Source organism: Pseudophryne corroboree, chromosome 3 (genome assembly GCF_028390025.1).
Source record: "Pseudophryne corroboree isolate aPseCor3 chromosome 3, aPseCor3.hap2, whole genome shotgun sequence".
Classification (NCBI taxonomy): Eukaryota; Metazoa; Chordata; class Amphibia; order Anura; family Myobatrachidae; genus Pseudophryne; species Pseudophryne corroboree.
The window spans coordinates 144,196,629-144,336,906 of NC_086446.1; the positions used below are offsets into that span (position 1 = coordinate 144,196,629).

The 140,278-nt window shown below is 48.1% G+C and overlaps 26 non-coding genes and 1 pseudogene across 26 annotated transcripts; 24 read left to right on the forward strand and 3 right to left on the reverse strand.

Annotated features, from left to right (window-relative positions):
* The first annotated feature begins 75,056 nt into the window (after positions 1–75,056).
* Positions 75,057–75,220, forward strand: LOC134898792 (U1 spliceosomal RNA). The gene has a single exon (XR_010172482.1). It is a non-coding gene; the product is annotated as a U1 spliceosomal RNA (small nuclear RNA).
* A 152-nt stretch (positions 75,221–75,372) lies between these two features.
* On the forward strand, positions 75,373–75,514 carry LOC134899563 (U1 spliceosomal RNA; annotated as a pseudogene).
* Positions 75,515–76,207: 693 nt separating this feature from the next.
* On the forward strand, positions 76,208–76,371 carry LOC134898745 (U1 spliceosomal RNA). Its single transcript, XR_010172435.1, has one exon. It is a non-coding gene; the product is annotated as a U1 spliceosomal RNA (small nuclear RNA).
* Positions 76,372–76,523: 152 nt separating this feature from the next.
* On the forward strand, positions 76,524–76,686 carry LOC134899459 (U1 spliceosomal RNA). The gene has a single exon (XR_010173137.1). It is a non-coding gene; the product is annotated as a U1 spliceosomal RNA (small nuclear RNA).
* Positions 76,687–77,357: 671 nt separating this feature from the next.
* Positions 77,358–77,521, forward strand: LOC134898746 (U1 spliceosomal RNA). Its single transcript, XR_010172436.1, has one exon. It is a non-coding gene; the product is annotated as a U1 spliceosomal RNA (small nuclear RNA).
* A 152-nt stretch (positions 77,522–77,673) lies between these two features.
* Positions 77,674–77,836, forward strand: LOC134899646 (U1 spliceosomal RNA). The gene has a single exon (XR_010173297.1). It is a non-coding gene; the product is annotated as a U1 spliceosomal RNA (small nuclear RNA).
* Positions 77,837–78,507: 671 nt separating this feature from the next.
* On the forward strand, positions 78,508–78,671 carry LOC134898747 (U1 spliceosomal RNA). Its single transcript, XR_010172437.1, has one exon. It is a non-coding gene; the product is annotated as a U1 spliceosomal RNA (small nuclear RNA).
* Positions 78,672–78,823: 152 nt separating this feature from the next.
* On the forward strand, positions 78,824–78,986 carry LOC134899240 (U1 spliceosomal RNA). Its single transcript, XR_010172921.1, has one exon. It is a non-coding gene; the product is annotated as a U1 spliceosomal RNA (small nuclear RNA).
* A 671-nt stretch (positions 78,987–79,657) lies between these two features.
* Positions 79,658–79,821, forward strand: LOC134899072 (U1 spliceosomal RNA). Its single transcript, XR_010172758.1, has one exon. It is a non-coding gene; the product is annotated as a U1 spliceosomal RNA (small nuclear RNA).
* A 152-nt stretch (positions 79,822–79,973) lies between these two features.
* Positions 79,974–80,136, forward strand: LOC134899506 (U1 spliceosomal RNA). Its single transcript, XR_010173178.1, has one exon. It is a non-coding gene; the product is annotated as a U1 spliceosomal RNA (small nuclear RNA).
* A 671-nt stretch (positions 80,137–80,807) lies between these two features.
* Positions 80,808–80,971, forward strand: LOC134898748 (U1 spliceosomal RNA). The gene has a single exon (XR_010172438.1). It is a non-coding gene; the product is annotated as a U1 spliceosomal RNA (small nuclear RNA).
* Positions 80,972–81,123: 152 nt separating this feature from the next.
* On the forward strand, positions 81,124–81,286 carry LOC134899241 (U1 spliceosomal RNA). Its single transcript, XR_010172922.1, has one exon. It is a non-coding gene; the product is annotated as a U1 spliceosomal RNA (small nuclear RNA).
* A 671-nt stretch (positions 81,287–81,957) lies between these two features.
* Positions 81,958–82,121, forward strand: LOC134899073 (U1 spliceosomal RNA). The gene has a single exon (XR_010172759.1). It is a non-coding gene; the product is annotated as a U1 spliceosomal RNA (small nuclear RNA).
* A 152-nt stretch (positions 82,122–82,273) lies between these two features.
* On the forward strand, positions 82,274–82,436 carry LOC134899507 (U1 spliceosomal RNA). The gene has a single exon (XR_010173179.1). It is a non-coding gene; the product is annotated as a U1 spliceosomal RNA (small nuclear RNA).
* Positions 82,437–83,107: 671 nt separating this feature from the next.
* LOC134898749 (U1 spliceosomal RNA) lies at positions 83,108–83,271 on the forward strand. Its single transcript, XR_010172439.1, has one exon. It is a non-coding gene; the product is annotated as a U1 spliceosomal RNA (small nuclear RNA).
* Positions 83,272–83,423: 152 nt separating this feature from the next.
* On the forward strand, positions 83,424–83,586 carry LOC134899242 (U1 spliceosomal RNA). The gene has a single exon (XR_010172923.1). It is a non-coding gene; the product is annotated as a U1 spliceosomal RNA (small nuclear RNA).
* Positions 83,587–84,257: 671 nt separating this feature from the next.
* On the forward strand, positions 84,258–84,421 carry LOC134899074 (U1 spliceosomal RNA). Its single transcript, XR_010172760.1, has one exon. It is a non-coding gene; the product is annotated as a U1 spliceosomal RNA (small nuclear RNA).
* A 152-nt stretch (positions 84,422–84,573) lies between these two features.
* On the forward strand, positions 84,574–84,736 carry LOC134899508 (U1 spliceosomal RNA). The gene has a single exon (XR_010173180.1). It is a non-coding gene; the product is annotated as a U1 spliceosomal RNA (small nuclear RNA).
* A 671-nt stretch (positions 84,737–85,407) lies between these two features.
* On the forward strand, positions 85,408–85,571 carry LOC134898882 (U1 spliceosomal RNA). The gene has a single exon (XR_010172570.1). It is a non-coding gene; the product is annotated as a U1 spliceosomal RNA (small nuclear RNA).
* A 152-nt stretch (positions 85,572–85,723) lies between these two features.
* Positions 85,724–85,886, forward strand: LOC134899220 (U1 spliceosomal RNA). The gene has a single exon (XR_010172901.1). It is a non-coding gene; the product is annotated as a U1 spliceosomal RNA (small nuclear RNA).
* A 671-nt stretch (positions 85,887–86,557) lies between these two features.
* LOC134899005 (U1 spliceosomal RNA) lies at positions 86,558–86,721 on the forward strand. Its single transcript, XR_010172692.1, has one exon. It is a non-coding gene; the product is annotated as a U1 spliceosomal RNA (small nuclear RNA).
* Positions 86,722–86,873: 152 nt separating this feature from the next.
* Positions 86,874–87,036, forward strand: LOC134899368 (U1 spliceosomal RNA). The gene has a single exon (XR_010173045.1). It is a non-coding gene; the product is annotated as a U1 spliceosomal RNA (small nuclear RNA).
* Positions 87,037–87,707: 671 nt separating this feature from the next.
* Positions 87,708–87,871, forward strand: LOC134898837 (U1 spliceosomal RNA). The gene has a single exon (XR_010172527.1). It is a non-coding gene; the product is annotated as a U1 spliceosomal RNA (small nuclear RNA).
* A 152-nt stretch (positions 87,872–88,023) lies between these two features.
* On the forward strand, positions 88,024–88,186 carry LOC134899348 (U1 spliceosomal RNA). Its single transcript, XR_010173027.1, has one exon. It is a non-coding gene; the product is annotated as a U1 spliceosomal RNA (small nuclear RNA).
* Positions 88,187–110,979: 22,793 nt separating this feature from the next.
* LOC134899629 (U1 spliceosomal RNA) lies at positions 110,980–111,142 on the reverse strand. Its single transcript, XR_010173281.1, has one exon. It is a non-coding gene; the product is annotated as a U1 spliceosomal RNA (small nuclear RNA).
* A 152-nt stretch (positions 111,143–111,294) lies between these two features.
* Positions 111,295–111,458, reverse strand: LOC134899027 (U1 spliceosomal RNA). Its single transcript, XR_010172713.1, has one exon. It is a non-coding gene; the product is annotated as a U1 spliceosomal RNA (small nuclear RNA).
* A 670-nt stretch (positions 111,459–112,128) lies between these two features.
* Positions 112,129–112,291, reverse strand: LOC134899407 (U1 spliceosomal RNA). Its single transcript, XR_010173083.1, has one exon. It is a non-coding gene; the product is annotated as a U1 spliceosomal RNA (small nuclear RNA).
* Positions 112,292–140,278: the final 27,987 nt, after the last annotated feature.

Genomic DNA, 140,278 nt, shown 5'->3' on the forward strand with positions numbered 1-140,278 from the left:
CCAAAAACTACTGAACCTGCCCTGCCATCATCTGAAGCAAGAAGTGGTAACGAGGTGGAATTCAACCCTCTATATGCTTCAGAGGTTGGAGGAGCAGCAAAAGGCCATTCAAGCCTATACAATTGAGCACGATATAGGAGATGGAATGCACCTGTCTCAAGTGCAGTGGAGAATGATTTCAACGTTGTGCAAGGTTCTGATGCCCTTTGAACTTGCCACACGTGAAGTCAGTTCAGACACTGCCAGCCTGAGTCAGGTCATTCCCCTCATCTGGCTTTTGCAGAAGAAGCTGGAGGCATTGAAGAAGGAGCTAAAAGGGAGCGATTCCGCTAGGCATGTGGGACTTGTGGATGCAGCCCTTAATTCGCTTAACAAGGATTCACGGGTGGTCAATCTGTTGAAATCAGAGCACTACATTTTGGCCACCGTGCTCGATCCTAGATTTAAAGCCTACCTTGGATCTCTCTTTCCGGCAGACACAGGTCTGCTGGGGTTGAAAGACCTGCTGGTGACAAAATTGTCAAGTCAAGCGGAACGCGACCTGTCAACATCTCCTCCTTCACATTCTCCCGCAACTGGGGGTGCGAGGAAAAGGCTCAGAATTCCGAGCCCACCCGCTGGCGGTGATGCAGGGCAGTCTGGAGCGACTGCTGATGCTGACATCTGGTCCGGACTGAAGGACCTGACAACGATTACGGACATGTCGTCTACTGTCACTGCATATGATTCTCTCAACATTGATAGAATGGTGGAGGATTATATGAGTGACCGCATCCAAGTAGGCACGTCACACAGTCCGTACTTATACTGGCAGGAAAAAGAGGCAATTTGGAGGCCCTTGCACAAACTGGCTTTATTCTACCTAAGTTGCCCTCCCACAAGTGTGTACTCCGAAAGAGTGTTTAGTGCCGCCGCTCACCTTGTCAGCATTCGGCGTACGAGGTTACATCCAGAAAATGTGGAGAAGATGATGTTCATTAAAATGAATTATAATCAATTCCTCCGCGGAGACATTGACCAGCAGCAATTGCCTCCACAAAGTACACAGGGAGCTGAGATGGTGGATTCCAGTGGGGACGAATTGATAATCTGTGAGGAGGGGGATGTACACGGTGATATATCGGAGGGTGAAGATGAGGTGGACATCTTGCCTCTGTAGAGCCAGTTTGTGCAAGGAGAGATTAATTGCTTCTTTTTTGGGGGGGGTCCAAACCAACCCGTCATATCAGTCACAGTCGTGTGGCAGACCCTGTCACTGAAATGATGGGTTGGTTAAAGTGTGCATGTCCTGTTTTGTTTATACAACATAAGGGTGGGTGGGAGGGCCCAAGGACAATTCCATCTTGCACCTCCTTTTTTTCTTTTCTTTTTCTATGCATCATGTGCTGATTGGGGAGGGTTTTTTGGAAGGGACATCCTGCGTGACACTGCAGTGCCACTCCTAGATGGGCCCGGTGTTTGTGTCGGCCACTAGGGTCGCTAATCTTACTCACACAGTCAGCTACCTCATTGCGCCTCTTTTTTTCTTTGCGTCATGTGCTGTTTGGGGAGGGTTTTTTGGAAGGGACATCCTGCGTGACACTGCAGTGCCACTCCTAGATGGGCCCGGTGTTTGTGTCGGCCACTAGGGTCGCTAATCTTACTCACACAGTCAGCTACCTCATTGCGCCTCTTTTTTTCTTTGCGTCATGTGCTGTTTGGGGAGGGTTTTTTGGAAGGGACATCCTGCGTGACACTGCAGTGCCACTCCTAGATGGGCCCGGTGTTTGTGTCGGCCACTAGGGTCGCTAATCTTACTCACACAGTCAGCTACCTCATTGCGCCTCTTTTTTTCTTTGCGTCATGTGCTGTTTGGGGAGGGTTTTTTGGAAGGGACATCCTGCGTGACACTGCAGTGCCACTCCTAGATGTGCCCGGTGTTTGTGTCGGCCACTAGGGTCGCTAATCTTACTCACACAGCTACCTCATTGCGCCTCTTTTTTTCTTTGCGTCATGTGCTGTTTGGGGAGGGTTTTTTGGAAGGGCCATCCTGCGTGACACTGCAGTGCCACTCCTAGATGGGCCCGGTGTTTGTGTCGGCCACTAGGGTCGCTAATCTTACTCACACAGCTACCTCATTGCGCCTCTTTTTTTCTTTGCGTCATGTGCTGTTTGGGGAGGGTTTTTTGGAAGGGACATCCTGCGTGACACTGCAGTGCCACTCCTAGATGGGCCCGGTGTTTGTGTCGGCCACTAGGGTCGCTAATCTTACTCACACAGTCAGCTACCTCATTGCGCCTCTTTTTTTCTTTGCGTCATGTGCTGTTTGGGGAGGGTTTTTTGGAAGGGACATCCTGCGTGACACTGCAGTGCCACTCCTAGATGTGCCCGGTGTTTGTGTCGGCCACTAGGGTCGCTAATCTTACTCACACAGCTACCTCATTGCGCCTCTTTTTTTCTTTGCGTCATGTGCTGTTTGGGGAGGGTTTTTTGGAAGGGTCATCCTGCGTGACACTGCAGTGCCACTCCTAGATGGGCCCGGTGTTTGTGTCGGCCACTAGGGTCGCTAATCTTACTCACACAGCTACCTCATTGCGCCTCTTTTTTTCTTTGCGTCATGTGCTGTTTGGGGAGGGTTTTTTGGAAGGGACATCCTGCGTGACACTGCAGTGCCACTCCTAGATGGGCCCGGTGTTTGTGTCGGCCACTAGGGTCGCTTATCTTACTCACACAGCGACCTCGGTGCAAATTTTAGGACTAAAAATAATATTGTGAGGTGTGAGGTATTCAGAATAGACTGAAAATGAGTGTAAATTATGGTTTTTGAGGTTAATAATACTTTGGGATCAAAATGACCCCCAAATTCTATGATTTAAGCTGTTTTTTAGTGTTTTTGGAAAAAAACACCCGAATCCAAAACACACCCGAATCCGACAAAAAAAATTCGGTGAGGTTTTGCCAAAACGCGTTCGAACCCAAAACACGGCCGCGGAACCGAACCCAAAACCAAAACACAAAACCCGAAAAATTTCAGGCGCTCATCTCTAGTTTGAACCCGACCAAGTAGCAGCTTGACACAGCTGTAGTGCCGAGACCCCTCGGGCAGCCGCCCAAGAAGAGCCCACTTTCCTCGTGGAATGGGCCTTGACCGATTTCAGTAACTGCAATCCAGCCATAGAATGCGCTTGCTGAATCGTGTTACAAATCCGGCGAGCAATAGCCTGCTTTTGAAGCAGGGGCACCAATCTTGTTGGTTGCATACAGGACAAACAGCGCTTCAGTTTTCCTGACTCTAGCCGTCCTGGCCACGTAAATTTTCAAAGCCCTGACCACATCAAGTAACTCGGAATCCTCCAAGTCACGCGTAGCCACAGGCACCACAATAGGTTGGTTCATATGAAAAGGTGAGACCACTTTTGGTAGGAATTGAGGACGGGTCCGCAATTCCGCTCTATCCACATGGAATACCAAATATGGGCTTTTATGTGACAAAGCCGCTAATTCCGACACTCGCCTAGCCGAAGCCAAGGTTAATAACATGACCACCTTCCACGTGAGATAATTTAACTCCACTGTTTTAAGTGGTTCAAACCAGTGTGATTTTAGAAAACTTAACACCACGTTAAGGTCCCAAGGTGCCACCGGAGGCACAAAAGGAGGCTGAATATGCAGCACTCCTTTTACAAAAGTCTGAACTTCTGGAGGAGAAGCCAATTCTTTTTGAAAGAAAATGGATAAGGCTGAAATCTGGACCTTAATAGAGCCTAATTGTAGGCCCAAATTCACTCCAGTTTGTAGGAAGTGAAGGAAACGGCCCAGATGGAATTCTTCCGTAGGAGCATTCCTGGCCTCACACCAAGAAACATAATTTCGCCATATACGGTGTAATGTTTTAACGTTACATCCTTCCTAGCCTTTATCAGCGTAGGGATGACCTCAACCGGAATGCTAGGATCCGGCATTCAACCGACATGCCGTCAAACGCAGCCGTGGTAAGTCTTGGAACAGACAGGGCCCCTGATGCAACAGGTCCTGTCTTAGAGGGAGAGGCCACAGATCTTCTGTGAGCATTTCCTGCAGATCCGGATACCAGGTCCTCCGTGGACAATGAGGATTGTTCTCACTTTTCTTTGTCTTATTATCCTCAACACCTTTGGTATGAGAGGAAGAGGAGGAAATACATAGACCGACCGGAACACCCACGGTGTCACTAGGGCGTCTACAGCTACTGCCTGAGGGTCTCTTGACCTTGCGCAATACCTCTGTAGCTTTTTGTTGAGCCGGGACGGCATCATGTCTATCTGTGGCAGTTCCCACCGACTTGTAATCTGTGCAAAGACTTCCTGATGAAGTCCCCACTCTCCCGGATGTAGGTCGTGTCTGCTGAGGAAGTCTGCTTCCTAGTTGTCCACTCCCGGAATGAACACTGCTGACCGTGCGCTTGCGTGATTCTCCACCCAGCGAAGAATTCTGGTGGCTTGTGCCATCGCCACTCTGCTCCTTGTGCCGCCTTGGCAGTTTACATGAGCCACTGCGGTGACGTCTGACTGGATCAGAACCGGTTGGTCGCAAAGTAAGGTCTCCGCTTGACGTAGGGCATTGTATATGTTGATGTGAAGACAAGTCTCTTGACTTGACCAAAGACCTTGGAAATTTCTTCCCTGTGTGACTGCTCCCCAACCTTGGAGGCTTGCGTCTGTGGTCACCAGGATCCAGCCCTGAATGCTGAATCTGCGTCCCTCGAGAAGGTGAGCACTCTGCAGCCACCACAGGAGTGATACCCTGACCCTGGGGGACAGGGTGATCAACCAATGCATCTGTAAATGTGACCCGGACCACTTGTCCAGTAGGTCCCATTGGAAAGTCCTCGCATGGAACCTGCCGAATGGAATGGCCTCGTATGATGCCACCATCTTTCCCAGGACTCGAGTGCAGTGATGCACTGACACAAGTTTTGGTTTCAATAGGTTCCTGACAAGAGTCATGAGTTCCTGGGCCTTTTCTATCAGGAGATAAACCCTCTTCTGGTCCGTGTCCAGAATCATGCCCAAGAAAGACAGACGAGTAGTAGGAATCAACTGCGACTTCGGGATATTGAGAATCCAGCCGTGTTGCTGTAACACTTTCAGTGAAAGTTGTCACAACTGAGGGCCTGAGCTGACGGGAGGCAGCCTCAGTTGTAGGGGCTGAGATGTACCGGAACCTGGGAGGTTGTATCAGACCCCTGGACATGTAAGTAACATGAATAATAACTGCCCGAAGGCGTGACCACGACAACTTGGATAAAAGTCAATGATGTTTATTATGACAACTCCGCAACACAGCAGCAGTAAAAGAAAACATAAAAGTCAGCAAAGAATAAATACAGTTCCTGGGTACTACAGGGTGGCAGGAGCCACAGGGCACTGGTAGTGTGAGATAGTTCTTATAATCTTCTAGATGGAAAGTCCTTACCAGGCCCGACTGTAGCAATGGAGATAACCCAGGATTGTACCAGCTGGTGTTCCAGGAAAAGCTGGGTTGCTGAAGATAAAACGGCTGCTGTGGATACTGGCTGGAACCAGACTGTTGTTAGCACGGAGTGGATACTGGCTGGAACCAGTTAAATAATAAATGAAGCTTGAGAGCGATGCAATATGAATGAAATGTAGAACTTGAGAGCGGAGAAATAATAATACCGGTGGAGAGTGGTAAAGTGTAGAAAGGACACCGGCCCTTTAAGAGAAGCTGTACTCTGCTGGAAGCTGGGCTGGAAGCAGGTAATGTTGTAGCTGGAAACAGATGAATCCACAATGGATCGGAGAGTCAGGCTACACCGCAGGTGGAATGCTGGTGCGGGACTCTATGGTGGAAGTCTTGAGACAGGAGCTGGAACCTGGAAGACAATCACAGGAGAGAGACAAACAGGAACTAGGTTTGACAACCAAAGCACAGTGCTCAGGCACAGTGTATTTATACCTGCAGCAAGGAAGGGATTGGCTAGGCAATTATGCAGATTAACAATACTGACACCAGATTGGAGTAAATGATCAGCTGACAGAATCCAAGATGGCTGCGCCCATGCAGACACTTGGAGGGAAGTTTGGTTTGTAATCCATGTGGTAATGAAAACAGTAATGGCGGCGCCGGCCACTGGAGACAGGAGGCGCCAGGCTGACAGATGCACATCCAACCACGCGGACACAGCGGAGGCCGCGGCTGACGTAATCGCCACTCGGACACTCTGCATGCAGAAGTTCAGGGACGGCGGCGGAGGCCGCGGGAGACGCCATGCCAGGTGTAATATGGCGTTTACTGTGACAGCGTCCCAGAGTGACAGGAGAGGATACAGGAATGTACACATCAGGATAACAGATGGGATCCGGTCCTGGAGCGCTGAGCCAGCCTTAGGAGGCATCGGATGGGTAAGAAATGGCGTCCAGATACCCGGATCATGACAGCACCCCCCCCTTTAGGAGTGGCCCCAGGACACTTCTTTGGCTTTTGAGGAAACTTGGAATGGAATCTCCGGACCAAGGCAGGAGCATGGACATCAGAAGCATTGGTCCATGAACGTTCCTCAGGACCATAACCCTTCCAGTCAATAAGATATTGTAGTTGACCGTAACTGTGACGTGAGTCCAGGATCTTGGCCACTTCATACTCAACGCCTCGTTGAGTTTGGACTTTCGGAGTTGGAGGAAGTGAGGAATGAAACCGATTCAAGATCAGCGGTTTCAACAGGGAAACATGGAATGTCCTGGGTATTTTTAAGAAGGAAGGCAACTGGAGTCTGTAAGCAACAGGATTGATGACTTGTTCAATCTTGAAAGGACCGATATAGCGAGGTGCAAACTTCATACTGGGAACTCTTAACCTCAAATTCTTCGTGGATAACCATACCCGATCACCCACCTTGAGAGCAGGAACTGCTCGACGCTTCTTATCCGCAAACTTCTTGTACCTGAACGATGCCTTGAGCAGAGCTGATCGTACGCTCTTCCAGATATTGGCAAACTGATGCAAGGTGATATCCACTGCGGGAACAGAAGTTGCTGGAAGCGGTTGGAACTCAGGGACTTTAGGGTGGAATCCAAAGTTAGTGAAGAATGGGGTTGAAGCAGATGAAGAATGATACTGGTTGTTATGACAGAACTCGGCCCAGGGAAGTAATTGAACCCAGTCATCTTGAGAGGAGGACACATAGATGCGGAGGAAGGCCTCCAAGTCCTGATTCACCCTCTCGGTTTGACCATTGGTCTGAGGATGGTAAGCCGTGGAAAACTTTAGCTTGACTTGAATGACTTGACATAAACTTCGCCAGAATTTGGCTGTGAATTGAACTCCTCGATCTGAGATAATTTCTTCAGGAAGACCGTGGAGTCGGAAGATCTCTTGTATGAATACTTGAGCCAACTTGGAAGCTGACGGAAGACCGGTGAGAGGAATGAAATGTGCCATCTTGGTGAACCGGTCAACTACCACCCAGATGGTATTGAACTTGTTGCACATGGGTAAATCTGTAATAAAATCCATCGACAAATGGGTCCAAGGTCGACGGGGAACAGATAGTGGAGCCAGTTGCCCCGCAGGCGACTGGCGGGATACCTTATGTTGAGCACACTTTGGGCAAGATGCAATAAACTCCAAGACGTCCTTTTTCAGAGTTGGCCACCAATAGGACCTAGAGATAAACTCCAGGGTTTTTTGGATACCTGTATGTCCGGCAAAACGGGAAGCATGGGCCCAATGCATGAGCTTCTTCCTTAGCATCGGTTTCACAAAACTTTTCCCTGATGGGGGCGTAGAGTCCATCCCTACCGTGGAGAATGCCAACGGATTTATAATAGGATGCTTGTCTGAAGACTCTGACTCATTTTCTTGCTCCCATGAGCGGGAAAGGGCATCGGCCTTGCGATTCTGAGAGCCCAGACAGAACTGGAGTTTAAAGTCGAACCTGGAAAAGAAAAGTGCCCATCTGGCCTGACGAGGGTTGAGACATTGTGCGCCTTTCAGATATAAAAGGTTCTTGTGGTCTGTAAGTATGGTGATTGAATGAGAAGCTCCCTCCAACAGATACCTCCACTCTTCTAGAGCAAGCTTGATGGCTAGCAACTCCTGGTCGCCAATGGCATAGTTGCGCTCAGCTGGGGAGAACTTCCGGGAGAAGAAACTGCAAGGGTGTAAATGGCCATCTTTAGCCCTCTGAGATAACACCGCTCCTACTCCAACGGAGGAGGCATCCCCCTCTAAGATGAAAGGAGAGTCGATGTCAGGCTGTTTCAGAACAGGCGCAGAGATGAACCTTTGTTTTAAAAGATGAAATGCTTGCATGGCTTCTTCAGACCACTTGGACGGGTTAGCACCCTTCTTAGTGAAAGCAGTAATAGGCGCCACAATGGTGGAAAAGTCTCGTATAAACTTTCGGTAATAGTTGGCGAACCCCAAGAACCTCTGGACCCCTTTGAGGGTTAAGGGTATCGGCCAATTTTGGATTGCTTGTAGTTTCTCAGGATCCATCTCTAGTCCGGAACCGGACACAATGTACCCTAGAAACGGAATGGACTTGACTTCAAAGACGCATTTCTTTAATTTGCAATAGAGATGATTGACACGGAGACGGGACAGAACCTCTTTAACCCAAAAACGATGTTCCTCTAAATCGTTGGCAAAAATGAGGATATCGTCTAGATAGACCACGACATGACGGTATAGAATGTCTCTGAAGATCTCATTGACAAAATGCTGGAAGACAGCTGGAGCATTGCTCAATCCGAAGGGCATGACGAGGTACTCATAATGTCCGTCACGGGTGTTAAAGGCGGTCTTCCACTCGTCACCCTCACGGATCCGGATGAGATTGTATGCACCTCTCAAGTCCAGCTTTGTAAAGATGGTAGCTCCGCTAACTCTGTCAAAGAGCTCAGTAATCAGGGGTAAAGGATAACGGTTCTTGATGGTAATGTCGTTCAAACCTCTGTAGTCGATGCACGGCCGCAGACCACCATCTTTCTTTTTTACAAAAAAGAAGCCTGCGCCGGCTGGGGAAGAAGGTCGAATGAACCCCTTTGCTAGGTTCTCTTTAATGTATTCCTCCATAGAATGCGTCTCAGGCAGAGACAACGGATAAGTTCGGCCTCTAGGTGGAACCTTCCCTGGAACGAGATCAATCGGGCAGTCCCATTCTCTATGAGGAGGAAGGATATCAGCAGAAGCTTTACTGAACACATCCGTGAAATCTTGATATGGAGGAGGTGGAACATCAGACGACCTGGGGGAGGAAGAACAGACAGGCAATACTTTAAACAAACATGTCTCAGCACAGGAGGAACCCCATGCCAGGATTTGCGTAGTCGTCCAATCAATTGTAGGATTGTGAAGACGGAGCCATGGAAGGCCCAGGACCACAGGATGTGTGGCTCTTGGAATCACTAAAAAAGAAATAAGTTCGGAATGAAGAACTCCCACTCTCAGACGAACTGGTAGAGTCCTTAAAGAAATAACTGCATCAAAAATTTTGCTGCCATCCACGGCAGTTAAAGAAATGGACGAAGGAAGTCTCTCGGTGGGTAGAGACCACCGTTTAACATAGGCTTCAGTAATAAAGTTCCCAGCTGCTCCGGAATCCAGGAGGGCAATGACGTTCCGATAACGTTGAGCAACTTGAAGCGAGACTGGGAGATTACAATCTTGAGGAGATCATTACTCCTAGCCGGCCCTCTCCTTGGCGAGCTAGGGTTTGGAGTTTTCCCGGACATTCGTGACAGGCATTAATGGTGTGAGACGGAGCTGCACAATAAAGACAGAGAGACTCGGAGAGACGTCTTCGGCGCTCAGCAGGCGTTAAACGGGAACGGCCAATTTGCATGGGCTCATCTTTAGTTGGTGACAGTTGACGAGGAGGAGGAGCAGAAGATTTTAGAGCAGATGATCTTCCACGCTCAGTTGCTCTCTCTTTGAAACGTAAATCAACTTTCGTGCAGAGTGAGATTAGCTTATCTAACTTAGAGGGTAAGTCTCTGGTAGCTAACTCATCTTTAATACGCTCAGATAAGCCATGCCAGAATGCAGCATACAGGGCCTCGTCGTTCCATGCCAGTTCGGATGCCAGGATCTGGAACTGTATCAGATATTGTCCTACAGTACGTGACCCCTGGCGTAAACGGAGAATCTCGGATGAAGCTGAGGTTACCCGGCCTGGCTCGTCGAAGATGCGCCTGAATGTTGACACGAAGGCAGTGTAGGAAGATAGCAGGGTGTCGGACCTCTCCCATAACGGTGATGCCCAATCAAGGGCTGAGCCACTGAGAAGAGAAATAATGTAGGCAATTTTTGTACGGTCACTGGGAAAATTGCCAGGTTGTAGCTCAAACTGAATCTCACACTGGTTGAGAAATCCCCTGCAGAATCTTGGAGATCCGTCAAATTTTGCTGGCGTTGGAAGATGAAGACGTGGAGCAGAAATGGGTAAGGTGGGTGGGGTTATAGCTGGAGTCACTGTGGTTGACGCACCAGACGCGCCTGATCCACAGAGAGTTGTCTGAATCCCATCCAGCCGAGTAGAGAAATCCTGGAGACAGCGGATGATGTGGCCCTGTGCAGCCTCCTGATGTTCTAGTCGGGCTGCCAGTTCTTGCATCGGCCTGGCCGCTTGATCCTGGTCTCCGGCTGGATTCATTAGGTCAGTGCTTACTGTCACAACTGAGGGCCTGAGCTGACGGGAGGCAGCCTCAGTTGTAGGGGCTGAGATGTACCGGAACCTGGGAGGTTGTATCAGACCCCTGGACATGTAAGTAACATGAATAATAACTGCCCGAAGGCGTGACCACGACAACTTGGATAAAAGTCAATGATGTTTATTATGACAACTCCGCAACACAGCAGCAGTAAAAGAAAACATAAAAGTCAGCAAAGAATAAATACAGTTCCTGGGTACTACAGGGTGGCAGGAGCCACAGGGCACTGGTAGTGTGAGATAGTTCTTATAATCTTCTAGATGGAAAGTCCTTACCAGGCCCGACTGTAGCAATGGAGATAACCCAGGATTGTACCAGCTGGTGTTCCAGGAAAAGCTGGGTTGCTGAAGATAAAACGGCTGCTGTGGATACTGGCTGGAACCAGACTGTTGTTAGCACGGAGTGGATACTGGCTGGAACCAGTTAAATAATAAATGAAGCTTGAGAGCGATGCAATATGAATGAAATGTAGAACTTGAGAGCGGAGAAATAATAATACCGGTGGAGAGTGGTAAAGTGTAGAAAGGACACCGGCCCTTTAAGAGAAGCTGTACTCTGCTGGAAGCTGGGCTGGAAGCAGGTAATGTTGTAGCTGGAAACAGATGAATCCACAATGGATCGGAGAGTCAGGCTACACCGCAGGTGGAATGCTGGTGCGGGTCTCTATGGTGGAAGTCTTGAGACAGGAGCTGGAACCTGGAAGACAATCACAGGAGAGAGACAAACAGGAACTAGGTTTGACAACCAAAGCACTGACGCCTTCCTTGCTCAGGCACAGTGTATTTATACCTGCAGCAAGGAAGGGATTGGCTAGGCAATTATGCAGATTAACAATACTGACAACAGATTGGAGTAAATGATCAGCTGACAGAATCCAAGATGGCTGCGCCCATGCAGACACTTGGAGGGAAGTTTGGTTTGTAATCCATGTGGTAATGAAAACAGTAATGGCGGCGCCGGCCACTGGAGACAGGAGGCGCCAGGCTGACCGATGCACATCCAACCACGCGGACACAGCGGAGGCCGCGGCTGACGTAATCGCCACTCAGACACTCTGCATGCAGAAGTTCAGGGACGGCGGCGGAGGCCCCGGGAGACGCCATGCCAGGTGTAATATGGCGTTTACTGTGACAGCGTCCCAGAGTGACAGGAGAGGATACAGGAATGTACACATCAGGATAACAGATGGGATCCGGTCCTGGAGCACTGAGCCAGCCTTAGGAGGCATCGGATGGGTAAGAAATGGCGTCCAGATACCCGGATCGTGACAAAAGTGATACGCTGTTCAGCAACTGCTCTCTTGATCTCGCTTTTATGAGATCGCCCAAGTACGGGATAATTGTGACACCTTGCTTGCACAGGAGCACCATCATTTCCGCCATTACCTTGGTGAAAATTCTCAGGGCCATGGAGAGACCAAACAGCAACGTCTGAAATTGGCAATGACAGTCCTGTACCGCAAATCTGAGGTACGCCTGATGAGGTGGATAAATGGGGACATGAAGGTATGCATCCTGTACACAAATGCGGACAACAGGTGTCAAGCCGTGTGTTGCCTTTGTCAAGCTGTAATAAGTAGGGATAAGGACGTTAACCACCGCGGAACATCCTCCCTTATACGACACCTGCAGCGCATTCATCATAAGTCAGTGACAAGTTCAAAAACTTTGGATGACAGCGGAAGCAGTCCACTGACCACTAAATCCCTTCCTCTTGTAACCAAGCTCCTGCAAACCACACCACCAACTCCCTCAGTGTCAATTTCCTCCTTAGACAGGAGAGCCAATAGTCCTGCAGGCCATGTCACTGGCAAGTCTGACGAGTCCTCTCCTGCCTGGGATTCCTCCGATGCATCCTTGAGTGTAACGCCTACTGCTGCTGGCGCTGCTGTTGTTGCTGCTGGGAGTCGATCGTCATCCCAGAGGGGAAGTCGGAAGACCACTTGTACTACTTCCAGTAAGCAATTGACTGTCCAACAGTCCTTTGCGAGGAAGATGAAATATCACAGCAGTCATCCTGCTGCAAAGCGGATAACTCAGGTCTTGTCAGCCTGGGTGGTGAGAAACGTGGTTCCGGTATCCATCGTTAATTTACAGGCAACTAGACACTTGATTGAGGTACTGTGTCCCCGGTACCAAATACCCTCTAGGTTCCATTTCTCTAGGCAGGCGATACCGAAAATGTACACAGACCTCAGAAAAAGAGTCACCAGTGTCCTAAAAAATGCAGTTGTACCCAATGTCCACTTGTCTGTGGTTAAGTGGAGCAGGGCAGACTCAGGACTATATGACTGTGACAGCCCACTGGGTAGATGTATTGCCCCCCGCAGCAAGAACAGCAGCGGCGGCACCAGTAGCAGCATCTCGCAATTGCCAACTCGTTCCTAGGCAGGCTACGCTTTGTATCACCGCTTTCCATAAGAGGCACACAGCTGACAACCTCTTACGGAAACTGAGGAACATCATCGCAGAATGGCTTACCCCAATTGGACTCTCCTGGGGATTTGTGACATCGGACAACGCCACCAATATTGTGCGTGCATTACATCTGGGCAAATTCCAGCACGTCCCATGTTTTGCACATACATTTAATTTGGTGGTGCAGAATTATTTAAAAAACAACAGGGGCGTGCAAGAGATGCTGTCGGTGGCCCGAAGAATTGCGGGCCACTTTCTGCCTTCAGCCACCGCATGTCGAAGACTGGAGCACCACCAAACATTCCTGAACCTGTCCTGCCATCATCTGAAGCAAGAGGTGGTAACGAGGTGGAATTCAACCCTCTATATGCTTCAGAGGATGGAGGAGCAGCAAAAGGCCATTCAAGCCTATACATCTGCCCACGAAATAGGCAAAGGAGGGGGAATGCACCTGACTCAAGCGCAGTGGAGAATGATTTCAACGTTGTGCAAGGTTCTGCAACCCTTTGAACTTGCAACACGTGAAGTCAGTTCAGACACTGCCAGCCTGAGTCAGGTCATTCCCCTCATCAGGCTTTTGCAGAAGAAGCTGGAGACATTGAAGGAGGAGCTAAAACAGAGCGATTCCACTAGGCATGTGGGACTTGTGGATGGAGCCCTTAATTCGCTTAACCAGGATTCAATCTGTTGAAATCAGAGCACTACATTTTGGCCATCGTGCTCGATCCTAGATTTAAAACCTACATTGTATCTCTCTTTCCGGCAGACACAAGTCTGCAGAGGTTCAAAGACCTGCTGGTGAGAAAATTGTCAAGTCAAGCGGAACGTGACCCGTCAACAGCTCCTCCTTCACATTCTCCCGCAACTGGGGGTGCGAGGAAAAGGCTAAGAATTCCGAGCCCACCCGCTGGCGGTGATGCAGGGCAGTCTGGAGTGAGTGCTGACATCTGGTCCGGACTGAAGGACCTGGCAACGATTACTGACATGTCGTCTACTGTCACTGCATATGATTCTGTCACCTTTGAAAGAATGGTGGAGAATTATATGAGTGACTGCATCCAGGTAGGCACGTCAGTATGTATACTGGCAGGAAAAAGAGGCAATTTGGAGGCCCTTGCACAAACTGGCTTTATTCTACCTAAGTTGCCCTCCCTCCAGTGTGTACTCCAAAAGAGTGTTTAGTGCAGCCGCTCACCTTGTCAGCAATCGGCGTACGAGGTTACTTCCAGAAAATGTGGAGAAGATGATGATCATCAAAATGAATTATAATCAATTCCTCCGTGGAGACATTCACCAGCAATTGCCTCCAGAAAGTACACAGGGATCTGAGATGGTGGATTCCAGTGGGGACGAATTAATAATCTGTGAGGAGGGGGATGTACACAGTGAAAGGGGTGAGGAATCGGAGGATGATGAGGTGGACATCTTGCCTCTGTAGAGCCAGTTTGTGCAAGGAGAGATTGATTGATTGATTCTTTTTTGGTGGGGGCACAAACCAACCAGTCATTTCAGTCAGTCGTGTGGCAGACCCTGTCTCTGAAATGATGGGTTCATCAATGTTTTTCTTTTCAATCTAAGCCCCTGCAGTTTTCTGTAAGCATCTGCTTCGCTATGATGATCAACAAGTCACATGGGCAAACACTCAGGGCTGGAGGCGTAGATCTTAGGACCAGCTGCTACAAGCATGGCAGAGGTGTCACTATCACTGGTGACACCCAGAGAGGTGGCGAAGGAGATTGTAATGCAGTGCGCGCAGATAAGCAGCGCAATGGTAAAAAGGAGGCATGGTCTCATAGGTAGGGGCGTGGCCTGAATCTCCATTTTGTTGCTCCGGGTATCCCGGGGGTTGGGGGCTGCACCCGGGGACCCTGTGTGTGAGTGGTGCTGGCTCCTGCACAGTGACAGAAACTGGGTGTTGCACGTAATGTCACAGTGAAACACCCATATTCTGTCACTGAAGAAGAGCCGGCACTTTGGTGTCACCCCCCTTGGCGGGTGACACTCGGGTGTGTGCCGCAACCCTGTTGTGATGCCACTGACCCATGGGAAGCTTTACGTGGCTTACCCATGTGTTAGTAGCCCCAAGCATCTTTTGTGTTAGTCCCTGAAGAAAAACTTCAAATATTGTTTACAATTTTGTAATCAATGGGCCTAATTCAGTAAGGATTGCAAATTCTGCTAAGTAACAGAATTTGCAATCCTTTGGTTCGCATGCTGGGGCCACCCATCACAGGGCATGGCCACCCAGCATGCCGCCTCCCTTCTTGACCACGCTGAAATTGCAGTCTCAGTGCAGTTCAGCGTGATCATAAAAAATGGGTTAGCCTCCTGTTGGTGCAGACTGTACGTGTGCGCAGGAAGCCGCCACCATTTTTGTGATCGCAGCGGCTGCATGTGATGTCATGCAGCCGCTCTGACCACGCCTCATGTTTCTCCGTTGCCGACCCCATTTTGTAGCCCTGCCCCTGCACCGCTCCATCTCCGACTTTGAAATGGATTGTTGCTGACCCCCCCCGCACCGATTGACAGTCAGAGGTGATCGCATTATCTGCGGGGTGCCACAGAAAATGCAGGCGCATGCGTATGCTCTTAGCAATTTTTGCAGTTGGATTGCTTATTGCGATTACAATCCAACCTGAATCAGGCTCTATTACCTATCACAAAGCACTGCAGGTAGTACAAAATGGGGTTAATATAGGAGAAAAACCCCCAGAGCTGTGCTCCTTAACTGTCCCTGGTGGCTAGTGGAGCGGCTGCCCAGTAATCAGTGTCCACGCCAGTGCGTACACGGCCCGCCCCCTACAGCCACGCTGGATCTCGGTATAGTGTGGGCACAGAAGCCCCTTACCTCCCTTTCATCAGCGGCCTCGTGATCCCGGAGGGCGGTGTGTGTGTGACTGACCTTAGGAAGAAACCAGAGCCTCCGCTGCAGTGACCCAGCAACCAGGGCACGGGAGTATACTGCGCCGCTGGGAGTGATGGAGCTGCAGTAAAGATGTCTATTAGACCTAGCCTGCTGCAGCCCTTGTAGATTCTTATAAAAAAAGTTCTTCTTTTCTTGTCAAAATTAATAGCTAAGAATAGGCTGCCTGAGGCAGCCCCCTGTTAAGTGGCCTGCTACTGAAGGCACCAACTACAAACTGAGCTTCCTGTTCATGGAAGCGAGGTTATAGAGCAGGGGGCGCTGAGCATCTTGGGAACAGTCAAAAGCTTTGAGCCTGTTGGTGCCTCAGATCAAGATCCTACTCTACACCCCAATGTGAATCCTTGTGGAGTCCAGTGTACCCCACAGAAGAAATGAATGTGTCACACCCATTGGCAGCAACATTAGAATAGCTGCTGATGGGCACAATTGAGAAAGGAAGGGGGGAAAACATTTGAATCCAGCACATATATGTAATTTGAATATGTAATTTGTACCTTCCTACTTTAAAATGTAATGGATGAACCTCACCCTGTGAGAACTATCTTTATGATCAAGAGATCTCATATGCAAGATAAGTATGTGTTGGCAGAGGCGCTCACTGGGCAGAGATGCTGATCGCATCTCTGGCATGTGCCGGTGCACTGCGGCACCAGCACACACACACACTTCAGACCTGATCTCCTGTTGTGTGAATATGCACAGCAGAGATCAGGTCTGAATTAGGCCCTATATACAGCTGTCAGTAAGGCAGGGATCTGCTGCTGCCAGTGAGGCAGGGATCTGCTGCTGCCAGTGAGGCAGGGATCTGCTGCTGCCAGTGAGGCAGGGATCTGCTGCTGTCAGTGAGGCAGTGATCTGCTGCTGTCAGTAAGGCAGGGATGTGCTGCTATAAGTGAGGCAGGTATGTGCTGCTGTCAATGAGGCAGGGATGTGCTGCTGTCAGTGAAGCAGGGATGTGCTGCTGTCAGCAAGGCAGTGATCTGCTGCCCACTATCTCCCTATCACCCCTGCCTGAGTCACACACTTTCCCTGTCACCCCTGCCCCAGTTACCCACTATCTCCCAGTCACCGCTGCCTCAGTTAACCACTATACCTGCGACCCCTGCCTCAGTCACCCACTATACCAGTCACCACTGCTTTAGTCACCCACTATCTCTGTCACCCCTGCCTCAGTCAACCACTATCTCCATATCACCCCTGCCTCAGTCACCCACTATCCCTGTCACCCCTGCCTCAGTCACCCACTGTCACCCTATCACCCCTGCCTCAGTCACCCACTATCCCTGTCACTCCTGCCTCAGTCTCCTACTGTCCCTGTCACCCCTGCCACAGTCATCCACTATATCCCTATCACCCCTGCCTTAGTCACTGACTATCTCCCAGTCACCCCGGCCTCAGTCACCCACTATCTCCCACTCATACATGCTTCAGTCACCCACTATCTCCCAGTCATCCCTGCCTCAGTCACCTACTGACACCAGTGCAGACATTTCTGCTGCGGCCTCTCCACTCTCCAGCGTGAACGTCCTGACGACTGAGGAAATCCGCTTCCCAGTTGAGGACTCCGGGAATGAACACTGCCGATATTGCTGGCAGATGACGTTCTACCCAATTGAGGATTTTTGATACTTCCAGCTTTGCTATGCAATTTCGAGTGCCGCCTTGATGATTTGTGTACACTACCGTGGTGGCGTTGTCCGATTGTACTTGAACAGGCCTGTTCTGTACTAGAGGCAGGGCTAGTGTCAATGAATTGAACACTGCCTGCAATTCCAGAATGTTTATCGGGAGGAGAGATTCCTCCCTGGTCCACCGATGGTGAAGGGTCGTCATCACGGCCATGACCTTGGTGAATTTCCGAGGTGCCGTGGCCAAACCAGAAGGCAGGACCTGAAATCCAAAAACTAACTAGGCACAACACTGCTTAGCTTCCAACATCAGATGAGATTGGACATATCCAGTGTGATGCGGCTGATCGCATCTCTGGCATGTGCCGGTGCACTGCGGCACCAGCACACACGCACTTCAGACCTGATCTCCTGTTGTGTGAATATGCACAGCAGGGATCAGGTCTGAATTAGGCCCTATATACAGCTGTCAGTAAGGCAGGGATGTTCTGCTGCCAGTGAGGCAGGGATGTGCTGCTGGTAGTGAAGCAGTGATGTGCTGCTGTCAGCGAAGCAGTGCTGTGCTGCTGTCAGCGAGGCAGAAATGTGCTGCTGTCAGCGAGGCAGGGATGTGCTGCTGTCAGCGAGGCAGGGATGTGCTGCTGTCAGCGAGGCAGGGATGTGCTGCTGTCATTGAAGCAGGAATGTGCTGCTGCAGTGAGGCAGAGATATGCTGCCCACTATCTCCCTGTCACCCCTGCCTGAGTCACACACTTTCCCTGTCACCCCTGCCTCAGTTACCCACTATCTCCCAGTCACCGCTGCCTCAGTCAACCACAATACCTGCGATCCCTGCCTCAGTCACCCACTATACCAGTCACCCCTGCTTTAGTCACCCACTGTCACCCCTGCTTCAGTCACCCACTATCCCTATCAACCCTGCCTCAGTCACCCACTATCTCCCAGTCACCCCTGCCTCAGTCAGCCACTATCCCTGTCACCCCTGCCTCAGTCTCTTACTGTCCCTGTCACCCCTGCACAATCATCCACTATCTCCCTATCACCCCTGCCTTAGTCATTTATTTTCCCTGTCACCCACTTTCTTCCCATACTTACCCAACCCCTTCCTATCACCCCTCCCTCAGTAACCCACTATCTCCCAGTCACCCCGGCCTCAGTCACCCACTATCTCCCACTCATACATGCTTCAGTCACCCACTATCTCCCAATCATCCCTGCCTCAGTCACCTACTGACACCAGTGCAGACATTTCTGCTGCGGCCTCTCCACTCTCCAGCGTGAACGTCCTGACGACTGAGGAAATCCGCTTCCCAGTTGAGGACTCCGGGAATGAACACTGCCGATATTGCTGTCAGATGACATTCTACCCAATGGAGGATTTTTGATACTTCCAGCTTTGCCATGCAGTTTCGAGTGCCGCCAAGTTTCGAGTGCCGCCTTGATGATTTGTGTACACTACCGTGGTGGCGTTGTCAGATTGTACTTGAACAGGCCTGTTCTGTATTAGAGGCAGGGCCAGTGTCAATTAATTGAACACTGCCTGCAATTCCAGAATGTATATCAGGAGGAGAGATTCCTCCCTGGTTCACCGACCCTGGAGAAAGTGTTGCTCCAACACCGTGGCCCAGCCCAAAAGACTGGCATCCATTGTCAGGAGGACACAGCTGGAGATCCAGAAGGGATGGCTCCTGCTCAACTGTTGGTCCCTAGCCACCAGCTCAGTGTCAGACGAACCTCCGGAGTCAAGGAGATCATTTGAGACATTATCCGATGAGGCAGGCCGTCCCACTTGGAGAGGATTAACCTCTGCAGAGGGCGGTAATGAAATTGAGCGTACTCTACCATATCGAAAGCCGACACCATGAGGTCTAGTACTTGCATCGCCGTGTGTATCAACACTCTTGGGCGAGAGAGAAAGATACTGTCCTGAATTTTCAGGACTTTCTCTGGAGACAGAAACAATTGTTTGCTGTGTGTGTCCAGCAGTGCCCCTAGGTGCACCATGTTCCGAGCAGGGACCAGCGAGGACTTTTTTCAGTTGATGAGCCACCCGTGGACTTGTAGGAATTGGACCGCCAGTTCCAGATAACTGTGGAGAACCTCTTGGGAGTTCACCAGGATCAGCAAGTCGTCCAGATTTGGCAGGATCCTGATTCTCTGATGGTGAAGGGTCGTCATCACGGCCATGACCTTGGTAAATATCCGAGGTGCCATGGCCAAACCAGAAGGCAGGACTTGAAATCCAAAAACAAACCAGGCACAACACTGCTTAGCTTCCATCATCAGATGAGATTGGACATATCCAGTGTGATGCGGCTGTAGATGATTTTTGCTGTTTCTAACTTCAACATCAATGAATAAGTTTCAAAATAGAATGCATCAAGAGAACGGTGTTGGTAGTATAAAACTACCTACAGCACCTGGTATTCCCAGGTGGTCTCACATCCAAGAACAAACCAGGCCTAAAATCAGGTGATATTGGGCATATACAGTGTGGTGCGGCTGTAGATGAGCTTAGTGGTTTCTGTTAGAGTTCTTCTACTTCTAACTACTCGTACATAAATGAATAAGCGGACGATTTATTAAACCTGGTGAAATGATAATTTGCATGGTGATAAAGTACCAGCCAATCAGCTCCTAATTGCCATGTCACAGGCTGGGTTTGAAAAATGACAGTTAGGAGCAGACTGACTTGTACTTTATCACCTTGCACTTTATCAGTTCACTGAACTAATCTCCTCTTGCGCTATAAATAGTATGATATGGCTCAAAGTTCAATAAAAACAAATAAATAATTCCATATATTCTATATTTTTTATTACATATAAATATATATATATATATATATATATATATATATATACTTTACAATAAACTATTAGACCGGTCAAATAAAATCACTAACAATATATTTGCATAGCTATAGGAGGTGGATCTTAGATAAACTCTGTGCACAGAGAAATTTTCAAAAATAAAAATCAGTCCATATATTGGATTAAAAAATCAATTTACCAGCTGTAATTCGCACCCATGTAGTAGATAACATATTTATAAGTTGTTATATATTGGAATTCCTCAATATGCTGCCACTTGGCAAAGGAGATGATATTGTGCAAAATAACCGCTCCACACTGGAGCCTTACGTGTAGCTTGCACCAGTTGTTATAACACGGGAGAGTCATTGGACCCTTATACCAGCCTTATTTGCAGCCCCAAAATATACCATCATCTAGCGGTAATATCCGTGGACTAAACGGAGATCGGGAGAACACAACCGTGATTGTGGTGTCTGCATACGGCACTTGGAGGCGTGGACTCATAAAGCTTGGAAGTCGGGTAATTATTCAGCACAGCAGGCGCCAGTGAAGCGCCGTTCCCGCAGCCCGAGACCGTCTCTTCTGTCATTGGACTCTCCCGTGTTATAACAACTGGTGCAAGCTACACGTAAGGCTCCAGTGTGGAGCGGTTATTTTGCACAATATCATCTCCTTTGCCAAGTGGCAGCATATTGAGGAATTCCAATATATAACAACTTATAAATATGTTTTCTCTGACGTCCTAGTGGATGCTGGGACTCCGTAAGGACCATGGGGAATAGCGGCTCCGCAGGAGACAGGGCACAAAATAAAAGCTTAAGGATCAGGTGGTGTGCACTGGCTCCTCCCCCTATGACCCTCCTCCAAGCCTCAGTTAGATTTTTGTGCCCGGCCGAGAAGGGTGCAATCTAGGTGGCTCTCCTGAGCTGCTTAGAATAAAAGTTTAGTTAGGTTTTTTTTTTTATTTTTCAGTGAGTCCTGCTGGCAACAGGCTCACTGCATCGTGGGACTAAGGGGAGAAGAAACGGACTCACCTGAGTGCAGAGTGGATCGGGTTTCTTAGGCTACTGGACACTAGCTCCAGAGGGACGATCACAGGTTCAGCCTGGATGGGTCACCGGAGCCGCGCCGCCGTCCCCCTTACAGAGCCAGAAGAGACGAAGAGGTCCGGTGAAATCGGCGGCAGAAGACATCCTGTCTTCAGACTAAGGTAGCGCACAGCACCGCAGCTGTGCGCCATTGCTCTCAGCACACTTCACACTCCGGTCACTGAGGGTGCAGGGCGCTGGGGGGGGAGCGCCCTGAGACGCAATATAACAGAATACCTTAGGTGGCAAAACAGAATACATCACATATAGCTCCTGGGCTATATGGATGTATTTTAATCCCCTGCCATTTTACACAAAAAAGCGGGAGATAAGGACGTCGTGAAGGGGCGGAGCCTATCTCCTCAGCACACAAGCGCCATTTTCCCTCACAGCTCCGCTGGAAGGACGGCTCCCTGACTCTCCCCTGCAGTCCTGCTTCAGAATCAGGGTAAAAAAGAGAAGGGGGGGCATTTTTGGCAGCAAATAACAATAATTAACAGCAGCTATAAGGGAATAACACTTATATAAGGTTATCCCTGTATATATATATAGCGCTGGGTGTGTGCTGGCAGACTCTCCCTCTGTCTCTCCAAAGGGCTAAGTGGGGTCCTGTCCTCTATCAGAGCATTCCCGGTGTGTGTGTGCTGTGTGTCGGTACGCGTGTGTCGACATGTATGAGGAGGAAAATTATGTGGAGGCGGAGCAGTTGCCTGCGTTGGTGATGTCACCCCCTAGGGAGTCGACACCTGACTGGATGATTGTATTTAAACAATTAAGTGATAATGTCAGCAATTTGCAAAAAACTGTTGACGACATGAGACAGCCGGCAAATCAGTTAGTGCCTGTCCAGGCGTCTCAGACACCGTCAGGGGCGCTAAAACGCCCGTTACCTCAGTGGGTCGACACAGACCCCGACACAGATACTGAGTCTAGTGTCGACGGTGACGAGACAAACGTAATGTCCAGTAGGGCCACACGTTACATGATCACGGCAATGAAAGAGGCATTGAACCTTTCTGACACTACAAGTACCACAAAGAAGGGTATTATGTGGGGTGAGAAAAAACTACCAATATTTTTTCCTGAGTCAGAGGAAATAAATGAGGTGTGTGAAAAAGCGTGGGTTTCTCCCGATAAAAAACAGCTAATTTCTAAAAAATTATTAGCATTATATCCTTTCCCGCCAGAGGTTAGGGCGCGTTGGGAAACACCCCCTAGGGTAGATAAGGCGCTCACACGTTTATCTAAACAAGTAGCGTTACCGTCTCCTGATACGGCTACCCTCAAAGAACCAGCTGATAGAAGGCTGGAAAATATCCTAAAAAGTATATACACACATACTGGTGTTATACTGCGACCAGCAATCGCCTCAGCCTGGATGTGCAGTGCTGGAGTCGCATGGTCGGATTCCCTGACTGAGAATATTGATACCCTGGATAGGGACAATATTTTGTTAACTATAGAACATTTAAAGGATGCATTACTATATATGCGTGATGCACAGAGGGATATTTGCACCCTGGCATCAAGAGTAAGTGCTATGTCCATCTCTGCCAGAAGAGCGTTGTGGACGCGACAGTGGTCAGGGGATGCGGATTCCAAACGGCACATGGAAGTATTGCCGTATAAAGGGGAGGAGTTATTTGGGGCTGGTCTATCGGACCTGGTGGCCACGGCAACGGCTGGAAAATCCACCTTTTTACCCCAGGTCACTCCACATCAGCAGAAAAAGACACCGTCTTTTCAATCTCAGTCCTTTCGTTCCCATAAGTACAAGCGAGCAAAAGGCCACTCCTTTCTGCCCCTGGGCAGAGGAAGAGGAAAAAGACTGCACCATGCAGCCGCTTCCCAAGAGCAGAAGCCCTCCCCTGCTTCTGCCAAGTCTTCAGCATGACGCTGGGGCTTTACAAGCAGACTCAGATATGGTGGGGGCCCGTCTCAAAAATTTCAACGCGCAGTGGGCTCACTCGCAAGTGGATCCCTGGATTCTACAGGTAGTATCGCAGGGGTACAAACTGGAATTCGAGGCGTTTCCCCCTCATCGTTTCCTGAAGTCTGCTTTACCAAAGTCTCCCTCCGACAGGGAGGCAGTTCTAGAAGCCATTCACAAGCTGTATTCCCAGCAGGTGATAATCAAGGTACCCCTCCTGCAACAAGGAAAGGGGTTTTATTCCACGCTGTTTGTGGTACCGAAGCCGGACGGCTCGGTGAGACCAATTTTAAATCTGAAATCCTTGAACACTTACATAAAAAGGTTCAAATTCAAGATGGAGTCACTCAGAGCAGTGATAGCGAACCTGGAAGAAGGGGACTATATGGTGTCTCTGGACATCAAAGATGCTTATCTCCACGTCCCGATATACCCTTCTCACCAAGGGTACCTCAGGTTTGTAGTACAAAACTGTCATTATCAGTTTCAGACGCTACCGTTTGGATTGTCCACGGCACCTCGGGTCTTTACCAAGGTAATGGCCGAAATGATGATTCTTCTACGAAGAAAAGGCATTTCAATTATCCCTTACTTGGACGATCTCCTGATAAGGGCAAGATCCAGGGAACAGTTAGAAGTCGGAGTAGCACTATCTCAGGTAGTGTTACGTCAGCACGGGTGGATTCTAAATATTCCAAAATCGCAGCTGATTCCAACGACACGTCTACTGTTCCTAGGAATGATTCTGGACACAGTCCAGAAGAAGGTGTTTCTCCCGGAGGAGAAGGCCAGGGAGTTATCCGAGCTAGTCAGGAACCTCCTAAAACCAGGACAGGTCTCAGTGCATCAGTGCACGAGGGTCCTGGGGAAAATGGTGGCTTCTTACGAAGCGATTCCATTCGGAAGATTCCATGCAAGAACATTTCAGTGGGATCTACTGGACAAATGGTCCGGATCGCATCTGCAGATGCATCAGCGGATAACCCTGTCGCCAAGGACAAGGGTGTCTCTCCTGTGGTGGCTGCAGAGTGCTCATCTACTAGAGGGCCGCAGATTTGGCATTCAGGATTGGATCCTGGTAACCACGGATGCCAGCCTGAGAGGCTGGGGAGCAGTCACACAGGGAAGGAATTTCCAGGGCCTGTGGTCAAGCATGGAAACATCTCTTCATATAAACATTCTGGAACTAAGGGCCATTTACAATGCCCTAAGTCAAGCAAAACCTCTGCTTCAGGGTCAGGCGGTGTTGATCCAATCGGACAACATCACGTCAGTCGCCCACGTAAACAGACAGGGCGGCACGAGAAGCAGGAGGGCAATGGCAGAAGCTGCAAGGATTCTTCGCTGGGCGGAAAATCATGTGATAGCACTGTCAGCAGTATTCATTCCGGGAGTGGACAATTGGGAAGCAGACATCCTCAGCAGACACGACCTTCACCCGGGAGAGTGGGGACTTCACCCAGAAGTCTTCCACCTGATTGTAAACCGTTGGGAAAAACCAAAAGGTGGACATGATGGCGTCACGTCTAAACAAGAAACTGGACAGATATTGCGCCAGGTCAAGGGACCCTCAGGCAATAGCAGTGGACGCTCTGGTAACGCCGTGGGTGTACCAGTCAGTGTATGTGTTCCCTCCTCTGCCTCTCATACCAAAAGTACTGAGAATCATAAGAAGGAGAGGAGTAAGAACTATACTCGTGGTTCCGGATTGGCCAAGACGGACTTGGTACCCGGAACTTCAAGAGATGCTCACGGACGAACCGTGGCCTCTACCTCTAAGAAAGGACCTGCTACTGCAGGGGCCTTGTCTGTTCCAAGACTTACCGCAGCTGCGTTTGACGGCATGGCGGTTGAACGCCGGATCCTGAGGGAAAAAGGCATTCCAGAAGAAGTCATCCCTACTCTGGTCAAAGCCAGGAAGGACGTAACCGCAAAACATTATCACCGCATTTGGCGTAAATATGTTGCGTGGTGTGAGGCCAAGAAGGCCCCTACAGAGGAATTTCAACTGGGTCGTTTCCTTCATTTCCTGCAAACAGGACTGTCTATGGGCCTAAAATTAGGGTCCATTAAGGTTCAAATTTCGGCCCTGTCGATTTTCTTCCAGAAAGAACTGGCTTCAGTACCTGAAGTTCAGACATTTGTAAAAGGGGTGCTGCACATACAGCCTCCTTTTGTGCCTCCAGTGGCACCTTGGGATCTCAATGTGGTGTTGAGTTTTCTAAAGTCACATTGGTTTGAACCACTTTCCACTGTGGACTTAAAATATCTCACATGGAAGGTGTCGATGCTGTTAGCCTTGGCTTCAGCCAGGCGTGTGTCAGAATTGGCGGTTTTATCATATAAAAGCCCTTACTTAATTTTTCATTCTGACAGGGCGGAATTGAGGACTCGTCCTCAATTTCTACCTAAGGTGGTTTCTGCTTTTCACATGAACCAACCTATTGTGGTACCTGCGGCTACCAGGGACTTAGAGGACTCTAAGTTGCTTGACGTTGTCAGGGCCTTGAAAATATATGTTTCCAGGACGGCTGGAGTCAGAAAATCTGACTCGCTGTTTATTCTGTATGCACCCAACAAGCTGGGTGCTCCTGCTTCTAAGCAGACGATTGCTCGTTGGATTTGTAGTACAATTCAGCTTGCACATTCTGTGGCAGGATTGCCACAGCCAAAATCTGTAAAAGCCCATTCCACAAGGAAGGTGGGCTCATCTTGGGCGGCTGCCCGAGGGGTCTCGGCTTTACAACTTTGCCGAGCAGCTACTTGGTCAGGGGCAAACACGTTTGCTAAATTCTACAAATTTGATACCCTGGCTGAGGAGGACCTGGAGTTCTCTCATTCGGTGCTGCAGAGTCATCCGCACTCTCCCGCCCGTTTGGGAGCTTTGGTATAATCCCCATGGTCCTTACGGAGTCCCAGCATGCACTAGGACGTCAGAGAAAATAAGATTTTACTTACCGATAAATCTATTTCTCGTAGTCCGTAGTGGATGCTGGGCGCCCATCCCTTGTGCGGATTGTCTGCAATACTTGTATATAGTTATTGTTACAAAAAATTCGGGTTATTATTGTTGTGAGCCATCTTTTCAGAGGCTCCTTTACGTTTATCATACTGTTAACTGGGTTCAGATCACAAGTTGTACGGTGTGATTGGTGTGGCTGGTATGAGTCTTACCCGGGATTCAATATCCTTCCCTATTATGTACGCTCGTCCGGGCACAGTATCCTAACTGAGGCTTGGAGGAGGGTCATAGGGGGAGGAGCCAGTGCACACCACCTGATCCTTAAGCTTTTATTTTGTGCCCTGTCTCCTGCGGAGCCGCTATTCCCCATGGTTCTTACGGAGTCCCAGCATCCACTACGGACTACGAGAAATAGATTTATCGGTAAGTAAAATCTTATTATCTACTACATGGGTGCGAATTACAGCTGGTAAATTGATTTTTTAATCCAATATATGGACTGATTTTTATTTTTGAAAATTTCTCTGTGCACAGAGTTTATCTAAGATCCACCTCCTATAGCTATGCAAATATATTGTTAGTGATTTTATTTGACCGGTCTAATAGTTTATTGTAAAGTGTATATATATATATATATATATTTATATGTAATAAAAAATATAGAATATATGAAATTATTTATTTGTTTTTATTGAACTTTGAGCCATATCATACTATTTATAGCGCAAGAGGAGATTAGTTCAGTGTTCCAGTGTTACCGGAGACTTTAAAGTGCCGGTTCTTTTTTACTTGATTTACCCCAAGTCAAGCTCTCTCCTGCAGCTTAAGTATACATTAATTGCAGTATTATTTATTTGTACATAATTTTTAATACCAGTAATTTGATCACCAGAATATGGTGATGATGTATTAGCGCCTGGTTATATTCTTTTGTATTTTTTTACTTTATCAGTTCACCAGGCTTAATAGATCTGCCCCAATGTTTCAAAATGGAATGCATCAAGAGAACGGTGTTGGTATTGTAAAAATACACACAGCTCCTGGTATTTCCTGGTGGTCTCCCATCCAAGTACTAAAACCAGGACCAACACTGCTCAGCTTCCATGATCAGGAGAGATTGGGCAAATCCAGTGTGCTGTGGCTGTAGATGAGCTTGTGGTTTCTGTTAGAGCTCTTCTACTTCTAACTTCTGGTACATAAAAGAATATGTGTAAAAATTAAATGTACAGTACCAAGAAAAGGGTGTTGGTAGTTTAAAAACACCTAAATAATCTGATAATACATGGATGGGAGACTGCTTGGTATTAACAAAGTCCAATACTGCTTTGCTTCAAAGATCAAATGAGATTGGGCATATCCAGTGTGGTGTGGCTTTAGATAAGCTTTGTGGTTTCTGTTAGAGCTCTTCTACTTCTAACTACTGGTACATTAATGAATATGTATAAGGTTGTAGTTTATCCAATATCCCTTTACTACCTTACCTTCCCCCCCCCCTCCCCTCCCCTCCTTATAGCTTCCTTTGTTCTCTCCTCCTCGTGTGTGCGTTATTTGTTTTCTCATACGTCCTAGAGGATGCTGGGATCACATTAAGAACCATGGGGTATAGACGGGATCCGCAGGAGACATGGGCACTTTAAGACTTTCAAAGGGTGTGAACTGTCTCCTCCCTCTATGCCCCTCCTCAGGGCCGAAACTAGGACTACCGGCACAAGACAGAAATTTTGCGCCCCCCCCAAAAAATAAATAAATAAATATATATATATATATATATATATATATATATATATATATATATATATATATATATATATATATATATATATATAAAATAAAATAGAAAAATAAAAAAAATAAGAAACAAACAAATTCAACACAGATATCCCTCAGACCAGCAGACACCAGTAATACACACATGATAGATATATATATATATATATATATATATATATATACACACACACACACACACACACACGCGTGTATATATGTACACAGCCACATACATATATTATATATCTATATCTATATCTATATCTATATCTATATATATATATATATATATATATATATATATATATATATTTATTAATTATAAGGGCACGGTCGTGCCCTTATATTAAGGCTGAATCGAACAAACGGAATTCTCCCATAGGGAACTTCTGAGATGGGGGCATGGTGTTTGAGGGGCTACACCTCAAAACTGATTGGACGTACTGAGTTGAAATTTGGCATGGGAGCGTAGAATCGTCACCCGGTGCTGCATGCCAAATTTCAGGGCAAAATAATAAAAAATGAGGAATTGGGAGTAACCTAAAGTTCCAACTGTCAGTTTTTTTCTGCCACTCCCTCTGTGGCTTTTTGACACCGTATTCCCATAGAGTGAATGAGGATTGTTTTGGGAAGGCATAACTCAGGATAGAGGACGAATTAAGACTTGGGGTTTGTTTTACTAGATAGAGTATGTCCCAGTGTAGTGCCTTTTGGGGTTAAGGTTTTTCAGGAAGTTACAGTTTTTTTTTAATTAAGTAAAATATGCCCCATTATAAAGATAGGGCTTTTCAATTTGTTGCGGCTGCGCAGTGGCCGCCAGCAGGGGGTGTACAGAGTAGCTCTGGCAGTTGGGCACGAGGAGACAGAGTGGGAAGGAGTCACGTGGAGCTGCAGGAGGACAGCCAGCGGTTCCCGGCGCGTGAGTTCACTGAGGTCCATGAAGCGGGAGGAGCTCGCCGGAGCTGCGTAGCACTGGGTGAGTTCTGTCAGGCAGCCCACCGCTGTGTACCCAGCTTCCACTTCTCCCCCGCTTGTCCGCCCTCCCTCCCGCTGTGTGCCCGGCCGCCCGCCGGACCTTCCCCGGTTGCTGCCTGCGTCTCCTCCCCGCGTCTGTGGTGCGGCTGGCAGTAGGAGCCGTCTCGGGCAGCTGTGTCCGGCCACTCCTCCCTCCTTCTCCTCCTGCTGTGTCCGGCCCTCCCTCCCTGCAGTATGCGATATTTATCAAGGTCTCTATGGTCACCAGTCCTCCCCTCCCTCCCTGCTGTGTGTCCGTCGTCCCCCACCCCCTCGCCCTCCCTGCTGTGTGTCCGTCTCCCCTCCCCTCGCCGTCCCTGCAGTGTGTCCCCCCCCGCAGTGTGTCGGGTGTGTCCGTCCCCCCCCCCCCCGCCCTGCAGTGTGTCCGAAGGTCCCCCCCTCCCTGCTGTGTGTCCGTCCGCCCCCCCCAGCCCTCCCTGCTATGTGCCTGTCCGCCCTGCTGTGTGTCCTTCCATACCCCCCGCCCTCCCTGCTGTGTGTCCCCCCCGCCGCCCTCCCTGCTGTGTGTCCGTCCCCCCGCCCTCCCTGCTGTGTGTCCAGCCACCCTCCCCTCCCGTGCTGTGTGTTCGGCCAAACCCCCTCCTCCCGCTATGTCCGGCCACCCCCTCCCCTCCCTGCTTTGTGTCCGCCCCCCCCCCCCCCTGCTGTGTGTCCGGCCACACCTCCTCCTCCCTTCCGTGTGTCCGGTCACCCTCCTCCTCCCTTCCGTGTGTCCGGTCACCCTCCTCCTCCCTTCCGTGTGTCCGGTCACCCTCCCCCGCCGTGTGTCCAGCCACCCCCCCCCGCCGTGTTTCCCCCCCACCCCCGCCGTGTGTCCAGCCACCCCACCCCCGCCGTGTGTCCAGCCACCCCACCCCCGCCGTGTGTCCAGCCACCCCACCCCCGCCGTGTGTCCAGCCACCCCACCCCCGCCGTGTGTCCAGCCCCCCCCCCCGCCGTGTGTCCAGTTACCCTCCCCTCCCCTGCTGTGTGTCCGGCCACCCCCCCCCCTCCTCCCTGCTGTGTCCGGCCACCCCCTCCCCTCCCTGCCGTGTGTCCCGTCACCCCCACCTCCCTGCTGTGTGTCCAGCCACCCCCCCTCCTTGCTGTGTGTCCGGCCACCCTCCCCTCCCCTGCTGTGTGTCCGGCCACCCCCCCTCCTCTTGCTGTGTCCGGCCACCCCCTACCCCCTTCCCTCCCTGCCGTGTGTCCGGTCACCCTCCCCTCCCTGCTGTGTGTCCAGCCACCCCCCCTCCTCCTCCTCCTCCTCCCTGCTGTGTGTCCGCCCCCCCCCCCTTCCCCCCCTGCTGTGTGTCCGGCCGCCACCCCCACCCCACCCCCGCTGTGTGTCCGGCCACCCCCCCTCCCTGCTGTGTGTCCGGCCACCCCCCTCCCTGCTGTGTGTCCGGCCACCTTCCCCAGACACGCAGCGCCTGACACACACAGACATGCAGCGCCTGACACACACAGACATGCAGCGCCTGACACACACAGACATGCAGCGCCTGACACACACGCACACACGCAGCACCTGACACACACGCAGCACCTGACACACACACAGACGCAGCACCTGACACTCACACGGACCTGACACACACGCACACACTCACACGCAGCACCTGACACACACACAGACACGCAGCACCTGACACACACACAGACACGCAGCGCCTGACACACACAGACACGCAGCGCCTGACACACACAGACACGCAGCGCCTGACACACACAGACACGCAGCGCCTGACACACACAGACACGCAGCGCCTGACACACACACACTCACGCACCTGACACACACACACACTCACGCACCTGACACACACACACACTCACGCACCTGACGCACACGCACACTCACCTGACACACACGCACACTCACGCACCTGACACACACGCACACGCAGCACCTCACGCACACGCAGCACCTGACACACACGCACACGCAGCACCTGACACACACACTCACACGCACCTGACACTCACACTCATGCACCTGACACACGCACTCACACGCAGCATCTGACACACACGCAGACACGCAGCACCTGACACACACACAGCACCTGACACACAAACACGCAGACATGCAGCACCTGACACACACACGAAGACACGCAGCACCTGACACACACACACGCAGAACCTGACACACGCAGACACGCAGCACCTGACACACACGCAGCACCTGACACACACACACACACACACACACACAGCACCTGACACACACACACACACAGCACCTGACACACACACAGACATGCAGCACCTGACACACAGACATGCAGCACCTGACACACACACACACACAGCACCTGACACACAGACATGCAGCACCTGACACACACACACACACACACGCAGCACCTGACACACACGCAGACAGGCAGCACCTGACACACACACACACACACACGCAGCTCCTGACACACACACGCAGACACGCAGCACCTGACACACACACACGCAGCACCCGACACACACACACACGCAGCACCTGAAACACACACACACAGCACCTGACACACACACACACGCAGCACCTGACAGACATGCAGTGCCTGACACACACACACGCAGCACCTGACACACACACGCAGACACGCAGCACCTGACACACACACGCAGCACCTGACACACACACGCAGACACGCAGCACCTGACACACACACGCAGACACGCAGCACCTAACACAGACATGCAGCACCTGACACACACACACATACGCAGCACCTGACACACACACGCAGCACCTGACACACAGACATGCAGCGCCTGACACACACGCAGACATGCAGCACCTGACACACACATGCAGCACCTGACAGACACACACACACACACACGCAGCACCTGAGACACCCACACACACAGACATGCAGCACCTGACACACACACCCACACACACACACACACGCACACACACAGCACCTGACACACATACATACATGTGGCATTTAACGCACACACGCACAGCACCTGACACACAATCATATACACTCAGAGCACCTAACACACACATACACTCGCAGCACCTCACAAACACTCGTATACACACGCAGCACCTGCCACTCACACATATACACATGCAGCACCTGACACACACATACACGCGCAGCACCTGACAGTCACACACATACAGATGCGACACAAACACATACACGCTCAACACCTGACACCCACGTGGCAGCTGACGCATACAAATGCAGCACCTGAGATACACACATATACACGTGCAGCACCTGAGACACACACATACACGTACAGCACCTGACACACACACATGTATGTACACGCGCGGCTCCAGGCACACACATACGTACATACACACGCGGCATTTAACACACACACACACGTACGTACACGTGTGGCACCTGTCACACACACGTATGCACACGCATGGCTCCTGACACACACACACACACGCACGCGTGGCTCCTGACACACACACATGTATGAACACGCGCGGCTCCTGACACACACACGTATGTACGTATATGCTCGGCACCTGACACCTACACGTATGTACGTATACGCACGGCTCCTGACACCCACACACATGTACACGCGCGGCTCCTGGCACACACACACACACGTACACGCGCGGCACCTGACACACGCGTGTACGTACACACATGCACAGCACCTGACATACACACATGTAGGTACGCGCCACCTGACACACACACACGTACACGCACGACACCTGACACACACGTACGTACACGCACGGCACTGACACGTACGTACGCGGCACCTGACACACACGTACATACTAGTGATGAGTGGGTTCGGTTCGTCGGAATCCGAACCCCCCGAACTTCACCCATTTTACACGGGTCCGAGGCAGGTTCGAACCTTCCCGCCTTGCTCGGCTAGCCCGAGCGTGCACGAACGTCATCATCCCGCTGTCTGATTCTCGCGAGATTCGGATGTCTGCATTCGTGGAAAGGGGTCCCATGTGTAAACATGGGACCCCTTTCAGTCAGTCTGGTCCGGGTGTTCGGTTTGTTGTTTTGCCAAGTACGTGGATTTAATCTGGAACCTGGATCAGGTGAGTATAATTATCTTATTTTCAGGTACCCGTGGATTCTACTTGGAGAAGAGGACCGACTGCTTCATGTCAACATAGGTAAGTATGTGTGTGTCGGCAGGTGTGAAATAAAGTTATACTTTCACGGTGTCTGTGTCCTGTTTTTATTTGGGTATTTCTCTAACGTCCTAAGTGGATGCTGGGGACTCCGTCAGGACCATGGGGTTTAGCGGCTCCGCAGGAGACAGGGCACAATAATAAAAGCTTTAGGATCAGGTGGTGTGCACTGGCTCCTCCCCCTATGACCCTCCTCCAAGCCTCAGTTAGATTTTTGTGCCCGGCCGAGAAGGGTGCAATCTAGGTGGCTCTCCTGAGCTGCTTAGAATAAAAGTTTAAGTTACAAGGGGAGAGAAGTAAACTCACCTGCGTGCAGGATGGATTTGCTTCTTAGGCTACTGGACACCATTAGCTCCAGAGGGAGTCGGAACACAGGTCTCACCCTGGGGTTCGTCCCGGAGCCGTGCCGCCGACCCCCCTTGCAGATGCCGAAGTTGAAGAGGTCCAGAAACAGGCGGCAGAAGACTTTCAGTCTTCATAAGGTAGCGCACAGCACTGCAGCTGTGCGCCATTGTTGTCAGCACACTTCATACCAGCGGTCACTGAGGGTGCAGGGCGCTGGGGGGGGCGCCCTGGGCAGCAATGTATTATACCTTTTTTATGGCTAAAATACATCACATATAGCCCTTGAGGCTATATGGATGTATTTAACCCCTGCCAGATCTCACAAACTCCGGGAGAAGAGCCCGCCGTTTTAGGGGGCGGGGCCTATTCTCCTCAGCACACGGCGCCATTTTCCTGCTCAGCTCTGCTGTGAGGAAGGCTCCCAGGCTCTCCCCTGCACTGCACTACAGAAACAGGGTTAAAACAGAGAGGGGGGGCACTTATTTGGCGATATGATTACATATGTGAAAATGCTATAAGGGAAAACACTTGTATAAGGGGTTGTCCCTGTATAATTATAGCGTTTTTTGGTGTGTGCTGGCAAACTCTCCCTCTGTCTCCCCAAAGGGCTAGTGGGGTCCTGTCCTCTATCAGAGCATTCCCTGTGTGTGTGCTGTGTGTCGGTACGTGTGTGTCGACATGTAGAAGGACGATGTTGGTGAGGAGGCGGAGCAAATTGCCTGTATTGGTGATGTCACTCTCTAGGGAGTCGACACCGGAATGGATGGCTTATTTAGGAATTACGTGATAATGTCAACACGATGCAAGGCCGGTTGACGACATGAGACGGCCGGCAAACAAATTAGTACCTGTCCAGGCGTCTCAGACACCGTCAGGGGCTTGTAAAAACGCCCATTTACCTCAGTTGGTCGACACAGACACGGACACTGACTTCAGTGTCGACGGTGAAGAAACAAACGTATTTTCCTTTAGGGCCACACGTTACATGTTAAGGGCAATGAAGGAGGTGTTACATATTTCTGATACTACAAGTACCACAAATAAGGGTATTATGTAGGGTGGGAATAATCTACTTGTAGTTTTTCCTGAATCAGATAAATTAAAGGGTGTGATGATACGTGGGTTTCCTCCGATAGAAAATTATTGGAGGTATACCTTTCCCGCCAGAAGTGAGGGCGAGTTGGGAAACACACCTTAGGGTGGATAAGGCGCTCACACGCTTATAAAAACAAGTGGCGTTACCGTCTCCAGATACGGCCGCCCTCAAGGAGCCAGCTGATAGGAAGCTAAAAAATATCCTAAAAAGTATATACACACATACTGGTGTTATACTACGACCAGCAATCGCCTCAGCCTGGATGTGCAGCGCTGGGGGGGCTTGGTCGGATTTCCTGACTGAAAATATTGATACCCTTGACAGGAACAATATTTTATTGACTATAGAGCATTTTAAGGATGCATTTCTATATATGCGAGATGCGCAGAGGGATATTTGCATTCTGACATCAAGAGTAGATGTGATGTCCATATCTGCCAGACGATGTTTATAGACACGACAGTGGTCAGGTGATGCAGATTCCAGACGGCACATGGAAGTATTGCCGTATAAAGGGGCGGTCCATCGGACCTGGTGGCCATGGCAACAGCTGGAAAATCCACTTTTGTTACCCCAAGTCACATCTCAGCAGAAAAGGACACAGTCTTTTCAGTCTCAGTCCTTTCGTACCCATAAAGGCAGGCGGGCAAAAGGCCAGTCATATCTGCCCAGGGTTAGAGGAAAGGGAAGAAGACTGCAGCAGGCAGCCCATTCCCAGGAACAGAAGTCCTCCACAGCTTCTGCCAAGTCCGCAGCATGACGCTGGGGCCATACAAGCGGACTCGGGTGCGGTGGGGGGTCATCTCAAGAGTTTCAGCACGCAGTGGGCTCACTCGCAAGTGGACTCCTGGATCCTACACGTAGTATCCCAGGTGTACATTGGAAATTCGAGACGTCTTCCCCTCACAAGTTCCTGAAGTCTGCTTTACCAACGTCTCCCTCCGACAGGGAGGCAGTATTGGGAAAAAATTCACAGGCTGTATTCCCAGCAGGTGATAATCAAAGTACCCCTCCTACAACAAGGGAAGGGGTATTATTCCACACTATATTGTGGTACTGAAGCCAAACGGCTCGGTGAGATCTAAAAGATTTGAACAATTACATACAAGGGTTCAAATCAAGATGGAGTCACTCAGAGCAGTGATAGCGAACCAGGACGATATGGTGTCACTGGATATCAGGGACGCTTACCTACATGTCCAAATTTTGCCCTTCTCACCAAGGGTATCTCAGGTTCGTGGTACAGAACTGTTACTATCAGTTCAGACGCTGCCGTTTGGATTGTCCACGGCACCCCGGGTCTTTACCATGGTAATGGCCGAAATGATGATTCTTCCTAAAAGAAATATGGACGCTTTCCTGATAAGGGCAAGGTCCAGAGAACAGTTGGCGGTCGGAGTAGCACTATCTCAAGTAGTTCTACGACAGCACGAGTGGATTCTAAATATTCCAAAATCGCAGCTTTTTCCGACGACACGTCTAATGTTCCTAGGAATGATTCTGGACACAGTCCAGAAAAGGATGTTTTCTCCCGGAGAAGACAGGGAGTTATCCGAGCTAGTCAGGAACCTCCTAAAACCAGGAAAAGTATCAGTGCATCATTGCACAAGGGTCCTGTGAAAAATGGTGGTTTCTTACAAAGCGATCCCATTCGGTAGATTTCAAGCAAGAACCTTTCAGTGGAATCTGCTGGGAAAATAGTCCGGATCGCATCTTCAGATGCATCAGCGGATAACCCTGTCTCCAAGGACAAGGGTGTTTTCTTCTGCGGTGGCTGCAGAGTGCTCATCTATGAAAGGGCCGCAGATTCGACATTCAGGACTGGGTCCTGGTGACCACGGATGCCAGCCTGAGTGGCTGGGTAGCAGTCACACAAGGAAAAAATTCCCAGGGAGTGTGATCAAGTCTGGAGACTTCTCTCCACATAAATATACTGGAGCTAAGGGCAATTTACAAGGCTCTAAGCTTAGCAAGACCTCTGCTTCAAGGTCAGCCGGTATTGATCCAGTGGGACAACATCACGGCAGTCGCCCACGTAAACAGACAGGGCGGCACATGAAGCAGGAGGGAAATGGCAGAAACTGCACGGATTCTTCGCTGGGCGAAAAATCATGTGATAACACTCTCAGCAGTGTTAATTCCGGGAGTGGAAAACTGGGAAGCAGACTTCCTCAGCAGGCATAACCTCCACCCGGGAGAGTGGGGACTTCAGCGGGAAGTCTTCCACATGATTGTAAACCGTTGGGAAAAACCAAAGGTGGACATGATGGCGTCCCGCCTGAACAAAAAACTAGACAGATATTGCGCCAGGTCAAGGGACCCTCAGGCAATAGCGGTGGACGCTCTGGTAACACTGTGGGTGTACCAGTCAGGGTATGTGTTCCCTCCTATGCATCTCATACCAAAAGTACTGAGAATCATAAGAAGGAGATGAGTAAGAACGATACTCGTGGTTCCGGATGGGTCAAGAAGGACTTGGTACCCAGAACTTCAAGAGATGCTCACGGAAGAAACGTGGACTCTACCTTTAAGAGAGGACCTGCTCCAGCAGGGGCCTTGTCTGTTCCAAGACTTACCGCGGCTGCGTTTGACGGCATGGCAGTTGAACGCCGGATCCTGAAAGGGCATTCCAGATGAAGTCATCCCTACCCTGGTCGAAGCCAGGAAGGATGTAACCGCAAAACATTTTCACCGCATTTGGCGAAAATATGTTGCGTGGTGTGAGGCCAAGAAGGTCCCTACAGAGGAATTCCAACTGGGTCGTTTCCTACATTTCCTGAAAACAGGACTGTCTATGGGCCTAAAATTAGGGTCCATTAAGGTTCAAATTTCGACCCTGTCGAATTTCTTCCAGAAAGAACTGGCTTCAGTGCCTGAAGTTCAGACGTTTGTAAAAGGGGTACTGCATATACAGCCTCCTTTTGTGCCCCCAGTGGCACCTTGGGATCTCAATGTTGTTTTGAGTTTCCTAAAGTCACATTGGTTTGATCCACTCACCACTGTGGAATTAAAATATTTCACATGGAAGGTGAAGATTCTATTAGCCCTGGCTTCAGCCAGGCGTGTGTCAGAATGGGCGGCTTTATCATATAAAAGCCCTTACTTAATTTTTCATTCTGACAGGGCAGAATTGAGGACTCGTCCTCAATTTCTCCTTAAGGTGTTTTCTGTTTTTCACATGAACCAACCTATTGTGGTACCTGCGGCTACTAGGGACTTGGAGGACTCCAAGTTACTTGACGTTGTCAGGGCCCTGAAAATATATGTTTCCAGGACGACTGGAGTCAGAAAATCTGACTCGCTGTTTAGCCTGTATGCACCCAACAAGATGGGTGTTCCTGCTTCTAAGCAGACGATTGCTCGCTGGATTTGTAGTACAATTCAGCTTGCACATTCTGTGGCAGGCTTGCCACAGCCAAAATCAGTAAAAGCCCATTCCACAAGGAAGTGGGCTCATCTTGGGCGGCTGCCCGAGGGGTCTCGGCTTTACAACTTTGCCGAGCTGCTACTTGGTCAGGGGCACACCCTGACTGAGGAGGACCTGGAGTTCTCTCATTCGGTGCTGCAGAGTCATCCGCACTCTCCCGCCCGTTTGGGAGCTTTGGTATAATCCCCATGGTCCTGACGGAGTCCCCAGCATCCACTTAGGACGTTAGAGAAAATAAGAATTTACTTACCGATAATTCTATTTCTCGTAGTCCGTAGTGGATGCTGGGCGCCCATCCCAAGTGCGGATTGTCTGCAATACTTGTACATAGTTATTGTTACAAAAATCGGGTTATTCTTGTTGTGAGCCATCTTTTCAGAGGCTCCTTCGTTGTTATCATACTGTTAACTGGGTTCAGATCACAGGTTGTACGGTGTGATTGGTGTGGCTGGTATGAGTCTTACCCGGGATTCAATATCCTTCCTTATTATGCACGCTCGTCCGGGCACAGTATCCTAACTGAGGCTTGGAGGAGGGTCATAGGGGGAGGAGCCAGTGCACACAACCTGATCCTAAAGCTTTTATTATTGTGCCCTGTCTCCTGCGGAGCCGCTAAACCCCATGGTCCTGACGGAGTCCCCAGCATCCACTACAGACTACGAGAAATAGAATTATCGGTAAGTAAATTCTTATTTTTTTCCCAGTAGAACTACAGGTACCAGCGGGCCCGTTTTTCTCCTGCATGCTGGTACTTGTGGTTCTCCAAGTACCAGCTTGCGGGGGAGGCTTGCTGGGACTTGTAGTACTACTAGAAAAAACAATATTCTTTAAATTTTCTCAAGGCTATCAGCCTCCCATCCGCAGCCCTTGGATGGGGGGGACAGCCTCGGGCTTCACCCCTGGTTGGATATTTAATGCCACGGCCGCAGGGCACTGTATAAAAGTGACCCCCGGCTGTGGCATTATCTGTCCAGCTAGTGGAGCCCGATGCTGGTGTAAAAAATACGGGGGATCCCTACTCTTTTTGTCCCCCGTATTTTTTGCACCAGCACCAGGCGCAGAGCCCGGTGCTGGTTTTAAAAATACGGGGGATCCCCTGTCCGTTTTCCCCCCCGGATTTTTAGAACCAGGACCGGCTCGAAGAGCCCGAGGCTGGTTATGCTTTGGAGGCGGGACCCACGCAATTTTTTTTCTGGATTTTTCACATTCCATTTAAAAATAAATAATATTTTAAAAAATATATAAATAATACTTGTGCCTCCAAAAAAGACAAACCAAGTACCTAATCCCTTCTAATATAAATAGATATGCTATTACCAAAAAAAAAAAACAGCAAAAAAAAACATGTTTTTAAATTTTTTTTAATTAGATTCCGCCAGCAAAGTGTTGCGGATTGAAAATGACGAATTTACTGTTTAAAAGCACTGTTGTCGAATTTACAAACTTCAATTGAATATACTTTTGTCGAATTGCCGCATTTGTACCATTGCAGAAAAGTCGAATTTGTCAAATGTCGAATTTTAAAGTCGAATTTTGAAAGCCTGTAAGAATAGGCCCCGCCCCCTTCTTCACATCAGCCGTCCCCTTCTACCCCTGTCCCTTGCTCTCTCCTGTCTGTGCTCTCTCCCGTAAGAAGGGGGCGGGGCCTAGTCTGTAGGACTAGGCCCCGCCCCCTTCTTACCCTCCTGTGACTGCTCTCTCCTGACAAGTGGACCAGGCCTGCCCCCTACACGCTGCTGGTGTCTTCATTGTTACTTGGTCTGGAGCTCCGTTGGGGAGAGAACTCACGTGAGCTCATTAAGAATTAGGAACTGGGATGTTTTAATTTTATTGTGAGTAGTGTAGTGTGGTGATGTAGTATGTTGTATGGGGGGTATAGTGTAATTATGAAGTGCAGCATATGGAAGGGCTGTAGCATAGTGATGTAGTGTGGCATATGGGGGGTGGTAGCGCATAGGCGTGCGTACAGGGGGTGCCTGGTGCGCACAGGCACTCCCTAATGTCCAGCACCGCTGCACGCCACGCTTGCTGTAGCACAGTGATCGCTGAGTGTGTGATCGGTGGAGCCTAGCCTGCAGCTCATTTCCGTACCTCCCACCACCGCTGCACCCGCCCCCCCTCTGCCTGCTGCTAATACTATGCTGAGTGCATTCGTCGGCGGCCTCACTGGGGGGACTGGCGTCACCTTGCAATGTGACGTGGTGATGTCCGCCCATGCTCTCCTCCCGCCCACCTGTGCTTTCCTCCTGCTGCGGTCTCTCAGTCCTAGTGTGCCGCGGCCGCCACACCACTGGCAGTGTTCCTCTAGGAGGGACTGGGAGCTGCTGGCAGACACATTCTGCTGAGACTTACTTGTCAGTGCGGGTTCCGGACGGCAGGCGGCGGGTGGGAGGGCAGACGGGGAGCAGGTGTCACAAGGAGTGTGTGGGTAACTAATTCACAATACTTCCGCTCAACGTGGCACTGCTGGTCCTTCATCTCCCATGTCTCTTCACCAGGTGGCGGGCGGCCCGGAAATTAAGTGATGTGTTGTGCAGCAGTCAGTGTGAAGTGACTGTGAGTAACACTGGTGGTGCTGATGATGATGCTGCAGAATCGGGAAGCAATTAATTCATAAATATAATGTACTCTATCAGTGTATTATACATACATAAACATGTACATACGTGTATTTGTGTATACATGTATATGCATGTATATACATGAGTGTGTGTGCATATATATATATATATATATATATATATATATATATATATATATATATATATATATATATAGGGGAATAGGGGTACCAGCGACTTACAGTGTCTATCAAATTAAAGTAACTATGAAGAATATAGCAGGATACGGTTTTAGAAAAAGGGTAACAATATATTTATTTATGCAATTAATAACATAATGATGGGATAAAAAAGTAGGTAAAAATCTTTTTTTTGATATGCAGTAAAAAAAAAAAAGATTTTAAAAACATAAACAGGTAAAAATAGAGTATATAATTTAGCTAGAATCCAAAATCATGTAAAATCAGTAAAAACAATTTCATACTGATAAAAAATATTTCAGGATGATAAAAATGATGCTTATCTTTTTGAAGATGGAGAGTCAGTGGAGGTACACCCAACGCGTTTCGTCCTTAGACTTCATCAAGGGGAGATGAAGTCTAAGGACGAAACGCGTTGGCTGTACCTCCACTGACTCTCCATCTTCAAAAAGATAAGCATCATTTTCTCTGACGTCCTAAGTGGATGCTGGGGACTCCGTCAGGACCATGGGGGATTAGCGGCTCCGCAGGAGACAGGGCACAAAAGTAAAAGCTTTAGGACTAGGTGGTGTGCACTGGCTCCTCCCCCTATGACCCTCCTCCAAGCCTCAGTTAGGTTTTTGTGCCCGGCCGAGAAGGGTGCAATCTAGGTAGCTCTCCTGAGCTGCTTAGAATAAAAGTATAGACTTAGGTTTTTTTATTTTCAGTGAGTCCTGCTGGCAACAGGCTCACTGCATCGAGGGACTAAGGGGAGAAGAAGCGAACTCACCTGCGTGCAGAGTGGATTGGGCTTCTTGGCTACTGGACATTAGCTCCAGAGGGACGATCACAGGCCCAGCCATGGATGGGTCCCGGAGCCGCGCCGCCGGCCCCCTTACAGAGCCAGAAGAGTGAAGAGGTCCAGAAATCGGCGGCAGAAGGCATCTTGTCTTCAAGAAAGGTAGCGCACAGCACTGCAGCTGTGCGCCATTGCTCTCAGCACACTTCACACTCCGGTCACTGAGGGTGCAGGGCGCTGGGGGGGGGCGCCCTGAGACGCAATGAAAACACTATTTATGGTAAAAAATACATCACATATAGCTCCTGGGCTATATGGATGTATTTAACCCCTGCCATTTTACCTCATAAAAAGCGGGAGAAAGGCCGCCGTGAAGGGGGCGGAGCCTATCTCCTCAGCACACAAGCGCCATTTTCCCTCACAGCTCCGCTGGAAGGACGTCTCCCTGACTCTCCCCTGCAGTCCTGCACTACAGAAACAGGGTAAAAAAGAGAGGGGGGGGGCCACTAATTTGGCATATAAAAACATATATAGCAGCTATAAGGGAGAAACACTTATTTATAAGGTTGTCCCTATACATATATAGCGCTCTGGTGTGTGCTGGCAAACTCTCCCTCTGTCTCCCCAAAGGGCTAGTGGGGTCCTGTCCTCTATCAGAGCATTCCCTGTGTGTGTCCTGTGTGTCGGTACGCGTGTGTCGACATGTATGAGGAGGAAAATGGTGTGGAGGCGGAGCAATTGCCTGTAGTAGTGATGTCACCCCCTAGGGAGTAGACACCTGACTGGATGGTCTTATTTAAGGAATTACGTGATAGTGTCAGCACTTTACAAAAAAACTGTTGACGACATGAGACAGCCGGCAAGTCAGTTAGTGCCTGTCCAGGCGTCTCAAACACCGTCAGGGGCTCTAAAGCGCCCATTACCTCAGTCGGTCGACACAGACACGGACACTGACTCCAGTGTCGACGGTGAAGAAACAAACGTATTTTCCAGTAGGGCCACACGTTACATGATCACGGCAATGAAGGAGGCTTTGCATATTTCTGATACTACAAGTACCACAAAAAAGGGTATTATGTGGGGTGTGAAAAAACTACCCGTAGTTTTTCCTGAATCAGAAGAATTAAATGAAGTGTGTGATGATGCGTGGGTCTCCCCCGATAAAAAATTGCTGATATCTAAGAAATTATTGGCATTATACCCTTTCCCGCCAGAAGTTAGGGCGCGTTGGAAAACACCCCCTAGGGTGGATAAGGCACTCACACGCTTATCAAAACAAGTGGCGTTACCGTCTCCTGATACGGCCGCCCTCAAGGAGCCAGTTGATAGGAAGCTGGAAAATGTCCTAAAAAGTATATACACACATACTGGTGTTATACTGCGACCAGCAATTGCCTCAGCCTGGATGTGCAGCGCTGGGGTGGCGTGGTCGGAGTCCCTGACTGAAAATATTGATACCCTGGACAGGGACAGTATTTTATTGACTATAGAGCGTTTAAAAGATGCGTTTCTATATATGCGTGATGCACAGAGGGATATTTGCACCCTGGCATCAAGAGTAAGTGCGATGTCCATTTCTACCAGAAGATGTTTATGGACACGACAGTGGTCAGGTGATGCGGATTCCAAACGGCATATGGAAGTATTGCCGTATAAAGGGGAGGAGTTATTTGGGGTCGGTCTTTCGGACCTGGTGGCCACGGCAACAGCTGGAAAATCCACCTTTTTACCCCAACTCACCTCTCAGCAGAAAAAGACACCGTCTTTTCAGCCTCAGTCCTTTCGTCCCCATAAGGGCAAGCGGGCAAAAGGCCAGTCATATCTGCCCCGGGGTAGAGGAAAGGGAAAAAGACTGCAGCAGACAGCCTCTTCCCAGGAACAGAAGCCCTCCACCGCTTCTGCCAAGTCCTCAGCATGACGCTGGGGCCTTACAAGCGGACTCAGGTGCGGTGGGGGGTCGTCTCAAGAATTTCAGCGCGCAGTGGGCTCACTCGCAAGTGGACCCCTGGATCCTACAGGTAGTATCCCAGGGGTACAGATTGGAATTCGAGACGTCTCCCCCTCGCAGGTTCCTGAAGTCTGCTTTACCAACGTCTCCCTCCGACAGGGAGGCAGTATTGGAAGCAATTCACAAGCTGTATTCCCAGCAGGTGATAATCAAAGTACTCCTCCTACAACAGGGAAAGGGGTATTATTCCACACTATTTGTGGTACCGAAGCCAGACGGCTCGGTGAGACCTATTCTAAATCTGAAATCTTTGAACACTTAAATACAAAGGTTCAAATTCAAGATGGAGTCACTCAGAGCAGTGATAGCGAACCTGGAAGAAGGGGACTATATGGTGTCCCTGGACATCAAGGATGCTTACCTTCATGTCCCAAATTGCCCTTCTCACCAAGGGTACCTCAGGTTCGTAGTACAGAACTGTCATTATCAGTTTCAGATGCTGCCGTTTGGATTGTCCACGGCACCCCGGGTCTTTACCAAGGTAATGGCCGAAATGATGATTCTTCTTCGAAGAAAAGGCGTCTTAATTATCCCTTACTTGGACGATCTCCTGATAAGGGCAAAGTCCAGGGAACAGTTGGAGGTCAGAGTAGCACTATCTCGGGTACTGCTACAACAGCACGGGTGGATTCTAAATATTCCAAAATCGCAGCTGATCCCAACGACACGTCTGCTGTTCCTAGGGATGATTCTGGACACAGTCCAGAAAAAGGTGTTTCTCCCGGAGGAGAAAGCCAGGGAGTTATCCGAGCTAGTCAGGAACCTCCTAAAACCCGGAAAAGTGTCAGTGCATCATTGCACAAGGGTCCTGGGAAAAATGGTGGCTTCTTACGAAGCGATTCCATTCGGCAGATTTCACGCAAGAACTTTTCAGTGGGATCTGCTGGACAAATGGTCCGGATCGCATCTTCAGATGCATCAGCGGATAACCCTGTCTCCGAGGACAAGGGTGTCTCTTCTGTGGTGGCTGCAGAGTGCTCATCTACTAGTGGGCCGCAGATTCGGCATTCAGGATTGGATCCTGGTGACCACGGATGCCAGCCTGAGAGGCTGGGGAGCAGTCACACAGGGAAGAAATTTCCAGGGAACGTGGTCAAGTCTAGAGACTTCTCTCCACATAAATATACTGGAGCTAAGGGCAATTTACAATGCTCTATGCCTAGCAAGACCTCTGCTTCAAGGTCAGCCGGTGCTGATCCAGTCGGACAACATCACGGCAGTCGCCCACGTAAACAGACAGGGTGGCACAAGAAGCAGGAGGGCAATGGCAGAAGCTGCAAGGATTCTTCGCTGGGCAGAAAATCATGTGATAGCACTGTCAGCAGTGTTCATTCCGGGAGTGGACAACTGGGAAGCAGACTTCCTCAGCAGGCACGACCTCCACCCGTGAGAGTGGGGACTTCACACGGAAGTCTTCCACATGATTGTGAACCATTGGGAAAAACCAAAGGTGGACATGATGGCGTCCCGCCTCAACAAAAAACTGGACAGGTATTGCGCCAGGTCAAGGGACCCTCAGGCAATAGCTGTGGACGCTCTGGTAACACCGTGGGTGTACCAGTCAGTGTATGTGTTCCCTCCTCTTCCTCTCATACCCAAGGTACTGAGAATTTTAAGACGGAGAGGAGTAAGAACTATACTCGTGGCTCCGGATTGGCCAAGGAGGACTTGGTACCCGGAACTTCAAGAGATGCTCACAGAGGACCCATGGCCTCTGCCGTTAAGAAGGGACTTGCTTCAGCAAGGACCCTGTCTGTTCCAAGACTTACCGCGGCTGCGGTTGACGGCATGGCGGTTGAACGCCGGATCCTAAGGGAAAAAGGCATTCCGGAAGAGGTCATACCTACCCTGGTCAAAGCCAGGAAGGAGGTGACCGCACAACATTATCACCGCATTTGGCGAAAATATGTTGCGTGGTGTGAGGCCAGGAAGGCCCCCACGGAGGAATTTCAACTCTGTCGATTCCTGCATTAACTGCAAACAGGAGTGTCTATGGGCCTCAAATTGGGGTCCATTAAGGTTCAAATTTCGGCCCTGTCGATTTTCTTCCAGAAAGAATTGGCTTCAGTTCCTGAAGTCCAGACATTCGTCAAGGGAGTACTGCATATACAACCCCCTTTTGTGCCTCCAGTGGCACCGTGGGATCTCAACGTAGTTCTGGGATTCCTCAAATCACATTGGTTTGAACCGCTCAAATCTGTGGATTTGAAATATCTCACATGGAAAGTGACCATGCTGTTGGCCCTGGCCTCGGCCAGGCGAGTGTCAGAATTGGCGGCTTTGTCTCACAAAAGCCCATATCTGATTTTCCATTCGGACAGGGCAGAACTGCGGACTCCTCCCCAGTTTCTCCCTAAGGTGGTGTCAGCGTTTCACCTGAACCAACCTATTGTGGTGCCTGCGGCTACTAGGGACTTGGAGGACTCCAAGTTGCTAGACGTTGTCAGGGCCTTGAAAATATATATTTCCAGGACGGCTGGAGTCAGTAAAACTGACTCGCTGTTTATCCTGTATGCACCCAACAAGCTGGGTGCTCCTGCTTCTAAGCAGACGATTGCTCGTTGGATTAGTAAAATTCAGCTTGCACATTCTGTGGCAGGCCTGCCACAGCCAAAATCTGTAAATGCCCATTCCACAAGGAAGGTGGGCTCATCTTGGGCGGCTGCCCGAGGGGTCTCGGCTTTACAACTTTGCCGAGCTGCTACTTGGTCAGGGGCAAACACGTTTGCAAAATTCTACAAATTTGATACCCTGGCTGAGGAGGACCTGGAGTTCTCTCATTCGGTGCTGCAGAGTCATCCGCACTCTCCCGCCCGTTTGGGAGCTTTGGTATAATCCCCATGGTCCTGACGGAGTCCCCAGCATCCACTTAGGACGTCAGAGAAAATAAGAATTTACTTACCGATAATTCTATTTCTCGTAGTCCGTAGTGGATGCTGGGCGCCCATCCCAAGTGCGGATTGTCTGCAATACTTGTACATAGTTATTGTTACAAAAATCGGGTTATTATTGTTGTGAGCCATCTTTTCAGAGGCTCCTCTGTTATCATGCTGTTAACTGGGTTCAGATCACAAGTTGTACAGTGTGATTGGTGTGGCTGGTATGAGTCTTACCCGGGATTCAAAATCCTTCCTTATTGTGTACGCTCGTCCGGGCACAGTATCCTAACTGAGGCTTGGAGGAGGGTCATAGGGGGAGGAGCCAGTGCACACCACCTGATCCTAAAGCTTTTACTTTTGTGCCCTGTCTCCTGCGGAGCCGCTATTCCCCATGGTCCTGACGGAGTCCCCAGCATCCACTACGGACTACGAGAAATAGAATTATCGGTAAGTAAATTCTTATTTTATTGCCATAATCATATATCGAATGGATTTTGACAATTTTGGCTGTAACTTTGCATCATCGTAATCGACACTGGAGTCAGAATCCATGTCGGTATCTGTGTCAACAATCTGGGATAGTGGGCGCTTATGATACCCTGACAGTCCCTGCAACATAGGATCAGGCATGGGTTGAGACCCTGACTGTCCCAAAGCTTCAGCCTTGACTAATCTTTTGTACAATGAGTTTACACTAGCATTTAAAGCATTCCACATATCCATCCAATCAGGTGTCAGCGAGGACACCACATTCATTTGCTCCCGCTCCTCTCTAATATAGCCTTCTTCCTCAGACATGTCGACACACGTGTACCGACACACCACACACACAGGGAATGCTTTTTCTGAAGACAGTTTCCCCACAAGGCCCTTTGGAGAGACAGAGAGAGAGTATGCCAGCACACACCCCAGCGCTATATAACCCAGGAATAACACAGTAACTTAATGTTTGTCCAGTAGCGCTGCTGTATGTAATTTGCGCCGAATTTTTTGCCCCCCCCCCCCTCTTTTCAACCATCTTCTCTACCGTGGTATAAGCAGGGGAGAGTCCGGGGAGCTTCCTCTCAGCGGTGCTGTGGAGAAAAAATGGCGCTGGTGAGTGCTGAGGGAGAAGCCCCGCCCCCTCGGCGGCGGGCTTCTGTCCCGCTTAAACTGTAAAATTGGCGGGGGCTCATACATATATACAGTGCCCAGCTGTTTATATGTTATATTTTTGCCAAAAAGAGGTTTATATTGCTGCCCAGGGTGCCCCCCCTGCGCCCTGCGCCCTTACAGTGACCGGAGTATGTGAGGTGTATGGGAGCAATGGCGCACAGCTGCAGTGCTGTGCGTTACCTCAGTGAAGATCATGAACTCTGCGGAGCCCGTCTATCCCCATGGTCCTTACGGAGTCCCCAGCATCCTCTAGGACGTTAGAGAAACTAGGATTTTAATACCTACCGGTAAATCCTTTTCTCTTAGTCTGTAGAGGATGCTGGGCACCCGTCCCAGTGTGTACTGTATCTGCAGTTATTAAATGGCCCTTAACTCCAGAACATTTATGTGGAGACAACTTTCCTGACTTGACCATCTTCCTTGGACGTTTTCCCCCTGTGTGACTGCTCCCCAGCCTCGGAGGGTTGCATCTGTGGTCCCTAGGATCCAGTGCTGGATCCCGAACCATCGCCCCTCTAGGAGGTGAGAACTGTGCAGCCACCAATGGAGTGAGATTCTGGTCTTGGAAGACAGGATTATCCTCCGGTGCATGTGTAGGTGGTATCCGGACCACTTGTCCTACAGGTCCCACTGGAACACTCTGGCATGGAACCTGCCAAACTGAATGGGCTCGTAGGCCACAACCATCTTCCCCAGCAACCAAATGCATTGATGGATTAACACTCTTGCTGGTTTCAGAATTTGTTTGACCAGACTCTGGATCTCCATAGCCTTTCCCCTGGAAGAAAACCTCTTCTGTGTCTAGTATGACTCCCAAAAACAACTACCGCGTCATTGGGACCAACTGCGATTTTGGCAAGTGTAGGAGCCAACCATGTTGTTGAAGAACTGTCAGGGAGACTGCAATGTTTTGCACCAACTGGTCCCTGGATCTCGCCTTTATCAGGAGATCATCCAAGTACGGGATAATTGTGACTCCTTGCTTGCGAAGGAGAACCATAATTTCCGCCATCACCCTGGTGAAAATCCTCGGAGCCGTGGACAGACCAAACGGCAATGTCTGAAATTGGTAATGACAATCCTGAATTGCAAACCTTAGGTAGCTTGATGCAGTGGCTAAATAGGAACATGTAAGTAGGCATCCTTTATGTCTACCAAAACCATGAAATCTCTTTCCTCCGGACTGGAGATCACTACCCTGAGAGATTCCATCTTGAAATTGAATTTCTTTAGGAAGAAATTGAGGGATTTCAGATTTTAGATTGGTCTGACTGAGCCGTCCGGCTTCGGGACCACGAAGAGGCTTGAATAAAAACCTTCTCCCTGCTGACTAAGGCCAATTTGAACAATCGGTGAGGGGGAACGTCTTGAAACCCCAGTTTGTACCCTTGGGACACTATTTGTAAAACCCACGAGTCCAGGTCCGAATGAATCCAGAACTGACTGAAGAGTTTTAGACGTGCCCCCACTGGTGTTGGCTCCTGCAAGAAAGCCCCAGCGTCATGCAGTGGATTTGGCAGAAGCAGAGGACAATCTCTGCTCCTGCGATCTTGAAGAGGCTACAGACCTCTTCCTTCTCCTTCCTCTACCTGCAAAGAAAGGGGAATCTTAACTTCTTGCATATCTATTGGGCCAAAATGACTGCGGTAGATAATGATGCGTCTTCATCCGTTGAGAGGGAACATAGGGCAAGAAGGTTGACTTACCTGCGGGAGCTGCCGAGATCAAATTAACTAGGCCGTCGCCAAACAAGGCTTCACCTTCATAGGGAAGAGACTCCCTTTCTTCTTGGAGTCAGCATCAGCATTCCCTTGGTGAATCCACAATGCCCTCCTATCCGAGACTGCCATGAAATTGGCCCGTGAACTCAAGAGTCCTATATCCCTTGCAGTCGTAAGTATGCTGCAGTGTCAACAGGCCAACTAAACCCTCCCCCCTCCTTTTACCCCATCACTTTGTCCAGTCCCTGTGGTCCATACTGTATTGCCATTATTATGCATGTTGCTGTGCTGGCCCTTTTCTGAATGTCCCTGCCACCGCCACCGAAGAGCTGGATAGCCCAGTATGAAAACCACCTGCCGGCCTCACTGACTGTCCGAGTCAAAGGCTCCATTTTTTTTAAAAAGATCCCTCTGCCAAGTTAAGGGGGGCTTAAGGGGGCCCCAGAGATATCAGTGTACTGGGGCCCAAGATTTCTGTTGCTGGCCCTGACCCTCAGGGGCGTATCTACCCCTTGGCCAGGATGTCACTTGCCAGGAGCACCATCCAGGTTTCAGTTGGGGGATTAGAGTTCATACAGTAATTAAATGTTTTCATATTGATAACTACATCTCCCAGCATATACAGTGTGCTGGGGATGCTAACAAGCTTTATTTAAAAGTTTAAAAAACATTGCTTTTATAATTGCAATGGTTAAAAAGGGAGAGCTATAAATCAATTTATCAGTGAATGATCGCAGTTTGAGCCGTTACATTTTACTGAACCACCTATCCCTCCACACTCACTACCTGTCCTCAGGATACATTTACCATCCTGGCAGACGGTATACCGGCGGTCATTTGACCGATGTTGGAATCCTGACACCACTTGGGAGACTGGTGCCGGCACACAGACAGCCAACATCCCGAAGGTGAGTATTGGAGGGAGGGTTAGGAGTCGGACCAGGGGAGGTGGTGTAAGGGAAGGCACTAGGAGGGGGGGGGGGGGTAGCCCTAGCTGCCACCCCCTGAGGGTTAGCCCTATCCGCCACCCCCCCAGAGGGTTAGTATTAGGATTGGGGATCATGTGACCTCTGGAATCCCGAGCGCCGGATGCCATACCCAACCCCCTTTACTTTTTCAGGCATTTCTATCTCTCCTCTCTCTATGGTGTTCCAATTGCCCACTTTCCCTTGTGCTTTACTCTCTCTCTCTCTCTCTCCTTTGTTTAGAGCATCAGTTTCTGTAGTCCACTTATAACCTTATTTTTTCCAGTGTTTCACTAACTCTCTGATGTAATGAGGATGTATAATCTAGAGGGATCAGTAATGCATTGTACTGTATAGAGGCATCAGGGATGTAGCGTAGGGAATAGAGGCGTCAGGGATGTAGCGTAGGGAATAGAGGCGTCAGGGATGTAGCGTAGGGAATAGAGGCGTCAGGGATGTAGCGTAGGGAATAGAGGCGTCAGGGATGTGGCGTAGGGAATAGAGGCGTCAGGGATGTGGCGTAGGGAATAGAGGCGTCATGGATGTGGCGTAGGGAATAGAGGCGTCATGGATGTGGCGTAGGAAAGAGGCGTCAGGGATGTGGCGTAGGAAATAGAGGCGTCAGGGATGTGGCGTAGGGAATAGAGGCGTCAGGGATGTGGCGTAGGGAATAGAGGCGTCAGGGATGTGGCGTAGGGAATAGAGGCGTCAGGGATGTGGCGTAGGGAATAGAGGCATCAGGGATGTGGCGTAGGGAATAGAGGCATCAGGGATGTGGCGTAGGGAATAGATGTGTCAGGGATGTAGCGTAGGGAATATAGGCATCAGGGATGTACTAGCAGGTATATAGAGGTCAGTGTACTGTAAAGAGTGGTCAGTAATGCAGTGAAGGTTATAGAAAGGTCAGTGATGTAGTGTAGGGTATAGAGGGGTCAGTTATGTAGTGTGGGGTAAAGAGGGGTCAGTAAAGATACTAAGCTGAAGTACTTAGAACACTTCTTGAATTAAGACACAACCTGCAAGAAAAAGTATGCAATATGGGTGAAAAGGCAAATGTCAGAGGTCTGATACTAGTGACCAGCTCCATACCTTGCACCACATAGCGTTATGTTAAACTGGGATATGTTCTTTTTTGGTGTGTGTGTGTGGGTGTGGGTGTGGGTGTGTGTGGGGGTGTGTGGGTGCCAAAGGCTTCATGCCTTATTGCTCCTCCCCCATCCGGCTCCCAAGCACCTCTGCTGCCCAGTGATCCAGGAGCCTGCTGCTAGGAAGAAGTGGCCGAGCTTCAGCAAGCGAGTCTGGAAACTGGCGGAGGAAGTCATGATAACCAGATAATGGGGAGTGGAGAGCCAGTTCCAAGGTAATACTTTATACAGCTGGTTGAGATCCTGGTCGGTGGATATGGATTCCAAGAAAACCCTGGAGGTGCTTCCTTTTCAAGGGAGACACTCTCTTTGGAGAAGACCTCAATAAGATTGTAGCTGATCTGGCTACTGCTAAAACAACTTGCCTACCTAGTATGACTCCTACCACGCAGAAGGCTAAAAGTACTTTTCCTTGGCCCTTTCATCCTCCAGGTAAAGCGTACCCATGGTCAGGCATACCCAAAGCAAGCTCATGCTTCCAGACCTGCCAAGCCCAGACTGAAGCAAGCCTGGGCTGCCCGTCAGCCTGCTTCCAAAACGGACAAGCCTGCCGCATGACGGGGCGGGCCTCCCTCTGGGGGATCCCAGGGTGGGGGGCCCGACTTCTAGGTTTGGCATAGAAAGGTATAATTCTAAGATAGAGAATTCTATTTGGAGCTCACCTTGTACTTTGTGAAGAAATAATCAGCATTGTGGCTGAGCAGATACATGTAGTGTGTGGCTGCAAACTGCATGGATCTGCTGCGTTGCAATGCTGGTACTTTTTTTTTTCAAAGTACCAATAGCTTCATATAATGTTCACAATTTTTATGCAGGATCAAATAGCTCAATGGGTAGGGTGTTTGATTAGAATTCAACAGGTTATAGGTTTGAAACCTGGGTATTGTACTTTGAGATGTGTTATTTAATAAAGCATGTTATTCTGACTGCCGGCATCCTATCACCTGGGATATCATACTAAATAAATGGAGTTGATCAATTTATTTTTTTTTTTTAATTAAACTAGGGACAATTTCCAGATACTTTTATTTATAACTGAGATTGCCCCCTGGAACTTCACATCAGTTGACAACTATGCATGAGTGGGCAGTGCTTGCCCTGGATCTGCCCACCCATTTGTGTGCCATCATAAAAGAAAGCATAACTGACAGTTATCCTGGGCGTACACTACACAATTATCTGTCAGGCTATCTATCCAGTCTGGATGGATGGAATAAAAATCTGGTAATGTATAGGAGCAAATGTCGATTAACCATTTGCTCCCAAACGCTAGAAAAGTGGTCAAAAATGGTCATTACACAAATTGGTTAAACCCAAAATTTAACCAATTTGTTTAGGGGACCATTTTTGTCCATTTTCTAGTGTTTGAGAGTAAATCGTTGATGGTCATTTGCTCACATAGATAACCGGATTTCTATTCCAATCAGCCAGTGTTGGAGAGATGGTCTGCCAGATTACATAATGCATACCAGAGCCATAACTAGACTTTTTAGTGCCCTGTGACAAAGAATTATATGCCCCCCCCCCCCCCCCCCCACTATTTTTGCAATATGGACAAAAGGCGCATGCCTCGTGGGGAAGGGGCATAACAAGATTGGTCTCAGAGAAAGCACATGAGATATGAAGATATATCTAGTATACTTGACACTCAATGGTTTGTGGTATTGCCGGGGGGCCCTCCTTAAATGCATATACAGTCACACATGGCTTGCTTGTGCAAATGGCATATCAGCAGTCAGCACTAACTGGTGACATGCCATTTGTACAAGTAAGCCATGTGTGACTAATATATAAACACACTTTATTAAATAACACCTCAAACTACAATACCCAGGATTCAAACCTATAACCTGTTGAATTCTAATCAAACACCCTATCCATTGAGCTACTTGATCCTGCATAAAAATTGTGAACATTATATAAAGCTATTGGTACTTTGCAAAAAAATATTATTAGCATTGCAACTCAGCAGATCAATGCAGTGTGCAGCCACACACTCCATATATCTGCTCAGCCACAATGCTGATTATTTCTTCACAAAGTACAAGGTGAGCTCCAAATAGAATTCTCTAGCTTAGATTATACCTTTCTATGCAAGGGTAAATAGCTCAATTGTTTGACTGCAATGCCACAGGAAATGGTTTGGATCCAATACAGTGTGACTGAATAATAAAGAAACCTTAAGATGAGTTCATGAATGTTGTATAAGTATTAGTGAGAGAAGGGGTCAGGAGCATGCTAGGCTGCAAAAAATAAGGTAGGCTGCAAGTGAAAGTAATGATCTCCTATATATTTTCCCAGATCTGTCACTCTGTGTGGCTAACTCTGGGGGAAGTCACAGCAATGGGCGGAGATGGCATCTGCAGGACGATACACCAGTGCCAGCAGCAGACCGTAACAAAGTGACAGATTAGGGAGAATATATAGGAGGTAGGGAGGTGGCCATGGTACATGGCTGACCAAGGGACACTAGCTCATGTACCCCTTTACCACTGAGGCTAGCCACCAAGGATGGACCTGTCACCAGTGCACATGCAATAACCTCTTCTGCTGCCCTCTTTGCAACTCAGATTGCCCAGTGCTCCCCTTCGCTAACAGTCCACAAAGTTTCCCCATTTCACGATCTGCCTCCTCACCGCCACTTTCATCTCTACAGCACACGCGCATATCATACAAGATCCCATCATGCGTCCGTAGGTCTGAAATGCCAGAGGGAGGTTGGGGGGAGATTGGCATGCGCCAGCAACACCACACAGCTCACTGTGACCACAGTGGAGAGGCGCTGCAACAGGACAATACACCAACCTCGGAGCAAGGAACTGCGTCGGTCAGGAGGAGAACTATTTCAATAGCATAAAAAGGTTAGTGCGTCCCACCCTATGGACACCAGACTCATCAAGTCACTGTTGCCAGAGTCTCATACAATGACTCTGAACCTCTAAGCACACTATTTGACTGTCCACACCCTGCTGTGCCTATTACCCATCTCCTCCACCACCCTCAACACTGACCCACACATCATTCACCCACAAAGATACAATAAAGGTAGTTTGGATAAATTAGCTAAATGAAATGGATTTAACCAATTTATCTAAATGACCATTTTTGGATGTTTTCCAGTGTTTGTGAGCAAATGGTCAATTGTCATTTGCTGCCACATATTAGCATAATTTTGTTTCAACTAGAAAAAAAAATTGGACAGATAATCTAAGTGTGGATCCAGTTTAAAGGTCCGTATTCACGGCCCGATTTTGGGGAGAGATGTGTGCTGAGCGAACTGCTCAGCACACATCTCTCCCCCCGCTCAGCACAGCGTGATGTGTGCTGAGCGTACGGGGGGTGGGGGGGCGCTCATTTCACCCCCTGTGTAGGGCATTCTGTGTGTATCCAGCTTAACAGGTGTGAGCATCATACAACTACTGACTTGCGAGTAACTATACAGCAGCTCCATACCTTGTGACTTGAAGAAACACCAGTTAACCCCGGGAATGCTGCAGTCAAAGCAACAATTCCTCTTCTTACATTCCGCTGCACTTATTGTGGGGTAGCCGCAATCCCTTCTGCTGTACGGTTCCACATTACATTGTTTCTTGTCACTTCCTGTTGATGCAGTAAGGAAACATCCAGGAATTACAGCAGCTTAGTTTTTTTTTTTTTTTTTTTTTAACTGGTGCAATTTAGCTAAAACAGCTAACAGGAAATTTCCACTTAAATGGTATTTTCTAATCTTATCTGACCTTGACTAAGAATAAAGGATACACAAGATAAACTCTTATAGCTATGGACCTTATCCATGTTTAAGCTCCATCAAATCTGTAATCAATAGCACTACATGCTCCCACTCTACTGTATACTCTACCTGTGTTTTTAAGGTAAAAACACCATTTAACCCCAGTGACACTTGAATTAAAGCAGCAGCCTCTATAATAGCATTCTTTAGCATTAATCACAGGAAATCTGCAATCTTCACGCTCTTTGATAGCCATGCTACATTGCTGTTTACTTGGATGGAGCAGAGAGCACAACATCAGGACATAGGAAATATTACAATGCATGATAAGAAAGGTGTGAGCTCTACAGCAAGGCCTCTAACCCTTTGCCAGTGCCAAATACATAGGGCTTAACTCAGATCTGATCACAGCAGCAAATTTATTAGCTAAAACCATGTACACTGCAGGGGGGGGGGGGTGTATAATATGTGCAGAGAGAGTTAGATTTTGGTGCGGTGTGTTCAAACTGAAATCTAAATTGCAGTGTAAAAACAAAACAGCCAGTATTTACCCTGCACACAAACAATATAACCCACCTAAATCTCTCTGCAAATGTTATATCTGCCCCCCCCCATCCCTGCAGTGCACATGGTTTTGCCCACTAGCTAACAAATTTGCTGCATCTGGGAATTACAGCATCTTAATATTTCTTTTTACAGAAGGTTCAGCAAATTAAATTATTTAGTGAAATACTGTAATCATAACAGTTACAGGGATATTGTAGGTAGATTTATTGTCAGTGGATAAATGTAAAAATTAAACCCTTAGGCATAGTTCCCAAATGCTGTCATTGCAATCCAGATTTTAAGGATATCATGCTTGAGCACAGGTGACTTAATTAGAACTTCGGTCAATGTGAATTAACCATTGGACTCAACCATGGTTATCCTTAAAACCCAGGGGTCTATTTAAGATCGATCTTAATCGATGTTGGGCTTCCAGGTTGAAAAAAAAACACACATTTACTAACATTTTAAAATTTATATAAAAAATCATCTGTTCGTAAATGCAGTGCACATGGTTTTGCCCAACTGCTAACAAAAATCCTGCTGCGATCAACTCAGAATTACCCCCCATGGCCCTCATTCCGAGTTGTTCGCTCGCAAGCTGCTTTTAGCAGCATTGCACACGCTAAGCCGCCGCCTACTGGGAGTGAATCTTAGCATCTTAAAATTGCGAACGAAAGATTTGCAATATTGCGATAAGACATCTCTGTGCAGTTTCTGAGTAGCTCGAGACTTACTCTGCCAGTGCGATCAGTTCAGTGCTTGTCGTTCCTGGTTTGACGTCACAAACACACCCAGCGTTCGCCCAGACACTCCTCCGTTTCTCCAGCCATTACCGCGTTTTTCCCAGAAACGGTAGCATTTTTTCCCACACGCCCCTAAAACGGTCTGTTTCCGCCCAGAAACACCCACTTCCTGTCAATCACATTACGATCACCAGAACGATGAAAAAACCGTGAGTAATATTCCTAACTGCATAGCAAATTTACTTGGCGCAGTCGCAGTGCGAACATTGCGCATGCGCATTAAGCTGAAAATCGCTGCGATGCGAAGAAAATTACCGAGCGAACAACTCGGAATGACCACCTATGTGCACTGCAGGGAAGGCAGATTTAACATGTGCAGAGAGAGTTAGATTTGGGTGTGGTGTGTTCAATCTGCAATCTAATTTGCAGTGTAAAAATAAAGCAGTCAGTATTTACCCTGCACAGAAACAAAATAACTCACCCAAATCTAACTCTTTCTGCACATGTTATATCTGCCTCCCCTGCAGTACACATGGTTTTGCCCAACTGCTAACAAAATTCCTGCTGCGATCAACTTGGAATTACCCCCATCGAATTACCCCCATTTTCACACTGCTCGTGTATATAAGACATAGGGCCTAATTCAGTTTGGATCGTAATACGCGTTCCAACCGCAAAAACTATGAAGAGGATGGGGGCATATACGCAGGGTCCATCCTGTGCGTGTGCCTTCATTTTCTCCGGGTGCCCCGCAGAAAATGCGAATGCCTCTGCCTGTCAATCAGTAGAGGGCGTACCTTCGCAGGTATATCGCGATCATGAGCCATGTCTCCCATTTTTGTCATTATAGGTGCTCTGTGAGCTGCTGGCCATGCCCCAGCCCCTCTGTCTCCCGTGAATAGACATTGAGGCTTATTCAGACCAGATCGCTTCAATTTATTTTCACCCAGCGGGCAATCAGGTCTGCACATGCGTATGCGCCACAATGCGTAAGTGCGACGGTCCGGAGATCACAAGAAGATTGACAAGAAGAGGGTGTTTGTGTGGGTGGCAACTGAATGTTTCTAGGGAGTGTCCGGAAAAACCCTGGAGGGACCGGGCGTTTTGTGGGAGGATTTGTGACGTCACCTCAATGGCTGAGTAAGTGCTGAGCTGTGCAGCTCTTGTGCACATGTGATCACACACCTGCACAGCAAATTTTCCCTTCCGCTGTAGGCGGCAACTACCTGATTACAGGGATGCAAAAAACACACCCTAGCGATCAGGTCTGAATTACCCACAATGTGCATATTTGCAGAGCAACAAGCTACAGGGAGCCATCCACACCCCCCCCCCCCCCCCCGTTCCCCATGACTATGGGACACTGCGGCCCCCACAGGGGGGGGGGGGGGTTGTTTGGGTTAGCTGGACATTCCCAAAAAAAGTGACTGTCCTGCAAAAATTGGTATAGTTGGGGGGTATGTTCAAATACATTTATTGTTTTGCATGCAGGGTAAATACTGGCTTCTTTGACATTTAGCCACAAATGCTGCACAGCTGAATTACAGTATTACACTGCAATTAACAGTTATGCTAGGACATTCCCCCTCCCAAATCTACCTCTCTCTGCATGTTACATCTGTCCCACAGTGGCGTGCGGTGAGGTCAGTGGCTAGTGAGGCACTACAGCCATAATTTCCGCCGAATCCTGCCGATGACCCTTAGCCAATGCCCGCTACTGCCTCTGAGCCGATACCCGCTGCCACCGCCAATGGCTTACAAACTCTCCCACAATCAACTGACCCAGCCCTCCACCACTAATTTCTATCTCAGTCCGATGCCGCCAATGCCCGCTGCCTGCCTGCTCATTGTTCTTGTTATATATTATACATTTTTAAAGAAAAAAAAAAATGAGTGTTTGGGACTGGGAAGGGTGAGGGAGGAGGACATGAATGCAATTTTGTTGTCCAGGGCTTCCATTAACTTAAAGGAGAAGGGTCTGAATGGGTTAAAAAAAATGCGTGAGGTCCCCCCTCCTTAGTATAACCAGCCTCTGGCTCTTTGAGCCGGTCCTGGTTATTTAAATACTGGGGGAAAAATTGGACAGGGGTTCCCCGTATTTAGACAACCAGCACCGGGCTCTTAGAACGGTCCAGGTTCCAAAAATACGTGGGACAAAAGATGTAGGGGTCCCCCATATTTTTAAAACCAGCACCGGGCTCCACTAGCCAGAGAGATAATGCCACAGCCGGGGGACACTTTTATGTAGGTCCCTGCGGCCCTGGCATTACCCCTCCAACTAGTCACCCCTGGCCGGGGTTCCCTGGAGGAGTGGGGACCCCTTAAATCAAGAGGTTCCTCCCCTCGAGGCACCCAAGGGCCAGAGGTAAAGCCCGAGGCTGTCCCCAGCACCCCTGGGTGGTGGGTGCCGGGCTGATAGCCATGTGTGTAAAAAAAGAATATTGTTTTTTGTTGTTGTGGAACTACAAGGCCCAGCAAGCCTCCCCCGCTTGCTGGTACTTGGAGAACCTCAAGTACCAGCAGGCGGGGAAATAACGGGCTTGCTGGTACCTGTAGTTCTACAACAACAAAAAATACCCAAATAAAAACACAAACACACACAGCGTGACAGTAAAATTATTGAGACAGGCTGTAGCATGTGGGTGCATGTAACCCTATAAAAGTGATGGATTGGGTGACTATTACAATACCCACTGTTGCTGTCTGAAAAATTATGGATTTGTAGATTGCTCTGCCGAGACATGTTTTTTTTCTAAAATGCACCACAGGTATGGATGGATAGTATACTTGACGACACAGAGGTAGGTAGAGCAGTGGCCTACTGTACCGTACTGCTATATATTATATTATTTATTATTATTATTATCCTTTATTTATATGGCGCCACAAGGGTTCCGCAGTGCCCAATTACAGAGTACATAAACAAATAATCAAACAGGAAAACAGCAACTTACAGTTGACGACAATATAGGACAAGTACAGGGTAAATAAACATAGCTACATCAGCAGATGACACTGGAATAAGTATCAGGAGGCAGAAGACTGCTGGATTTGGTGCAGCTGAAGATTATTAAAGTAAGAAAAGAGTAAGCACATGAGGGAAGAGGGCCCTGCTCGTGAGAGCTTACATTCTAAAAGGGAGGGGTAGACAGACAGGGGTGAGACAGATGGGGTACATAGAGAGCGGGGAACAGAGGTTTAGGATGAGATTTGTCTGGGTTTGGTGAAGAAGTGGGTTTTGAGAGCCCGTTTGAAGTTTTGTAGAGAGGTGGAGAGTCTGAGGGGGAGAGGTAGGGAATTCCAGAGAAGTGGTGCAGCACGTGAAAAATCTTGGAGGTAGGAGTGGGAGGAAGTAATCCGTAGGCAGGAGTCGGTGTGCATTAGCAGAGCGAAGAGGACGGGTGGGAGTGTAAAGCGAGATAAGATCAGAGATGTAGATGGGAGAGGAGTGGGTGAGGGCTTTGTAAGCAAGTGTGAGAAGCTTGAAATGGATTCTGAAAGGGAAGGGGAGCCAGTGAAGGACTAGTAAGAGAGGAGAGGTGGACGTAGTGCGTTTGGTGAGGAAAATGAGCCGGGAAGCAGCATTGAGGATAGATTGGAGTGGAGAGAGGTATTTGTCAGGAATGCCAGTCAGGAAGAGATTACAGCAGTCCAGTCTGGAGATGACCAGTGAGTGGATAAGAGTCTTACTTAGTAGAATCCTGGGTCAGAAAGGGTCTGATCCTGGAAATATTTTTTAGATGAAAACGCAGGTTTGTGAGAGGTGCTGAATGTGTGGTTTGAAGGAGAGGGAGGAGTCAAGGATTACTCCAAGACAGCACACTTGGGGGGTAGAGGAGATAGTAGTGCCATCAATAGATAATGAGATTGTAGGAGGTGAGGTTATGCGGGAGGGAGGGAAGATGATCAGCTCGGTCTTAGACATGTTAAGTTTAAGAAAGAGCTGGGACATCCAGGAAGAGATAGCAGAGAGACAGTTGGAGATACGAGTGAGGAGAGTAGGGGAGAGGTCTGGAGAGGAAAGATAGATTTGAGTGTCATCAGCATAGAGATGATATTGGAAACCAAAAGAACTAATGAGCTTACTTAGTGAGGACGTATAGAGAGAGAAGAGAAGAGGACCAAGGACAGAACCTTGGGGTACCCCTACAGTTAGTGGAAGTGAGGGGGAGGTGGAGTCATGAGAGGAGACAGAGAATGAACGGTCAGAAAGGTAGGACGACAACCAAGAGAGGGCTGTGTTACGCAGACCAATGGAGTGAAGGATTTGCAGTAGGAGAGGATGGTCCACAGTGTCAAAAGCAGCAGAGAGATCAAGTAGAATAAGTAGAGAGTAGTGTCCCTTAGATTTAGCAGCATGGAGGTCATTGCATACTTTTGTAAGGGCAGTTTCAGTGGAGTGGAGAGGACGGAAGCCAGACTGGAATGGGTCAAGCAGTGAGTGTGAGGAAAGAAAGGAAGTAAGGCGGTTGTAGACAATACGCTCAAGGAGTTTGGAGGCAAAAGGGAGGAGAGAGATGGGTCGGTAGTTGGAGAGAGTGTTTGGATCAAGGGTAGGTTTTTTAAGAATAGGAGAGATGGGAGCGTGCTTGAAGGCAGAGGGGACAGTGCCTGATGAGAGGGAGAGATTGAGAAGGTGGGAAAGATGGGAAAAAGCAGAAGAAGAGAGGTGGCAAAGGAGGCAGGAGGGGATTGGGTCAAGTGGGGAGGTGGTGAGGGGACAGGAACGAATGAGGGCCATGACTTCCTCTCCAGATGCATGGGAGAAAGATGACAGAGTTGGTGCGAGGGATGGGGAGGGTTGGTAAGGGATGGGAGAAGGCTGGTTACTGATAGTCTGGTGTGATGTGATGTCCTGACGTATGGAGTCAATTTTGGATGTGAAGTAAGTGGCAAAGTCAAGAGCAGAGAGTGAGGAAGGGAGACGAGGTGGAGGTGGGCAGAGGAGTGAGTTGAGAGTGGCAAAGAGGCGCCGGGGGTTGGAAGACTGGGAGGAGATGAGGTTCTTTAAGTATGACTGTTTAGCAAGAGAAAGGGCAGCACTGAAGGATGAGAGCATAAGTTTGAAATGGAGGAAGTCTGCCTTAGAGCGTGATTTCCTCCAGTGTCGCTCAGCAGTACGTGAGCATTTTTGCAGATATCTGGTGCATTTGGTGTGCCAGGGTTGAGGTGTTAATTTGCGAGGGTGAACAGTGGTTGGTGGAGCAACAGAGTCAAGAGCAGAAGTAAGGGAAGCATTGTATGAGGAAGTGGCTTGTTCAGGGCATGAGAGAGAGAGAGAATAGGAGAGAGAAGTGAGTCAAACAGGGAGGAAAGGAATGTGGTGTCAATAGCTTCAATGTTACGCTTAGTGATGGTAGCCTTAGGAGGTTGAGATGGGGAAGTCGAGAGAGATAGGTTGAAGGAGAGCAGGTGGTGGTCAGAGAGGGGAAATGGGGAGTTGGAAAAATCAGAAATATCACAGCGGTGAGTGAAGACCAGATCCAGTGAGCTCCCATTCACATGGGAGGGTGAGGAGGTCCACTGGGAGAGACCAAGTGAAGAGGTGAGGTTAAGGAGTTTAGAGGCAGGGGATTGTGTGGGGATGTCAATAGGGATGTTGAAATCGCCTAGGATAATGGTGGGAATGTCAGAAGAGAGGAAGTGAGGAAGCCAGGAAGCAAAGTTGTCGATGAATTTGGAAGCAGTGCCAGGGGGGCGGTAAATGACAGCTACTCTAAGATGGACTGGTTGGAAGAGACATATGGAGTGGACCTCAAATGTAGATAATATAAGGGATGGTTCTGGTGGTATGAGTTGGTAGGAGTAACTAGAAGGTATAAGGACTCCAACACCACCCCCATGGCGACCCCCAGGTCGGGGGGTGTGTGTGTGAATGTAAGGCCCCCAGCAGAGAGAGCAGCAGCAGAAGTAGTGTCAGAGGGCGTAATCCAAGTTTCAGTAATGGCTAGTAGGTGTAGGGAGTTGGAAATGAAAAGGTCATGAGTGGGGACCAGTTTGTTACAAACGGATCTGGCATTCCAGAGGGCACAGGATAGGGGGTATGAGTTTGTGGGAGAGATGTGAATTAGATTTTCAGGGTTGCTGTAGCGATGAGGTGGGATTAACTTTGAGGGCAGGGATGAGAGAGTAGTGATGGTACGGGTGCCTGAGATAGGAGGGGAAACTGCAGGAGGTGGGCAGGGAGGGAGGTCAGTGTGATGTGAATGGGGGTGTGGGGAGGTGACAGGGAAGGGAGAGAGGGAGCAGGGCTGAGTTGTGGGGTAGCAGGACCATGGGGCAGAGGTGAATGAAAGTGGGGTAACAGGAAAGGTGGGGGAAGGAAACAGAGGGATGGAGGGGAGACAGTGGAGGAGACTAGGGGGGAAGGATAAAGATACATTATTAGGTAGACACTGAGTGATGTGGGGAGTATAAGAAAGCATTGACATAGTGTTAAGTAGGTAAATAGGTTGAGGGAAAGTGGAAGTAGGAGAGGAGACTGTAAGGGAATCCGAGCAGAAGAATTGTAGAAATGCAGGTGAGAAAAGCAGTGTAGGCTCAAGGGGTGTAGATTTAGTATGAAATGAGTCAAAAGCGTAGATAAAGTGGGTGCAGAAATGTATTTGGAGTGTAAGAAATGAAAGGATTGTGTGAGGTTTAAGAAGCAATGGTAATTATGTTAGATGTTTTAAGTGTTTGCAGGTAAAATTGCATTGGTGCAGCTGTGCTTAAAAAACAAAATTACAATAATACAGATACAGGCATTTGTAGGTGAAATGGATGGTTTATGAAATGTCCAAGTAAGGTAGTTCTGTGCTATGTAATCAGATGCAACAATCAGGAGGTGAGTGATCTGAGGAGTAAGTGACTCACATTTGTTATTAGTTCTTCAGTTTTCTTTGTTTTGTTAGATTGGTGTGCTTCTGTTTTCCTTCTTTTTCACTTCGATTGAACGCTAATTGAACACTGCTGTTATGTGTCAATTTTATCACGCTTTTATAAAAATGCACGCTTAGATCAATAAATGCACAGCCAAATGGCTTTGCACAGCCTACACCATTGGACTTTAGTAGAAGACTATTACAAGTGAAACCAATAATTGAAATCTGTAACCACACCCCACCCCCTCAAATGCCAGGCAATAAATTACCTTAAAAACAACAACCAGGCATTCCACAAAGATTAAACTGGGTCTATATCATTCAAAACTTTAAAAAAGTACTTCAAAATCACATACTATGCAATAATGTTTCAATTTGCATTACCCAGCAGAATTAGCTTTGCATATATAGATATAGTGCAGCAGAATAGATTGGTGGTTGTAGTCAATTGTAATTACCCAGCAGAATTAGCTTTGCATATATAGATATAGTGCAGCAGAATAGATTGGTGGTTGTAGTCAATTGTAATTACCTGTAGGTGACAAGAAGAGAAGAAACGTCAATTCACAATCAATATCAGCTGAAGATAAATTAACGCTGATTGAACGCTGCGTTATGTGTCAATTTTATCACGCTTTGATAAAAATGCATGCTTAGATCAATAAATGCACAGCCAAACAGCTTTGCACATCCTACACCATTGGACTTAAGTAGAAGTCTGGTGGTCAGCAAAATTTTGCACTGTCCTCCTACTATATATAGTGCGCACAACTACTAAAATACACCACAGGTATGGATGGATAGTATACTTGACGACACAGAGGTAGGTAGAGCAGTGGCCTACTGTACCGTATTGCTATATATTATATACTGGTGGTCAGCAAAATTCTGCCCTGTCCTCCTACTATATATACTGCGCACAACTACTAAAATACACCACAGGTATGGATGGATAGTATACTTGACGACACAGAGGTAGGTAGAGCAGTGGCCTACTGTACCGTACTGCTAATTATTATATACTGGTGGTCAGCAAAATTCTGCCCTGTCCTCATACTATATAATACAATGCAGCACAGATATGGAGCATTTTTCAGGCAGAGAACGTAGATATTTTCAGCACACTGAGCACAGATATTTGCAAGCACACTGAGCACAGATATTTGCAAGCACACTGAGCACAGATATTTGCAGCACACTGAACACAGAAACTGAGAAAACGCTGCACGTCCTCTCCCTATCATCTCCAATGCACAAGTGAAAATGGCGGCGACGCGTGGCTCCTTATATAGAATAGAATAGCTGCTGACGGGCACGATTGAGGGAGGAAAGGGACATTTGAATCCAGCCCATAGATGCAATGTGAATATGTAATTTGTACCTTCCTATCTTAAAATGTATATACAGTGTATATGTCACAACTGAGGGCCTGAGCTGACTGGAGGCAGCCTCAGTTGTAGGGGCTGAGGTGTAGTGGAACCTGGGAGGTTGTATCAGACCCCTGGACATGTAAGTTAAATGTAGAAGAATTGCCCGAAGGCGTGCCCACGACAACCAGGATAAAAGTCAATGATGTTTATTTTGACAAACTCCATGCATCACAGCAGTAATAAAAGAGAAACATAAAATCAGCAGAGAAATAATACAGTTCCTGGGTACTACAGGAGGGCAAGGACCACAGGGCTCTGGTAGTATGAGACAGTTCTTATTATCTTCTAGTTGGAAAGTCCTTACTAGGCCCGACTGTAGCAATGGAGATAGCCCAGGATCATACTAGCTGGTGTTCCAGGAAAAGCTGGGCTGCTGTGGATAAAATGGCTGCTGTGGGTACTGGCTGAAACCAGACTGATGTAAGCACGGAGTGGATTGCTGGATGGAACCAGCCAAATAATAAATGAAGCTTGAGAGCGATGAAATATGATTGATATATGGAGTTTGAGAGCGGTGAAATAATAGTGCCGGTGGTGAGTGGTAATCTGCGGAAATGATACCGGCACTTTAAGAAGAGCTGATCTCTGCTGGAAGCTAGGCTGGAAGCAGGTAAATCTGTAACTGGAAACAGATGAGTCCCAGAGGACTGGAGAGTCAGGCTGCACCGCAGGTGGTAGACTAGAGCGGGTCTCTTTAGTGGAGGTTTGGAGATGGTAACTGGAACCTGGAAAACAACCACGGGAGAGAGACAAACTGGAACTAGGTTTGACAACCAAATCACTGACGCCTTCCTTGCTCAGGCACAGAATACTTATACCTGCAGCAAGGAAGGGATTGGCTAGGCAATTATGCAGATTACAATGGAAACATCGGATTGGTGGAAATGAACAGGTGACAGAATCCAACATGGCTGCGCCCATGCAGACACTTGGAGGGAAGATTGGTTTGATAATCCATGTGGGAACTTTAACAGCAATGGCGGCGCCGGCCACAGTAAACAGGAGACGCCAGACTGATGAGTGCACATTTGAACCACGCGGGCAACAGCGGAGGCCGCGGCTGACATAAGCGCCACTCTGACATCCTGCATGCAGAAACTCAGGGACGGCGGCGGAGGCCGCGGGAGATGCCATTCAAGATGTAACATGGCGCCGCTGTGACAGCGTCTCAGAGTGACAGGAGAGGAGGCAGGAATGGGGACATCAGAATAACAGATGGGATCCGGTCCTGGAGCGCTGAGCCAGCCTTAGGAGGCATCTGAAAGGTAAGTTATGGCGTCCAGATACCCGGATCGTGACAGTATACACTAGAGGTCTTTCCGAACCCCCTAATCCTAACATTGTAATTTGCTTTAGGGCGCACCTCCAATTAGTCTAGTGTTTCTTGCTGCCTTTCCAATGAAGCAAGTTTAATTTAGTAATAGGTGAAAAACCATCCCTACAAAGGTGTTAATCAGAGACTTGGCTTTGTGGACACTTTTTTCAGAGAACAACTTTGTTAGCATAAAAGTAAAGCCAGAAAATGAAGAGCTGTTTAATCACTAGAGATGAGCGCCGGAAATTTTTCGGGTTTTGTGTTTTGGTTTTGGGTTCAGTTCCGCGGCCGTGTTTTGGGTTCGACCGCGTTTTGGCAAAACCTCACCGAATTTTTTTTGTCGGATTCGGGTGTGTTTTGGATTCGGGTGTTTTTTTCAAAAAACCCTACAAAACAGCTTAAATCATAGAATTTGGGGGTCATTTTGATCCCAAAGTATTATTAACCTCAAAAACCATAATTTCCACTCATTTTCAGTCTATTCTGAATACCTCACACCTCACAATATTATTTTTAGTCCTAAAATTTGCACCGAGGTCGCTGTGTGAGTAAGATAAGCGACCCTAGTGGCCGACACAAACACCGGGCCCATCTAGGAGTGGCACTGCAGTGTCACGCAGGATGTCCCTTCCAAAAAACCCTCCCCAAACAACACATGACGCAAAGAAAAAAAGAGGCGCAATGAGGTAGCTGACTGTGTGAGTAAGATAAGCGACCCTAGTGGCCGACACAAACACCGGGCCCATCTAGGAGTGTCACTGCAGTGTCACGCAGGATGTCCCTTCCAAAAAACCCTCCCCAAACAGCACATGACGCAAAGAAAAAAAGAGGCGCAATGAGGTAGCTGACTGTGTGAGTAAGATAAGCGACCCTAGTGGCCGACACAAACACCGGGCCCATCTAGGAGTGGCACTGCAGTGTCACGCAGGATGTCCCTTCCAAAAAACCCTCCCCAAACAGCACATGACGCAAAGAAAAATAAAAGAAAAAAGAGGTGCAAGATGGAATTGTCCTTGGGCCCTCCCACCCACCCTTATGTTGTATAAACAAAACAGGACATGCACACTTTAACCAACCCATCATTTCAGTGACAGGGTCTGCCACACGACTGTGACTGATATGACGGGTTGGTTTGGACCCCCCCCAAAAAAGAAGCAATTAATCTCTCTTTGCACAAACTGGCTCTACAGAGGCAAGATGTCCACCTCATCATCATCCTCCGATATATCACCGTGTACATCCCCCTCCTCACAGATTATCAATTCGTCCCCACTGGAATCCACCATCTCAGCTCCCTGTGTACTTTGTGGAGGCAATTGCTGCTGGTCAATGTCTCCCCGGAGGAATTGATTATAATTCATTTTAATGAACATCATCTTCTCCACATTTTCTGGATGTAACCTCGTACGCCGATTGCTGACAAGGTGAGCGGCGGCACTAAACACTCTTTCGGAGTACACACTTGTGGGAGGGCAACTTAGGTAGAATAAAGCCAGTTTGTGCAAGGGCCTCCAAATTGCCTCTTTTTCCTGCCAGTATAAGTACGGACTGTGTGACGTGCCTACTTGGATGCGGTCACTCATATAATCCTCCACCATTCTTTCAATGTTGAGAGAATCATATGCAGTGACAGTAGACAACATGTCCGTAATCGTTGTCAGGTCCTTCAGTCCGGACCAGATGTCAGCATCAGCAGTCGCTCCAGACTGCCCTGCATCACCGCCAGCGGGTGGGCTCGGAATTCTGAGCCTTTTCCTCGCACCCCCAGTTGCGGGAGAATGTGAAGGAGGAGATGTTGACAGGTCGCGTTCCGCTTGACTTGACAATTTTCTCACCAGCAGGTCTTTCAACCCCAGCAGACTTGTGTCTGCCGGAAAGAGAGATCCAAGGTAGGTTTTAAATCTAGGATCGAGCACGGTGGCCAAAATGTAGTGCTCTGATTTCAACAGATTGACCACCCGTGAATCCTTGTTAAGCGAATTAAGGGCTCCATCCACAAGTCCCACATGCCTAGCGGAATCGCTCCGTGTTAGCTCCTCCTTCAATGTCTCCAGCTTCTTCTGCAAAAGCCTGATGAGGGGAATGACCTGACTCAGGCTGGCAGTGTCTGAACTGACTTCACGTGTGGCAAGTTCAAAGGGCATCAGAACCTTGCACAACGTTGAAATCATTCTCCACTGCACTTGAGACAGGTGCATTCCACCTCCTATATCGTGCTCAATTGTATAGGCTTGAATGGCCTTTTGCTGCTCCTCCAACCTCTGAAGCATATAGAGGGTTGAATTCCACCTCGTTACCACTTCTTGCTTCAGATGATGGCAGGGCAGGTTCAGTAGTTTTTGGTGGTGCTCCAGTCTTCTGTACGTGGTGCCTATACGCCGAAAGTGTCCCGCAATTCTTCTGGCCACCGACAGCATCTCTTGCACGCCCCTGTCGTTTTTTAAAAAATTCTGCACCACCAAATTCAAGGTATGTGCAAAACATGGGACGTGCTGGAATTTGCCCATATTTAATGCACACACAATATTGCTGGCGTTGTCCGATGCCACAAATCCACAGGAGAGTCCAATTGGGGTAAGCCATTCCGCGATGATCTTCCTCAGTTGCCGTAAGAGGTTTTCAGCTGTGTGCGTATTCTGGAAAGCGGTGATACAAAGCGTAGCCTGCCTAGGAAAGAGTTGGCGTTTGCGAGATGCTGCTACTGGTGCCGCCGCTGCTGTTCTTGCGGCGGGAGTCCATACATCTACCCAGTGGGCTGTCACAGTCATATAGTCCTGACCCTGCCCTGCTCCACTTGTCCACATGTCCGTGGTTAAGTGGACATTGGGTACAACTGCATTTTTTAGGACACTGGTGAGTCTTTTTCTGACGTCCGTGTACATTCTCGGTATCGCCTGCCTAGAGAAGTGGAACCTAGATGGTATTTGGTAACGGGGGCACACTGCCTCAATAAATTGTCTAGTTCCCTGTGAACTAACGGCGGATACCGGACGCACGTCTAACACCAACATAGTTGTCAAGGCCTCAGTTATCCGCTTTGCAGCAGGATGACTGCTGTGATATTTCATCTTCCTCGCAAAGAACTGTTGGACAGTCAATTGCTTACTGGAAGTAGTACAAGTGGGCTTACAACTTCCCCTCTGGGATGACCATCGACTCCCAGCAGCAACAACAGCAGCGCCAGCAGCAGTAGGCGTTACACGCAAGGATGCATCGGAGGAATCCCAGGCAGGAGAGGACTCGTCAGAATTGCCAGTGACATGGCCTGCAGGACTATTGGCATTCCTGGGGAAGGAGGAAATTGACACTGAGGGAGTTGGTGGGGTGGTTTGCGTGAGCTTGGTTACAAGAGGAAGGGATTTACTGGTCAGTGGACTGGTTCCGCTGTCGGCCAAAGTTTTTGAACTTGTCACTGACTTATTATGAATGCGCTGCAGGTGACGTATAAGGGAGGATGTTCCGAGGTGGTTAACGTCCTTACCCCTACTTATTACAGCTTGACAAAGGGAACACACGGCTTGACAAATGTTGTCCGCATTTCTGGTGAAATACTTCCACACCGAAGAGCTGATTTTTTGGGTATTTTCACCAGGCATGTCAACGGCCATATTCCTCCCACGGACAACAGGTGTCTCCCCGGGTGCCTGACTTAAACAAACCACCTCACCATCAGAATCCTCCTTGTCAATTTCCTCCCCAGCGCCAGCAACACCCATATCCTCCTCATCCTGGTGTACTTCAACACTGACATCTTCAATCTGACTATCAGGAGCTGGACTGCGGGTGCTCCTTCCAGCACTTGCAGGGGGCGTGCAAATGGTGGAAGGCGCATGATCTTCACGTCCAGTGTTGGGAAGGTCAGGCATCGCAACCGACACAATTGGACTCTCCTTGTGGATTTGGGATTTCGAAGAACGCACAGTTCTTTGCGGTGCTTTTGCCAGCTTGAGTCTTTTCAGTTTTCTAGCGAGAGGCTGAGTGCTTCCATCCTCATGTGAAGCTGAACCACTAGCCATGAACATAGGCCAGGGCCTCAGCCGTTCCTTGCCACTCCGTGTGGTAAATGGCATATTGGCAAGTTTACGCTTCTCCTCCGACAATTTTATTTTAGGTTTTGGAGTCCTTTTTTTACTGATATTTGGTGTTTTGGATTTGACATGCTCTGTACTATGACATTGGGCATCGGCCTTGGCAGACGACGTTGCTGGCATTTCATCGTCTCGGCCATGACTAGTGGCAGCAGCTTCAGCACGAGGTGGAAGTGGATCTTGATCTTTCCCTAATTTTGGAACCTCAACATTTTTGTTCTCCATATTTTAATAGGCACAACTAAAAGGCACCTCAGGTAAACAATGGAGATGGATGGATACTAGTATACAATTATGGATGGACTGCCGAGTGCCGACACAGAGGTAGCTACAGCCGTGGACTACCGTACTGTACTGTGTCTGCTGCTAATATAGACTGGTTGATAATGAGATGTAGTATGTATAAAGAAGAAAGAAAAAAAAACCACGGGTAGGTGGTATACAATTATGGATGGACTGCCGAGTGCCGACACAGAGGTAGCTACAGCCGTGGACTACCGTACTGTACTGTGTCTGCTGCTAATATAGACTGGTTGATAATGAGATGTAGTATGTATAAAGAAGAAAGAAAAAAAAACCACGGGTAGGTGGTATACAATTATGGATGGACTGCCGAGTGCCGACACAGAGGTAGCTACAGCCGTGGACTACCGTACTGTACTGTGTCTGCTGCTAATATAGACTGGTTGATAATGAGATGTAGTATGTATAAAGAAGAAAGAAAAAAAAAACACGGGTAGGTGGTATACAATTATGGACGGACTGCCGAGTTCCGACACAGAGGTAGCTACAGCCGTGGACTACCGTACTGTACTGTGTCTGCTGCTAATATAGACTGGATGATAATGAGATGTAGTATGTATAAAGAAGAAAGAAAAAAAAACCACGGGTAGGTGGTATACAATTATGGACGGACTGCCGAGTGCCGACACAGAGGTAGCTACAGCCGTGGACTACCGTACTGTACTGTGTCTGCTGCTAATATAGACTGGTTGATAATGAGATGTAGTATGTATAAAGAAGAAAGAAAAAAAAACCACGGGTAGGTGGTATACAATTATGGATGGACTGCCGAGTGCCGACACAGAGGTAGCTACAGCCGTGGAATACCGTACTGTACTGTGTCTGCTGCTAATATAGACTGGATGATAATGAGATGTAGTATGTATAAAGAAGAAAAAAAAAACCACGGGTAGGTGGTATACAATTATGGATGGACTGCCGAGTGCCGACACAGAGGTAGCTACAGCCGTGGACTACCGTACTGTACTGTGTCTGCTGCTAATATAGACTGGATGATAATGAGATGTAGTATGTATAAAGAAGAAAGAAAAAAAAACCATGGGTAGGTGGTATACAATTATGGATGGACTGCCGAGTGCCGACACAGAGGTAGCTACAGCCGTGGACTACCGTACTGTACTGTGTCTGCTGCTAATATAGACTGGTTGATAATGAGATGTAGTATGTATAAAGAAGAAAGAAAAAAAAACCACGGGTAGGTGGTATACAATTATGGACGGACTGCCGAGTGCCGACACAGAGGTAGCTACAGCCGTGGACTACCGTACTGTACTGTGTCTGCTGCTAATATAGACTGGTTGATAATGAGATGTAGTATGTATAAAGAAGAAAGAAAAAAAAACCACGGGTAGGTGGTATACAATTATGGATGGACTGCCGAGTGCCGACACAGAGGTAGCTACAGCCGTGGACTACCGTACTGTACTGTGTCTGCTGCTAATATAGACTGGATGATAATGAGATGTAGTATGTATAAAGAAGAAAAAAAAAACCACGGGTAGGTGGTATACAATTATGGATGGACTGCCGAGTGCCGACACAGAGGTAGCTACAGCCGTGAACTACCGTACTGTGTCTGCTGCGACTGGATGATAAATAATGATATAAAAAATATATATATATCACTACTGCAGCCGGACAGGTATATATTATATAATGACGGACCTGCTGGACACTGTCTGTCAGCAGAATGAGTTTTTTATAGAATAAAAAAACACCACACAAGTCACACGACGAGTGTTTAACTTTTTCAGGCAATCACAATATAGTATACTATACTGGTGGTCAGTGTGGTCAGGTCACTGGTCAGTCACACTGGCAGTGGCACTCCTGCCTGCAGCAAAAGTGTGCACTGTTTAATTTTAATAATATGTATGTACTCCTGGCTCCTGCTATAACCTATAACTGCTCCCCAGTCTCCCCCACAATTAAGCTGTGTGAGCACAGTCAGATATTATACATAGATGATGCAGCACACTGGGCTGAGCACAGATATGGTATGTGACTGAGTCACTGTGTATCGTTTTTTTTCAGGCAGAGAACGGATTATATTAAATAAAACTGCACTGGTGGTCACTGGTCAGTGGTCAGTCACTAGTAAACTCTGCACTCTCTAGTACTCCTAAGCTCCAGTAAATCAAGTGTCTCTGTCTCAATCTCACTCTCTCTCTTCTAATCTAAATGGAGAGGACGCCAGCCACGTCCTCTCCCTATCAATCTAAATGCACGTGTGAAAATGGCGGCGACGCGCGGCTCCTTATATAGAATCCGAGTCTCGCGATAGAATCCGAGCCTCGCGAGAATCCGACAGCGTCATGATGACGTTCGGGCGCGCTCGGGTTAACCGAGCAAGGCGGGAAGATCCGAGTCGCTCGGATCCGTGTAAAAAAAGCTGAAGTTCGGGCGGGTTCGGATTCCGAGGAACCGAACCCGCTCATCTCTATTAGTCACTCAATTGGATTTTTTTGCCAGCATATTTCTTTTTCTCTGCAACCCACTGCTAAATTGTGCTTCCTAGCTGTTTTTATAAAATCACTGAATCAAATCTAACTCTGATTACATCAGAGAAGGCCAGGTACCCTACACCATAACAGGGGGTTTGAAATTTTGACTTGTCTACTTAAAGATCACCAAAATCTGATCAAAAGGTCAATTACGTCCCTGGGTGGGATTGAACCACCAACCTTTTGGTTAATAGCCGAACACACTAACCGATTGCGCCACAGAGACACTTTGCAAAAAGTACATACTGACAAAGGCTAATAAGCATTTATCTAGAACGTTTCCTAGAAAAACTTTAAAAAGTCAATAATCTGGAGAGTTTTTGTAAGATGTTTCTTCCACCAACCAACGAAGAAACACATTGGTACTTTTCCATGATGAGTGAGTGCTTCAGGTTCTCTTGCACTTACATGTGCAGCAGAGTACTGCAATGGAAGCATGCTGGGCCCATAACCCAGAGGTAGGCAGATTGAAACTATCCTTTGCTATATGCATTTTTTTTTTGTTAATTAAAGTAATCCAAAACTGGGATTGATATTTTGGTTCTTTTATTTTTACTTAAAGTACAATAACTTTTACCATTTTAATTTGTTTTAATAGTATATTGACAGTATTGTTTTCTTTCAAAAATCCACTTAATTTTCTTTACCCTATTATTAAAATGGTAATTGACAAAAACAAACTACATTGTCACCAGAAGAGCAATACAAAATGTACAAGTGATATATTAAAATCATCTTTTCAGCTTGAATTTCAATGATGCATTGGGGCAACGATTTTGTTAGCAACATCTTCACCCTTAAATAAAGATTTTCTTAATTCCTTACCTGTGTGCTAATTAGATATCACCTTGTTTTCACATTAAACAGACTTCCACATGAGAAAGCAGCAAGGATGCAGTGGCGTTAATGTTTCCTGGTGTCAACCCGTATTATTTCAGTAGACATTGAAATGAGGATGCATCTTGCTGCCTTTCCAATGAAGCAAGTTTAATTTAGTAATAGGTGAAAAACCATCCTTACAAAGGTGTTAATCAGAGACTTGGCTTTGTGGACACTTTTCAGGAGAACAAATTTGTTAGCATAAAAATAAAGCCAGAAAATGAAGAGCTGTTTAATCACTCAATTGGATTTTTTTGCCAGCATATTTCTTTTTCTCTGCAACCCACTGCTAAATTGTGCTTCCTAGCTGTTTTTATAAAATCACTGAATCAAATCTAACTCTGATTACATCAGAGAAGGCCAGGTACCCTACACCATAAGAGGGGGTTTGAAATTTTGACTTGTCTACTTAAAGATCACCAAAATCTGATAACAAGGTCAATTACGTTCCTGGGTGGGATTGAACTTGGTCGGCTCTCGTATAATTCAGATCTCTTTGTCTCAGGTCTCTCTCCAGCCTAGTTTGCTGTCTGTTTCCACTTCTCTTTTCTTGAGCCGCTCCCTTCTATGCCCTTGCGCACTATCCTGACTTCTCTCGTCTGCTTACTTTGTGCATTCCAACGCACAATGCAAAAGGCCGCCATGCCCTGCATACCCCTTTTCTCTTTTCATGTGCAGATGAGGGTTCCAGCCAACTTTGGCCCACTGCTTGGATGACATCACCATATGCAAATCCATCTGCTGCAGGCCTTCCCCCAGGAATGCTTGTACTAGTTGTTGCATTTGGTTTGTTGTTTGGGGGTGCTTCAGTATTAGGCAGCCTTCTGCCCTCCCATGTTCATCTGAAAATATGTGTTCTCCCTGCAGTTGTTGTCCCCAGATGAGAGTTCCCTTGTGCTGCCTCAGTTGAATCTCCTTTACTTGACAGAGATGTGCCTGAGCAGCGGCCCTCCCCAGCCCTATCCCAAATCATACTTATTTTGCATAGGAGATACCATGGTCATGAAGATTGTTCTCCCAGGGTGAGGTTCATTCATTGCATTCTGGGTATGCTGACCCCTGTGATTTCCCCAAATGTGGGAAACTCGACTGCATTATTTGTGGTAGTGGGGGACTGTGTTTGTGCTTTTCTCTGGTCAGCTCTGGTAAAAGTCAGATTTCTTTGCCTCAGATCTTCCTCTAGCCTTGTTCTTCTTTTGAGAGTTCTCTTGTGCTGTCTCAGTTGGATCTCCTTCACTTGACAGGGGGGTGCCCGAGCAGCGACCCTCCCCAGCTCTAGCCCAACTCCTACTTACCTGCCAAGTGAGATACTATGATCATGAAGGTGCTTCTCCCAGGGCAAGGCTTACCCATTGCACTCTGGGTGTGTTGCTCCTGCGATTTCCCCAAATGTGGGACACTTGACTGCATAATTTGTGTTTCCCCTGGTCGGCTCTGAGATAATTCAGATCTCTTTGTCTCAGGTCTCTCTCCAGCCTAGTTTGCTCTCTGTTTCCACTTCTCTTTTCTTGAGCCGCTCCCTTCTATGCCCTTGCGCACTATCCTGACTTTTCCCGTCTGCTTACTTTGTGCATTCCAACGCACAATGCGAACTACAGGTAGTGCTGCAGGGCCCACACCCTTTTACTTGCCTTACAGAGGAGCTCTGGAGCTGTTACAGTGCCCAAGCTGCTGCAAGAAATCAGCTTGAATGCTTAAGGGGCTGGGGCATAGCACTCATGAGCACCACACCGAAGGAGGGTGGAGGTGTTTAATGCGAACTAGGGGTCATCCAAGCGCCGCAAAAGGCCGCCATGCCCTGCACACCCCTTTTCTCTTTTCATATGCAGACGAGGGTTGAAGCCAACTTTGACCCACTGCTTGGATGACATCACCATATGCAAATCCATCTGCTGCAGGCCTTCCCCCAGGAATGCTTGTACTAGTTGTTGCATTTGGTTTGTTGTTTGGGGGTGCTTCAGTATTAGGCAGCCTTCTGCCCTCCCATGTTCATCTGAAAATATGTGTTCTCCCTGCAGTTGTTGTCCCCAGATGAGAGTTCCCTTGTGCTGCCTCAGTTGAATCTCCTTTACTTGACAGAGATGTTCCTGAGCAGCGGCCCTCCCCAGCCCTATCCCAAATCATACTTATTTTGCATAGGAGATACCATGGTCATGAAGATTGTTCTCCCAGGGTGAGGTTCATTCATTGCATTCTGGGTATGCTGACCCCTGTGATTTCCCCAAATGTGGGAAACTCGACTGCATTATTTGTGGTAGTGGGGGACTGTGTTTGTGCTTTCCTCTGGTCAGCTCTGGTAAAAGTCAGATTTCTTTGTCTCAGATCTTCCTCTAGCCTTGTTCTTCTTTCGAGAGTTCCCTTGCGCTGCCTCAGTTGGATCTCCTTCACTTGACATGGGGGTGCCCGAGCAGCGACCCTCCCCAGCTCTAGCCCAACTCCTACTTACATGCCAGGTGAGATACTATGATCATGAAGGTGCTTCTCCCAGGGCAAGGCTCACCCATTGCACTCTGGGTGTGCTGCTCCTGCGATTTCCCCAAATGTGGGAAACATGACTGCATAATTTTTGTTTCCCTTGGTCGACTCTTGTATAATTCAGATCTCTTTGTCTCAGGTCTCTCTCCAGCCTAGTTTGCTGTCTGTTTCCACTTCTCTTTTCTTGAGCCGCTCCCTTCTATGCCCTTGCGCATTATCCTGACTTTTCCCGTCTGCTTACTTTGTGCCTTCCAATGCACAATGCAAACTACAGGTAGTGCTGCAGGGCCCACACCCTTTTACTTGCCTTACAAAGCAGCTCTGGAGCTTTTACAGTGCCCAGCTGCTGCAAGAAATCAGCTTGAATGCTTAAGGGGCTGGGGCATAGCCAACATGAGCCCCACACCGAAGGAGGGTGGGGGTGTTTAATGCGAACTAAGGGTCATCCAAGCGCCGCAAAAGGCCGCCATGCCCTGCATACCCCTTTTCTCTTTTCATATGCAGATGAGGGTTCCAGCCAACTTTGGCCCACTGCTTGGATGACATCACTGTATGCAAATGCGTCTTCTGCAGACCTTCCCCCAGGAATGCTTGTACTAGTTGTTGCATTTGGTTTGTTGTTTGGGGGTGCTTCAGTATTAGGCAGCCTTCTGCCCTCCCATGTTCATCTGAAAATATGTGTTCTCCCTGCAGTTGTTGTCCCCAGATGAGAGTTCCCTTGTGCTGCCTCAGTTGAATCTCCTTTACTTGACAGAGATGTGCCTGAGCAGCGGCCCTCCCCAGCCCTATCCCAAATCATACTTATTTTGCATAGGAGATACCATGGTCATGAAGATTGTTCTCCCAGGGTGAGGTTCATTCATTGCATTCTGGGTATGCTGACCCCTGTGATTTCCCCAAATGTGGGAAACTCGACTGCATTATTTGTGGTAGTGGGGGACTGTGTTTGTGCTTTCCTCTGGTCAGCTCTGGTAAAAGTCAGATTTCTTTGTCTCAGATATTCCTCTAGCCTTGTTCTTCTTTTGAGAGTTCTCTTGTGCTGTCTCAGTTGGATCTCCTTCACTTGACAGGGGGGTGCCCGAGCAGCGACCCTCCCCAGTTCTAGCCCAACTCCTACTTACCTGCCAGGTTAAATACTATGATCATGAAGGTGCTTCTCCCAGGGCAAGGCTCACCCATTGCTCTCTGGGTGTGTTGCTCCTGCGATTTCCCCAAATGTGGGACACTTGACTGCATAATTTGTGTTTCCCCTGGTCGGCTCTCGTATAATTCAGATCTCTTTGTCTCAGGTCTCTCTCCAGCCTAGTTTGCTGTCTGTTTCCACTTCTCTTTTCTTGAGCCGCTCCCTTCTATGCCCTTGCGCACTATCCTGACTTCTCCCGTCTGCTTACTTTGTGCATTCCAACGCACAATGCGAACTACAGGTAGTGCTGCAGGGCCCACACCCTTTTACTTGCCTTACAGAGCAGCTCTGGAGCTGTTACAGTGCCCAGCTGCTGCAAGAAATCAGCTTGAATGCTTAAGGGGCTGGGGCATAGCCAACATGAGCCCCACACCGAAGGAGGGTGGAGGTGTTTAATGCGAACTAGGGGTCATCCAAGCGCCGCAAAAGGCCGCCATGCCCTGCACGCCCCTTTTCTCTTTTCATATGCAGACGAGGGTTGAAGCCAACTTTGACCCACTGCTTGGATGACAGAACCATATGCAAATCCATCTGCTGCAGGCCTTCCCCCAGGAATGCTTGCACTAGTTGTTGCATTTGGTTTGTTGTTTGGGGGTGCTTCAGTATTAGGCAGCCTTCTGCCCTCCCATGTTCATCTGAAAATATGTGTTCTCCCTGCAGTTGTTGTCCCCAGATGAGAGTTCCCTTGTGCTGCCTCAGTTGAATCTCCTTTACTTGACAGAGATGTGCCTGAGCAGCGGCCCTCCCCAGCCCTATCCCAAATCATACTTATTTTGCATAGGAGATACCATGGTCATGAAGATTGTTCTCCCAGGGTGAGGTTCATTCATTGCATTCTGGGTATGCTGACCCCTGTGATTTCCCCAAATGTGGGAAACTCGACTGCATTATTTGTGGTAGTGGGGGACTGTGTTTGTGCTTTCCTCTGGTCAGCTCTGGTAAAAGTCAGATTTCTTTGTCTCAGATCTTCCTCTAGCCTTGTTCTTCTTTCGAGAGTTCCCTTGCGCTGCCTCAGTTGGATCTCCTTCACTTGACAGGGGGGTGCCCGAGCAGTGACCCTCCCCAGCTCTAGCCCAACTCCTACTTACCTGCCAGGTGAGATACTATGATCATGAAGGTGCTTCTCCCAGGGCAAAGCTCACCCATTGCACTCTGGGTGTGCTGCTCCTGCGATTTCCCCAAATGTGGGAAACTTGACTGCATAATTTTTGTTTCCCTTGGTCGGCTCTCGTATAATTCAGATCTCTTTGTCTCAGGTCTCTCTCCAGCCTAGTTTGCTGTCTGTTTCCACTTCTCTTTTCTTGAGCCGCTCCCTTCTATGCCCTTGCGCACTATCCTGACGTCTCCCGTCTGCTTACTTTGTGCCTTCCAATGCACAATGCAAACTACAGGTAGTGCTGCAGGGCCCACACCCTTTTACTTGCCTTACAAAGCAGCTCTGGAGCTGTTACAGTGCCCAGCTGCTGCAAGAAATCAGCTTGAATGCTTAAGGGGCTGGGGCATAGCCAACATGAGCCCCACACCGAAGGAGGGTGGAGGTGTTTAATGCGAACTAGGGGTCATCCAAGCGCCGCAAAAGGCCGCCATGCCCTGCACGCCCCTTTTCTCTTTTCATATGCAGACGAGGGTTGAAGCCAACTTTGACCCACTGCTTGGATGACATCACCATATGCAAATCCATCTGCTGCAGGCCCTCCCCCAGGAATGCTTGCACTAGTTGTTGCATTTGGTTTGTTGTTTGGGGGTGCTTCAGTATTACGCAGCCTTCTGCCCTCCCATGTTCATCTGAAAATATGTGTTCTCCCTGCAGTTGTTGTCCCCAGATGAGAGTTCCCTTGTGCTGCCTCAGTTGAATCTCCTTTACTTGACAGAGATGTGCCTGAGCAGCGGCCCTCCCCAGCCCTATCCCAAATCATACTTATTTTGCATAATAGATACCATGGTCATGAAGATTGTTCTCCCAGGGTGAGGTTCATTCATTGCATTCTGGGTATGCTGACCCCTGTGATTTCCCCAAATGTGGGAAACTCGACTGCATTATTTGTGGTAGTGGGGGACTGTGTTTGTGCTTTTCTCTGGTCAGCTCTGGTAAAAGTCAGATTTCTTTGCCTCAGATCTTCCTCTAGCCTTGTTCTTCTTTTGAGAGTTCTCTTGTGCTGTCTCAGTTGGATCTCCTTCACTTGACAGGGGGGTGCCCGAGCAGCGACCCTCCCCAGCTCTAGCCCAACTCCTACTTACCTGCCAAGTGAGATACTATGATCATGAAGGTGCTTCTCCCAGGGCAAGGCTTACCCATTGCACTCTGGGTGTGTTGCTCCTGCGATTTCCCCAAATGTGGGACACTTGACTGCATAATTTGTGTTTCCCCTGGTCGGCTCTCGTATAATTCAGATCTCTTTGTCTCAGGTCTCTCTCCAGCCTAGTTTGCTGTCTGTTTCCACTTCTCTTTTCTTGAGCCGCTCCCTTCTATGCCCTTGCGCACTATCCTGACTTCTCCCGTCTGCTTACTTTGTGCATTCCAACGCACAATGCGAACTACAGGTAGTGCTGCAGGGCCCACACCCTTTTACTTGCCTTACAGAGCAGCTCTGGAGCTGTTACAGTGCCCAGCTGCTGCAAGAAATCAGCTTGAATGCTTAAGGGGCTGGGGCATAGCCAACATGAGCCCCACACCGAAGGAGGGTGGAGGTGTTTAATGCGAACTAGGGGTCATCCAAGCGCCGCAAAAGGCCGCCATGCCCTGCACGCCCCTTTTCTCTTTTCATATGCAGACGAGGGTTGAAGCCAACTTTGACCCACTGCTTGGATGACAGAACCATATGCAAATCCATCTGCTGCAGGCCTTCCCCCAGGAATGCTTGCACTAGTTGTTGCATTTGGTTTGTTGTTTGGGGGTGCTTCAGTATTAGGCAGCCTTCTGCCCTCCCATGTTCATCTGAAAATATGTGTTCTCCCTGCAGTTGTTGTCCCCAGATGAGAGTTCCCTTGTGCTGCCTCAGTTGAATCTCCTTTACTTGACAGAGATGTGCCTGAGCAGCGGCCCTCCCCAGCCCTATCCCAAATCATACTTATTTTGCATAGGAGATACCATGGTCATGAAGATTGTTCTCCCAGGGTGAGGTTCATTCATTGCATTCTGGGTATGCTGACCCCTGTGATTTCCCCAAATGTGGGAAACTCGACTGCATTATTTGTGGTAGTGGGGGACTGTGTTTGTGCTTTCCTCTGGTCAGCTCTGGTAAAAGTCAGATTTCTTTGTCTCAGATCTTCCTCTAGCCTTGTTCTTCTTTCGAGAGTTCCCTTGCGCTGCCTCAGTTGGATCTCCTTCACTTGACAGGGGGGTGCCTGAGCAGTGACCCTCCCCAGCTCTAGCCCAACTCCTACTTACCTGCCAGGTGAGATACTATGATCATGAAGGTGCTTCTCCCAGGGCAAAGCTCACCCATTGCACTCTGGGTGTGCTGCTCCTGCGATTTCCCCAAATGTGGGAAACTTGACTGCATAATTTTTGTTTCCCTTGGTCGGCTCTCGTATAATTCAGATCTCTTTGTCTCAGGTCTCTCTCCAGCCTAGTTTGCTGTCTGTTTCCACTTCTCTTTTCTTGAGCCGCTCCCTTCTATGCCCTTGCGCACTATCCTGACGTCTCCCGTCTGCTTACTTTGTGCCTTCCAATGCACAATGCAAACTACAGGTAGTGCTGCAGGGCCCACACCCTTTTACTTGCCTTACAAAGCAGCTCTGGAGCTGTTACAGTGCCCAGCTGCTGTAAGAAATCAGCTTGAATGCTTAAGGGGCTGGGGCATAGCCAACATGAGCCCCACACCGAAGGAGGGTGGAGGTGTTTAATGCGAACTAGGGGTCATCCAAGCGCCGCAAAAGGCCGCCATGCCCTGCACGCCCCTTTTCTCTTTTCATATGCAGACGAGGGTTGAAGCCAACTTTGACCCACTGCTTGGATGACATCACCATATGCAAATCCATCTGCTGCAGGCCCTCCCCCAGGAATGCTTGCACTAGTTGTTGCATTTGGTTTGTTGTTTGGGGGTGCTTCAGTATTACGCAGCCTTCTGCCCTCCCATGTTCATCTGAAAATATGTGTTCTCCCTGCAGTTGTTGTCCCCAGATGAGAGTTCCCTTGTGCTGCCTCAGTTGAATCTCCTTTACTTGACAGAGATGTGCCTGAGCAGCGGCCCTCCCCAGCCCTATCCCAAATCATACTTATTTTGCATAATAGATACCATGGTCATGAAGATTGTTCTCCCAGGGTGAGGTTCATTCATTGCATTCTGGGTATGCTGACCCCTGTGATTTCCCCAAATGTGGGAAACTCGACTGCATTATTTGTGGTAGTGGGGGACTGTGTTTGTGCTTTTCTCTGGTCAGCTCTGGTAAAAGTCAGATTTCTTTGCCTCAGATCTTCCTCTAGCCTTGTTCTTCTTTTGAGAGTTCTCTTGTGCTGTCTCAGTTGGATCTCCTTCACTTGACAGGGGGGTGCCCGAGCAGCGACCCTCCCCAGCTCTAGCCCAACTCCTACTTACCTGCCAAGTGAGATACTATGATCATGAAGGTGCTTCTCCCAGGGCAAGGCTTACCCATTGCACTCTGGGTGTGTTGCTCCTGCGATTTCCCCAAATGTGGGACACTTGACTGCATAATTTGTGTTTCCCCTGGTCGGCTCTCGTATAATTCAGATCTCTTTGTCTCAGGTCTCTCTCCAGCCTAGTTTGCTGTCTGTTTCCACTTCTCTTTTCTTGAGCCGCTCCCTTCTATGCCCTTGCGCACTATCCTGACTTCTCCCGTCTGCTTACTTTGTGCATTCCAACGCACAATGCGAACTACAGGTAGTGCTGCAGGGCCCACACCCTTTTACTTGCCTTACAGAGCAGCTCTGGAGCTGTTACAGTGCCCAGCTGCTGCAAGAAATCAGCTTGAATGCTTAAGGGGCTGGGGCATAGCCAACATGAGCCCCACACCGAAGGAGGGTGGAGGTGTTTAATGCGAACTAGGGGTCATCCAAGCGCCGCAAAAGGCCGCCATGCCCTGCACGCCCCTTTTCTCTTTTCATATGCAGACGAGGGTTGAAGCCAACTTTGACCCACTGCTTGGATGACAGAACCATATGCAAATCCATCTGCTGCAGGCCTTCCCCCAGGAATGCTTGCACTAGTTGTTGCATTTGGTTTGTTGTTTGGGGGTGCTTCAGTATTAGGCAGCCTTCTGCCCTCCCATGTTCATCTGAAAATATGTGTTCTCCCTGCAGTTGTTGTCCCCAGATGAGAGTTCCCTTGTGCTGCCTCAGTTGAATCTCCTTTACTTGACAGAGATGTGCCTGAGCAGCGGCCCTCCCCAGCCCTATCCCAAATCATACTTATTTTGCATAGGAGATACCATGGTCATGAAGATTGTTCTCCCAGGGTGAGGTTCATTCATTGCATTCTGGGTATGCTGACCCCTGTGATTTCCCCAAATGTGGGAAACTCGACTGCATTATTTGTGGTAGTGGGGGACTGTGTTTGTGCTTTCCTCTGGTCAGCTCTGGTAAAAGTCAGATTTCTTTGTCTCAGATCTTCCTCTAGCCTTGTTCTTCTTTCGAGAGTTCCCTTGCGCTGCCTCAGTTGGATCTCCTTCACTTGACAGGGGGGTGCCCGAGCAGTGACCCTCCCCAGCTCTAGCCCAACTCCTACTTACCTGCCAGGTGAGATACTATGATCATGAAGGTGCTTCTCCCAGGGCAAAGCTCACCCATTGCACTCTGGGTGTGCTGCTCCTGCGATTTCCCCAAATGTGGGAAACTTGACTGCATAATTTTTGTTTCCCTTGGTCGGCTCTCGTATAATTCAGATCTCTTTGTCTCAGGTCTCTCTCCAGCCTAGTTTGCTGTCTGTTTCCACTTCTCTTTTCTTGAGCCGCTCCCTTCTATGCCCTTGCGCACTATCCTGACGTCTCCCGTCTGCTTACTTTGTGCCTTCCAATGCACAATGCAAACTACAGGTAGTGCTGCAGGGCCCACACCCTTTTACTTGCCTTACAAAGCAGCTCTGGAGCTGTTACAGTGCCCAGCTGCTGCAAGAAATCAGCTTGAATGCATAAGGGGCTGGGGCATAGCCAACATGAGCCCCACACCGAAGGAGGGTGGAGGTGTTTAATGCGAACTAGGGGTCATCCAAGCGCCGCAAAAGGCCGCCATGCCCGGCACGCCCCTTTTCTCTTTTCATATGCAGACGAGGGTTGAAGCCAACTTTGACCCACTGCTTGGATGACATCACCATATGCAAATCCATCTGCTGCAGGCCCTCCCCCAGGAATGCTTGCACTAGTTGTTGCATTTGGTTTGTTGTTTGGGGGTGCTTCAGTATTACGCAGCCTTCTGCCCTCCCATGTTCATCTGAAAATATGTGTTCTCCCTGCAGTTGTTGTCCCCAGATGAGAGTTCCCTTGTGCTGCCTCAGTTGAATCTCCTTTACTTGACAGAGATATGCCTGAGCAGCGGCCCTCCCCAGCCCTATCCCAAATCATACTTATTTTGCATAATAGATACCATGGTCATGAAGATTGTTCTCCCAGGGTGAGGTTCATTCATTGCATTCTGGGTATGCTGACCCCTGTGATTTCCCCAAATGTGGGAAACTCGACTGCATTATTTGTGGTAGTGGGGGACTGTGTTTGTGCTTTTCTCTGGTCAGCTCTGGTAAAAGTCAGATTTCTTTGCCTCAGATCTTCCTCTAGCCTTGTTCTTCTTTTGAGAGTTCTCTTGTGCTGTCTCAGTTGGATCTCCTTCACTTGACAGGGGGGTGCCCGAGCAGCGACCCTCCCCAGCTCTAGCCCAACTCCTACTTACCTGCCAAGTGAGATACTATGATCATGAAGGTGCTTCTCCCAGGGCAAGGCTTACCCATTGCACTCTGGGTGTGTTGCTCCTGCGATTTCCCCAAATGTGGGACACTTGACTGCATAATTTGTGTTTCCCCTGGTCGGCTCTCGTATAATTCAGATCTCTTTGTCTCAGGTCTCTCTCCAGCCTAGTTTGCTGTCTGTTTCCACTTCTCTTTTCTTGAGCCGCTCCCTTCTATGCCCTTGCGCACTATCCTGACTTTTCCCGTCTGCTTACTTTGTGCATTCCAACGCACAATGCGAACTACAGGTAGTGCTGCAGGGCCCACACCCTTTTACTTGCCTTACAGAGGAGCTCTGGAGCTGTTACAGTGCCCAGCTGCTGCAAGAAATCAGCTTGAATGCTTAAGGGGCTGGGGCATAGCACTCATGAGCCCCACACCGAAGGAGGGTGGAGGTGTTTAATGCGAACTAGGGGTCATCCAAGCGCCGCAAAAGGCCGCCATGCCCTGCACACCCCTTTTCTCTTTTCATATGCAGACGAGGGTTGAAGCCAACTTTGACCCACTGCTTGGATGACATCACCATATGCAAATCCATCTGCTGCAGGCCTTCCCCCAGGAATGCTTGTACTAGTTGTTGCATTTGGTTTGTTGTTTGGGGGTGCTTCAGTATTAGGCAGCCTTCTGCCCTCCCATGTTCATCTGAAAATATGTGTTCTCCCTGCAGTTGTTGTCCCCAGATGAGAGTTCCCTTGTGCTGCCTCAGTTGAATCTCCTTTACTTGACAGAGATGTGCCTGAGCAGCGGCCCTCCCCAGCCCTATCCCAAATCATACTTATTTTGCATAGGAGATACCATGGTCATGAAGATTGTTCTCCCAGGGTGAGGTTCATTCATTGCATTCTATGTATGCTGACCCCTGTGATTTCCCCAAATGTGGGAAACTCGACTGCATTATTTGTGGTAGTGGGGGACTGTGTTTGTGCTTTCCTCTGGTCAGCTCTGGTAAAAGTCAGATTTCTTTGTCTCAGATCTTCCTCTAGCCTTGTTCTTCTTTCGAGCGTTCCCTTGCGCTGCCTCAGTTGGATCTCCTTCACTTGACAGGGGGGTGCCCGAGCAGCGACCCTCCCCAGCTCTAGCCCAACTCCTACTTACCTGCCAGGTGAGATACTATGATCATGAAGGTGCTTCTCCCAGGGCAAGGCTCACCCATTGCACTCTGGGTGTGCTGCTCCTGCGATTTACCCAAATGTGGGAAACTTGACTGCATAATTTTTGTTTCCCTTGGTCGGCTCTCGTATAATTCAGATCTCTTTGTCTCAGGTCTCTCACCAGCCTAGTTTGCTGTCTGTTTCCACTTCTCTTTTCTTGAGCCGCTCCCTTCTATGCCCTTGCGCACTATCCTGACTTCTCCCGTCTGCTTACTTTGTGCCTTCCAATGCACAATGCAAACTACAGGTAGTCCTGCAGGGCCCACACCCTTTTACTTGCCTTACAAAGCAGCTCTGGAGCTGTTACAGTGCCCAGCTGCTGCAAGAAATCAGCTTGAATGCTTAAGGGGCTGGGGCATAGCCAACATGAGCCCCACACCGAAGGAGGGTGGAGGTGTTTAATACGAACTAGGGGTCATCCAAGCGCCGCAAAAGGCCGCCATGCCCTGCACGCCCCTTTTCTCTTTTCATATGCAGACGAGGGTTGAAGCCAACTTTGACCCACTGCTTGGATGACATAACCATATGCAAATCAATCTGCTGCAGGCCTTCCCCCAGGAATGCTTGCACTAGTTGTTGCATTTGGTTTGTTGTTTGGGGGTGCTTCAGTATTAGGCAGCCTTCTGCCCTCCCATGTTCATCTGAAAATATGTGTTCTCCCTGCAGTTGTTGTCCCCAGATGAGAGTTCCCTTGTGCTGCCTCAGTTGAATCTCCTTTACTTGACAGAGATGTGCCTGAGCAGCGGCCCTCCCCAGCCCTATCCCAAATCATACTTATTTTGCATAGGAGATACCATGGTCATGAAGATTGTTCTCCCAGGGTGAGGTTCATTCATTGCATTCTAGGTATGCTGACCCCTGTGATTTCCCCAAATGTGGGAAACTTGACTGCATTATTTGTGGTAGTGGGGAACTGTGTTTGTGCTTTCCTCTGGTCAGCTCTGGTAAAAGTCAGATTTCTTTGTCTCATTTCTTCCTCTAGCCTTATTCTTCTTTCGAGAGTTCCTTTGTGCTGCCTCAGTTGGATCTCCTTCACTTGACAGGGGGGTGCTTGAGCAGCGACCCTCCCCAGCTCTAGCCCAACTCCTACTTACCTGCCAGGTGAGATACTATGATCATGAATGTGCTTCTCCCAGGGCAAGGCTCACCCATTGCACTCTGGGTGTGCTGCTCCTGCGATTTCCCCAAATGTGGGACACTTGACTGCATAATTTGTGTTTCCCCTGGTCGGCTCTCGTATAATTCAGATCTCTTTTTCTCAGGTTTCTCTCCAGCCTAGTTTGCTGTCTGTTTCCACTTCTCTTTTCTTGAGCCGCTCCCTTCTATGCCCTTGCGCACTATCCTGACTTCTCCCGTCTGCTTACTTTGTGCCTTCCAACACACAATGCGAACTACAGGTAGTGCTGCAGGGCCCACACCCTTTTACTTGCCTTACAGAGCAGCTCTGGAGCTGTTACAGTGCCAAGCTGCTGCAAGAAATCAGCTTGAATGCTTCAGGGGCAGGGGCATTGCCAACATGAGCCCCACACCAAAGGAGGGTGGGGGTATTTAATGCGAACTAAGGGTCATCCAAGCGCCGCAAAAGGCCGCCATGCCCTGCATACCCCTTTTCTCTTTTCATATGCAGATGAGGGTTCCAGCCAACTTTGGCCCACTGCTTGGATGACATCACTGTATGCAAATGCGTCTTCTGCAAACCTTCCCCCAGGAATGCTTGTACTAGTTGTTGCATTTGGTTTGTTGTTTGGGGGTGCTTTAGTATTAGGCAGCCTTCTGCCCTCCCATGTTCATCTGAAAATATGTGTTCTCCCAGCAGTTGTTGTCCCCAGATGAGAGTTCCCTTGTGCTGCCTCAGTTGAATCTCCTTTACTTGACAGAGATATGCCTGAGCAGCGGCCCTCCCCAGCCCTATCCCAAATCATACTTATTTTGCATAGGAGATACCATGGTCATGAAGATTCTTCTCCCAGGGTGAGGTTCATTCATTGCATTCTGGGTATGCTGACCCCTGTGATTTCCCCAAATGTGGGAAACTCGACTGCATTATTTGTGGTAGTGGGGGACTGTGTTTGTGCTTTCCTCTGGTCAGCTCTGGTAAAAGTCAGATTTCTTTGTCTCAGATCTTCCTCTAGCCTTGTTCTTCTTTCGAGAGTTCCCTTGTGCTGCCTCAGTTGGATCTCCTTCACTTGACAGGGGGGTGCCCGAGCAGCGACCCTCCCCAGCTCTAGCCCAACTCCTACTTACCTGCCAGGTGAGATACTATGATCAGGAAGGTGCTTCTCCCAGGGCAAGGCTCACCCATTGCACTCTGGGTGTGCTGCTCCTGCGATTTCCCCAAATGTGGGACACTTGACTGCATAATTTGTGTTTCCACTGGTCGGCTTTCATATAATTCAGATCTCTTTGTCTCAGGTCTCTCTCCAGCCTAGTTTGCTGTCTGTTTCCACTTCTTTTTTTTTGAGCCCCTCCCTTCTATACCCTTGTGCACTATCCTGACTTCTCCTCCTGTCTGCTTACTTTGTGCCTTCCAACGCACAATGCGAACTACAGGTAGTGCTGCAGGGCCCACACCCTTTTACTTGCCTTACAGAGCAGCTCTGGAGCTGTTACAGTGCCAAGCTGCTGCAAGAAATCAGCTTGAATGCTTCAGGGGCTGGGGCATTGCCAACATGAGCCCCACACCGAAGGAGGGTGGGGGTGTTTAATGTGAACTAGGGGTCATCCAAGCGCCGCAAAAGGCCGCCATGCCCTGCACGCCCCTTTTCTCTTTTCATATGCAGACGAGGGTTGAAGCCAACTTTGACCCACTACTTGGATGACACAACCATATGCAAATCCATCTGCTGCAGGCCTTCCCCCAGGAATGCTTGCACTAGTTGTTGCATTTGGTTTGTTGTTTGGGGGTGCTTCAGTATTAGGCAGCCTTCTGCCCTCCCATGTTCATCTGAAAATATGTGTTCTCCCTGCAGTTGTTGTCCCCAGATGTGAGTTCCCTTGTGCTGCCTCAGTTGAATCTCCTTTACTTGACAGAGATGTGCCTGAGCAGCGGCCCTCCCCAGCCCTATCCCAAATCATACTTATTTTGCATAGGAGATACCATGGTCATGAAGATTGTTCTCCCAGGGTGAGGTTCTATTCAAAATCGCAGTTGGTCCCAATGACGCGGTTGTTGTTTTTGGGAGTCATACTGGACACAGAAGAGGCTTTCTTCCAGTGGAAAGGCTATGGAGATCCAGAGTCTGGTCAAACAAATTCTAAAACCAGCAAGAGTGTTAATCCATCAATGCATTCTGTTGCTTGGAAAGATGGTTGCGGCCTACGAGGCCATTCAGTTTGGCAGGTTCCATGCCAGAGTGTTCCAGTGGGACCTGTTGGACAAGTGGTCCGGATCCCACCTACACATGCACCGGAGGATAATCCTGTCTTCCAAGACCAGAATCTCACTCCATTGGTGGCTGCACAGTTCTCACCTCCTAGAGGGGCGATGGTTCGGGATCCAGGACTGGATCCTAGGGACCACGGATGCAACCCTCCGAGGCTGGGGAGCAGTCACACAGGGGAAAACATCCAAGGAAGATGGTCAAGTCAGGAAAGTTGTCTCCACATAAATATTCTGGAGTTAAGGGCCATTTAATAACTGCAGACACAGTACGCACTGGGACGGGTGCCCAGCATCCTCTACGGACTAAGAGAAAAGGATTTACCGGTAGGTATTAAAATCCTATTTTCTCTAACGTCCTAGAGGATGCTGGGGACTCCGTAAGGACCATGGGGATAGACAGGCTCCGCAGGAGACATGGGTACTTTAAGAAAGACTTTAGTTCTTGGTGTACACTGGCTCCTCCCTCTATGCCCCTCCTCCAGACCTCAGTTTGATACTGTGCCCAGTGGAGACTGGATGCTTTCAGGAGCTCTCCTGAGCTTTCTGACAGAAAGTATTTTGTTAGGTTTTTAATTTTCAGGGAGCACTGCTGGCAACAGATTCCCTCATCGAGGGACTGAGGGGAGAGAAGCAGCCCTACTCTGAGTTGCAAGGTCCTGCTTCTTAGGCTACTGGACACCATTAGCTCCAGAGGGATTGGTACGCAGGATCTCACCATCGCCGTCCGTCCCAGAGCCGCGCCTCCGTCCCCCTTGCAGAGCCGGAGGATAGAAGCCGGGTGAGTATGAGAAGAAAAGAAGACTTCAGAGGTGGCAGAAGACTTCATGATCTTCACTGAAGTAACGCACAGCACTGCAGCTGTGCGCCATTGCTCCCATACAGCTCACACACTCCAGTCACTGCAGGGTGCAGGGCGCAGGGGGGGGGGGGGGGGGCACCTGGGCAGCAATATAACCTCTTTTTGGCAAAAATATAACACATATACAGCTGGGCACTATATATATGTATGAGCCCCCACCAATTTTACAGTTTAAGCGGGACAGAAGCCCGCCGCCGAGGGTGCGGGGCTTCTCCCTCAGCACTCACCAGCGCCATTTTTTCTTCACAGCACCGCTGAGAGGAAGCTCCCCGGACTCTCCCCTGCTTATACCATAGTAGACAAGAGAGTTGAAAAGAGGGGGGGGGGGGGCACATAATTCGGCGCAAATTACATACAGCAGTACTACTGGGCAAACATTAAGTTACTGTGTATTCCTGGGTTATATAGCGCTGGGGTGTGTGCTGGCATACTCTCTCTCTGTCTCTCCAAAGGGCCTTGTGGGGAAACTGTCTTCAGAAAAAGCATTCCCTGTGTGTGTGGTGTGTCGGTACACGTGTGTCGACATGTCTGAGGAAGAAGGCTATATTAGAGAGGAGCAGGAGCAAATGAATGTGGTGTCTCCACCGACAGCTGATTGGATGGATATGTGGAATGTTTTAAATGCTAGTGTAAACTCATTGCACAAAAGATTAGACAAGGCTGAAGCTTTGGGACAGTCAGGGTCTCAACCCATGCCTGATCCTATGTTGCAGAGACTGTCAGGGTCTCATAAGCGCCCACTATCCCAGATTGTTGACACAGATACCGACACGGATTCTGACTCCAGTGTCGATTACGATGATGCAAAGTTACAGCCAAAATTGGCAAAATCCATTCGATATATGATTATGGCAATAAAAGATGTTTTGCACATCAGAGAGGAATCCCCTGTCCCTGACAAGAGGGTACATATGTACAAGGGAAAAAAGCCTGAGGTAACCTTTGAGGGGGTCACACGAGCTGAACGAGTTATGTGAAAAAGCTTGGGAATCTCCAGATAAAAGACTGCAGATTTCCAAAAGGATTCTTATGGCGTATCCTTTCCTATCAATGGATAGGTTACGATGGGAATCCTCCCCTAGGGTGGACAAAGCATTAACACGCTTATCCAAGAAGGTAGCCCTCCCGTCCCAGTATACGGCTACCCTCAAAGAGTCTGCTGACCGCAAACAGGAGATTACCCTGAAGTCCATTTATACACATTCAGGTACCTTACTCAGACCGGCAATTGCGTCGGCCTGGGTGTGTAGTGCTGTAGCGGCATGGACGGATACCTTATCTGAGGGGATGGATACCCTAGATAAGGATACTATTTTATTGACCCTGGGGCATATAAGAGATGCTGTCCTATATATGTGTGTATGCAAACTACAGGTGGTGCTGCAGGGCTCACACCCTTTTACTTGTCTTGTAGAGCAACTCTGGAGCTGTTACTGGGTCCAGCTGCTGCAAGAAATCAGCTTGAATGCTTCAGGGGCTGGGGCATGGCCAACATGAGCCCACACTGATGGGGGGTGGGGGTGTATAAAGCGATTTAGGCGTCATCCAAGCGCAACCCCACAAAGGCCGCCATGCCCTGCGTGACCCTTTTCTCTTTTCATATGCAGACAAGGGTTGCAGCCAACTATGCCCACTGCTTGGATGACATCACCATATTCAAATCCATCTGCTGCAGGCCTTCCCCCAGGAATGCTTGCACTAGTTGCTGCATTTGGTTTGTTGTTTGGGGGTGCTTCAGTATTAGGCAGCCTTCTGCCCTCCCACATTCGTCTGAAAATGTGTTCTCCCTGCAGTTGTTGTCCCCAGATGAGAGTTCCCTTGTGCTGCCTCTGTTGAATCTCCTTAACTTGACAGGGGTGTGCCCGAGCAGCCGCCCTCCACAGCCCTATCCCAACACATACTTATCTTGCATATGAGGTCTCTTGATCATGAAGATAGTTCTCACAGGGTGAGGTTCATCCATTACATTTTAAAGTAGGAAGGTACAAATTACATATTCAAATTACATATATGTGCTGGATTCAAATGTTTTCCCCCCTTCCTTTCTCAATTGTGCCCATCAGCAGCTATTCTAATGTTGCTGCCAATGGGTGTGACACATTAATTTCTTCTGTGGGGTACACTGGACTCCACAAGGATTCACATTGGGGTGTAGAGTAGGATCTTGATCTGAGGCACCAACAGGCTCAAAGCTTTTGACTGTTCCCAAGATGCTCAGCGCCCCCTCCTCTATAACCTCGCTTCCATGAACAGGGAGCTCAGTTTGTAGTTGGTGCCTTCAGTAGCAGGCCACTTAACAGGGGGATGCCTCAGGCAGCCTATTCTTAGCTATTAATTTTGGCAAGAAAAGAAGAACTTTTTTTATAAGAATCTACAAGGGCTGCAGCAGGCTAGGTCTAATAGACTTCTTTACTGCAGCTCCATCACTCCCAATGGCGCAGTATACTCCCGTGCCCCGGTTGCTGGGTCACTGCAGCGGAGGCTCCGGTTTCTTCCTAAGGTCAGTCACACACACACACCGCCCTCCGGGATCACGAGGCCGCTGATGGGGGCGGGCCGTGTGCGCACTGGCGTGGACACTGATTACTGGGCAGCCGCTCCACTAGCCACCAGGGACAGTTAAGGTTGGGGTTTTTTCTCCTATATTAACCCCATTTTGTACTACCCGCAGTGCATTGTGATAGGTAATGGGGCCTGATTCAGGTTGGATCGCAATCCAACTGCAAAAACTGCTAAGAGCATACGCATCCGCCTGCATTTTCTGCGACACCCCGCAGATAATGCGATCGCCTCTGTCTGTGAATCGGTGAAGGGGGGGGTGGGAGGGGGGTCAACAACACTCCATTTCCAAGTCGGAGATGGAGCGGTGCGGGGGCATGGTTTCAAAATGGGGTCGGCAACGGAGAAACAGGAGGTGTGGTCAGAGCAGCTGCATGACATCACATGGGCCGGACTCTGCCAGTGGAGCCCCAGCGTCATGAGGTAGATTTTGTAGAGGCCGGGGAGGACTTCTGTTCCTGGAAACTAGCTGTGTTGTGCAGCTTTATTCCTCTGCCCCTACCTCTGGCAAGAAAGGACGCACCTCGCACTTTCTTGTTTCTTTGTGACCGAAAGGACTGCATTTGATAATGCGGAGCTTTCTTATGCTTTGAGGGAACATAAGGTAAAAAATTTGATTTTCCAACTGTAGCTGTGCGTGTTAATGCTTTGTCCATCCTAGGGGAGGATTTCCATCGTAACCTATCCGTTGATGGAAAAGGATACGCCATAAGAATCCTTTTGGAAATCTGCAGTCTTTTATCTGGAGATTCCCAAGCTTTTTCACATAACTCGTTCAGCTCGTGTGACCCCCTCAAAGGTTACCTCAGGCTTCTTTCCCTTGTACATATGTACCCTCTTGTCAGGGACAGGGGGTTCCTCTGTGATGTGCAAAACATCTTTTATTGCCATAATCATATATCGAATGGATTTTGCCAATTTTGGCTGTAACTTTGCATCATCGTAATCGACACTGGAGTCAGAATCCATGTCGGTATCTGTGTCAACAATCTGGGATAGTGGGCGCTTATGAGACCCTGACAGTCCCTGCAACATAGGATCAGGCATGGGTTGAGACCCTGACTGTCCCAAAGCTTCAGCCTTGTCTAATCTTTTGTACAATGAGTTTACACTAGCATTTAAAGCATTCCACATATCCATCCAATCAGGTGTCAGCGGAGACACCACATTCATTTGCTCCCGCTCCTCTCTAATATAGCCTTCTTCCTCAGACATGTCGATACACGTGTACCGACACACCACACACACAGGGAATGCTTTTTCTGAAGACAGTTTCCCCACAAGGCCCTTTGGAGAGACAGAGAGAGAGTATGCCAGCACACACCCCAGTGCTATATAACCCAGGAATAACACAATAACTTAATGTTTGTCCAGTAGCGCTGCTGTATGTAATTTGCGCCGAATTTTGTGCCCCCCCCTCTTTTCAACCCTCTTCTCTACCGTGGTATAAGCAGGGGAGAGTCCGGGGAGCTTCCTCTCAGCGGTGCTCTGGAGAAAAAATGGCTCTGGTGAGTGCTGAGGGAGAAGCCCCGCCCCCTCGGCGGCGGGCTTCTGTCCCGCTTAAACTGTAAAATTGGCGGGGGCTCATACATATATACAGTGCCCAGCTGTATATATGTTATATTTTTGCCAAAAAGAGGTTTATATTGCTGCCCAGGGTGCCCCCCCTGCGCCCTGCACCCTTACAGTGACCGGAGTATGTGAGGTGTATGGGAGCAATGGCGCACAGCTGCAGTGCTGTGCGTTACCTCAGTGAAGATCATGAACTCTGCGGAGCCCGTCTATCCCCATGGTCCTTACGGAGTCCCCAGCATCCTCTAGGACGTTAGAGAAACTAGGATTTTAATACCTACCGGTAAATCCTTTTCTCTTAGTCTGTAGAGGATGCTGGGCACCCGTCCCAGTGCGTACTGTGTCTGCAGTTATTAAATGGCCCTTAACTCCAGAACATTTATGTGGAGACAACTTTCCTGACTTGACCATCTTCCTTGGACGTTTTCCCCCTGTGTGACTGCTCCCCAGCCTCGGAGGGTTGCATCTGTGGTCCGTAGGATCCAGTGCTGGATCCCGAACCATCGCCCCTCTAGGAGGTGAGAACTGTGCAGCCACCAATGGAGTGAGATTCTGGTCTTGGAAGACAGGATTATCCTCCGGTGCATGTGTAGGTGGGATCCGGACCACTTGTCCAACAGGTCCCACTGGAACACTCTAGCATGGAACCTGCCAAACTGAATGGCCTCGTAGGCCACAACCATCTTCCCCAGCAACCGAATGCATTGATGGATTAACACTCTTGCTGGTTTCAGAATTTGTTTGACCAGACTCTGGATCTCCATAGCCTTTCCCCTGGAAGAAAACCTCTTCTGTGTCCAGTATGACTCCCAAAAACAACTACCGCGTCATTGGGACCAACTGCGATTTTGGCAAGTGTAGGAGCCAACCATGTTGTTGAAGAACTGTCAGGGAGAGTGCAATGTTTTGCACCAACTGGTCCCTGGATCTCACCTTTATCAGGAGATCATCCAAGTACGGGATAATTGTGACTCCTTGCTTGCGAAGGAGAACCATCATTTCCGCCATCACCCTGGTGAAAATCCTCGGAGCCGTGGACAGACCAAACGGCAATGTCTGAAATTGGTAATGACAATCCTGAATTGCAAACCTTAGGTAGCTTGATGCAGTGGCTAAATGGGAACATGTAAGTAGGCATCCTTTATGTCTACCAAAACCATGAAAACTCTTTCCTCCGGACTGGAGATCACTACCCTGAGAGATTCCATCTTGAAATTGAATTTCTTTAGGAAGAAATTGAGGGATTTCAGAATTTAGATTGGTCTGACTGAGCCGTCCGGCTTCGGGACCACGAAGAGGCTTGAATAAAAACCTTCTCCCTGCTGACTAAGGCCGATTTGAACAATCGGTGAGGGGGAACGTCTTGAAACCCCAGTTTGTACCCTTGGGACACTATTTGTAAAACCCACGAGTCCAGGTCCGAATGAATCCAGAACTGACTGAAGAGTTTTAGACGTGCCCCCACTGGTGTGGGCTCCTGCAAGAAAGCCCCAGCGTCACGCAGTGGATTTGGCAGAAGCAGAGGACAATCTCTGCTCCTGCGATCTTGAAGAGGCTACAGACCTCTTCCTTCTCCTTCCTCTACCTGCAAAGAAAGGGGAATCTTAACTTCTTGCATATCTATTGGGCCAAAATGACTGCGGTAGATAATGATGCGTCTTCATCCGTTGAGAGGGAACATAGGGCAAGAAGGTTGGCTTACCTGCGGGAGCTGCCGAGATCAAATTAACTAGGCCGTCGCCAAACAAGGCTTCACCTTCATAGGGAAGAGACTCCCTTTCTTCTTGGAGTCAGCATCAGCATTCCCTTGGTGAATCCACAATGCCCTCCTATCCGAGACTGCCATGAAATTGGCCCGTGAACTCAAGAGTCCTATATCCCTTGCAGTCGTAAGTATGCTGCAGTGTCAACAGGCCAACTAAACCCTCCCCCCTCCTTTTACCCCATCACTTTGTCCAGTCCCTGTTGTCCATACTGTATTGCCATTATTATGCATGTTGCTGTGCTGGCCCTTTTCTGAATGTCCCTGCCACCGCCACCGAAGAGCTGGATAGCCCAGTATGAAAACCACCTGCCGGCCTCACTGACGGTCCGAGTCAAAGGCTCCATTTTTTTTTAAAGATCCCTCTGCCAAGTTAAGGGGGGCTTAAGGGGGCCCCAGAGATATCAGTGTACTGGGGCCCAAGATTTCTGTTGCTGGCCCTGACCCTCAGGGGCGTATCTACCCCTTGGCCAGGATGTCACTTGCCAGGAGCACCATCCAGGTTTCAGTTGTGGGATTAGAGTTCATACAGTAATTAAATGTTTTCATATTGAGAACTACATCTCCCAGCATATACAGTGTGCTGGGGATGCTAACAAGCTTTATTTAAAAGTTTAAAAAAACATTGCTTTTATAATTGCAATGGTTAAAAAGGGAGAGCTATAAATCAATTTATCAGTGAATGATCGCAGTTTGAGCCGTTACATTTTACTGAACCACCTATCCCTCCACACTCACTACCTGTCCTCAGGATACATTTACCATCCCGGCAGATGGTATACCGGCGGTCATTTGACCGATGTTGGAATCCTGACACCACTTGGGAGACTGGTGCCGGCACACAGACAGCCAACATCCCGAAGGTGAGTATTGGAGGGAGGGTTAGGAGTCGGACCAGGGGAGGTGGTGTAAGGGAAGGCACTAGGAGGGGGGGGGTAGCCCTAGCTGCCACCCCCTGAGGGTTAGCCCTATCCGCCACCCCCCCAGAGGGTTAGTATTAGGATTGGGGATCATGTGACCTCTGGAATCCCGAGCGCCGGATGCCATACCCAAACCCCTTTACTTTTTCAGGCATTTCTATCTCTCCTCTCTCTATGGTGTTCCAATTGCCCACTTTCCCTTGTGCTTTACTCTCTCTCTCTCTCTCTCTCTCCTTTGTTTAGAGCATCAGTTTCTGTAGTCCACTTATACCCTTATTTTTTCCAGTGTTTCACTAACTCTCTGATGTAATGAGGATGTATGGTCTAGAGGGATCAGTAATGCATTGTACTGTATAGAGGCGTCAGGGATGTAGCGTAGGGAATAGAGGCGTCAGGGATGTAGCGTAGGGAATAGAGGCGTCAGGGATGTGGCGTAGGGAATAGAGGCGTCAGGGATGTGGCGTAGGGAATAGAGGCGTCATGGATGTGGCGTAGGGAATAGAGGCGTCAGGGATGTAGCGTAGGAAATAGAGGCGTCAGGGATGTGGCGTAGGGAATAGAGGCGTCAGGGATGTGGCGTAGGGAATAGAGGCGTCAGGGATGTGGCGTAGGGAATAGAGGCATCAGGGATGTGGCGTAGGGAATAGAGGTGTCAGGGATGTAGCGTAGGGAATATAGGCATCAGGGATGTACTAGCAGGTATATAGAGGTCAGTGTACTGTAAAGAGGGGTCAGTAATGCAGTGATGGTTATAGAAAGGTCAGTGATGTAGTGTAGGGTATAGAGGGGTCAGTTATGTAGTGTGGGGTAAAGAGGGGTCAGTAAAGATACTAAGCTGAAGTACTTAGAACACTTCTTGAATTAAGACACAACCTGCAAGAAAAAGTATGCAATATGGGTGAAAAGGCAAATGTCAGAGGTCTGATACAAGTGACCAGCTCCATACCTTGCACCACATAGCGTTATGTTAAACTGGGATATGTTCTTTTTTGGTGTGTGTGTGTGTGTGTGTGTGTGCGCCAAAGGCTGCCTGCCTTATTGCTCCTCCCCCATCCGGCTCCCAAGCACCTCTGCTGCCCAGTGATCCAGGAGCCTGCTGCTAGGAAGAAGTGGCCGAGCTTCAGCAAGCGAGTCTGGAAACTGGCGGAGGAAGTCATGATAACCAGATAATGGGGAGTGGAGAGCCAGTTCCAAGGTAATACTTTATACAGCTGGTTGAGATCCTGGTCGGTGGATATGGATTCCAAGAAAACCCTGGAGGTGCTTCCTATCAAGGGAGACACTCTCTTTGGAGAAGACCTCAATAAGATTGTAGCTGATCTGGCTACTGCTAAAACAACTTGCCTACCTAGTATGACTCCTACCACGTAGAAGGCTAAAAGTACTTTTCCTTGGCCCTTTCATCCTCCAGGTAAAGCGTACCCATGGTCAGGCATACCCAAAGCAAGCTCATGCTTCCAGACCTGCCAAGCCCAGACTGAAGCAAGCCTGGGCTGCCCGTCAGCCTGCTTCCAAAACGGACAAGCCTGCCGCATGACGGGGCGGGCCTCCCTCTGGGGGATCCCAGGGTGGGGGGCCCGACTTCTAAGTTTGGCATAGAAAGGTATAATTCTAAGATAGAGAATTCTATTTGGAGCTCACCTTGTACTTTGTGAAGAAATAATCAGCATTGTGGCTGAGCAGATACATGTAGTGTGTGGCTGCAAACTGCATGGATCTGCTGCGTTGCAATGCTGATACTTTTTTTTTCAAAGTACCAATAGCTTCATATAATGTTCACAATTTTTATGCAGGATCAAATAGCTCAATGGGTAGGGTGTTTGATTAGAATTCAACAGGTTATAGGTTTGAATCCTTGGTATTGTAGTTTGAGATGTCGGCATCCTATCACCTGGGATATCATACTAAATAAATGGAGTTGATCAATTTTTTTTTTTTTTATTAAACTAGGGACAATTTCCAGATACTTTTATTTATAACTGAGATTGCCCCCTGGAACTTCACATCAGTTGACAACTATGCATGAGTGGGCAGTGCTTGCCCTGGATCTGCCCACCCATTTGTGTGCCATCATAAAAGAAAGCATAACTGACAGTTATCCTGGGCGTACACTACACAATTATCTGTCAGGCTATCTATCCAGTCTGGATGGATGGAATAAAAATCTGGTAATGTATAGGAGCAAATGTCAATTAACCATTTGCTCCCAAACACTAGAAAAGTGGTCAAAAATGGTCATTACACAAATTGGTTAAACCCAAAATTTAACCAATTTGTTTAGGGGACCATTTTTGTCCATTTTCTAGTGTTTGAGAGTAAATCGTTGATGGTCATTTGCTCACATAGATAACCGGATTTCTATTCCAATCAGCCAGTGTTGGAGAGATGGTCTGCCAGATTACATAATGCATACCAGAGCCATAACTAGACTTTTTAGTGCCCTGTGACAGAGAATTATATGCCCCCCCCCCCACACTATTTTTGCAATATGGACAAAAGGCGCATGCCTCGTGGGGAAGGGGCATAACAAGATTGGTCTCAGAGAAAGCACATGAGATATGAAGATATATCTAGTATACTTGACACTCAATGGTTTGTGGTATTGCCGGGGGGCCCTCCTTAAATGCATATACAGTCACACATGGCTTGCTTGTGCAAATGGCATATCAGCAGTCAGCACTAACTGGTGACATGCCATTTGTACAAGTAAGCCATGTGTGACTAATATATAAACACACTTTATTAAATAACACCTCAAACTACCATACCCAGGATTCAAACCTATAACCTGTTGAATTCTAATCAAACACCCTACCCATTGAGCTACTTGATCCTGCATAAAAATTGTGAACATTATATGAAGCTATTGGTACTTTGCAAAAAAAAATTATTAGCATTGCAACTCAGCAGATCAATGCAGTGTGCAGCCACACACTCCATATATCTGCTCAGCCACAATGCTGATTATTTCTTCACAAAGTACAAGGTGAGCTCCAAATAGAATTCTCTAGCTTAGATTATACCTTTCTATGCAAGGGTAAATAGCTCAATTGTTTGACTGCAATGCCACAGGAAATGGTTTGGATCCAAGACAGTGTGACTGAATAATAAAGAAACCTTAAGATGAGTTCATGAATGTTGTATAAGTATTAGTGAGAGAAGGGGTCAGGAGCATGCTAGGCTGCAAAAAATAAGGTAGGCTGCAAGTGAAAGTAATGATCTCCTATATATTTTCCCAGATCTGTCACTCTGTGTGGCTAACTCTGGGGGAAGTCACAGCAATGGGCGGAGACGGCATCTGCAGGACGATACACCAGTGCCAGCAGCAGACCGTAACAAAGTGACAGATTTGGGAGAATATATAGGAGGTAGGGAGGTGGCCATGGTACATGGCTGACCAAGGGACACTAGCTCATGTACCCCTTTACCACTGAGGCTAGCCACCAAGGATGGACCTGTCACCAGTGCACATGCAATAACCTCTTCTGCTGCCCTCTTTGCAACTCAGATTGCCCAGTGCTCCCCTTCGCTAACAGTCCACAAAGTTTCCCCATCTCACGATCTGCCTCCTCACCGCCACTTTCATCTCTACAGCACACGCGCATATCATACAAGATCCCATCATGCGTACGTAGGTCTGAAATGCCAGAGGGAGGTTGGGGGGAGATTGACATGCGCCAGCAACACCACACAGCTCACTGTGACCACAGTGGAGAGGCGCTGCAACAGGACAATACACCAACCTCGGAGCAAGGAACTGCGTCGGTCAGGAGGAGAACTATTTCAATAGCATAAAAAGGTTAGTGCGTCCCACCCTATGGACACCAGACTCATCAATTCACTGTTGCCAGAGTCTCATACAATGACTCTGAACCTCTAAGCACACTATTTGACTGTCCACACCCTGCTGTGCCTATTACCCATCTCCTCCACCACCCTCAACACTGACCCACACATCATTCACCCACAAAGATACAATAAAGGTAGTTTGGATAAATTAGCTAAATGAAATGGATTTAACCAATTTATCTAAATGACCATTTTTGGATGTTTTCCAGTGTTTGTGAGCAAATGGTCAATTGTCATTTGCTGCCACATATTAGCATAATTTTGTTTCAACTAGAAAAAAAAAATGGACAGATAATCTAAGTGTGGATCCAGTTTAAAGGTCCGTATTCACGGACCGATTTTGGGGAGAGATGTGTGCTGAGCGAACTGCTCAGCACACATCTCTCCCCCCGCTCAGCACAGCGTGATGTGTGCTGAGCGTACGGGGGGTGGGGGGGCGCTCATTTCACCCCCTGTGTAGGGCATTCTGTGTGTATCCAGCTTAACAGGTGTGAGCATCATACAACTACTGACTTGCGAGTAACTATACAGCAGCTCCATACCTTGTGACTTGAAGAAACACCAGTTAACCCCGGGAATGCTGCAGTCAAAGCAACAATTCCTCTTCTTACATTCCGCTGCACTTATTGTGGGGTAGCCGCAATCCCTTCTGCTGTACGGTTCCACATTACATTGTTTCTTGTCACTTCCTGTTGATGCAGTAAGGAAACATCCAGGAATTACAGCAGCTTAGTTTTTTTTTTTTTTTTAACTGGTGCAATTTAGCTAGATCACAGGGCAATTTAGCTCCTTTGGTCCTTTTTTAGGACCAGTTAATCAGACAGTTGAGCAAACTGAAAAACAGCTAACAGGAAATTTCCACTTAAATGGTATTTTCTAATCTTATCTGACCGTGACTAAGAATAAAGGATACACAAGATAAACTCTTATAGCTATTGACCTTATCCATGTTTAAGCTCCATCAAATCTGTAATCAATAGCACTACATGCTCCCACTCTACCACTGTACTGTATACTCTACCTGTGTTTTTAAGGTAAAAACACCATTTAACCCCAGTGACACTTGAATTAAAGCAGCAGCCTCTATAATAGCATTCTTTAGCATTAATCCCAGGAAATCTGCAATCTTCACGCTCTTTGATAGCCACGCTACATTGCTGTTTACTTGGATGGAGCAGAGAGCACAACATCAGGACATAGGAAATATTACAATGCATGATAAGAAAGGTGTGAGTTCTACAGCAAGGCTCTAACCCTTTGCCAGTGCCAAATACATAGGGCTTAACTCAGATCTGATCACAGCAGCAAATTTATTAGCTAAAACCATGTACACTGCAGGGGGGGGGGTGTATAATATGTGCAGAGAGAGTTAGATTTTGGTGCGGTGTGTTCAAACTGAAATCTACATTGCAGTGTAAAAACAAAACAGCCAGTATTTACCCTGCACACAAACAATATAACCCACCTAAATCTCTCTGCAAATGTTATATCTGCCCCCCCCCCCCCCCATCCCTGCAGTGCACATGGTTTTGCCCACTAGCTAACAAATTTGCTGCATCTGGGAATTACAGCATCTTAATATTTCTTTTTACAGAGGGTTCAGCAAATTAAATTATTTAGTGAAATACTGTAATCATAACAGTTACAGGGATATTGTAGGTAGATTTATTGTCAGTGGATAAATGTAAAAATTAAACCCTTAGGCATAGTTCCCAAATGCTGTCATTGCAATCCAGATTTTAAGGATATCATGCTTGAGCACGGGTGACTTAATTAGAACTTCGGTCAATGTGAATTAACCATTGGACTCAACCATGGTTATCCTTAAAACCCAGGGGTCTATTTAAGATCGATCTTAATCGATGTTGGGCTTCCAGGTTGAAAAAAAAACACACATTTACTAACATTTTAAAATTTATATAAAAAATCATCTGTTCGTAAATGCAGTGCACATGGTTTTGCCCAACTGCTAACAAAAATCCTGCTGCGATCAACTCAGAATTACCCCCCATGGCCCTCATTCCGAGTTGTTCGCTCGCAAGCTGCTTTTAGCAGCATTGCACACGCTAAGCCGCCGCCTACTGGGAGTGAATCTTAGCATCTTAAAATTGCGAACGAAAGATTTGCACTATTGCGATAAGACATCTCTGTGCAGTTTCTGAGTAGCTCGAGACTTACTCTGCCAGTGCGATCAGTTCAGTGCTTGTCGTTCCTGGTTTGACGTCACAAACACACCCAGCGTTCGCCCAGACACTCCTCCGTTTCTCCAGCCATTACCGCGTTTTTCCCAGAAACGGTAGCATTTTTTCCCACACGCCCCTAAAACGGTCTGTTTCCGCCCAGAAACACCCACTTCCTGTCAATCACATTACGATCACCAGAACGATGAAAAAACCGTGAGTAATATTCCTAACTGCATAGCAAATTTACTTGGCGCAGTCGCAGTGCGAACATTGCGCATGCGCATTAAGCGGAAAATCGCTGCGATGCGAAGAAAATTACCGAGCGAACAACTCGGAATGACCACCTATGTGCACTGCAGGGAAGGCAGATTTAACATGTGCAGAGAGAGTTAGATTTGGGTGTGGTGTGTTCAATCTGCAATCTAATTTGCAGTGTAAAAATAAAGCAGTCAGTATTTACCCTGCACAGAAACAAAATAACTCACCCAAATCTAACTCTTTCTGCACATGTTATATCTGCCTCCCCTGCAGTACACATGGTTTTGCCCAACTGCTAACAAAATTCCTGCTGCGATCAACTTGGAATTACCCCCATCGAATTACCCCCATTTTCACACTGCTCGTGTATATAAGACATAGGGCCTAATTCAGTTTGGATCGTAATACGCGTTCCAACCGCAAAAACTATGAAGAGGATTGGGGCATATACGCAGGGTCCATCCTGTGCGTGTGCCTACATTTTCTCCGGGTGCCCCGCAGAAAATGCAAATGCCTCTGCCTGTCAATCAGTAGAGGGCGTACCTTCGCAGGTATATCGCGATCATGAGCCATGTCTCCCATTTTTGTCATTATAGGTGCTCTGTGAGCTGCTGGCCATGCCCCAGCCCCTCTGTCTCCCGTGAATAGACATTGAGGCTTATTCAGACCAGATCGCTTCAATTTATTTTCACCCAACGGGCAATCAGGTCTGCACTGCACAAGCGTATGCGCCACAATGCGTAAGTGCGACGGTCCGGAGATCACAAGAAGATTGACAAGAAGAGGGTGTTTGTGTGGGTTGCAACTGAATGTTTCTAGGGAGTGTCCGGAAAAACACTGGAGGGACCCGGCGTTTTGTGGGAGGATTTGTGACGTCACCTCAATGGCTGAGTAAGTGCTGAGCTGTGCAGCTCTTGTGCACATGTGATCACACACCTGCACAGCAAATTTTCCCTTCCGCTGTAGGCGGCAACTACCTGATTACAGGGATGCAAAAAACACACCCTAGCGATCAGGTCTGAATTACCCACAATGTGCATATTTGCAGAGCAAAAAGCTACAGGGAGCCTTCCACCCCCCCCCCCCCTTCCCCATGACTATGGGACACTGCGGCCCCCACAGGGGGGGGGGGTTGTTAGCTGGACATTCCCAAAAAAAGTGACTGTCCTGCAAAAATTGGTATAGTTGGGAGGTATGTTCAAATACATTTATTGTTTTGCATGCGGGGTAAATACTGGCTTCTTTGACATTTAGCCACAAATGCTGCACAGCTGAATTACAGTATTACACTGCAATTAACAGTTATGCTAGGACATTCCCCCTCCCAAATCTACCTCTCTCTGCATGTTACATCTGTCCCACAGTGGCGTGCGGTGAGGTCAGTGGCTAGTGAGGCACTACAGCCATAATTTCCGCCGAATCCTGCCGATGACCCTTAGCCAATGCCCGCTACTGCCTCTGAGCCGATACCCGCTGCCACCGTCAATGGCTTACAAACTCTCCCACAATCAACTGACCCAGCCCTCCACCACTAATTTCTATCTCAGTCCGATGCCGCCAATGCCCGCTGCCTGCCTGCTCATTGTTCTTGTTATATATTATACATTTTTAAAGAAAAAAAAATGAGTGTTTGGGACTGGGAAGGGTGAGGGAGGAGGACATGAATGCACTTTTGTTGTCCAGGGCTTCCATTAACTTAAAGGAGAAGGGTCTGAATGGGTTAAAAAAAATGCGTGAGGTCCCCCCTCCTTAGTATAACCAGCCTCGGGCTCTTTGAGCTGGTCCTGGTTATTTAAATACTGGGGGGAAAATTGGACAGGGGTTCCCCGTATTTAGACAACCAGCACCGGGCTCTTAGAACGGTCCAGGTTCCAAAAATACGTGGGACAAAAGATGTAGGGGTCCCCCATATTTTTAAAACCAGCACCGGGCTCCACTAGCCAGAGAGATAATGCCACAGACGGGGGACACTTTTATGTAGGTCCCTGCGGCCCTGGCATTACCCCTCCAACTAGTCACCCCTGGCCGGGGTTCCCTGGAGGAGTGGGGACCCCTTAAATCAAGAGGTTCCTCCCCTCGAGGCACCCAAGGGCCAGAGGTGAAGCCCGAGGCTGTCCCCAGCACCCCTGGGTGGTGGGTGCCGGGCTGATAGCCATGTGTGTAAAAAAAGAATATTGTTTTTGTTGTTGTGGAACTACAAGGCCCAGCAAGCCTCCCCCGCTTGCTGGTACTTGGAGAACCTCAAGTACCAGCAGGCGGGGAAATAACGGGCTTGCTGGTACCTGTAGTTCTACAACAACAAAAAATACCCAAATAAAAACACAAACACACACACCGTGACAGTAAAATTATTGAGACAGGCTGTAGCATGTGGGTGCATGTAACCCTATAAAAGTGATGGATTGGGTGACTATTACAATACCCACTGTTGCTGTCTGAAAAATTATGGATTTATAGATTGCTCTGCCGAGACATGTTTTTTTCTAAAATGCACCACAGGTATGGATGGATAGTATACTTGACGACACAGAGGTAGGTAGAGCAGTGGCCTACTGTACCGTACTGCTATATATTATATTATTTATTATTATTATTATTATTATCCTTTATTTATATGGCGCCACAAGGGTTCCGCAGTGCCCAATTACAGAGTACATAAACAAATAATCAAACAGGAAAACAGCAATTTACAGTTGACAACAATATAGGACAAGTACAGGGTAAATAAACATAGCTACATCAGCAGATGACACTGGAATAAGTATCAGGTGGCAGAAGACTGCTGGATTTGGTGCAGCTGAAGATTATTAAAGTAAGAAAAGAGTAAGCACATGAGGGAAGAGGGCCCTGCTCGTGAGAGCTTACATTCTAAAAGGGAGGGGTAGACAGACAGGGGTGAGACAGATGGGGTACATAGAGAGCGTGGAACAGAGGTTTAGGATGAGATTTGGCTGGGTTTGGTGAAGAAGTGGGTCTTGAGAGCCCGTTTGAAGTTTTGTAGAGAGGTGGAGAGTCTGAGGGGGAGAGATAGGGAATTCCAGAGAAGTGGTGCAGCACGTGAAAAATCTTGGAGGTAGGAGTGGGAGGAAGTAATCCGTAGGCAGGAGTCGGTGTGCATTAGCAGAGCGAAGAGGGCGGGTGGGAGTGTAAAGCGAGATAAGATCAGAGATGTAGATGGGAGAGGAGTGGGTGAGGGCTTTGTAAGCAAGTGTGAGAAGCTTGAAATGGATTCTGAAAGGGAAGGGGAGCCAGTGAAGAACTAGTAAGAGAGGAGAGGTGGACGTAGTGCGTTTGGTGAGGAAAATGAGCCGGGAAGCAGCATTGAGGATAGATTGGAGTGGAGAGAGGTATTTGTCAGGAATGCCAGTCAGGAAGAGATTACAGCAGTCCAGTCTGGAGATGACCAGTGAGTGGATAAGAGTCTTAGTAGCATCCTGGGTCAGAAAGGGTCTGATCCTGGAAATATTTTTTAGATGAAAACGGCAGGTTTGTGAGAGGTGCTGAATGTGTGGTTTGAAGGAGAGGGAGGAGTCAAGGATTACTCCAAGACAGCGCACTTGGGGGGTAGAGGAGATAGTAGTGCCATCAATAGATAATGAGATTGTAGGAGGTGAGGTTATGCGGGAGGGAGGTAGGATGATCAGCTCGGTCTTAGACATGTTAAGTTTAAGAAAGCGCTGGGACATCCAGGAAGAGATAGCAGAGAGACAGTTGGAGATACGAGTGAGGAGAGTAGGGGAGAGGTCTGGAGAGGAAAGATAGATTTGAGTGTCATCAGCATAGAGATGATATTGGAAACCAAAAGAACTAATGAGCTTACCTAGTGAGGACGTATAGAGAGAAAAGAGAAGAGGACCAAGGACAGAACCTTGGGGTACCCCTACAGTTAGTGGAAGTGAGGGGGAGGTGGAGTCATGAGAGGAGACAGAGAATGAACGGTCAGAAAGTTAGGACGACAACCAAGAGAGGGCTGTGTTACGCAGACCAATGGAGTGAAGGATTTGCAGTAGGAGAGGATGGTCCACAGTGTCAAAAGCAGCAGAGAGATCAAGTAGAATAAGTAGAGAGTAGTGTCCCTTAGATTTAGCAGCATGGAGGTCATTGCATACTTTTGTAAGGGCAGTTTCAGTGGAGTGGAGAGGACGGAAGCCAGACTGGAATGGGTCAAGCAGTGAGTGTGAGGAAAGAAAGGAAGTAAGGCGGTTGTAGACAATACGCTCAAGGAGTTTGGAGGCAAAAGGGAGGAGAGAGATGGGTCGGTAGTTGGAGAGAGTGTTTGGATCAAGGGTAGGTTTTTTAAGAATAGGAGAGATGAGAGCGTGCTTGAAGGCAGAGGGGACAGTGCCTGATGAGAGGGAGAGATTGAGAAGGTGGGAAAGATGGGAAAAAGCAGAAGAAGAGAGGTGGCAAAGGAGGTGGGAGGGGATTGGGTCAAGTGGGGAGGTGGTGAGGGGACAGGAACGAATGAGGGCCATGACTTCCTCTCCAGATGCATGGGAGAAAGATGACAGAGTTGGTGCGAGGGATGGGGAGGGTTGGTAAGGGTTGGGAGAAGGCTGGTTACTGATAGTCTGGTGTGATGTGATGTCCTGACGTATGGAGTCAATTTTGGATGTGAAGTAAGTGGCAAAGTCAAGAGCAGAGAGTGAGGAAGGGAGACGAGGTGGAGGTGGGCAGAGGAGTGAGTTGAGAGTGGCAAAGAGGCGCCGGGGGTTGGAAGACTGGGAGGAGATGAGGTTCTTGAAGTATGACTGTTTAGCAAGAGAAAGGGCAGCACTGAAGGATGAGAGCATAAGTTTGAAATGGAGGAAGTCTGCCTTAGAGCGTGATTTCCTCCAGTGTCGCTCAGCCGTACGTGAGCATTTTTGCAGATATCTGGTGCATTTGGTGTGCCAGGGTTGAGGTGTTAATTTGTGAGGGTGAATAGTGGTTGGTGGAGCAACAGAGTCAAGAGCAGAAGTAAGGGAAGCATTGTATGTGGAAGTGGCTTGTTCAGGGCATGAGAGAGAGAGAATAGGAGAGAGAAGTGAGTCAAACAGGGAGGAAAGGAATGTGGTGTCAATAGCTTCAATGTTACGCTTAGTGATGGTAGCCTTAGGAGGTAGAGATGGGGAAGTCGAGAGAGATAGGTTGAAGGAGAGCAGGTGGTGGTCAGAGAGGGGAAATGGGGAGTTGGAAAAATCAGAAATATCACAGCGGTGAGTGAAGACCAGATCCAGTGAGCTCCCATTCACATGGGAGGGTGAGGAGGTCCACTGGGAGAGACCAAGTGAAGAGGTGAGGTTAAGGAGTTTAGAGGCAGGGGATTGTGTGGGGATGTCAATAGGGATGTTGAAATCGCCTAGGATAATGGTGGGAATGTCAGAAGAGAGGAAGTGAGGAAGCCAGGAAGCAAAGTTGTCGATTAATTTGGAAGCAGTGCCAGGGGGGCGGTAAATGACAGCTACTCTAAGATAAACTGGTTGGAAGAGGCATATGGCGTGGACCTCAAATGTAAAGAATATAAGGGATGGTTCTGGTGGTATGAGTTGGTAGGAGTAACTAGAAGGTAAAAGGACCCCAACACCACCCCCATGGCGACCCCCAGGTCGGGGTGTGTGTGTGAATGTAAGGCCCCCAGCAGAGAGAGCAGCAGCAGAAGTAGTGTCAGAGGGCGTAATCCAAGTTTCAGTAATGGCTAGTAGGTGTAGGGAGTTGGAAATGAAAAGGTCATGAGTGGGGACCAGTTTGTTATAAACAGATCTGGCATTCCAGAGGGCACAGGATAGGGGGTATGAGTTTGTGGGAGAGATGTGAATTAGATTTTCAGGGTTGCTGTAGCGATGAGGTGGGATTAACTTTGAGGGCAGGGATGATGAGAGAGTAGTGATGGTACGGGTGCCTGAGCTAGGAGGGGAAACTGCAGGAGGTGGGCAGGGAGGGAGGTCAGTGTGATGTGGATGGGGGTGTGGGGAGGTGACAGGGAAGGGAGAGAGGGAGCAGGGCTGAGTTGTGGGGTAGCAGGACCATGGGGCAGAGGTGAATGAAAGTGGGGTAACAGGAAAGGTGGGGGAAGGAAACAGAGGGATGGAGGGGAGACAGAGGAGGGGAGAGAGGAGGAGGTGGAGGAGACTAGGGGGGAAGGCTAAAGATACATTATTAGGTAGACACTTAGTGATGTGGGGAGTATAAGAAAACCTTGACATAGTGTTAAGTAGGTAAATAGGTTGAGGGAAAGTGGAAGTAGGAGAGGAGACTGTAAGGCAATCCGAGCAGAAGAATTGCAGAAATGCAGGTGAGAAAAGCTGTGTAGGCTCAAGGGGTGTAGATTTAGTATGAAATGAGTCAAAAGCGTAGATAAAGTGGGTGCAGAAAAGTATTTGGAGTGTAAGAAATGAAAGGATTGTGAGAGGTTTAAGAAGCAATGGTAATTATGTTAGATGTTTTAAGTGTTTGCAGGTAAAATTGCATTGGTGCAGCTGTGCTTAAAAAACAAAATTACAATAATACAGATACAGGCATTTGTAGGTGAAATGGATGGTTTATGAAATGTCCAAGTAAGGTAGTTCTGTGCTATGTAAACAGATGCAACAATCAGGAGGTGAGTGATCTGAGGAGTAAGTGACTCACATTTGTTATTAGTTCTTCAGTTTTCTTTGTTTTGTTAGATTGGTGTGCTTCTGTTTTCCTTCTTTTTCACTTCGATTGAACGCTGATTGAACACTGCTGTTATGTGTCAATTTTATCACGGTTTGATAAAAATGCACGCTTAGATCAATAAATGCACAGCCAAATGGCTTTGCACAGCCTACACCATTGGACTTAAGTAGAAGACTATTACAAGTGAAACCAATAATTGAAATCTGTAACCACACCCCACCCCCTCAAATGCCAGGCAATAAATTACCTTAAAAACAACAACCAGGCATTCCACAAAGACTAAACTGGGTCTATATCATTCAAAACTTTAAAAAAGTACTTCAAAATCACATACTATGCAATAATGTTTCAATTTGCATTACCCAGCAGAATTAGCTTTGCATATATAGATATAGTGCAGCAGAATATATTGGTGGTTGTAGTCAATTGTAATTACCTGTAGGTGACAAGAAGAGAAGAAACGTCAATTCACAATCGATATCAGCTGAAGATAAATTAATGCTGATTGAACACTGCTGTTATGTGTCAATTTTATCACGCTTTGATAAAAATGCATGCTTAGATCAATAAATGCACAGCCAAACGGCTTTGCACAGCCTACACCATTGGACTTAAGTAGAAGACTATTACAAGTGAAACCAATAATTGAAATCTGTAACCACACCCCACCCCCTCAAATGCCAGGCAATAAATTACCTTAAAAACAACAACCAGGCATTCCACAAAGATTAAACTGGGTCTATATCATTCAAAACTTTAAAAAAGTACTTCAAAATCACATACTATGCAATAATGTTTCAATTTGCATTACCCAGCAGAATTAGCTTTGCATATATAGATATAGTGCAGCAGAATATATTGGTGGTTGTAGTCAATTGTAATTACTCAGCAGAATTAGCTTTGCATATATAGATATAGTGCAGCAGAATATATTGGTGGTTGTAGTCAATTGTAATTACCCAGCAGAATTAGCTTTGCAAATATAGATATAGTGCAGCAGAATATATTGGTGGTTTTAGTCAGTTGTAATTACCCAGCAGAATTAGCTTTGCATATATATAGTGCAGCAGAATATATTGGTGGTTGTAGTCAAATTAAGCAGACGGGAGAAGTCAGGATAGTGCGCAAGGGCATAGAAGGGAGCGGCTCAAGAAAAGAGAAGTGGAAACAGACAGCAAACTAGGCTGGAGAGAGACCTGAGACAAAGAGATCTGAATTATACGAGAGCCGACCAGGGGAAAAACAAATTATGCAGTCAAGTTTCCCACATTTGGAAAAATCACAGGAGCAGCACACCCAGAGTGCAATGAGTGAGCCTTGCCCTGGGAGAAGCACCTTCATGATCATAGTATATCACCTGGCAGGTAAGTAGGAGTTGGGCTAGAGCTGGGGAGGGTCGCTGCTCGGGCACCCCCCTGTCAAGTGAAGGAGATCCAACTGAGGCAGCACAAGGAATCTCTCGAAAGAAGAACAAGGCTAGAGGAAGATCTGAGACAAATAAATCTGACTTTTACCAGAGCTGACCAGAGGAAAGAACAAACACAGTCCCCCACTACCACAAATAATGCAGTCGAGTTTCCCACATTTGGGGAAATCATACGGGTCAGCATACCCAGAATACAATGAATGAACCTCACCCTGGGAGAACAATCTTCATGACCATGGTATCTCCTATGCAAAATAAGTATGATTTGGGATAGGGCTTGGGAGGGCCGCTGCTCAGGCACATCTCTGTCAAGTAAAGGAGATTCAACTGAGGCAGCACAAGGGAACTCTCATCTGGGGACAACAACTGCAGGGAGAACACATATTTTCAGATGAACATGGGAGGGCAGAAGGCTACCTAATACTGAAGCACCCCCAAACAACAAACCAAATGCAACAACTAGTGCAAGCATTCCTGGGGGAAGGCCTGCAGCAGATGGATTTGCATATGGTGATGTCATCCAAGCAGTGGGTCAAAGTTGGCTTCAACCCTCGTCTGCATATGAAAAGAGAAAAGGGGCGTGCGGGGCATGGCAGCATTTTTCGGAGCTTGGATGACCCCTAGTTCGCATTAAACACCTCCACCCTCCTTCGGTGTGGGGCTCATGTTGGCTATGCCCCAGCCCCGAAGCATTCAAGCTGATTTCTTGCAGCAGCTGGGCACTGTAACAGCTCCAGAGCTGCTCTGTAAGGCAAATAAAAGGGTGTGGGACCTGCAGCACTACCTGTAGTTCGCATTGTGCGTTGGAAGGCACAAAGTAAGCAGACGGGAGAAGTCAGGATAGTGCGCAAGGGCATAGAAGGGAGCAGCTCAAGAAAAGAGAAGTGGAAACAGACAGCAAACTAGGCTGGAGAGAGACCTGAGACAAAGAGATCTGAATTATACGAGAGCCGACCAGGGGAAACACAAATTATGCAGTCAAGTTTCCCACATTTGGGGAAATCGCAGGAGCAGCACACCCAGAGTGCAATGGGTGAGCCTTGCCCTGGGAGAAGCACCTTCGTGATTATAGTATCTCACCTGGCAGGTTAGTAGGAGTTGGGCTAGAGCTGGGGAGGGTCGCTGCTCGGGCACCCCCCTGTCAAGTGAAGGAGATCCAACTGAGGCAGCACAAGGGAACTCTCGAAATAAGAACAAGGCTAGAGGAAGATCTGAGACAAAGAAATCTGACTTTTACCAGAGCTGACATCACATCACACCAGACTATCAGTAACCAGCCTTCTCCCATCCCTTACCAACCCTCCCCATCCCTCGCACCAACTCTGTCATCTTTCTCCCATGCATCTGGAGAGGAAGTCATGGCCCTCATTCGTTCCTGTCCCCTCACCACCTCCCCACTTGACCCTATCCCCTCCCGCCTCCTCTGCCACATCTCTTCTTCTGCTTGTTCCCATCTTTCCCACCTTCTCAATCTCTCCCTCTCATCAGGCACTGTCCCATCTGCCTTCAACCACGCTCTCATCTCTCCTATTCTTAAAAAACCTACCCTTGATCCAAACACTCTCTCCAACTACCGACCCATCTCTCTTCTCCCTTTTGCCTCCAAACTCCTTGAGCGTATTGTCTACAACCGCCTTACTTCCTTTCTTTCCTCACACTCACTGCTTGACCCATTCCAGTCTGGCTTCCGTCCTCTCCACTCCACTGAAACTGCCCTTACAAAAGTATGCAATGACCTCCATGCTGCTAAATCTAAGGGACACTACTCTCTACTTATTCTACTTGATCTCTCTGCTGCTTTTGACACTGTGGACCATCCTCTCCTACTGCAAATCCTTCACTCCATTGGTCTGCGTAACACTCCCCTCTCTTGGTTGTCGTCCTACCTTTCTGACCGTTCATTCTCTGTCTCCTCTCATGACTCCACCTCCCCCTCACTTCCACTAACTGTAGGGGTACCCCAAGGTTCTGTCCTTGGTCCTCTTCTCTCTCTATACGTCCTCACTAGGTAAGCTCATTAGTTCTTTTGGTTTCCAATATCATCTCTATGCTGATGACACTCAAATCTATCTTTCCTCTCCAGACCTCTCCCCTACTCTCCTCACTCGTATCTCCAACTGTCTCTCTGCTATCTCTTCCTGGATGTCCCAGCGCTTTCTTAAACTTAACATGTCTAAGATCGAGCTGATCATCTTCCCTCCCTCCCGCATAACCTCACCTCCTACAATCTCATTATCTATTGATGGCACTACTATCTCCTCTACCCCCCAAGTGCGCTGTCTTGGAGTAATCCTTGACTCCTCCCTCTCCTTCAAACCACACATTCAGCACCTCTTACAAACCTGCCGTTTTCATCTAAAAAATATTTCCAGGATCAGACCCTTTCTGACCCAGGATGCTACTAAGACTCTTATCCACTCACTGGTCATCTCCAGACTGGACTACTGTAATCTCCTCCTGACTGGCATTCCTGACAAATACCTCTCTCCACTCCAATATATCGTCAATGCTGCTGCCCGGCTCATTTTCCTCACCAAATGCACTACGTCCACCTCTCCTCTCTTACTAGTCCTTCCCTGGCTCCCCTTCCCTTTCAGAATCCATTTCAAGCTTCTCACACTTGCTTACAAAGCCCCTAACCACTCCTCTCCCATCTACATCTCTGATCTTATCTCGCTTTACACTCCCACCCGTCCTCTTCGCTCTGCTAATGCACGCCGACTCTCCTGCCTACGGATTACTTCCTCCCACTCCTACCTCCAAGATTTTTCACGTGCTGCACCACTTCTCTGGAATTCCCTACCTCTCCCCCTCAGACTCTCCACCTCTCTACAAAACTTCAAATGGGCTCTCAAGACCCACTTCTTCACCAAACCCAGCCAAATCTCATCCTAAACCTCTGTTCCACGCTCTCTATGTACCCCATCTGTCTCACCCCTGTCTGTCTACCCCTCCCCTTTAGAATGTAAGCTCTCACGAGCAGGGCCCTCTTCCCTCATGTGCTTACTCTTTTCTTACTTTAATAATCTTCAGCTGCACCAAATCCAGCAGTCTTCTGCCACCTGATACTTATTCCAGTGTCATCTGCTGATGTAGCTATGTTTATTTACCCTGTACTTGTCCTATATTGTCATCAACTGTAAGTTGCTGTTTTCCTGTTTGATTATTTGTTTATGTACTCTGTAATTGGGTGCTGCGGAACCCTTGTGGCGCCATATAAATAAAGGATAATAATAATAATAAATAATATAATATATAGCAGTACGGTACAGTAGGCCACTGCTCTACCTACCTCTGTGTCATCAAGTATACTATCCATCCATACCTGTGGTGCATTTTAGAAAAAAAACATATCTCGGCAGAGCAATCTATAAATCCATCATTTTTCAGACAGCAACAGTGGGTATTGTAATAGTCACCCAATCCATCACTTTTATAGGGTTACATGCATCCACATGCTACAGCCTGTCTCAATAATTTTACTGTCACGGTGTGTGTGTTTGTGTTTTTATTTGGGTATTTTTTTGTTGTTGTAGAACTACAGGTACCAGCGAGCCCGTTATTTCCCCGCCTGCTGGTACTTGAGGTTCTCCAAGTACCAGCAAGTGGGGGAGGCTTGCTGGGCCTTGTACTTCCACAACAAAAAAACAATGTTCTTTTTTTACACTTATGGCTATCAGCCCGGCACCCACCACCCAGGGGTGCTGGGGACAGCCTCGGGCTTCACCCCTGGCCCTTGGGTGCCTCGAGGGGAGGAACCTCTTGATTTAAGGGGTCCCCACTCCTCCAGGGAACCCCGGCCAGGGGTGACTAGTTGGAGGGGTAATGCCAGGGCCGCAGGGACCTACATAAAAGTGTCCCCCGTCTGTGGCATTATCTCTCTGGCTAGTGGAGCCCGGTGCTGGTTTTAAAAATATGGGGGACCCCTACATCTTTTGTCCCACGTATTTTTGGAACCAGGACCCGTCTAAGAGCCCGGTGCTGGTTGTCTAAATACGGGGAACCTCTGTCCATTTTTCCCCCCAGTATTTAAATAACCAGGACCGGCTCAAAGAGGCTGGTTATACTAAGGAGGGGGGACCTCACACATTTTTTTTTAACCCATTCAGACCCTTCTCCTTTAAGTTAATGGAAGCCCTGGACAACAAAAGTGCATTCATGTCCTCCTCCCTCACCCTTCCCAGTCCCAAACACTCATTTTTTTTTTCTTTAAAAATTTATAATATATCACAAGAACAATGAGCAGGGCATTGGCGGCATCGGACTGAGATAGAAATTAGTGGTGGAGGGCTGGGTCAGTTGATTGTGGGAGAGTTTGTAAGCCATTGGCGGTGGCAGTGGGTATCGGCTCAGAGGCAGTAGCGGGCATTGGCTAAGGGTCATCGGCAGAATTCAGCGGACATTATGGCTGTAGTGCCTCACTAGCCACTGACCTCACCGCACGCCACTGTGGGACAGATGTAACATGCAGAGAGAGGTAGATTTTGGGAGAAGGAATGTCCTAGCATAACTGTTAATTGCAGTGTAATACTGTAATTCAACTGTGCAGCATTTGTGGCTAAATGTCAAAGAAGCCAGTATTTACCCTGCATGCAAAACAATAAATGTATTTGCACATACCTCCCAACTAACCCAATTTTTGCAGGACAGTCACTTTTTTGGGAATGTCCAGCTAACCCAAACAACCCCCCCCCCCCCCCCAGTGTCCCATAGTCATGGGGAAGGGGGGGGTGGAAGGCTCCCTGTAGCTTGTTGCTCTGCAAATATGCACATTGTGGGTAATTCAGACCTGATCGCTAGGGTGTGTTTTTTGCATCCCTGTGCTCAGGTAGTTGACGCCTACAGCGGAAGGGAAAATTTGCTGTGCAGGTGTGTGATCACATGTGCACAAGAGCTGCACAGCTCAGCACTTACTCAGCCATTGAGGTGACGTCACAAATCCTCCCACAAAACGCCGGGTCCCTCCAGTGTTTTTCCGGACACTCCCTAGAAACATTCAGTTGCCACCCACACAAACACCCTCTTCTTCTCAATCTTCTTGTGATCTCCGGACCGTCGCACCTACGCATTGTGGCGCATACGCATGTGCAGTGCAGACCTGATTGCCCGCTGGGTGAAAATAAATTGAAGCGATCTGGTCTGAATAAGCCACAATGTCTATTCACGGGAGACAGAGGGGCTGGGGCATGGTCAGCAGCTCACAGAGCACCTATAATGACAAAAATGGGAGACATGGCTCATGATCGCGATATACCTGCGAAGGTACGCCCTCTACTGATTGACAGGCAGAGGCATTCGCATTTTCTGCGGGGCACCCGTAGAAAATGTAGGCACATGCACAGGATGGACCCTGCGTATATGCCCCCATCCTCTTCATAGTTTTTGCGGTTGGAACGAGCAGTGTGAAAACATCAATCGATGGGGGTAATTCCAAGTTGATCGCAGCAGGAATTTTGTTAGCAGTTGGGCAAAACCATGTGTACTGCAGGGGAGGCAGATATAACATGTGCTGAAAGAGTTAGATTTGGGTGAGTTAATTTGTTTCTGTGCATGGTAAATACTGACTGCTTTATTTTTACACTGCAAATCAGATTGCAGATTGAACACACCACACCCAAATCTAACTCTGGTGGTCATTCCGAGTTGTTCGCTCGGTAATTTTCTTCGCATCGCAGCGATTTTCCGATTATTGCGCATGCGCAATGTTCGCACTGTGACTGCGCCAAGTAAATTTGCTATACAGTTAGGAATTTTACTCACGGCATTACGAGGTTTTTTCTTCGTTCTGGTGATCGGAGTGTGATTGACAGGAAGTGGGTGTTTCTGGGCGGAAACTGGTCATTTTATGGGCATGTGGGAAAAAACGCTACCGTTTCTGGGAAAAACGCGGGAGTGGCTGGAGAAACGGAGGAGTGTCTGGGCGAACGCTGGGTGTGTTTGTGACGTCAAACCAGGAACGACAAGCACTGAACTGATCGCACTGGCAGAGTAAGTCTCGAGCTATTCAGAAACAGCACAGAGATGTCTTTTCGCAATATTGCGAATCTTTCTTTCGCAATTTTAAGATGCTAAGATTCACTCCCAGTAGGCGGCGGCTTAGCGTGTGCAATGATGCTAAAAGCAGCTTGCGAGCGATCAACTCGGAATGAGGGCCTCTCTCTGCACATGTTAAATCTGCCTTCCCTGCAGTGCACATGGGGGGTAATTCTGAGTTGATCGCAGCAGGATTTTTGTTAGCAGTTGGGCAAAACCATGTGCACTGCATTTACGAACAGATGATTTTTTATATAAATTTTAAAATGTTAGTAAATGTGTGTTTTTTTCAACCTGGAAGCCCAACATCGATTAAGATCGATCTTAAATAGACCCCTGGGTTTTAAGGATAACCATGGTTGAGTCCAATGGTTAATTCACATTGACCGAAGTTCTAATTAAGTAGTGATGTGCACCGGAAATTTTTCGGGTTTTGTGTTTTGGTTTTGGGTTCGGTTCCGCGGCCGTGTTTTGGGTTCGGACGCGTTTTGGCAAAACCTCACCGAAATTTTTTTGTCGGATTCGGGTGTGTTTTGGATTCGGGTGTTTTTTTCAAAAAACCCTAAAAAACAGCTTAAATCATAGAATTTGGGGGTCATTTTGATCCCATAGTATTATTAACCTCAATAACCATAATTTCCACTCATTTTCAGTCTTTTTTGAACACCTCACACCTCACAATATTATTTTAATTGGTATTTGGTACCGAGGACACAGTACCTCAATCAAGTCTATAGTTGGCTCTGAAATCAGCATTAAACTGGATCCACACTTAGATTATCTGTCCATTTATTTTTTCTAGTTGAAACAAAATTATGCTAATATGTGGCAGCAAATGACAATTGACCATTTGCTCCCAAACACTGGAAAACATCCAAAAATGGTCATTTAGATAAATTGGTTAAATCCATTTCATTTAGCTAATTTATCCAAACTACCTTTATTGTATCTTTGTGGGTGAATGATGTGTGGGTCAGTGTTGAGGGTGGTGGAGGAGATGGGTAATAGGCACAGCAGGGTGTGGACAGTCAAATAGTGTGCTTAGAGGTGCAGATAAATAGGGATATCTAATAATTCACCCACTATTCTATAGAATTATTAGATATCCCTATTTATCTGCATTACTCACCTAACACTCAGCATTTATCTACATGCTGATGCTATTCATAGCACTTAGCTTGCAAGTATTTTACCCATAAGGAGACACATTAGATGTTCCCTCTCTTTTCATTAAAGACGTCCCCAGCAACCATACTGTACTATACTATAACAGGAATAATTACTGTGGGGGATTATACCATTTGATCTGGAATAAAGGGAAAATATTGTGGAAAGAGTGCTGTAAGTGTATGATATGTAGAACTATTGCCAAGTTCTGACATTTGTCAAGTGAATTACTAATATACATTCAACTAATATTACATAGTGTCCAGTAATTCAGTATCAGACTAATTGATATAGTCAATTTGGATCAATAATAAAGACACAACACAGGTAGCGAACCTTGATATTAATAAATGTATTTCCATTTATTATATATGATAATTACATTATACAAACTTATTGTACTTTATTTCGTGTTTAGACAATTTTAACAAATTTATTAAAAGTTAATTTTTAAATCATCATTTGTGCGCCAGCAAAAGAGACATTCTTTTCTCTTCTCCTTTCCTGCATAACATTACTTGTCTCTGGTAGCACCCCCGAACGTCCTACAATTAATATTTAATATAACTGATGGACATTTATTGGGGCCTCTTCATACAAATATTTAGAATTTAATAGCTGGTGCAGAACACATCCCCTTCCCCCCATTACCTGTATATCTGGATTCACCAAGGAAATGCTGATGCTGACTCCAAGAAGAAAGGGAGTCTCTTCCCTATGAAGGTGAAGCCTTGTTTGGCGCCGGCCTAGTTAATTTGATCTCGGCAGCTCCCGCAGGTAAGTCAACCTTCTTGCACTATGTTCCCTCTCAACGGATAAAGACGCATCATTATCTGATGCAGTCATTTCGGCCCAATAGATATGCAAGAAGTTAAGATTCCCCTTTCTTTGCAGGTAGAGGAAGGAGAAGAGGGAAGAGGTCTGTAGCCTCTTCAAGATTGCAGGAGCAGAGATTGTCCTCTGCTTCTGCCAAATCCACTGCATGACGCTAGGGCTTTCTTGCAGGTGCCCGCACCAGTGGGGGCACGTCTAAAACTCTTCAGTCAGTTCTGGATTCATTCGGACCTGGACTCATGGGTTTTACAAATAGTGTCCCAAGGGTACAAACTGGGGTTTCAAGACGTTCCCCCTCACCGATTGTTCAAATCAGCCTTAGTCAGCAGGGAGAAGGTTTTTATTCAAGCCTCTTCGTGGTCCCGAAGCCGGACGGCTCAGTCAGACCAATCTGAAATCTGAAATCCCTCAATTTCTACCTAAAGAAATTCAATTTCAAGATGGAATCTCTCACGGTAGTGATCTCCAGTCCGGAGGAAGGAGATTTCATGGTTTTGGTAAACTTAAAGGATGCCTACTTACATGTTCCCATTTAGCCACTGCATCAAGCTACCTGAGGTTTGCAATTCAGGATTGTCATTACTAATTTCAGACGTTGCCATTTGGTCTGTCCACGGCTCCGAGGATTTTCACCAGGGTGATGGCGGAAATGATGGTTCTCCTTCGCAAACAAGGAGTCACAATTATCCCGTACTTGGATGTTCTCCTGATAAAGGCGAGATCCAGGGACCAGTTGGTGCAAAACATTGCACTCTCCCTGACAGTTCTTCAACAACATGGTTGGCTCCTAAACTTGCCAAAATCGCAGTTGGTCCCAATGACGCGGTTGTTGTTTTTGGGAGTGATACTGGACACAGAAGAGGTTTTCCTCCAGTGGAAAGGCTATGGAGATCCAGAGTCTGGTCAAACTAATTCTGAAACCAGCAAGAGTGTTAATCCATCAATGCATTCGGTTGCTGGGGAAGATGGTTGCGGCCTACGAGGCCATTCAGTTTGGCAGGTTCCATGCCAGAGTGTTCCAGTGGGACCTGTTGGACAAGTGGTCCGGATCCCACCTACACATGCACCGGAGGATAATCCTGTCTTCCAAGACCAGAATCTCACTCCATTGGTGGCTGCACAGTTCTCACCTCCTAGAGGGGCGATGGTTCGGGATCCAGGACTGGATCCTAGGGACCACGGATGCAACCCTTTCGAGGTGGGGAGCAGTCACACAGGGGGAAAACGTCCAAGGAAGATGGTCAAGTCAGGAAAGTTGTCTCCACATAAATATTCTGGAGTTAAGGGCCATTTAATAACAGCAGACACAGTACACACTGGGACGGGTGCCCAGCATCCTCTACGGACTAAGAGAAAAGGATTTACCGGTAGGTATTAAAATTCTAGTTTCTCTAATGTCCTAGAGTATGCTGGGGACTCCGTAAGGACCATGGGGATAGCAGGAGACATGGGCACTTTAAGAAAGACTCTAGTTCTGGGTGTGCACTGGCTCCTCCCTCTATGCCCCTCCTCCATACCTCAGTTTGATACTGTGCCCAGTGGAGACTGGGTGCTTTTCAGGAGCTCTCCTGAGCTTTCTGACAGAAAGTATTTTGTTAAGTTTTTAATTTTCAGGGAGCACTGCTGGCAACAGACTCCCTGCATCGAGGGACTGAGGGGAGAGAAGCAGCCCTACTCTCTGAGTTGCAAGGTCCTGCTTCTTAGGCTACTGGACACCATTAGCTCCAGAGGGATTGGTACGCAGGATCTCACCCTCGCCGTCCATCCCAGAGCCGCGCCGCCGTCCCCCTCGCAGATTCAGAAGATAGAAGCCGGGTGAGTATGAGAAGAAAAGAAGACTTCAGAGGCGGCAGAAGAGTTCATGATCTTCACTGAGGTAATGCACAGCACTGCAGCTGTGCACCATTGATCCCATACACCTCACATACTCCGGTCACTGTAAGGGTGCAGGGCGCAGGGGGGGCACCCTGGGCAGCAATATAAACCTCTTTTTGGCAAAAATATAACATATATACAGCTGGGCACTGTATATGTATGAGCCCCTGCCAATTTTACAGTTTAAGCGGGACAGAAGCCCGCAACCGAGGGGGCGGGGCTTCTCCCTCAGCACTCACCAGCGCCATTTTTTCTCCACAGCACCGCTGAGAGGAAGCTGCCCGGACTCTCCCCTGCTTATACCACGGTAGACAAGAGGGTTGAAAAGAGAGGGGGGGCACATAATTAGGCGCAAATTACATACAGCAGCGCTACTGGACAAACATTAAGTTACTGTGTTATTCCTGGGTTATATAGCGCTGGGGTGTGTGCTGGCATACTCTCTCTCTCTGTCTCTCCAATGGGCCTTGTGGGGAAACTGTCTTCAGAAAAAGCATTCCCTGTGTGTGTGGTGTGTCGGTACACGTGTGTCGACATGTCTGAGGAAGAAGGCTATATTAGAGAGGAGCAGGAGCAAATGAATGTGGTGTCTCCGCCGACACCTGATTGGATGGATATGTGGAATGTTTTAAATGCTAGTGTAAACTCATTGCACAAAAGATTAGACAAGGCTGAAGCTTTGGGACAGTCAGGGTCTCAACCCATGCCTGATCCTATGTCGCAGGGACTGTCAGGGTCTCATAAGCGCCCACTATCCCAGATTGTTGACACAGATACCGACACGGATTCTGACTCCAGTGTCGATTACGTTGATGCAAAGTTACAGCCAAAATTGGCAAAATCCATTCGATATAGGATTATGGCAATAAAAGATGTTTTGCACATCACAGAGGAACCCCCTGTCCCTGACAAGAGGGTACATATGTACAAGGGAAAGAAGCCTGAGGTAACCTTTCCCCCCTCACACGAGCTGAACGAGTTATGTGAAAAAGCTTGGGAATCTCCAGATAAAAGACTGCAGATTTCCAAAAAGATTCTTATGGCGTATCCTTTCCCATCAACGGATAGGTTACGATGGGAATCCTCCCCTAGGATGGACAAAGCATTAACACGCACAGCTACAGCTGGAAAATCAATTTTTTTACCTTATGTTCCCTCACAGCATAAGAAAGCTCCGCATTATCAAATGCAGTCCTTTCGGTCACAAAGAAACAAGAAAGTGCGAGGTGCGTCCTTTCTTGCCAGAGGTAGGGGCAGAGGAAAAAAGCTGCACAACACAGCTAGTTCCCAGGAACAGAAGTCCTCCCCGGCCTCTACAAAATCTACTGCATGTTGCTGGGGCTCCACTGGCGGAGTCCGGCCCATGTGATGTCATGCAGCCGCTCTGACCACGCCTCCTGTTTCTCCGTTGCCGACCCAATATTGAAACCCTGCCCCCGCACCGCTCCATCTCCGTCTTGGAAATGGAGTGTTGTTGACCCCCCTCGCCCCCCCCCCCCCCCTGCACCGATTGACAGGCAGAGGCGATCGCATTATCTGCAGGCGGATGCGTATGCTCTTAGCAAATTTTGCAGATGGATTGCTTATTGCGATTGCAATCCAACCTGAATCAGGCCCTATTACCTATCACAACGCACTGCGGGTAGTACAAAATGGGGTTAATATAGGAGAAAAACCCCCAGAGCCGTGCTCCTTAACTGTCCCTGGTGGCTAGTGGAGCAGCTGCCCAGTAATCAGTGTCCACGCCAGTGCGCACACGGCCCGCCCCCTACAGCCACGCTGGATCACGGTATAGTGTGGGCACAGAAGCCCCTTACCACCCTTTCATCAGCGGCCTCGTGATCCCGGAGGGCGGTGTGTGTGTGACTGACCTTAGGAAGAAACCGGAGCCTCCGCTGCAGTTACCCAGCAACCGGGGCACGGGAGTATACTGTGCCGCTGGGAGTGATGGAGCTGCTGTAAATATATCTATTAGACCTAGCCTGCTGCAGCCCTTGTAGATTCTTATTAAAAAAGTTCTTATTTTCTTGTCAAAACTAATAGCTAAGAATAGGATGCCTGAGGCAGCCCCCTGTTAAGTGGCCTGCTACTGAAGGCACCAACTACAAACTGAGCTCCCTGTTCATGGAAGCGAGGTTATAGAGGAGGGGGCGCTGAGTATCTTGGGAACAGTCAAAAGCTTTGAGCTTGTTGGTGCCTCAGATCAAGATCCTACTCTACACCCCAATGTGAATCCTTGTGGAGTCCAGTGTACCCCACAGAAGAAAAAAATGTGTCACAACCATTGGCAGCAACATTAGAATAGCTGCTGATGGGCACAATTGAGAAAGGAAGGGGAGAAAACATTTGAATCCAGCACATATATGTAATTCGAATATGTAATTTGTACCTTCCTACTTTAAAATGTAATGGATGAACCTCACCCTGTGAGAACTATCTTCATGATCAAGAGATCTCATATGCAAGATAAGTATGTGTTGGGATAGGGCTGTGGAGGGCGGCTGCTCGGGCACACCCCCGTCAAGTTAAGGAGATTCAACTGAGAAAGCACAAGGGAACTCTCATCTGGGGACAACAACTGCAGGGAGAACACATTTTCAGATGAATGTGGGAGGGCAGAAGGCTGCCTAATACTGAAGCACCCCCAAACAACAAACCAAATGCAACAACTAGTGCAAGCATTCCTGGGGGAAGGCCTGCAGCAGATGGATCCAGTAACAGCTCCAGAGTTGCTCTACAAGACAAGTAAAAGGGTGTGAGCCCTGCAGCACCACCTGTACTTTGCATACACACATATATAGGACAGCATCTCTTATATGCCCCAGGGTCAATAAAATAGTATCCTTATCTAGGGTATCAATCCCCTCAGATAAGGTATCCGTCCATGCTGCTACAACACTACACACCCAGGCCGACGCAATTGCCGGTCTGAGTAAGGTACCCGAATGTGTATAAATGGACTTCAGGGTTATCTCCTGTTTGCGGTCAGCAGACTCTTTGAGGGTAGCCGTATCCTGGGACGGGAGGGCTACCTTCTTGGATAAGCGTGTTAATGCTTTGTCCACCCTAGGGGAGGATTCCCATCTTAACCTATCCATTGATGGGAAAGGATACGCCATAAGAATCCTTTTGGAAATCTGCAGTCTTTTATCTGGAGATTCCCAAGCTTTTTCACATAACTCGTTCAGCTCGTGTGAGGGGGGAATGGTTACCTCAGGCTTCTTTCCCTTGTACATATGTACCCTCTTGTCAGGGACAGGGGGTTCCTCTGTGATGTGCAAAACATCTTTTATTGCCATAATCATATATCGAATGGATTTTGCCAATTTTGGCTGTAACTTTGCATCATCGTAATCGACACTGGAGTCAGAATCCGTGTCAGTATCTGTGTCAACAATCTGGGATAGTGGGCGCTTATGAGACCCTGACAGTCCCTGCGACATAGGATCAGGCATGGGTTGAGACCCTGACTGTCCCGAAGCTTCAGCCTTGTCTAATCTTTTGTGCAATGAGTTTACACTAGGGATGTGCACTTGAAATTTTTCAGATTTTGTGTTTTGGTTTTGGGTTCGGTTCCGCGGCCGTGTTTTGGGTTCGAACACGTTTTGGCAAAACCTCACCGAATTTTTTTTGTCGGATTCGGGTGTGTTTTGGATTCGGGTGTTTTTTTCAAAAAACCCTAAAAAACAGCTTAAATCATAGAATTTGGGGGTCATTTTGATCCCAAAGTATTATTAACCTCAAAAACCATAATTTCCACTCATTTTCAGTCTATTCTGAACACCTCACACCTCACAATATTATTTTTAGTCCTAAAATTTGCACCGAGGTCGCTGGATGACAAAGCTAAGCGACCCAAGTGGCCGACACAAACACCTGGCCCATCTAGGAGTGGCACTGCAGTGTCACGCAGGATGGCCCTTCCAAAAAACACTCCCCAAACAGCACATGACGCAAAGAAAAAAAGAGGCGCAATGAGGTAGCTGTGTGACTAAGCTCAATGACCCAAGTGGCCGACACAAACACCTGGCCCATCTAGGAGTGGCACTGCAGTGTCACGCAGGATGGCCCTTCCAAAAAACACCCCCCAAACATCACATGACGCAAAGAAAAAAAGAGGCGCAATGAGGTAGCTGTGTGAGTAAGCTAAGCGACCCTAGTGGCCGACACAAACACCTGGCCCATCTAGGAGTGGCACTGCAGTGTCACGCAGGCTGGCCCTTCAAAAAACTACTCCCCAAACAGCACATGACGCAAAGAAAAAAAGAGGCGCAATGAGGTAGCTGCGTGAGTAAGCTAAGCGACCCTAGTGGCCGACAAAAACACCTGGCCCATCTAGGAGTGGCACTGCAGTGTCACGCAGGATGGCCCTTCAAAAAACACTCCCCAAACAGCACATGACGCAAAGAAGAAAAAAAAGAGGCGCAATGAGGTAGCTGTGTGAGTAAGCTAAGCGACCCTAGTGGCCGACACAAAAACCTGGCCCATCTAGGAGTGGCACTGCAGTGTCACGCAGGATGGCCCTTCAAAACAATACTCCCCAAACAGCACATGACGCAAAGAAAAATTAAAGAAAAAAGAGGTGCAAGATGGAATTGTCCTTGGGGCCCTCCCACCCACCCTTATGTTGTATAAACAGGACATGCACACTTTAACCAACCCATCATTTCAGTGACAGGGTCTGCCACATGACTGTGACTGAAATGACGGGTTGGTTTGGACCCCCACCAAAAAAGAAGCAATTAATCTCTCCTTGCACAAACTGGCTCTACAGAGGCAAGATGTCCACCTCATCATCATCCTCCGATATATCACCGTGTACATCCCCCTCCTCACAGATTATCAATTCGTCCCCACTGGAATCCACCATCTCAGCTCCCTGTGTACTTTGTGGAGGCAATTGCTGCTGGTCAATGTCTCCACGGAGGAATTGATTATAATTCATTTTAATGAACATCATCTTCTCCACATTTTCTGGATGTAACCTCGTACGCCGATTGCTGACAAGGTGAGCGGCGGCACTAAACACTCTTTCGGAGTACACACTTGTGGGAGGGCAACTTAGGTAGAATAAAGCCAGTTTGTGCAAGGGCCTCCAAATTGCCTCTTTTTCCTGCCAGTATAAGTACGGACCGTCTGACGTGCCTACTTGGATGCGGTCACTCATATAATCCTCCACCATTCTTTCAATGGGGAGAGAATCATATGCAGTGCCAGTAGACGACATGTCCGTAATCGTTGGCAGGTCCTTCAGTCCGGACCAGATGTCAGCATCAGCAGTCGCTCCAGACTGCCCTGCATCACCGCCAGCAGGTGGGCTCGGAATTCTGAGCCTTTTCCTCGCACCCCCAGTTGCGGGAGAATGTGAAGGAGGAGATGTTGACAGGTCGCGTTCCGCTTGACTTGACAATTTTCTCACCAGCAGGTCTTTGAACCCCAGCAGACTTGTGTCTGCCGGAAAGAGAGATCCAAGGAAGGTTTTAAATCTAGGATCGAGCACGGTGGCCAAAATGTAGTGCTCTGATTTCAACAGATTGACCACCCGTGAATCCTTGTTAAGCGAATTAAGGGCTCCATCCACAAGTCCCACATGCCTAGTGGAATCGCTCTGTCTTAGCTCCTCCTTCAATGTCTCCAGCTTCTTCTGCAAAAGCCTGATGAGGGGAATGACCTGACTCAGGCTGGCAGTGTCTGAACTGACTTCACGTGTGGCAAGTTCAAAGGGCAGCAGAACCTTGCACAACGTTGAAATCATTCTCCACTGCGCTTGAGACAGGTGCATTCCACCTCCTATATTGTGCTCAATTGTATAGGCTTGAATGGCCTTTTGCTGCTCCTCCAACCTCTGAAGCATATAGAGGGTTGAATTCCACCTCGTTACCACTTCTTGCTTCAGATGATGGCAGGGCAGGTTCAGGCGTTTTTGGTGGTGCTCCAGTCTTCTGTACGTGGTGCCTGTACGCCAAAAGTGTCCCGCAATTCTTCTGGCCACCGACAGCATCTCTTGCACGCCCCTGTCGTTTTTTAAATAATTCTGCACCACCAAATTCAAGGTATGTGCAAAACATGGGACGTGCTGGAATTTGCCCAGATTTAATGCACACACAATATTGCTGGCGTTGTCCGATGCCAAAAATCCACAGGAGAGTCCAATTGGGGTAAGCCATTCCGCGATGATCTTCCTCAGTTGCCGTAAGAGGTTTTCAGCTGTGTGCGTATTCTGGAAACCGGTGATACAAAGCGTAGCCTGCCTAGGAAAGAGTTGGCGTTTGCGAGATGCTGCTACTGGTGCCGCCGCTGCTGTTCTTGCGGCGGGAGTCCATACATCTACCCAGTGGGCTGTCACAGTCATATAGTCCTGACCCTGCCCTGCTCCACTTGTCCACATGTCCGTGGTTAAGTGGACATTGGGTACAGCTGCATTTTTTAGGACACTGGTGACTCTTTTTCTGAGGTCTGTGTACATTTTCGGTATCGCCTGCCTAGAGAAATGGAACCTAGATGGTATTTGGTACCGGGGACACAGTACCTCCAACAAGTCTCTAGTTGGCTCTGCAGTAATGATGGATACCGGAACCACGTTTCTCACCACCCAGGATGCCAAGGCCTCAGTTATCCGCTTTGCAGCAGGATGACTGCTGTGATATTTCATCTTCCTCGCAAAGGACTGTTGGACAGTCAATTGCTTGGTGGAAGTAGTAAAAGTGGTCTTACGACTTCCCCTCTGGGATGACCATCGACTCCCAACAGCAACAACAGCAGCGCCAGCAGCAGTAGGCGTTACACGCAAGGATGCATCGGAGGAATCCCAGGCAGGAGAGGACTCGTCAGAATTGCCAGTGACATGGCCTGCAGGACTATTGGCATTCCTGGGGAAGGAGGAAATTGACACTGAGGGAGTTGGTGGGGTGGTTTGCGTGAGCTTGGTTACAAGAGGAAGGGATTTACTGGTCAGTGGACTGCTTCCGCTGTCGCCCAAAGTTTTTGAACTTGTCACTGACTTATTATGAATGCGCTGCAGGTGACGTATAAGGGAGGATGTTCCGAGGTGGTTAACGTCCTTACCCCTACTTATTACAGCTTGACAAAGGCAACACACGGCTTGACAAATGTTGTCCGCATTTCTGTTGAAATACTTCCACACCGAAGAGCTGATTTTTTGGGTATTTTCACCAGGCATGTCAATGGCCATATTCCTCCCACGGACAACAGGTGTCTCCCCTGGTGCCTGACTTAAACAAACCACCTCACCATCAGAATCCTCCTTGTCAATTTCCTCCCCAGCGCCAGCAACACCCATATCCTCCTCATCCTGGTGTACTTCAACACTGACATCTTCAATCTGACTATCAGGAACTGGACTGCGGGTGCTCCTTCCAGCACTTGCAGGGGGCGTGCAAATGGTGGAAGGCACATGCTCTTCACGTCCAGTGTTGGGAAGGTCAGGCATCGCAACCGACACAATTGGACTCTCCTTGTGGATTTGGGATTTCGAAGAACGCACAGTTCTTTGCTGTGCTTTTGCCAGCTTGAGTCTTTTAATTTTTCTAGCGAGAGGCTGAGTGCTTCCATCCTCATGTGAAGCTGAACCACTAGCCATGAACATAGGCCAGGGCCTCAGCCGTTCCTTGCCACTCCGTGTGGTAAATGGCATATTGGCAAGTTTACGCTTCTCCTCCGACAATTTTATTTTAGATTTTTGAGTCCTTTTTTTACTGATATTTGGTGTTTTGGATTTTACATGCTCTGTACTATGACATTGGGCATCGGCCTTGGCAGACGACGTCGATGGAATTTCATCGTCTCGGCCATGACTAGTGGCAGCAGCTTCAGCACGAGGTGGAAGTCGATCTTGATCTTTCCCTATTTTTGGAACCTCAACATTTTTGTTCTCCATATTTTAATAGGCACAACAAAAAGGCACCTCAGGTAAACAATGGAGATGGATGGATACTGGTATACTTATGGATGACGAGCGACTGCCGACACAGAGGTAGCTACAGCCGTGGACTACCGTACTGTGTCTGCTGCTAATATAGACTGGATGATAATGAGATAAAATTAAAATATATATATATATATCAGACTAGTACTGCAGCCGGACAGGTATATATTATGTAATGACGGACCTGCTGGACACTGTCTGTCAGCACTGCAGACTCCTAAAGTAAGCTACTAGTATCAAGAAGATAGGAAAAAAAAAAACCACGGGTAGGTGGTATACAATTATGGATGGACGAGCGACTGCCGACACAGAGGTAGCTACAGCCGTGGACTACCGTACTGTGTCTGCTGCTAATATAGACTGGATGATAATGAGATAAAATTAAAATATATATATATATATATCACACTAGTACTGCAGCCGGACAGGTATATATTATGTAATGACGGACCTGCTGGAAACTGTCTGTCAGCACTGCAGACTCCTAAAGTAAGCTACTAGTATCAAGAAGATAGAAAAAAAAAAAACCACGGGTAGGTGGTATACAATTATGGATGGACGAGCGACTGCCGACACAGAGGTAGCTACAGCCGTGGACTACCGTACTGTGTCTGCTGCTAATATAGACTGGATGATAATGAGATAAAATTAATATATATATATATATATATATCACACTAGTACTGCAGCCGGACAGGTATATATTATGTAATGACGGACCTGCTGGACACTGTCTGCAGAATGCGTTTATAAAAACACCACACGACGAGTGTTTAACTTTTTCAGGCAGACAATCACAATATACTGGTGGTCAGCAGACAATCACAATATACTGGTGGTCAGTGGTCACTGGTCAGTCACACTGGCAGTGGCACTCTGGCAGCAAAAGTGTGCACTGTACTTAAAATATGTACTCCTGCTATAACTTCTCGCCAGTCTCCCCCACAATTAAGCTGTGTGAGCAGTGAGCACTCAGCACAGTCAGATAATGATATACAGTATTACATATGATGCAGCACACTGGGCTGAGCACAGATATGGTATGTGACTGTGTCACACTGTGTATCGTTTTTTTTCAGGCAGAGAACGGATTAATTAAACTGGTGGTGGTCACTGGTCACTGGTCACACTATCAGCAAGTAGTACTCCGTCCTAAGCAGGCAATCACAATATACTGGTGGTCAGTGTGGTCACTGGTCAGTCACACTGGCAGTGTGGCACTCTGGCAGCAAAAGTGTGCACTGTACTTAAAATATATTATTTATGTACTCCTGCTCTAACTGCTCCCCAGTCTCCCCCACAATTAAGCTGTGTGAGCAGTGAGCACTCAGCACAGTCAGATATACAGTACAGGTTGAGTATCCCATATCCATATATTCCGAAATACGGAATATTCCGAAATACGGACTTTTTTGAGTGAGACTGAGATAGTGAAATCTTTGTTTTTTGATGGCTCAATGTACACAAACTTTGTTTAATACACAAAGTTATTAATAATATTGTATTAAATGACCTTCAGGCTGTGTATATAAGGTGTATATGAAACATAAATGAATTGTGTGTATGTACTAGAGATGAGCGGGTTCGGTTTCTTTGAATCCGAACCCGCACGAACTTCACTTTTTTTTCCACGGGTCCGAGCGACTCGGATCTTCCCGCCTTGCTCGGTTAACCCGAGCGCGCCCGAACGTCATCATGACGCTGTCGGATTCTCGCGAGACTCGGATTCTATATAAGGAGCCGCGCGTCGCCGCCATTTTCACTCGTGCATTGAGATTGATAGGGAGAGGACGTGTCTGGCGTCCTCTCCATTAGAATAGAGATAGATAGATTAGATAGAGAGAGATTGTGCAGAGTCGCAGACAGAGTTAGTTTACCACAGTCAGTGACCAGTGCAGTTGCTAGTTAACTTTTATTTAATATAATATATCCGTTCACTTCTCTCTGCTATATCCGTTCTCTGCCTGAAAAAAAAAACGATACACAGCACAGTCAGTCACACAGTGTGACTCAGTCTGTGTGCACTCAGCTCAGCCCAGTGTGCTGCACAGTCATCAATGTATAAATTAAAAGCTTATAATTAATTGTGGGGGAGACTGGGGAGCACTGCAGGTTGTTAGCAGGAGCCAGGAGTACAATTATATTAATTAACAGTGCACACTTTTGCTGCAGGAGTGGTGACCAGTGCCTGACCACCAGTATAGTATTGTTGTATACTACTAATATCTCTTTAAATATCAACCAGTCTATATTAGCAGCAGACACAGTACAGTGCGGTAGTTCACGGCTGTGGCTACCTCTGTGTCGGCACACGGCAGGCAGTCCGTCCGACCAGAATTGTATTATTTATTATTATATACCTACCACCTAACCGTGTTTTTTTTTCCATTCTTTATACCGTCATAGTGTCATCCTAATTGTTACGAGTATACTACTATCTCTTTATCAACCAGTGTACAGTGCGGTAGTTCACGGCTGTGGCTACCTCTGTGTCGGCACACGGCAGGCAGTCCGTCCGACCAGAATTGTATTATTTATTATTATATACCTACCACCTAACCGTGGTTTTTTTTTCATTCTTTATACCGTCATAGTGTCATCCTAATTGTTACGAGTATACTACTATCTCTTTATCAACCAGTGTACAGTGCGGTAGTTCACGGCTGTGGCTACCTCTGTGTCGGCACACGGCAGGCAGTCCGTCCGACCAGAATTGTATTATTTATTATTATATACCTACCACCTAACCGTGGTTTTTTTTTCATTCTTTATACCGTCATAGTGTCATCCTAATTGTTACGAGTATACTACTATCTCTTTATCAACCAGTGTACAGTGCGGTAGTTCACGGCTGTGGCTACCTCTGTGTCGGCACACGGCAGGCAGTCCGTCCGACCAGAATTGTATTATTTATTATTATATACCTACCACCTAACCGTGGTTTTTTTTTCATTCTTTATACCGTCATAGTGTCATCCTAATTGTTACGAGTATACTACTATCTCTTTATCAACCAGTGTACAGTGCGGTAGTTCACGGCTGTGGCTACCTCTGTGTCGGCACACGGCAGGCAGTCCGTCCGACCAGAATTGTATTATTTATTATTATATACCTACCACCTAACCGTGGTTTTTTTTTCATTCTTTATACCGTCATAGTGTCATCCTAATTGTTACGAGTATACTACTATCTCTTTATCAACCAGTGTACAGTGCGGTAGTTCACGGCTGTGGCTACCTCTGTGTCGGCACACGGCAGGCAGTCCGTCCGACCAGAATTGTATTATTTATTATTATATACCTACCACCTAACCGTGGTTTTTTTTTCATTCTTTATACCGTCATAGTGTCATCCTAATTGTTACGAGTATACTACTATCTCTTTATCAACCAGTGTACAGTGCGGTAGTTCACGGCTGTGGCTACCTCTGTGTCGGCACACGGCAGGCAGTCCGTCCGACCAGAATTGTATTATTTATTATTATATACCTACCACCTAACCGTGGTTTTTTTTTCATTCTTTATACCGTCATAGTGTCATCCTAATTGTTACGAGTATACTACTATCTCTTTATCAACCAGTGTACAGTGCGGTAGTTCACGGCTGTGGCTACCTCTGTGTCGGCACACGGCAGGCAGTCCGTCCGACCAGAATTGTATTATTTATTATTATATACCTACCACCTAACCGTGGTTTTTTTTTCAGTCTTTATACCGTCATAGTGTCATCCTAATTGTTACGAGTATACTACTATCTCTTTATCAACCAGTGTACAGTGCGGTAGTTCACGGCTGTGGCTACCTCTGTGTCGGCACACGGCAGGCAGTCCGTCCGACCAGAATTGTATTATTTATTATTATATACCTACCACCTAACCGTGGTTTTTTTTTCATTCTTTATACCGTCATAGTGTCATCCTAATTGTTACGAGTATACTACTATCTCTTTATCAACCAGTGTACAGTGCGGTTTTTTTATACCGTGGTTTTTTTATACCGTGGTTTTTTTATACCGTGGTTTTTTTATACCACCTAACCGTGGCAGTCCGTCCATAATTGTATATATAGTATACTAGTATCCAATCCATCCATCTCCATTGTTTACCTGAGGTGCCTTTTAGTTCTGCCTATAAAATATGGAGAACAAAAAAGTTGAGGTTCCAAAATTAGGGAAAGATCAAGATCCACTTCCACCTCGTGCTGAAGCTGCTGCCACTAGTCATGGCCGAGACGATGAAATGCCAGCAACGTCGTCTGCCAAGGCCGATGCCCAATGTCATAGTACAGAGCATGTCAAATCCAAAACACCAAATATCAGAAAAAAAAAGACTCCAAAACCTAAAATAAAATTGTCGGAGGAGAAGCGTAAACTTGCCAATATGCCATTTACCACACGGAGTGGCAAGGAACGGCTGAGGCCCTGGCCTATGTTCATGGCTAGTGGTTCAGCTTCACATGAGGATGGAAGCACTCAGCCTCTCGCTAGAAAAATGAAACGACTCAAGCTGGCAAAAGCACAGCAAAGAACTGTGCGTTCTTCGAAATCCCAAATCCACAAGGAGAGTCCAATTGTGTCGGTTGCGATGCCTGACCTTCCCAACACTGGATGTGAAGAGCATGCGCCTTCCACCATTTGCACGCCCCCTGCAAGTGCTGGAAGGAGCACCCGCAGTCCAGTTCCTGATAGTGAGATTGAAGATGTCAGTGTTGAAGTCCACCAGGATGCGGAGGATATGGGTGTTGCTGGCGCTGGGGAGGAAATTGACCAGGAGGATTCTGATGGTGAGGTGGTTTGTTTAAGTCAGGCACCCGGGGAGACACCTGTTGTCCGTGGGAGGAATATGGCCGTTGACATGCCAGGAGAAAATACCAAAAAAATCAGCTCTTCGGTGTGGAGGTATTTCACCAGAAATGCGGACAACAGGTGTCAAGCCGTGTGCTCCCTTTGTCAAGCTGTAATAAGTAGGGGTAAGGACGTTAACCACCTCGGAACATCCTCCCTTATACGTCACCTGCAGCGCATTCATAATAAGTCAGTGACAAGTTCAAAAACTTTGGGTGACAGCGGAAGCACTCCACTGACCAGTAAATCCCTTCCTCTTGTAACCAAGCTCACGCAAACCACCCCACCAACTCCCTCAGTGTCAATTTCCTCCTTCCCCAGGAATGCCAATAGTCCTGCAGGCCATGTCACTGGCAATTCTGACGAGTCCTCTCCTGCCTGGGATTCCTCCGATGCATCCTTGCGTGTAACGCCTACTGCTGCTGGCGCTGCTGTTGTTGCTGCTGGGAGTCGATGGTCATCCCAGAGGGGAAGTCGTAAGACCACTTTTACTACTTCCACCAAGCAATTGACTGTCCAACAGTCATTTGCGAGGAAGATTAAATATCACAGCAGTCATCCTACTGCAAAGCGGATAACTGAGGCCTTGACATCCTGGGTGGTGAGAAACGTGGTTCCGGTATCCATCATTACTGCAGAGCCAACTAGAGACTTGTTGGAGGTACTGTGTCCCCGGTACCAAATACCATCTAGGTTCCATTTCTCTAGGGTTGCGATACCGAAAATGTACACAGACCTCAGAAAAAGAGTCACCAGTGTCCTAAAAAATGCAGCTGTACCCAATGTCCACTTAACCACGGACATGTGGACAAGTGGAGCAGGGCAGGGTCAGGACTATATGACTGTGACAGCCCACTGGGTAGATGTATGGACTCCCGCCGCAAGAACAGCAGCGGCGGCACCAGTAGCAGCATCTCGCAAACGCCAACTCGTTCCTAGGCAGGCTACGCTTTGTATCACCGCTTTCCAGAATACGCACACAGCTGAAAACCTCTTACGGCAACTGAGGAAGATCATCGCGGAATGGCTTACCCCAATTGGACTCTCCTGTGGATTTGTGGCATCGGACAACGCCAGCAATATTGTGCGTGCATTACATCTGGGCAAATTCCAGCACGTCCCATGTTTTGCACATACCTTGAATTTGGTGGTGCAGAATTTTTTAAAAAACGACAGGGGCGTGCAAGAGATGCTGGCGGTGGCCAGAAAAATTGCGGGACACTTTCGGCGTACAGGCAGCACGTACAGAAGACTGGAGCACCACCAAAAACGCCTGAACCTGCCCTGCCATCATCTGAAGCAGGAGGTGGTAACGAGGTGGAATTCAACCCTCTATATGCTTCAGAGGTTGGAGGAGCAGCAAAAGGCCATTCAAGCCTATACAACTGACCACGATATAGGAGGTGGAATGCACCTGTCTCAAGCGCAGTGGAGAATGATTTCAACGTTGTGCAAAGTTCTGATGCCCTTTGAACTTGCCACACGTGAAGTCAGTTCAGACACTGCCAGCCTGAGTCAGGTCATTCCCCTCATCAGGCTTTTGCAGAAGAAGCTGGAGACATTGAAGGAGGAGCTAAGACAGAGCGATTCCGCTAGGCATGTGGGACTTGTGGATGGAGCCCTTAATTCGCTTAACAAGGATTCACGGGTGGTCAATCTGTTGAAATCAGAGCACTACATTTTGGCCACCGTGCTCGATCCTAGATTTAAAACCTACCTTGGATCTCTCTTTCCGGCGCACACAAGTCTGCTGGGTTTCAAAGACCTGCTGGTGAGAAAATTGTCAAGTCAAGCGGAACGCGACCTGTCAACATCTCCTCCTTCACATTCTCCCGCAACTGGGGGTGCGAGGAAAAGGCTCAGAATTCCGAGCCCACCCGCTGGCGGTGATGCAGGGCAGTCTGGAGCGACTGCTGATGCTGACATCTGGTCCGGACTGAAGGACCTGACAACCATTACGGACATGTCGTCTACTGTCACTGCATATGATTCTCTCAACATTGATAGAATGGTGGAGGATTATATGAGTGACCGCATCCAAGTAGGCACGTCACACAGTCCGTACTTATACTGGCAGGAAAAAGAGGCAATTTGGAGGCCCTTGCACAAACTGGCTTTATTCTACCTAAGTTGCCCTCCCACAAGTGTGTACTCCGAAAGAGTGTTTAGTGCCGCCGCTCACCTTGTCAGCAATCGGCGTACGAGGTTACATCCAGAAAATGTGGAGAAGATGATGTTCATTAAAATGAATTATAATCAATTCCTCCGCGGAGACATTGACCAGCAGCAATTGCCTCCACAAAGTACACAGGGAGCTGACATGGTGGATTCCAGTGGGGACGAATTGATAATCTGTGAGGAGGGGGATGTACACGGTGATATATCGGAGGATGATGATGAGGTGGACATCTTGCCTCTGTAGAGCCAGTTTGTGCAAGGAGAGATTAATTGCTTCTTTTTGGGTGGGGGTCCAAACCAACCCGTCATTTCAGTCACAGTCGTGTGGCAGACCCTGTCACTGAAATGATGGGTTGGTTAAAGTGTGCATGTCCTGTTTTGTTTATAGTTACAACATAAGGGTGGGTGGGAAGGGCCCAAGGACAATTCCATCTTGCACCTCTTTTTTCTTTTATTTTTCTTTGCGTCATGTGCTGTTTGGGGAGGGTTTTTTGGAAGGGACATCCTGCGTGACACTGCAGTGCCACTCCTAGATGGGCCCGGTGTTTGTGTCGGCCACTAGGGTCGCTTATCTTTCTCACACAGTCAGCTACCTCATTGCGCCTCTTTTTTTCTTTGCGTCATGTGCTGTTTGGGGAGGGTTTTTTGGAAGGGACATCCTGCGTGACACTGCAGTGCCACTCCTAGATGGGCCCGGTGTTTGTGTCGGCCACTAGGGTCGCTTATCTTTCTCACACAGTCAGCTACCTCATTGCGCCTCTTTTTTTCTTTGCGTCATGTGCTGTTTGGGGAGGGTTTTTTGGAAGGGACATCCTGCGTGACACTGCAGTGCCACTCCTAGATGGGCCCGGTGTTTGTGTCGGCCACTAGGGTCGCTTATCTTTCTCACACACACAGTCAGCTACCTCATTGTGCCTCTTTTTTTCTTTGCGTCATGTGCTGTTTGGGGAGGGTTTTTTGGAAGGGACATCCTGCGTGACACTGCAGTGCCACTCCTAGATGGGCACGGTGTTTGTGTCGGCCACTAGGGTCGCTTATCTTTCTCACACACACAGTCAGCTACCTCATTGTGCCTCTTTTTTTCTTTGCGTCATGTGCTGTTTGGGGAGGGTTTTTTGGAAGGGACATCCTGCGTGACACTGCAGTGCCACTCCTAGATGGGCCCGGTGTTTGTGTCGGCCACTAGGGTCGCTTATCTTTCTCACACAGTCAGCTACCTCATTGCGCCTCTTTTTTTCTTTGCGTCATGTGCTGTTTGGGGAGGGTTTTTTGGAAGGGACATCCTGCGTGACACTGCAGTGCCACTCCTAGATGGGCCCGGTGTTTGTGTCGGCCACTAGGGTCGCTTATCTTTCTCACACACACAGTCAGCTACCTCATTGTGCCTCTTTTTTTCTTTGCGTCATGTGCTGTTTGGGGAGGGTTTTTTGGAAGGGACATCCTGCGTGACACTGCAGTGCCACTCCTAGATGGGCCCGGTGTTTGTGTCGGCCACTAGGGTCGCTTATCTTTCTCACACAGTCAGCTACCTCATTGCGCCTCTTTTTTTCTTTGCGTCATGTGCTGTTTGGGGAGGGTTTTTTGGAAGGGACATCCTGCGTGACACTGCAGTGCCACTCCTAGATGGGCCCGGTGTTTGTGTCGGCCACTAGGGTCGCTTATCTTTCTCACACACACAGTCAGCTACCTCATTGTGCCTCTTTTTTTCTTTGCGTCATGTGCTGTTTGGGGAGGGTTTTTTGGAAGGGACATCCTGCGTGACACTGCAGTGCCACTCCTAGATGGGCACGGTGTTTGTGTCGGCCACTAGGGTCGCTTATCTTTCTCACACACACAGTCAGCTACCTCATTGTGCCTCTTTTTTTCTTTGCGTCATGTGCTGTTTGGGGAGGGTTTTTTGGAAGGGACATCCTGCGTGACACTGCAGTGCCACTCCTAGATGGGCCCGGTGTTTGTGTCGGCCACTAGGGTCGCTTATCTTTCTCACACAGTCAGCTACCTCATTGCGCCTCTTTTTTTCTTTGCGTCATGTGCTGTTTGGGGAGGGTTTTTTGGAAGGGACATCCTGCGTGACACTGCAGTGCCACTCCTAGATGGGCACGGTGTTTGTGTCGGCCACTAGGGTCGCTTATCTTTCTCACACAGCGACCTCGGTGCAAATTTTAGGACTAAAAATAATATTGTGAGGTGTTCAGAATAGGCTGAAAATGAGTGGAAATTATGTTTTTTGAGGTTAATAATACTTTGGGATTAAAATTACCCCCAAATTCTATGATTTAAGCTGTTTTTTAGTGTTTTTTGAAAAAAACACCCGAATCCAAAACACACCCGAATCCGACAAAAAAAACCCGGTGAGGTTTTGCCAAAACGCGGTCGAACCCAAAACACGGCCGCGGAACCGAACCCAAAACCAAAACACAAAACCCGAAAAATTTCCGGCGCTCATCACTAGTATGTACACACACTTTGTTTAATGCACAAAGTTATAAAAAATATTGGCTAAAATTACCTTCAGGCTGTTTGTATAAGGTGTATATGATACATAAATGCATTCTGTGCTTAGATTTAGGTCCCATCACCATGATATCTCATTATGGTATCTAATTATTCCAAAATACGGAAAAATCCGATATCCAAAATACCTCTGGTCCCAAGCATTTTGGATAAGGGATACTCAACCTGTATTACATATGATGATGCAGCACACTGAGGCTGAGCACAGATATGGTATGTGACTGTGTCACACTGTGTATCGTTTTTTTTCAGGCAGAGAACGGATTAATTAAACTGGTGGTCAATGGTCACTGGTCACACTATCAGCAAGTAGTAGTACTCCAGTCCTAATATGCTCCCCAAAATTAGTAAATACTAAATAGTGTCTCTAACTCTCTACTCTCTTCTCTATAAACGGAGAGGACGCCAGCCACGTCCTCTCCCTATCAATCTCAATGCACGTGTGAAAATGGCGGCGACGTGCGGCTCCTTATATAGAATCCGAGTCTCGCGATAGAATCCGAGGCTCGCGAGAATCCGACAGCGGGATGATGACGTTCGGGCGCGCTCGGGTTAACCGAGCAAGGCGGGAGGATCCGAGCCTGCTCGGCCCCGTGTAAAAAAAGCTGAAGTTCGGCGGGTTCGGATTCCGAGAAACCGAACCCGCTCATCACTAGTTTACACTAGCATTTAAAACATTCCACATATCCATCCAATCAGCTGTCGGCGGAGACACCACATTAATTTGCTCCCGCTCCTATCTAATATAGCCTTCTTCCTCAGACATGTCGACACACGTGTACCGACACACCACACACACAGGGAATGCTTTTTCTGAAGACAGTTTCCCCACAAGGCCCTTTGGAGAGACAGAGAGAGAGAGTATGCCAGCACATGAGCACACACCCCAGCGCTATATAACCCAGGAATAACACAGTAACTTAATGTTTGCTCAGTGGTGCTGCTGTATGTAATTTGCGCCGAATTATGTGCCCCCCCCCTCTTTTCAACCCTCTTGTCTACCGTGGTTTCAGCAGGGGAGAGTCTGGGGAGCTTCCTCAGCGGTACTGTGGAGAAAAAATGGCGCTGGTGAGTACTGAGGGAGAAGCCCCGCCCCCTCGGCGGCGGGCTTCTGTCCCGCTTAAACTGTAAAATTGGCGGGGGCTCATACATATATACAGTGCCCAGCTGTATATTTGTTATATTTTTGGCAAAAAGAGGTTTATATTGCTGCCCAGGGCGCCCCCCCTGCGCCCTGCACCCTTACAGTGACCAGAGTATATGAGGTGTATGGGAGCAATGGCGCACAGCTGCAGTGCTGTGCGTTACTTCAGTGAAGATCATGAAATCTTCTGCCGCCGCTGAAGTCTTTCTTTTCTTCTCATACTCACCCGGCTTCTATCTTCCGGCTCTGCGAGGGGGACGGCGGCGCGGCTCTGGGACGGACGGCGAGGGTGAGATCCTGCGTACCAATCCCTCTGGAGCTAATGGTGTCCAGTAGCCTAAGAAGCAGGACCTTGCAACTCAGAGAGTAGGGCTGCTTCTCTCCCCTCAGTCCCTTGATGCAGGGTGTCTGTTGCCAGCAGTGCTCCCTGAAAATTAAAAACCTAACAAAATACTTTCTGTCAGAAAGCTCAGGAGAGCTCCTGAAAAGCACCCAGTTTCCACTGGGCACAGTATCAAACTGAGGTATGGAGAAGGGGCATAGAGGGAGG